At 49.0% G+C, this 144,179-nt stretch overlaps 1 long non-coding RNA gene across 1 annotated transcript; it reads right to left on the reverse strand.

Annotated features, from left to right (window-relative positions):
• Nucleotides 1-64,107: 64,107 nt before the first annotated feature.
• Nucleotides 64,108-107,697, reverse strand: LOC140411673 (uncharacterized). Its single transcript, XR_011940947.1, has 3 exons — nucleotides 107,562-107,697; nucleotides 74,982-75,163; nucleotides 64,108-64,244 (listed from the first exon to the last, which is right to left on the reverse strand). It is a non-coding gene; the product is annotated as an uncharacterized lncRNA (long non-coding RNA).
• Nucleotides 107,698-144,179: the final 36,482 nt, after the last annotated feature.

The following is a 144,179-nucleotide window of genomic DNA, read 5'->3' on the forward strand; positions in this document are numbered from 1 at the left end:
GAATGTGCAGACTCCGCACAGACAATGACCCAATCCAGGAATCGAACCTGGGAGCTGTGAAGCAACAATGCTGACCACTGTGCTATCGTGCCGCCCAGATTCACAAACCGCCACGGATCCACCCCTCCTGTCTCCTCCACAAATGCAGCCAACACCTTCGCCATCCCCGAAAGAGACCTTGGCCTAAAGCAATCTAACCTTGGATCCAAAACACAGTTAAAATCACCCCTAAAATCAGCTGGTGCCACCTGCACCCAGGCCTGGTGTACGGCCGTGGGAGGCAGCCTCCTTCATACCCCGGAGTACAGGTGGCCCGCCTCTCCTCCATGACTTCCAGCAAGGTCTTGATCTCGGCGTCCGTTAAACGGGGTGCCGTTCTCTGTGCTGCCATCTTGTTGGCTGGGATGAGCATGTGTGTGAGGAGTGGAGTGTTAATATGGGTCTGCAGTTTGTTAGCCTCTTGGATGTCAATCCCGACACCAGCTAATCCAATACCATTTCTCATTGGAATCGCTCGTGTTCCTAGTGATACTGGTGCTAGCCCATTAACGGTTATTGAATTGCTCCAGGAGTGGCACCATTTTTGTTGTCATAGAAGTCCACTAATTCTGTCCTGCCATCAGCAGACGTAGGTCGGGTCAGTGCACGGCTGGCGTCATGTTGTATGACGCGACCGCTGCAGGTCATCGCCGTGCGCATGCGCGGCCAGGGACCCCGCCATTCTCCAGCCATTTTTGACACGGGAGCTGGGTGTTTCACCCGACGGCGCTGCTAGCCCCTCACGGTCCCGGAATCAGTGAGGGTTCGGCGCCAATTTTGGCATCGTAAAACGCCTGCAAAGTGCCGGCTGAAATGGAGAATCCAGCCCCTAGTCTATGAAATGGAGAATCCTGCCCCAGAACTTCAATGGGCACTTTATTGCAGGTCTGATTCACAGAACCGGGAATCATATATGATGATCCGCAACAGTTTTAAGTTTTCCCATTGGAGCTGTAGGTTTGGAAGCATAGCATTGACATATTCAATCCCCCAAGGTTTCTTCATTTCTCTAACTCTCACATAATCAGAAGCCTGTTTAAATCTCTTCAAATGTACCACAGTGGTGGTGACACACAGCTAAATATTAAATAGCAAAGGTTTGTCCAAATCAGTGATCCATTGTGAGAAATCATCTTAAACCAAGCATATCGGTTATCATAGAATTCCTACAGTGCAGAAGGTGGCCATTCGCTCCATCGAGTCTGCCACGACCCTTCATAAGACCACCCTACCTGTACCCAATCCCCCACCCTATTCCTGAAGGGCAATTTAGCATGGACAATGCGCCTAACCTGCACATCTTTGGACTGTGGAGGGAAACTGGAGCACCTGGAGAAAACCCACACAGACATGGGCAGCACGGTAGCACAGTGGTTAGAACAGTTGCTTCACAGCTCCAGGGTCCCAGATTCGATTCCCAGCTTGGGTCACTGTGTTTGCGGAGTCTGCACGCTCTCCCCATGTCTGTGTGGGTTTCCTTTGGGTGCTCCGGTTTCCTCCCATAGTCCAAAGATGTGCAGGTTAGATGGATTGGCCATGATAAATTGCCCTTCGTGTCCAAAAGAAAGTTTAGGTGGGATTACTGGGTTGCAGGGATAGGGTGGAGGCATAGGCTTAAGTGGGGTGCTCTTTCCAAGGGCTGGTGCAGACTCGATGGGCTGAATGGCCTCCTTCTGCACTGTAAATTATATGATGGAGAGAATGTGCAAACTGTACACAGTTACCCGAGGTCGGAATCAAACCCAGATCCCTGACGCTGTGAGGCAGCAGTGCCAACCACTGTGCCACCGTGCCACCCAGGCTATCTTTCACAATTCAGCTTTAAGTACTGACTCTATCACTCATTATAAGCAATGCATACAATAACTGCTGAAGGTGCCAAAGTGAAAAGTTGAACAGTTTACAGCTGTATAATTACGTCACATTAGGACGCAATTATCATTAACCTATCACTCAGAGCAAACGTGTTTTATAGACACGACATTATATACAGATTGAAAAATTACAGTACAAAGCAAAAGAGGTGAATTTCTGAACAGAAGTTTAAGTGCAGCATCAAAATATAACATAGAAACTTCAGCTTTGAACTGTATTTGGCCTGTGATACGTTTTGACTTGAGCCTGTTTTAATGATTAATTTTAGTGCAAAGTGGAATTAATTGTTGATTATCTTTGGTTCAAATCAATATGAAAAGGTTGTTAGATGGTAATTCACTGTATTTTCGATGACACATATGTGTTTTGACAGCTAAGCATGCCTGTACAATTGTAATTGTAGAGGAGTGCACACCTATGAAATTATTACCTTGCAGAAACACAATGAATGGCTCCAGTCAGTCATACCAGAATTGATATTAACGTAAATGTACTTAATCTTGTTGCGAATTCATGGTATTTCCAGTGTTTCCTCACTAGTAGCTGTAAAGTGGAACAGGGGCACTTTAAGAGACCGATTACGTAATGTCATTGGAGATGATGTCATTGACTGTTTGCGCAGGCAAACGGGCAGTGTAACATCGCAACCTGTAGTGTTAACCTCCCCTAAATAAAGCTCTTTGTTTATTTGAACTTCTGAGGCCTGCAGACTTAATTTTAAAACCACCACATAAAAACTGGCGATGAGGGATGTGAACAGCGTTTGTCGGCACCTGAAACAAAATATAAATTGTTTAAATTGGGGTTTACACGTGCTCATCTTGAATGATAAGCCGGGAAGCATAAAGGGTATATCAGTAAAGCTGAAGATCAAGGATGAAAATCAGGCGAGATGCTTAAAGGCTAGTCAGTGCCATACGCAATCAGACCTAAAATCAAGGGTGAATGAGAAGAGTTGGAACGAACAGGAGTCCCTGAACCCATTACGAGAGTGATTGGGCCACGACAATCGTACCCACAATGAAAAAGACGGATTTGGGCCACTTTTAAAGTCACTATTAATTTAGAACAATACCCTCTGCCCTTGATTGATGACCTATTCACTGGATTATCTGGAGGCCAACACTTCAGAAAAATTTACCTTAGTCAAGCATATCTTCAAATGAGCATGGATCCAGATTCACAATAGTTCCTGATGATTGTGACACAAAAGGGTTATTTCAATACAAAAGACTACCATTTGGCATCATTTCTGCACCAGCAACATTTCAACAAGCTATGGTCAAAACATGTAAGCGGATTCGATGGAATCCAGTGGTACTAAGATGATATCTTGGTTACTGGAAAGAATGAGGAAGAACATCTCTACAACCTAGATGCCACACTCCAGAGATTGGAAGATTATGGATTAAGAGTCCAAAAAGACATATATGAATTTTTCCAATCTTCAGTTGAACATCTGGGTCATGTCATCAACACCAAGGGACTGTGGGGTGGTCCGCGGGGGAGAAGAGCATCGGGTGTCGCTATAAAACGGATGACCTGCTGCTGTACGTGGCGGACCCAATGGAGGGGATGGTGGAGGTCATGCAGACTCTGAGGGAGTTTGGGGAGTTCTCGGGCTATAAGCTCAATGGAGGGAAGAGTGAGCTTTTTGTATTACAGGCAGGGGACCAAGAAAGAGGGATAGGGGACCTACCGCTGAGGAGGGCGGTGGGGAGTTTTCGGTATCTGGGGATCCAGATAGCCAGGTGTTGGGGGGCCCTACACAAATTGAATCTGACAAGGTTGGTGGACCAAATGGAGGTGGACTTCAAAAGATGGGACATGTTGCCGCTCTCGTTGGCGGGTAGAGTGCAGTCGGTCAAAATGGTGGTCCTTCCGAGGTTTTTGTTTGTGTTTCAGTGCCTTCCCATTGTGATCACCAAGGGCTTTTTCAAGAGAGTAGGTAGGAGTATTATGGGGTTTGTGTGGGCAAATAAGACCCCGAGGGTAAGGAGAGGGTTCCTGGAACGCAATAGGGACCGAGGAGGGTTGGCGCTGCCAAACCTAGGGAGCGACTACTGGGCAGCAAATGTGGCGATGATCCGCAAGTGGGTTATGGAGGGAGAGGGGGCGGCATGGAAGAGGATGGAGATGGCGTCCTGTAAAGGAACGAGCCTGGGGGCGTTGGTGACGGCACCGCTGCCGCTCTCGCCGACAAAGTATACCACGAGCCCGGTGGTGGCGGCAACGCTAAAGATCTGGGATTAGTGGAGATGGCATTGGGGTGCAATGGAGCATCGGTGTGGTCCCCGATCAGGGGTAACCACCGGTTTGTCCCGGGGAAGATGGACGGGGGTTTCCAGGGCTGGCATCGGGCGGGGATTAGAAGAATGGGGGACCTGTTCATTGACGGGACATTTGCGAGCCTAGGGGCACTGGAGGAGAAGTTTGAGTTACCCCCGGGAAATGCATTTAGATATATGCAGGTGAGGGCTTTTGTGAGGCGACAGGTCAGGGAATTCCCGCTACTCCCGGCACGAGAAATTCAAGACAGGTGATCTCCGATGTATGGGTCGGGGAGGGCAAGGTTACGGCAATACACCAAGAGATGAAAGAAGAGGGGGAAGCGCTAACAGAAGAGTTAAAGGGTAAATGGGAGGAGGAGTTGGGGGAGGAGATCGAGGAATGTTTGTGGGCTGATGCCCTGGGTAGGGTTAATTCCTCCTCCTCATGTGCCAGGCTCAGCCTGATACAATTCAAGGTGGTTCACAGAGCGCACTTGACGGGGGCGAGGTTGAATAGGTTCTTTGGGGTAGAGGACAGATGTGGAAGGTGTTCAGGGAGTCCGGCGAACCATGTCCATATGTTTTGGTCATGCCTGGCACTAGAGGGGTTCTGGAGAGGAGTGGCGGGAGCAATATTTCAGGTGGTGAAAGTCCGGGTCAAGCCAAGCTGGGGGCTAGCAATATTCGGAGTAGTGGATGAGCCGGGAGTGCAGGAGGCGAAAGAGGCTGGAATTCTGGCCTTTGCATCCCTAGTAGCCCAGCGAAGGATCTTGCTATTGTGGAAGGAGGCGAAGCCCCCTAGCTTGGAGGCCTGGATAAACAACATGGCTGGGTTCATAAAGCTGGAGAGGATTAAGTTTGCCTTCAGAGGGTCTGCGCTGGGGTTCTACAGGCAGTGGCAACCGTTCCTAGACTACCTCGCGGAGCGTTAGAGGAAGGTCGGTCAGCAGCAGCAACCCGGGGGGCGGGGGGGGGGGGGGGGGGGAACGAGAGATTGTTTGAGGGGATGGATGAGCAGGAGATAACATGGAGGGTGGGGGAAACTGGCACGTGCGGGCGAGAGCCAGTGTATAAAGCTATGTAAATATACCATTTTGCCATGCATACATCTTGCTCAGTGCGATTTTGTATTATTTTGTTATGGGGGGGGTTATTGTTTGTAAGGGGGAAAAATTGTGTTGTTAAAATTTTTTAATAAATATATATATTTTTTAAAAACACCAAGGGACTGCTTAAGTCGCCTTCGAAAGTCAAAGCCATTACCGAGGCACCTGCACTTCAAAATGTCAACCAACTTCAATCTTTCTTAATCTTGCTAAATTATAGAACATAGAACATAGAACAATACAGCGCAGTACAGGCCCTTCGGCCCACGATGTTGCACCGAAACAAAAGCCATCTAACCTACACTATGCCATTATCATCCATATGTTCATCCAATAAACTTTTAAATGCCCTGAATGTTGGCGAGTTCACTACTGTAGCAGGTAGGGCATTCCACGGCCTCACTACTCTTTGCGTAAAGAACCTACCTCTGACCTCTGTCCTATATCTATTACCCCTCAGTTTAAAGTTATGTCCCCTCGTGCCAGCCATATCCAGCCGAGGGAGAAGGCTCTCACTGTCCACCCTATCCAACCCCCTGATCATTTTGTATGCCTCTATTAGGTCTCCTCTTAACCTTCTTCTCTCCAACGAAAACAACCTCAAGTCCATCAGCCTTTCCTCATAAGATTTTCCCTCCATACCAGGCAACATCCTGGTAAATCTCTTCTGCACCCGCTCCAAAGCCTCCACGTCCTTCCTATAATGCGGTGACCAGAACTGTACGCAATACTCCAAATGCGGCCGTACCAGAGTTCTGTACAGCTGCAACATGACCTCCCGACTCCGGAACTCAATCCCTCTACCAATAAAGGCCAACACTCCATAGGCCTTCTTCACAACCCTATCAACCTGGGTGGCAACTTTCAGGGATCTATGTACATGGACACCTAGATCCCTCTGCTCATCCACACTTTCAAGAACTTTACCATTAGCCAAATATTCCGCATTCCTGTTATTCCTTCCAAAGTGAATCACCTCACACTTCTCTACATTAAACTCCATTTGCCACCTCTCAGCCCAGCTCTGCAGCTTATCTATATCCCTCTGTAACCTGCTACATCCTTCCACACTATCGACAACACCACCGACTTTAGTATCGTCTGCAAATTTACTCACCCACCCTTCTGCGCCTTCCTCTAGGTCATTGATAAAAATGACAAACAGCAACGGCCCCAGAACAGATCCTTGTGGTACTCCACTTGTGACTGTTCTCCATTCTGAACATTTCCCATCAACCACCACCCTCTGTCTTCTTTCAGCTAGCCAATTTCTGATCCACATCTCTAAATCACCCTCAATCCCCAGCCTCCGTATTTTTTGCAATAGCCTACCGTGGGGAACCTTATCAAACGCTTTGCTGAAATCCATATACACCACATCAACTGCTCTACCCTCGTCTACCTGTTCAGTCACCTTCTCAAAGAACTCAATAAGGTTTGTGAGGCATGACCTACCCTTCACAAAGCCATGCTGACTATCCCTGATCATATTATTCCTATCTAGATGATTATAAATCTTGTCTCTTATAATCCCCTCCAAGACTTTACCCACTACAGACGTGAGGCTCACCGGCCTATAGTTGCCGGGGTTGTCTCTGCTCCCCTTTTTGAACAAAGGGACCACATTTGCTGTCCTCCAGTCCTCTGGCACTATTCCTGTAGCCAATGATGACATAAAAATCAAAGCCAAAGGTCCAGCAATCTCTTCCCTGGCCTCCCAGAGAATCCTAGGATAAATCCCATCAGGTCCCGGGGACTTATCTATTTTCAGCCTGTCCAGAATTGCCAACACCTCTTCCCTACGTACCTCAATGCCATCTATTCTATTAGCCTGGGGCTCAGCATTCTCCTCCACAACATTATCTTTTTCCTGAGTGAATACTGACGAAAAATATTCATTTAGTATCTCGCCTATCTCTTCAGACTCCACACACAATTTCCCATCCCTGTCCTTGACTGGTCCTACTCTTTCCCTAGTCATTCGCTTATTCCTGACATACCTATAGAAAGCTTTTGGGTTTTCCTTGATCCTTCCTGCCAAATACTTCTCATGTCCCCTCCTTGCTCGTCTTAGCTCTCTCTTTAGATCCTTCCTCGCTACCTTGTAACTATCCATCGCCCCAACCGAAACTTCACACCTCATCTTCACATAGGCCTCCTTCTTCCTCTTAACAAGAGATTCCACTTCCTTGGTAAACCACGGTTCCCTCGCTCGACGCCTTCCTCCCTGTCTGACCGGTACATACTTATCAAGAACACGCAGTAGCTGATCCTTGAACAAGCCCCACTTATCCAGTGTGCCCAACACTTGCAGCCTACTTCTCTACCTTATCCCCCCCAAGTCACGTCTAATGGCATCATAATTGCCCTTCCCCCAGCTATAACTCTTGCCCTGCGGTGTATACTTATCCCTTTCCATCATTAACGTAAACGTCACCGAATTGTGGTCACTGTCCCCAAAGTGCGCTCCTACCTCCAAATCCAACACCTGGCCTGGTACATTACCCAAAACCAAATCCAACGTGGCCTCACCTCTTGTTGGCCTGTCAACATATTGTTTCAGGAAACCCTCCTGCACACACTGTACAAAAAATGACCCATCTATTGTACTCGAACTATATATTTTCCAGTCAATATTTGGAAAGTTAAAGTCTCCCATAATAACTACCCTGTTACTTTCGCTCTTATCCAGAATCATCTTCGCCATCCTTTCCTCTACATCTCTAGAACTATTAGGAGGCCTATAAAAAACTCCCAACAGGGTGACCTCTCCTTTCCTGTTTCTAATTTCAGCCCATACTACCTCGGAAGAAGAGTCCCCATCTAGCATCCTCTCCGCCACCGTAATACTGCTCTTGACTAGCAGCGCCACACCTCCCCCTCTTTTGCCTCCTTCTTTGAGCTTACTAAAACACCTAAACCCCGGAACCTGCAACATCCATTCCTGCCCCTGCTCTATCCATGTCTCCGAAATGGCCACAACATCGAAGTCCCAGGTACCAACCAATGCTGCCAGTTCCCCTACCTTGTTTCGTATACTCCTGGCATTGAAGTAGACACACTTCAAACCACCTACCTGAACACTGGCCCCCTCCTGCGACGTCAAATCTGTGCTCCTGACCTCTATACTCTCATTCTCCCTTACCCTAAAACTACAATCCAGGTTCCCATGCCCCTGCTGCATTAGTTTAAACCCCCCCAAAGAGCACTAACAAATCTCCCCCCCAGGATATTTGTGCCCCTCAGGTTCAGATGTAGACCATCCTGTCTGTAGAGGTCCCACCTTCCCCAGAAAGAGCCCCAGTTATCCAGAAATCTGAATCCCTCCCGCCTGCACCATTCTTGTAGCCACGTGTTTAAATGCTCTCTCTCCCTATTCCTCATCTCACTATCATGTGGCACGGGCAACAACCCAGAGATAACAACTCTGTTTGTTCTAGTTCTGAGCTTCCATCCTAGCTCCCTGAAAGCCTGCCTGGCATCCTTGTCCCCTTTCCTACCTATGTCGTTAGTGCCAATGTGGACCACGACTTGGGGCTGCTCCCCCTCCCCCCTAAGGACCCGGAAAACACGATCCGAGACATCACGTACCCTTGCACCTGGGAGGCAACATACCAAACGTGAGTCTCTCACGCTCCCACAAAATCTCCTATCTGTGCCCCTGACTATAGAGTCCCCAATTACTAATGCTCTGCTCCTCTCCCCCCTTCCCTTCTGAGCAACAGGGACAGACTCCGTGCCAGAGGCCCGTACCCCATGGCTTACCCCTGGTAAGTCGTCCCCCCCACAAGTATCCAAAGCGGTATACTTGTTTCTCAGGGGAACGACCGCGGGGGATCCCTGCACTGACTGCTTTTTCCCAGTCCCTCTTACAGTTACCCACCTATCTCCAATCTTTGGTGTAACTAATTCCCTGAAGCTGCTATCTATGACCCCTTCTGCCTCCCGAATGATCCGAAGTTCTTCCAACTCCAGCTCCAGTTCCCTAACTCGGTCTTGGAGGAGCTGGAGATGGCAGCACTTCCTGCAGGTAAAATCAGCAGGGACACTAACTGCATCCCTCACCTCAAACATCCTGCAGGAGGAACATTGCACTCCCTTCCCTGCCATTCCTCTAACTTTCTACCAAGATCTGGCTAACAACTAAATTAAATTTTTTATAAAAAATAATAATAATATAATAAAATATGGTACTTACCTCAGACCAATGGGTTTTATTATTAGGTTAGAGGAGGAGGGCGGGTGGGAGACACTACACGTGTAGTGTCTCGGGTTTCCTCTCCACCAGAATTTATTGGTGAGGGTCTTCCCAGACGTCCGCGGGTCGACTTCCTGTTCCCGCCTAAAACACTAATTTTAAAAAAAAATTTTTAAATGTTCTCAGCTCCTGCTGAAATTGACTAACCAGCCAGCTTCACTCCCGCCAAAATCGACTGGCCTGCCCCTGCAAAGTCAAGTGCTTTTAAAGGACAGACTTACCTCCCAGCAACCACTTCCGCACTGCTCCCGCTGAAACTGACTCACCAGCTGATTCTCCCGCCGAAATCGACTGGCCTGCCCCTGCAAAGACAAGTGCTTTTAAAGGACAGACTTACCTCCCAGCAACCACTTCCGCACTGCTCCCGCTGAAACTGACTCACCAGCTGATTCTCCTGCCGAAATCGACTGGCCTGCCCCTGCAAAGACAAGTGCTTTTAAAGGACAGACTTACCTCCCAGCAACCACTTCCGCACTGCTCCCGCTGAAACTGACTCACCAGCTGTTCTCACGCCGAAATCGACTGGCCTGCCCCTGCAAAGACAAGTGCTTTTAAAGGACAGACTTACCTCCCAGCAACCACTTCCGCACTGCTCCCGCTGAAACTGACTCACCAGCTGATTCTCCCGCCGAAATCGACTCAAATTATTGTGGAAAGTTTGTCCCTAATCTGGCTACTATTCTAAAAGGGTTACACAATTTACTAAGTCAAAATAAAATGTGGACATGGTTGGATCAATGCGAGAAAGCATTCATGCAAGACAAAGAGGCACTACTCAAGACATATATCCTGAAACATTTTGTTGCAAATTTACGCCTGAACTGGCAGGTGATGGGGTTGATGGTGGTTGTTTCCCACATAATGCCCACAGGTGAAGGTAAACTGATAGCCTTCACATCCAATTCCTTGAATAAGGCTGAAAGCAATTATGCACAGATAGAGAAAGAAGATCTTGGAATCACTTTTGACATAAAAGGACTCTACCAATCCCTCTATGGGAGGAAATTCACTTTATTGACAGACCATCGTCGACCAACAGCAATTCTTGGACCTCATGCTGGGATTCCATCAATGGCAGTGAGCAGAATGCAGAGCTGGACATTGCTCTTGTCAGCACACACATACACAATCAAGTATCGTCAGTCAAACCTTCATAGGAAAACAGATGGACTACCCCGACTACCCTTACCAAACAGTTTGTCAATAAGCCAGCTCGTGTGGAAACATTATCTACTTTGAGAAAGTAGATACCAGTCCAGTAACTGCAAGAAAGGTTAAGAAGCACACCAGAAATGAAGCAGTACTTTCAGAGGTCGTGGAACAAACCCTGAGTTAAAGCCATGTTCCACTCGAACACTTGAATTATCCGTGCAAGCAGATTGTCTCCTCTGGGGAATGAGAGTCATTATTCCACCACTCCTAAGAAAACATGTATTGAATCAATTACATGAAGGCCACCGTGGCATTGTAAGGATGAAGAAGATAGCCAGAAGTTATTTTTGGGCTAGATAATGGAATCGAGGAGAGGGTGGAAATGTGTTTGTCTTGCACTTCAATGCGGAACGTGCTGCCATTTGCCCCATTACACCTATAGGAATGGACAGAAGAGGCCTGGCAACTGGTGTTGATTATGCCGGACCGTTTGAAGGCGGTATGTTTCTCATTCTAGTCGATGTTGATTCGAAATGGCCTGAAGTTGCCATCATGAAGCCAACGTCAGGGGAGAAAACAATTGAAAGATTTGGTGAAATCTTCAGCAGAATTGGTTATATTGAACAACTCATGAGCAATGGGCCGCAGTTTGTACACTACTTGAAGGAGAACGGAATTCAACACATCTGATCTGCTCCTTTTCACCCTGTCACAAATGTGCTGGCAGAACGGTTTGTGCAGACGATGAAATATTCGTTGAAGCTAACTAGAGAACAAGGCTCATTATTTGAATGCTTGATCGAATTCCTGCTCATGTACAAAACTACTGCGCACTCAACAACCCAAGTTTTGCCAGCATTGCTAAATGGTTAGATATCAACTACGCCCAGCATTCAATTTGAAGGTAACTAGAGAACAAGGTTCATTGTCTAAATGCTTGATCCAATTCCTTCCTGCTCATGTACAGGAATATGGAGGAGACATGTGGATCAGAGTCAGAACCAACAAAGAGTCCAAATTAAGCCAACAGTCAACCTGGACCTTCCCGAGAATGTGACACTAATCGAACCAATTTGGGAAAAGCAGTACCACAGTTTAGAACCAGACAGAGTCAATCTTAGAACACTACGTCGGCTGTGGTTAAGAAGACTGCGAGCAACTTCCAAACTAAGCCAAAGACACCAGAGGTTGCAGCAAGCACTAAAAGGCAAACACCTGAGGTTTGCTGACAAACACACAGAGAATGACGGTCTCCAAAGTGTCTGGCTTATGACTGTTGTTGTTGATTCATTGTTCATGTTGCTAATTGATTGTTAATGTTATACTGTTTATTGCGTCAGGGACCTTTGATTTAATGGGAGAGGAAAATGTGTATTGGTGGTAACCATTGCAGATGTCAGAGCAGTCTTCTCGAAGGTCAACCCACTGGCTCGGATGGGGTACCTGGACGAACACTCAGGTCTTGCGCGGATCAGCTGGCGGGGGTATTCGCACACATCTTCAACCTCTCTTTACAACAATCTGAGTTCCCTATCTGCTTCAAGAAGACAACCATCATCCCTGTACCAAAGAAAAGCCATGATGTGGAGATGCCGGCGTTGGACTGGGGTGAGCACAATAAGAAGTCTTACAACACCAGGTTAAAGTCCAACAGGTTTGTTTCGATGTCACTAGCTTTCGGAGCGATGCTCCTTCCTCAGGTGAATGAAGAGGTATGTTCCAGAAACACAGATATATTGAGATTCAAAGATGCCAGACAATGCTTGGAATGCGAGCATTAGCAGGTGATTAAATCTTTACAGATCCAGAGATGGGGTAACCCCAGGTTAAAGAGGTGTGAATTGTATCAAACCAAGCAGCGTGCCTTTATGACTATCCAGTGGCTCTGACATCTATCATTATGAAGTGCTTCGAAAGGTTACTCATGGCACAAATCAACTACAGCCGCCCGGATTGCCTTGATCCACTACAGTTTGCTTACCGCTGGAACAGGTCCACAGCAGACACCATCTCCCTGGCCATGCACTCAACACTGGAACACCTAGATAACAAAGACACCTATGTCAGACTCCTATTTATTGACTACAGCTCAGCCTTCAACACTATGATTCCTACAAAACTCATCTTCAAACTCCGTGGCCTGGGCCTCGGCTCCTCCCTCTGCGACTGGATCCTGAACTTCCTAACCCACAGTCCACAATCAGTAAGGATAGGCAACAACACCTCCTCCACGATCATCCTCAACACCGGTGCCCCACAAGGCTGTGTCCTCAGCCCCCTACTACTCATTATTAATCTATGACTGTGTGGCTAAATTCCCCTCCAACTCGATTTTCAAATTTGCTGATGTCATCACCGTAGTGGGTCGGATTTCAAACAATGACAAGACAGAGTACAGGAATGAGATAGAGAATCTGGTGAACTGGTGCAACAACAATAATATCCAACAGGTTTGTTTTGATATCTATTGATATCTATCTTCATCTTTCTCAATGATTGATCTTCCACAGCCCTCTGACGTAGAAAATTCCAAAGATTCACCACATACAAACATAAAAACATACAAATTAGGATCACATGTAAGCCAGCTGTCCCCTCGAGTCTGCTCCGTCATTCAATAAGATATTGGCTGATCTATTTGTAACCTCAACTCTTATTTTTAAACAGTGACCTCTAGTTGCAGATCCTCCAACAAGAGGAAACACATATTCCAGCTGTCGTGTTCATGCCCACTCACCAAAACACCTTGAAGCCTCTTTGCATCTCAACTCACATTTTCAATAGTGTTGTGTTAACTACAAACTTGGAAATATTTGGTGGAATTTTCCCCCAAAATGGTAAAGTATAAGGTTCAGTCAGAAAACCAACGTGTTTATACCAGAGAAACAGGCAGATTTCCCAACAGGATCTTCCCACATTTGTGAGGGGCGAAGCCTAAACACGCCAGGAAGCCCAGCTTCACAGGGATCGGGTGCCATTTTTAAAGGAAGCCTGAAACTCAAAGTGAAATAAAAAGTCACTCCCCGCGGACATCAAAACCCTTACTACCACTGAACATAGGTCGCACGCTTCCCACCCTCCCACTCCCGAATGCAGATTGCTGGCCTGACACCCCCCATCCCCTCTAACAAAGATCGTCGGCCTCAGTGCATTGCAATCCTCCCAATGGGTCATCCTGTATGCCATACATCCTTCAGGCCACGTTCCCTTCAGGACTCACCCATTGGCACGGCACCCAGGCACTGTAAGCCTGGCACTGCAAGGTTGGACTGACATGGTGCCAGAGAGCAGTACCATGTCATTGACCACCAGGGGCATACAATGGCCTCATGTGTGGTCTCCATTTGTGAAGACCAATAGTGATTCCTGCTGGCGCCATGCACATTGCACATTGTTCAGCCAATTTTGAATATTAAAATCCATTTTAATGCATGGAGATCGTGTTCACTCGCTGGGCATGAACTTGATTATGTCTACTGGGAGGGTCTGGGAACATGGCAACGTTTTTGGTACCTGGTACAAATACCGTTTCAGGCCTCTACCGGATTTTCCCAACATAGCGGGATTTGTACCAGGCACAAAGCGGCCGGAAAATCACCTTCAGTACATTTGGTCTCCCCACCCAAATCATTTATGTAGATTGTGAATAGCTGGGGCCCAAGTAACAATCCTTGCAGTACCACACCAGACATACCCTGTCAACCTGAGAATGACCGGTTTATTCCTTATTCTGTTTTCTGTCCATTAACAAGGCAGAGTGAAGCAGGCAGGGGTAAAATGCACAACAGGAGGTGAATAAATGTGCATCTGTACTCATCTTTCCTTACATGGATAATTCATTAATCAGTCTAGCCTATTGCATTTGCTGCTTCCAGTGCAGTCTACTCCACATTGGACAGATTAAACGCAGACTGGGTGGTTGCTTTGCAGAACATTTTTGTCCATCCGCAAGAGGATCCAGACCTCCCTGTCACTTGCCATTTGAACTCACCGTCCTGTTCCCGTGTCCAGATGTCCATTCTTGGCCTGCTGCAATGTTCCAATGAAGCCTTCCGAACTTAACATTGAGTTCAACAACTTCAGTCTGTGAACTCTCTCCTCCACCTTCACCACATTTTCATTGCTTTCAATTTATTTTAATTTCTCCCATCAATCCATTTTTCCTCCCCCACCCCACTCGGGCCATCTGTTCCCTGTTCCAAGTTGTGCTCTGACACACTGCTTACCTTTACTCTGCCATTAACACATTCTCATCTCTTAATGTGTCACTACCAGCATCCACCTTAGTCAGGATCACCTTCATTTACATCTTTGACACAAACTCCACCTATCTCTAACCCTCTATCCAGCCCCACTGCTCCATCCCTCCTCCCCACAACAGTATAAATTTCATCCAATTTCCAATGCTCTCTGACTTTGACAAAGAGTGAACAACGAATATTAATAACGTATTGGGGAATTTTAACACGGAGAAGCAAATGGTGCGAATTGTGAGGAGTGATAAGCAAAGCTGTGAGCGAGTTGGGAAGCCAAATCTAACCCATTGATTGCTAGGTTTAACTCTTGGGCTGATTTGCCGCAACCTCCTTGGAAGAGGCAGATTACCTATTAACACATAGAACATAGAACATAGAACATAGAACAATACAGCGCAGTACAGGCCCTTCGGCCCACGATGTTGCACCGAAACAAAAGCCATCTAACCTACGCTATACCATTATCATCCATATGTTTATCCAATAAACTTTTAAATGCCCTCAATGTTGGCGAGTTCACTACTGTAGCAGGTAGGGCATTTCACGGCCTCACTACCCTTTGCGTAAAGAACCTACCTCTGACCTCTGTCCTATATCTATTACCCCTCAGTTTAAAATTATGTCCCCTCGTGCCAGCCATTTCCATCCGCGGGAGAAGGCTCTCACTGTCCACCCTATCCAGCCCCCTAATCATTTTGTATGCCTCTATTAAGTCTCCTCTTAACCTTCTTCTCTCCAACGAAAACAACCTTGAGTCCATCAGCCTTTCCTCATAAGATTTTCCCTCCATACCAGGCAACATCCTGGTAAATCTCCTCTGCACCCGCTCCAAAGCCTCCACGTCCTTCCTATAATGCGGTGACCAGAACTGTACGCAATACTCCAAATGCGGCTGTACCAGAGTTCTGTACAGCTGCAACATGACCTCCTGACTCCGGAACTCAATCCCTCTACCAATAAAGGCCAGCACTCCATAGGCCTTCTTCACCACCCTATCAACCTGGGTGGCAACTTTCAGGGATCCATGTACATGGACACCTAGATCCCTCTGTTCATCCACACTTTCAAGAACTTTTCCATTAGCCAAATATTCCACATTCCTGTTATTCCTTCCAAAGTGAATCACCTCACACTTCTCTACATTAAACTCCATTTGCCACCTCTCAGCCCAGCTCTGCAGCTTATCTATATCCCTCTGTAACCTGCTACTTCCTTCCACACTATCGACAACCCCACCGACTTTAGTATCGTCTGCAAATTTACTCACCCACCCTTCGGCGCCTTCCTCTAGGTCATTGATAAAAATGACAAACAGCAACGGCCCCAGAACAGATCCTTGTGGTACTCCACTTGTGACTGAACTCTATTCTGAACATTTCCCATCAACCACCACCCTCTGTCTTCTTTCAGCTAGCCAATTTCTGATCCACATCTCTAAATCACCCTCAATCCCCAGCCTCCGTATTTACTGCAATAGCCTACCGTGGGGAACGTTATCAAACGCTTTGCTGAAATCCATATACACCACATCAACTGCTCTACCCTCGCCTACCTGTTCAGTCACCTTCTCAAAGAACTCGATAAGGTTTGTGAGGCATGACCTACCCTTCACAAAGCCATGCTGACTATCCCTGATCATATTATTCCTATCTAGATGATTATAAATCTTGTCTCTTATAATCCCCTCCAAGACTTTACCCACTACAGACGTGAGGCTCACCGGTCTATAGTTGTCGGGGTTGTCTCTGCTCCCCTTTTTGAACAAAGGGACCACATTTGCTATCCTCCAGTCCTCTGGCACTATTCCTGTAGCCAATGATGACATAAAAATCAAAGCCAATGGTCCAGCAATCTCTTCCCTGGCCTCCCAGAGAATCCTAGGATAAATCCCATCAGGTCCCGGGGACTTATCTATTTTAAGCCTGTCCAGAATTGCCAACACCTCTTCCCTACGTACCTCAATGCCATCTAATCTATTTACCTGGAGCTCAGCATTCTCCTCCACAACATTATCTTTTTCCTGAGTGAATACTGACAAAAAATATTTATTTAGTATCTCGCCTATCTCTTCAGACTCTACACACAACTTCCCATCCCTGTCCTTGACTGGTCCTACTCTTTCCCGAGTCATTCGCTTATTCCTGACATACCTATAGAAAGCTTTTGGGTTTTCCTTGATCCTTCCTGCCAAATACTTCTCATGTCCTCTCCTTGCTCGTCTTAGCTCTCTCTTTAGATCCTTCCTCGCTACCTTGTAACTATCCATCGCCCCAACTGAAACTTCACACCTCATCTTCACATAGGCCTCCTTCTTCCTCTTAACAAGAGATTCCACTTCTTTGGTATGCTAATTAATTAATTAGTATGCTAATTAATTAATTGGACAGATATTTCATTGCAAGACTGATGGTAACCATAAATTGGTTGTGTAGCTCAGCTCATATGCAGGATTCTGTCCACTGCAAGGAAAATGATTATGTCCAGGCATTGTACCTTTTTTTAGATGACACGAAAGAGTGGGCGACAATAGTTCCCTCGTGCATTCTCCACTTTAACCAGTCAGAATCAATTTGCTAACCAACCAGCACCCTTTTTTCAAGCAGTATAAATTGTTGCTCCCTTTGAGATTTGGCATTCTTGTGTCTGCCTGATGAGTAGCAGACCAAAAGGTTGTGCAGCACGTCTCTTTTTAAAAAATGTATTACTTTGTGCCCTTTTCCAATGTTGCCGATTGGTTGCTGAGTGACATCTCATCTTTTCACTTGATCGGTAATGAATGGAAAGGCATGAATTTGTGGGTATTCAATGATTGTCTATGACTATGTTGTGCATTATGATTACTAGTTTTATTTGTATAATCAACATAATTTAGCACTTGCTGCCATTATGATATTTCAAGAAATCAAGGGGATACACAATGGATTGTTTCTTTCCAACACTGCTTTGTGCCAGTGGCATTGAGAATGGTGGGAATGGAGGATGAGTGATGGGGAAGGAGTGGACATTCCATGTGGTTCTGACATTGATCCATTGGTGGTAACCAACTGAATCCTGAATTAAACAGATATACTTGGGCATCAATGTAAGCAGTTGGTGCTGCAGTGACATCGCTACATTTCTCCCCATGTTCTACGATGCTCTTGGCAGATGACCTCTAGTTTTTGGAGCCTACAACAACCCAACAGATTGCTCTATCTGTGTCCGCAACAGCACAACAAGGGAGGGGTCTCTAGGTGGACTGCGGCATTTGATTATCCTGAACCCATCATTGAACTTTTTTTCTCTTGCCTCTAACTCCGAATTCCTCCAAATTCCATTTTTGGATTGACTCTTTAAATAGTCGAACTGAGACTGCATCTTGTGGGTATGCATCATAACTGCCACAATTGACACCAAGCCAAATAGTCAAACTAAAATGAAGTAGCAGATCCAAGAAGCCACAGACAGTGGCACTGAACTTTCTTTTAGCTATCCTCTGTAATCTTGGACTCCATACCCCTGCTATTCGTTCATGGGATGTTGGGTCAGCATTTATTGCACATCCTTGAAGGCATTTAAGAGTCAACCACATTGCTGTGGATCTGGAGTCACATGTAGGCCAGACCAGGTAAAGATGGCATATTTCTTTCCCTGAAGGACATTAGTGAACCAGATGGGTTTTTACAACAATCGACAGTGGTTTCATGGTCGTCATTGGACTTTTAATTCCAGATTATTTTTTTTTAATTCAAATTTTACCATCTGCCATGGTGGGATTAGAACCCTGGTTCTCAGAGCAATATTACCCTGGGTCTCCGGATTACTAGTTCAATGACAATACCACTAAGCCACTGCCCCCGGTCACCCACTACCAACACATCTCGGAGTTATTACTGGGCTTACATTTTCATGTCTTAGTTATCCAAAAGCCAGCCAGCCTGCAGCTTTTCATTTCTCAAATGTACGGTTGAGATCAAATGAAGAAACTCTGCATAGAGATTGGAAATGTGACATCCATGTGCAATACTTTTTCCATACTGTATATCATTAGCAGATTCATGGTCTGGAATTATGTCATAGGTTTGTAAGAACAGGAGTAAGCCAATTATCTCTCTAAAGAGAGTGTGGATAGATATCTGTATGCCAACATGTACGCAGTCAATAAAAAAGGTGAAACTTCAGGAACACAGGAGAGATCCTAGGCCCTGACTGTTGATTTACAAAAAATAATTTTGTGTGTTGCCAGAAACTAAATACAGCATAAAGGGTGGAAACATTGTCAGTAGGTGATACTTTGCTAAATAGCAAATACCTGTTTTATACTGGTTATTATCTACATTCAATTTATATGAAACAACCCACCCTTCCTTTGTGAAATCTATTGTTGGATCTTCTGACTCAGGAAGATTACACTTCCAACCCAGTGAGAATTTAGACTGTCTTAGCAGCAGAGTAATTGTGCATTGCATGATATTATGCTTCTACTATTAGGAAACAGAATATCCTCGGATTGACTGTGAACAACGCCAGCGATGATCCCTTAGTAAGAATAAAGCACTTGTTATCCAAAGTCCAATGTGTCTAAAGTGTCAATTTTGTGGATTTTAACTAGGTAAGTGCAACATTGAAAGTAGAGTATTTATTCTTCCATGGGTTTGGACATTGCTGACAAAGCCAATATTGTTGTCTGTCCCTAATTGCCTTTCAGAGCATCCATGAGTCAACCACATTGTTGTGGATCAGGAGTTACAGGTAAGGATGGCAAATTCCCTTCCCTAAATGAAGGAACCAGATGGCTTTTTATGACAAATCAATGGTGGTCTTATGATTACTATTACTGACTATCTTCCAATTCTATATTTGATCAACTGAACCTAAATTTCAACCGCTGCTTTGGTAGGATTTGAACCCATGCCCCTAGAGCATTATTCTGAGCCTCGGGATTGCTGCTCCAGTGATATTACCAGTATGTACCATCGCCACCATTGATACCATTGGTGAGTCTTCATATTCTAATTAGGCAACCATATTGATATATTTTCACTCACACATGGACTTCTCATTGTAAATCTTAGGCTGGATGCCCCGGTCAACAGTGTCAAAATCGCATTTGGTGACTGGCTGGAGAATCCGAGTTCCCAACCAAATCAGGGGAGGCACCATTTGCACGATGCTCCACCCCCTCCAAAGCGGAGTACTCTAAGAGTAAGATGCACCATGTATTGACGGCCTCAGGACATTGCCTGAGGCCTGCCCCTGATGCTCCGCCCCCGACCGGCCGAGTTCCCGATGGCGTGGGACATGTGTGGTCTCATCCGTCGGGAACTCGGCGTGGTGGCTGCGACTTAGTCCAGCACCGCCACAGTCGGAGGAGGAGGGCCAATCCGCGGGCAAGGAGGGTCATTATTCGGGGCTGGGGGCACTGTGGGGGGGTGGTCCAGGGCACGAGAGCCGGTCGAAGGAGAGGACTATTTTGTGGGCCGGGGCCACGATTGTAGCATGTAGCATGTAGCATGGGGCGGTCGCTGCAGGCTGCCGCCATGTGCAAGCGCGGCCACGGACCCAGCAATTCTCCGGGGCTGTCGGCAGCTAGAGCCAGGTGCTCTATGCTACTGTCCTGCTAGCCCCCAGCAAAACAGGGAATCGGTGGCCGTTTTCCGCCATTTTGTCTGGCATGGGGACATAGGTCCAGAATCGGAGAATCTAGCTTATGTTGGAATAAAATTCTCTCAAAGCAGCTATAATCAGAACTGCGTGTGTCCCTGTAATTAAATATTTCTTGCTAGTTCCAACTATTTTATTCCAAGTAAATTTTAGGAAGACGGAAACCATTATCTTCAGTGCCCACTCCAAACTCCATTCCCTAGCTACTGATTCCATTCTTCTCCTTGGCAACAGAGATTAAAACAGTCTGTTTGCAACTTCGATGCCATATTTCAAAAGGTGAGCTCCTAACGCCATCTCTGAAGACCACCTATTTCCACCTCTGTACCATTGCCCAGCTTCACCCCCCCCCCCGCCCCCCCCCCCCCCCCCCCCCCCCCCCCCCCCCGTCTCAATTTATCTCCTGGATTTGATGATTCCACACACTCTAGGTTGGCCTACCACATTTTAATCTTCGTAAACTTGAGGTCACCCAAAATTCTGCTGACCATGTAGAATCATAGAATCCTTTCAGTGCAGAAGGAGGCTATTCAGCCCATTGAGTCTGCACCAGCCCTTGCTCCAAAACAGCATCCTACATCGGCCCAATCCCCATCTCCTAGCCCCTTTACCCCACCTAATTTTCACCTAACCTGCACATCTTTGGACTGTGGGAGGAAACCGGAGCACCCGGAGGAAACCAATGCAGACACAGGGAGAAAGTGCAAACTCTGCACAGTCACCTGATGTCAGAATCGAACGTGGGTCCCTGGCGCTGTGAGGTAGCAGTGATAAGCAATGTGTAACCGTGCCGTCTTAACTAGCACCAAATTCTGTTCACCCCCGTACTTGCTGACCTACATTGGCTCCCAATCAAGCAGTGTCTTGATTTTAAAATTCTCATGCTAGTTTTCAAATCCCTCCATTGTCTTGCCCCTCCTGATCTCTTCCAGCCGCAGGACCCTTCGTGATACCTGAGCTCATCTAATTCTGACATCTTGAGCATGCCTGATTTTAATTGCTCACCATTGGTGGCTGTGCCTTCATCTGCCTAGACTCTGAGCTCTGGAATTTGCTCTGACCTAATATCTCCTGAAGCGGCATACTTTGTTTTATGATGTTTTTGCGAAGCACTTTGGGATGTTTTATTACATTAAACACATTATATAAATATAAGTTATTCTCGTTATTTAAAATTTAGTAGGCCACTCTTTAACCGTCTTCCCACTACTAACAAGACTTCCAGTATCCTCTGGTTCTCAAGCCCAAGATGTGCTCCACTCCGACTCATGCTATAAGACCATAGGACATAGGAGCTGAAGTAGGCCATTCGGCCCGTCAAGTCTGATGCACCATTCAGTGATATCATGGCTCCACTCCACTTTTCTGTCTTATCCCCATAACCTTTGGTTCCCTTGCTGATTAAAAATCTGTCTTGAACATACTTAGCCACCCAACTTCTACAGCTTTCTGTGATAAATAATTCCAGATTCACTACCCTCTGAGAGAAGAAATTCCTCCTTAAATGGGCAACCCCTTACTCTGAAATTATGCCCTCTGGTTCTTGGCTCTCCCACAAGAGGAAACATCTTCTCAGCATCTACCCTGTCAAGCCCCCTGAGAATCCTATATGTCTCAATAAGGTTGCCACTCATTTTTCTAAACTCCAAAGAGTACAGGCTGTAGCCACCTAAATTGGCCAACTCCCGATTTAAAATGGCGAACGGCAAAGGCTGATGGGAAAGTCAGCCATCAAGACAGAAACCAGCGGCTGCCGGTTTGCTGTGTATTTACCTCTGCAAAGGCCAGACAACATCGATACCAGTGGCCATCAGCATAACAAAGTAGCAGCCATCTGCATACTGATGAGCAATCCCCGGGAACAATAAGTAACATTTTGGACACACAAAGCAAAGCCAGACTCCTCGGCGCCAGCAGGAGCCAACACAAAGGAGGTGAACGAGCACCTCAAGACCGTCCATTGATCAGGGAACCGCTCCAGTATTGGAGAAAATCGAACCAAGCAATTGGGACAAAGTCCAATCGCTTGGGACCAGGTACAGGGTCCGCCCCGAAAGGCGGGAAGCCCCTGGGGACTATAAGAGTTAAGCCCCAAGTTCAAATCGCTCTCTTCAGCTCTTCACCTCTGCATCCTACCCGGGTCACCCAGCAACACGAACCAACATTGACCGTGACCGGTGCAGTGACTCCCGAACACAGTAAGTCTTAATTCAATGCTCGTTACGAGATAAGCGCTCCTAGCTACCAATCCGTACCAACTTCGAATCCCGCAGACTCAGAGCCCGAACGAAAGGCCATTTGTTCCCCTGACCTGGTGGGCCAGTCCGAAGTTAAGTATAGGCCTGTTAGTTGTAGAAGTAGCTTAGACGTAGAATTTGTGCATGAGTAGCGATTACTGTGTATAATAAATGTGCTTTGATTTAAATCTTACTAATCGGTGTCTTGGATTATTGACCATTACTTAGACTTGAAACTCGGGGCGGTATCATAAAGATACCTGGCGACTCGAGAGCAAAGGTAATAAAACAGAGCAATTGAACCAAGGAGAAAATCAGCAACAAGGCCCAAACTACTTATTCTTTCCTCATAAGAAAATCCCTCCACCCCCGGGATCAACCTAATGAACCTTCTCTGGATTGCCTCCAATACCAATATATCTTTCCATAGATAAGGGGACCAAATTTGTTCACAGTATTCCAGGTGTGTCCTAACTCATGCCTGGTATAGTTTTAGCAGGAATTCCCTATTTTTATACTCCATTCTCTTTGAAATAAAGGCAAACACTCCATTTGCCTTCCCTATTACCTGTTGAATTTGCATGCTAGCTTTTTGTGATTTATGCATGAGGACCCCCAATCCCTCTGTGCTGCAATTTTCAGCAGTCTATCCCCATTTAAATAATATTCAGCTCCTTTATTCTTCCTACCGAAGTGCATAATTTCACATTTTCCAATGTTATATTCTATCTGCCAAGTTTTTGCCCCCTCACCTAACCTGTTTATATCCCTCTGTAGCCTTTTCGTGTCATCTTCACCAGTTCCCCTCCCACTACTAACTTGGCAATAGTGCATCCACTTCCCTCGTCCAAGTCATTAATATATATTGTAAATTGTGTCCCGAGCATGGATCCCTGTGGCGCTCCACTATTTACTGGTCGCCACCTTGAAAATGCCCCTCTTATTCCAGCTCCCTGTCTTTTATCAGTTAGCTGATCCTCTATCCATGCTAACATACTACCCCAACACCTTACAAGATTTCTCCTTGCAATGATGGTATTATTCACACAAAAGAGAATAGATGAAACCTTAAACCCCGTGGAATGCAAAGGCGACGGTCCTTGGCTGAAACTGGGATTGGAACAGACAGGGGTTTGAGGGGTACCACAGTGCAGTACCATATCGAACGCTTTTTGTAAATCCATGTATATTACACCTACTGGTTCCCTTCATCTATCCTGCTTGTTACCACCTCAAAGAATTCCAATAAATTTGTCAAGCATGATTTCCCCTTCACGAAGCCTTGTGGACTCTGCTTGATTATATTATATATTTCCGCATGCCCTGCTATTACATCCTTTATAATGGACTCTAACATTTTCTCAATAACAGAAGCTAGGCTAACTTATCTATAATAACTTATTTTTTGTCTCTCTCCTTTGGTCTGTTACATCAGCAGTCTTTTAACCCTCTAAGTTTTTCCAGAATTTAAGTGTTCTTGAAAGATTACTGCCAGTGCATCTCTACAGCTACTCCCTTTAATATCCTAGGATGCAACCCATCTTGTACAGGGGACCTATCGCCCTTTAGCTCCATTCTCTTTCTCTAAGACCTCTGTTTCCAGACCTCCGTTGAGCTCTGCATGGATCCAAGTTCTTGGGTGGGATTCTCCTTAGGTGGGATCCTCTGCTTCGCCCACGGATTTCCCGATGGCATGGGGGTGGCTGCAATGGGTAAACCATTGGCCGGCTGCCAGGGCGGAGGATCCCGCTGCCGGCGGAGACATGCAGTGCCAGAAAACGGGTCTGGCGAGATGGAGAATCCCACCCATGTCTTTCTCCCTCTTGCTTCTATGCTTTGCTTCCCATACATTCCCATACATTGCTTCCAGGTCTCCATTCCACTCCATGGCCCCTGGTATACTCTGCTAGCCAGAACTGTATTAAACATCACAAAACATGTTCCAGCTAGGATCAAATGAGATCAACTTGCAGATTTTCATTTTTATTTTTAAGTGAAGCAGGTGACTGTATTGAAAATGTGATTCATATACAATAATGAAAATAAACACGTAGGGCGAATTAGAGACCGAGAAAATATACTTTTTAATTGAAGAAAACCTGAACCTCCCTTTTTTTGGCCCTATTAAGGACAAATATTTAGTGCTATTTGAGAACTTGGGTGTGGATACTGGATAAAACTGTTGCTCTATTTCCAATTGTTGCTGGTTTGTTTTCAGTACATACCCTTTTCAGCAAATGGTCCGTGACCAGCTGGATCACGGCTGGATGGTGATCCCACCTTGTCTCAGGCTCATAAAATACTGGAAGGATTATGTAATGTGGTTTAAAGCCGGTTTTTGAGTATAAAACTACCTTGACATGAATATAAAATGAACACACTTCAAGTGAAGCATGGATATATTTTTCCCACAGGATGGTGGTTATGTGGAATAGACACCCAGCTAAAATGATCGAGTGAGATTAAATCTGGATAGAAATGGAATTCATTGTTGCAAAGATCAGGGTAGATAAAAGAGGATTCCAATATAAAGTGGAATATATTTGTGAATTGCTGGGACCACTACGGTTAGGGTAAAGCTATGTTGGTTGCACAATGAATGTGGGGAGATTAGAAAGTGGCGTGAGCATTATTTAGGCAGATTTTACATCCAATTCCTTCTGCCTGTATTATGGCTGCTACATTTTGTAGCTAAGTTTCACCTGTAGCACTCCCAGCCAGAGCTCTGTGCCCTGAGAATACAATTGAGAATTCAGGAACATGTTTTCCACCCAATAATCTTTGAGAGAGGATGCCTTTTGGTTGCCAAGTTCTAGGGCCCGACCCCGACCGTGTGCACCCCCTCCTGCAACTCCCCCTTCCCCACTGCCCCAAGGCCCTGAAAAGGTGCCTTGGGTTCTTTTCTTATTATGCCCAGTGGGTCCCCAACTATGTGGACTAAGCCCGCCCACTGATCAAAGCCACCATCTTCCCACTGGCGGCTGAGGCCCGCCTGGCCTTCAGCCGCATCAAGGCAGATATTGCCAAGGCCACGATGCGCGCGGTGGACGAGTCCGTCCCCTTTCAGGTGGAGAGCGACACATCAGAGGTCACCCTCGCCGCTACCCTCAATCAGGCGGCAGGCCAGTAGCATTTTTCTCCCGTACCCTCAACGCCTCCGAAATTCGACACTCCTCCATCGAAAAAGAAGCCCAAGCCATCGTGGAAACTGTACGGCACTGGATGCACTACCTCGCTGGTAGGTTTACCCTCGTCACTGACCAACGGTCGGTAGCTTCATGTTCAACAACACACAGCGGGGCAAGATCAAGAACGATAAGATCTTGAGGTGGAGGATCAAACTCTCCACCTATAATTACGATATAGTGTATCGTCCTGGGAAGCTCAACGAGCCCCCAGATGCCCTGTCCCACGGCACGTGCGCCAGCACGCAAGATGACCGACTCCGGGCCATCCACGATGACCTCTGCCATCCGTGGTCACCCGGCTTCTCCATTACATCAAGGCCCGCAACCTGCCCTACTCCACCGAGGAGGTGGAGCAGGTGACTGTATAGAAAGTGGCGTGAGCATTATTTAGGCAGATTTTACATCCAATTCCTTCTGCCTGTATTATGACCTGGGACTGCCAAATCTGCGCGGGGTGTAAGCCGCACTTCTATCGACCGGATAAGGCCCATCTGGTGAAGGCATCCCGGCCCTTTGAGCACCTCAGTATCGACTTCAAAGGGCGCCTCCCCTCTGCCAACCGCAACACGTATTTCCTCAACGTTGTTGAGTTCTCCTGCTTCCCCTTTGCATTCCCTTGCCACGACATGACCGCGGCCACTGTCATTAAGGCCCTGCATAGTATCTTCACCTTGTTCGGTTTCCCCACTTATGTCCACAGTGACCGGTGCTCCTCGTTTATGAGCGACGAACTGCATCAGTACCTGCTCGGTAAGGGCATCGCCTCGAGCAGGACTACCAGTAACAACCCCTGGGGAAACGGACAGATGGAGAGGGAGAATGCGACGGTATGGAAGGCTGTCCTCCTGGCCCTACGGTCCAGGAATCTCCCAGTCTCCCACTGGCAGGAGGTCCTCCCCGACGCGCTCCACTCCATTAGGTCGCTCCTCTGCACAGCCACGAACACGACCCCTCATGACCGCCTGTTTGTTTTCCCTAGGAATTCCACCTCCGGGGTCTTGCTTCCGTCCTGGCTGAAGACACTGGGGCCCGTCCTACTCCGCAATCATGTAAGGAGCCATAAGTCTGACCCTCTGGTCGAGAGGGTCCAGCTCCTTCACACCAACCCCCAGTACGCAGACATAGAGCACCCCGACGGCCGACAGGATACGGTCTACGGTCTCCCTCCGGGACCTGGCACCCGCAGGATCCCCTATCTTCACCCCAACCTACCCCCCCCCCCCACCCCACCTATACCGAACAGCGCCCCAGCCCCTACATGGCCTCTACACCCCCTCCTATACTCCCTCCCCCCTTTGCCGACCTACAGGAATGAAGCTCCTGAAAACACGCTCCCGGAGATCACGCCTGTGCCTGCTTCGACGAGTTCACCACCCATTCCCGCACCGACGAGTTCGACACCAGTGCCCGCTGCGAAACCAGAGCTCCGGCGATTGCAGCGCACAATCAGGGCGCCGGACAGACTGAACCTGGGAGCCTTTCACCCCCACCGGACTTCAATTTTTTAACAGGGGTGAATGTGGTGAACGTATTATAGTAACCATTCACCACTGTAGTACATTGTATCACGCTGTTGCCCATGTGGGCTCCACCTATGGACCATTGTACTGTACTACAGTGATTGTATCATGTTAGTGCCCTCGTGGGCTCCGCCCCTGGCTCTGCCCCCTTGAGGGGAGGTATAAAGAGCAGCTGCCTTGTAGGCGGCTCTCATAAGAACATAAGAACTAGAAGCAGGAGTAGGTCATATGGCCCCTCGAGCCTGCTCCACCATTCAATGAGATTATGGCTGATCTTTTGTGGACTCAGCTCCACTTTCCGGCCCGAACACCATAACCCTTAATCCCTTTATTTCCTCAAAATACTATCTATCTTTATCTTAAAAACATTTAATGAAGGAGCCTCAACTGCTTCAATGGGCAAAGAATTCCATAGATTCACAACCCTTTGGGTGAAGAAGTTCCTCCTAAACTCAGTCCTAAATCTACTTCCCCTTATTTTGAGGCTATGCCCCCTAGTTCTGCTTTCACCCACCAGTGGAAACAACCTGCCCGCATCTATCCTATCTATTACCTTCATAATTCTATATGTTTCTATAAGATCCCCCCTCATCCTTCTAAATTCCAATGAGTACAGTCCCAGTCTACTCAACCTCTCCTCGTAATCCAACCCCTTTAGCTCTGGGATTAACCTAGTGAATCTCCTCTGCACACACTCCAGTGCCAGTACGTCCTTTCTCAGGTAAGGAGACCAAAACTGAACACAATACTCCAGGTGTGGCCTCACTAACACCTTATACAATCGCAGCATAACCTGCCTAGTCTTAAACTCCATCCCTCTAGCAATGAAGGACAAAATTCCATTTGCCTTCTTAATTACCTGTTGCACCTGTAAACCAACTTTTTGCGACTCATACACGAGCACACCCAGGTCTCTCTGCACAGAAGCATGTTTTAATATTTTATCATTTAAATAATAATCCCTTTTGCTGTTATTCCGACCAAAATGGATAACCTCACATTTGTCAACATTGTATTCCATCTGCCAGAGCAGTCACAGGCAGGCACAGTTCTAGTTGATTAAAGCCTCTGTTCACTTCTATTCTCTGTCTCGAGTGAATTGATGGTCGCATCAAAGTCATGGCTTCGAAAGCTAGGAAGCATACTGCCCCGAAATTCACTAACTGCTCCCTAGAGCACTTGTTGGATGCAGTGGAGGTCTGCCATGATGTGACATAACCTCCTCTTGGTGAAGATCTGCAGCAAGATCACCAATCCAGCATGAGAAGCGGTAGCCATGGTGGTCTGTGCCAATACCTTGCAGGAGAGGACAGCCATTCAGGGCACAAGAGGATGAATGAGATCCTCCAGGCTGCCAGGTTAAGAGATTCTTCTCATCACTCTCAACTCCCACACTCACAGACCCATCACACATCCACAGGGATCTCACTCACTCCTAGCTCAAGGAAAACCACCGCCCGTTCACCCACACACATCTTTATCTCCCCTGTGGGTCATTGTCCTCATCACCTCACTGGTCCCATTCACCTTATCATCTGCCCTGGCACATGTCAGGTATAAATATAGATATAAATATAAAATATAAATCAGATATAAATCCTTCACCCTCACCAACCTCATCTCCCTCCACTTCCTATACATATCCGTCTCCCCCGGCTTAATGATAATCTTTATTAGTGTCACAAGTAGGGCTACGTTAACACTGCATTGAAGTTACTTTGAAAAGCCCCTAGACATCACACTCCGGCGCCTGTTCGGGTACACGGAGGGAGAATTCAGAATGTCCAATTCATCTAACAAGCATGTCTTTCGGGACTTGTGGGAGGAAACCAGAGGAAACCCACACAGACATGGGGAGAATGTACATTCTTCGCACAGACAGTGACCCAAGCTGGGAATCGAACCTGGGACCCTGGTGCTGTGAAGCAACAGTGCTAACCACTGTGCTACCATGCCGCCCTGTGGAAAGGGATCACAATATTTGCAGGTTTGGTGCTGGATTATGTCCTCTGGCCATTGCTGCAATTATGTTTTGGGTGCTTTTCCATACTTGTTAAATGTTTCAGTAGTCCAGAGGGAGTGATCTGGCAGGTGGTGAAGATTTTTTTTTGCTGATTTAAAGGCTCCTGCATAGATCATCTGTTTCAGGGGAGAGCTTCCTCTTGGCCATGACTGGGCACATGAGCAGAGAACTCACAAAGCTGCGAGGAGAGGGAGGAGGAGGAAGGGAGAGAAGGGCTTCCAGCAGAAGGCCTTATCGACAGAGGGTCTTTAGGGAACAGATCTATTGGAGAACAGAACAGATACAGGGTATCTTTGCTCATTGGTACTCGGAGAGCATGATGGCAGTAGTTTGAACTTTAACGGCTGCAATCTGACATAATAATAATCGTTATTGTCACAAATAGGGTTACATTAACATTGCTGTGAAGTTACTGTGAAAATCCCCTAGTCGCCACATTCCGGCACCTGTTCGGGTACATGGAGGGAGAATTCAGAATGTCCAAATTACCTAACAGCACGACTTTCAGGACTTGTGGGAGGAAGGCGGAGCACCCGGAGGAAACCCACGCAGAGACAGGGAGAACGTGCAGACTCCGCACAGACAGTGACCCAAGCGGGGAATCGAACCTGGGACCCGGGCGCTGTGAAGCAACAGTGCTAACCACTGTGCTACTGTGTCGCCCATTGGGTGAATGTTACTTAAGCAGCAATGGAAACTGAGACATTGATCATCAGACGCTGCCGCATGTTTGACTTCACAGATGTGCCAGTGGAGGTGGTCACCTGCTCAATTTTGGAAAAGATGAGCTCCTTGTACGATGTTAGTCCTGCTTTTCTCTATGCTCCTTGACTTTAAACACAGGCTTTCAGACAAATCTCCCAGTGCACCAAATATTTAGGTGTGCATACCCATTGGCCTTCTTCTGTAACCTGGCCCATCCAAACTCTTATTTGAGTCCTCTGCAGATGAGGTAGTGTGAGAACTTGCTCTTTAGCAAGCTAGCTCCTGCATTATTTTTTCCCTCACTCCTACCTCAGCCTAGCATCTCACCACGTGCAGATTCTGCCTCGATGCTATCTTCTAAATTATGTACAGTGTCGATGTCTCTGCGGGTGGTTGCAAATGTGAAATTGAATGATGGTGTCTCTTCTTCTTGTTCTATTTCTTCTTTCTCCTCAGGTCATTGCTCATGAGTATTTAAAATGTAAAAAAGGGAGAAGGGTTGATCTGGGGGAAGAATTGAAAGTAAGAAGTAAATGCACCTTGTAAGTCAAAAGCGACTGAGGGATGAGGGAGAAGTGTAATAAGAGAATGGGGATTTTGTCCACAAATACCTCCACCTTCAGTTGCTTTTGTTCTGTCAATGGTGGCCACAGTCCCAATTATGCCCCTCCACACGAAGATCAACAACGTCTCATCCATGGAAGATAAAAACGGCAGATGGACCTCTTCCCCTCCCAGTAACTCCTGTTGTCTTCTGTTGTGCGGTACTTTCTGAAAGAAAGAAGAAATGTGGCATTAGGCCTCATTGGTAGAGATTATTGGTAGGTGAGTAATGAGGATACAGTGATATGAGCAGGGTCTGAGGCTAATGGTGTAGTTGATAAGATATGGCATTTGATGGTGTACTCAATGACATTTGCATCTTATGCAAAGATCATTAAAAATCTTCCAACAAAACTTCCAGGTCCTCGGGCCTAAAAGAGAGAATCTAACCATTTTCCTTTGACATTCAATGGCATTGTCATCCCTGAACCCCCACTATCGACATCCTGGGCATTACCATTGACAGAAACTGCACTGAACTAGTCACATAAAGACTGTGGCTGCAAGAGCATGTCAGAGTCTAGGAATCCTGTGGACAGCAAATCACCTCCTGACCCCAAAGCCTGTCCACCATCTATAAGGCACAAGTCAGGAGTGTGATGGAATACTCTCCACTTGCCTGGATGAGTGCAGCTCCAACAACGCTCAAGAAACTCAACATCATCCAGGACAAATCAGCCTACTTGATCAGCAATCCACCCACCACCTTAAAACTTCACTTTCTCCATCACCGACGCACAGTGGAAGCAGTGTGTATCATTTCCATGATGCACTGCAGCAACTCACCAAGGATCATTCAAAAACATCTTTCAAACTCACAAACTCTACCACTTAAAAGGATAAAAGCAGAAGAAACATGGGAACACCACCACCTGCAAGTTTCCCTCCAAGGGATAAATCATCCTGACTTGGAACTCTATTCTTTCACTGTCGCTGAGTCAAAATCCTGGAACATCCTCCCTTACATCATCGTAGTTGTACTTACTCCACATGGAATGCAGCAGCTCAAGAACGTATCTCAGCATCACCTTCTCAAGGGCAATCAGAGATGCAGAATCACCCTTGGCAATGAGCTCTGCTTCTATTGCCTGCCATCACCTTCTGAACCTGTGTCTGGAGGCAAAATAGCAGAGGCACGATTACACATGCATAACAATACACTACAATAGAGGAATGCACCAGAAAACCTTCAGATAGCTAATGTGCTTCCAATATTTTTTTAAGAAGAAGATAAAACAAGTCCGGAGACAGCTCCAACAATACCCAAGGAGCTTGACACCATCCAGGAAAAGCAGCATACTTGTCTGGCTCCCCATTCATCACATTAGACAATCACTTCCTCCACTTCTGGCACACAGTAGCAGCAGTGTATATCATCTAAAATGTGCACTGCAGCAACTTGTCTAGGCTCCTTTGACAGCACCTTTCAAACCCACAACCTCTAACATCTAGAAGAAAAAAAGCAGCAGGTTGTTGGGAACACCCCACTCCCGTCCCCTGAAATTTCCCCTCCAAGTCAGACAATCCCGAATTGGAGATATATTGTCATCCTTCGCTGTCGCTGGGTCACAATTCCAGAACTCCTTTGCTGGAAGTTCCAGAACTGGCAGTGAACCTACACAACAACACAACAAGGACTGTAATGGTCAAGAAGACAGTTTCCTGCCACCTTTTCTAAGGCAACTGGCTGGTCTTGCCAGAGATGCTCACATCCCTGGACAATTAAAAAAAATATATACCTTTTCGACCTTAGGATGGTTCAACCTGCTTTATAAACAATTAAATATTTTGATGTTTAACTACTGTTGTGATGTAAGAAACTAAATTCTTGCTCTGTACCAGAAGGACAGAAATAACAAATAAGGTCTGTAGGTTGAAAAAATATGGATAAAAGCTGCTGTAGTACTGAGAAGGTTAAACCTTATTCCACCCCCACAATTTATTTTATCTCGTTACCCATTCCGCTTTCCACTCACTTATTTAGCCCAGAGACAGTAAGCTGACATCTCTTCCCAAAAAACTGTGATTTAGTGACGTAAGTGCAGACTTTCATTTCTTGTGTAACATGCAACCAATGATATTGGTCTAATTTAAGCATTGAAACGGGTGATCTGGGTGTGCACAGGTAACATCCAATAGCAATCTATCATTACACGCTGAGCAGGCTAAACAAGTCAGGACAGACTGCTCTTCTCAGACAAATATAAAAAAAGACATTTACTGCAATTAAATTATAGTATTGAGTATTCAATTGAATATAAGTAACTAGTAATCAATTTAATGAAAATAATGATGATGATATTGATGGTTATTCACTTTTAATGTACATCCATGGGAAATTTTACTTACATTTCTAAAAAGTATATGCACTTACATTGTTTCTAGAAAGGAATGATGCATTATAAATGGACTCCTTTTAAATAAATGTATTAACAAAGATTGACTCATAATAAAACATTTTTCAATGAATTGGCTTTGTTGTATCTTTAAATGAAATTTTGACTTATTCAAAGATTAAAGAAAGGGGAACAGTTTTGGAAAGTTCTCATGTTTTCGAAAGTATGTATCCCCTACCATTTTGTTTGAAGCACAGATATACACACACTGATACATCAAACTTTGGATTTTCTGATTGATGTAAACTGTGGTTGCTTTTCAGTTGTGGGAAGGAGGAAGAACAGGCAGCCTATTGATTCCAAATTACAAGGCTTCATTCGCCAACGAAAGGCCATTGGCTACAGCATATAATGACATTTTCTTCAAAAAGCATCTTGGGTTAAAAATCTATCCTTTTTTTGATTTTCATGGGAATGCATGCTTTGTAAAGATGTTTGAATTCTTTCAGAATACAAACCTAAAGTTCTGAATACTGGTGATTGAAATTTAGCCCTGTGAAACAAATCAACGTTGGACAAAGAATGATATTGCCAAATATTTTTGTGTGGAAACAAGTAACAAGGAACAACAGTGTCAACCTTGCCAAACTAGATGGGTCAAAACTATTCCTTGAGAATAAATGATCAATCGTTTATATGTGATTGTGTTCTTTTTCATTGAAAAGGTAAAGGTTTATAGCGTAATGGCCAAAGAAACTGCTACTGTTTCATTTTATTGTCATCCAATGTGGTTTTTTTTGCTTTGAATTTTAAAAAGCTAAAGCTTAATTCCAGTTTATTTTCTAAATTACTAATATGAACATAAGTTAGGTGGATAATCTAAAAAGACAGAATAAATTTAAAATACAGTAACAGTATTAGTTAGAAGCAACATAAATGCATTTATTTGATCACAATGTTCTAAAGGGTCTCAATTTGCTGGAAAATTTGCAACACGTTCATGGTACTCAGTGTTATTATCACGTAAATTGCCCAGTAATTTAAGGTGAGGAAGAGATACGACATGAATTGCAAAACTGTTGGACAGGCTGAATCACTGCCATTAGACTCACAAAAATGGCAACTCATTGCCAAATAGGGCATTCACGCTTGTATTATCAATTAAACACATCACAGAAAGTTAGGACTGGTATTTAAAGATGTAAGGACCTTCCTAACAAGAGATTTATGTTCCTGCAAGACCAGCCAAGGAAGAAAACTGTGGAGTCTCATTCCTGCAGCTAATAATTTTGTGCCAGAGATTTTTTTGAGATTTAAATTTAAATGTTTTTCTCACTTTTCCTTTCTCTCTCTCTCTCTCTCTCTCTCTTTCCTCTATTTTTTTCTCTTTCTGAACCTGATTTGAGGATAATTCACCCAATTTCCTTTTCCATTTTTCCTGTTTCTGTCTCAATATTTAAATGTCATTGGTTAAGGGGATAGACTGTTCAATAATGTCCCAGATGCCTGGTTATCCTCGTCAGGTTGTTATCAGCTCTCATTTCCAACAGCTTGCAATACAAAATTGTTTTGAGCTAAGCAGTGAGAGAAAAAGCCTAACTAATAGGCATGTCGCGAGATGTCCCACTACAGCAAATTCTGGGCCAATATTTTTTTCAATCATTTGGAAGTAAACTAACTCCAAGGAGAATTTCATGATTCACTATGTATGTTAAGATCTGTGCTGACAAGTCTGCATGTGCTCTATCACAAATGTACCTCTGTGCTCAGTTAACATAAGATGTATTTGTCAAGGGTGGGTCAGTCACTATTACTCATCACTCCGAAGTAAGACACTCCCAGTCAAATTTAATAATATAACTAGAACACAAGTGGTTGGATGTTCAAAAAGCATTGCATCATAAGTATGATTGTAAACAATAATATGCAAATATGCAACAGGTTTTGGGAACAAACAATACTTACAGGCTACCTTCTGTTAGACTGTATTGACCCACACAGCCAAAAGATCAAAATGGTGTTGAAAATCCTAGATAAGGTGGATATTGCCCCTCTGTTAAGTGAAAGGTCAACTGTGAACTGAACGACACTTCTGCAGACCACTAAAGTTTTGCTCTCAGAGGTATACTGAACAAAAAAGGATTAAAGCCCAAACTTATAGTGAAAGATGTCCTTAGATCTTTTTTTTCCAAGGTCCTTGAGGTTAACATTTACATTTCTACAATCAAAGAGTAACCTTATACTTTTGACTCTAATTCCATAACTGCATTTACTAAGTATGATTACATCTGTTGTGAAATGTGGCATTTGAAACGGCTGGGAAAGAAAGGTTTTCTTTCATGGTCGACAACCCTTCCCATTTTAATAGTTCAGTGGTTCAGAGGAAAACTAAAGAAATCATCACCAACATGCACTAACAGGCTTTCAGCTGATGGCTTTGGTTAAACGAGCCTGTGGTTGAAAGCAAGTCACAGGATGCTTGCAGGTTGCGTACTTCCAGGGGGCCTATTAGTGGTAGATGTTTAGCAGGCTCCATCCTGTTTGTTACTTGGTATTTTTTTAATCCTCTCTCCTCCTCCTACACACTATGAAAAGAAAAAATGTGACTTTAAAACATGCTTCACATATGGGGAGGTCAAAACCACAGAATGACTGCTTAAATTGCTGTATTGTGATGAACCCATACTCAATATCTCATTGTCCAGTTATTTGCTGGAACACTCGCCACAGGAGTGACTATAAATATAACACCATATATATGATTAAAAATATGGAAAATTACAAAAAATCTGCAATGAGTTTGAGACTAAAACATACTCATGCCCATTTTCCATTCATCTGTGTTTGAACATAAAGCAAGGAGATAAGAAATGTCTCAAATAAGTTGGATTTTATCTTTCGAGTAAAGTGTAGGAAATAATGCTGCTCGACTGGGAGTTAGGTCAACAAACTCCTCCAATTCTGCCTTTGTGTGCATCCACAGTTTCCCTTTTGCACCATTGGTTGCCATGCCGTCAGACACCTAGGTTGGAAGCTCTAGATCAGGCATTTTCAAAGTGGGGGTCACAAGCGGGTGTCGGGAGGGTCGCCGAGCCAGCCATCACAGCGTTCCCGATCGCAGAAATTCCCGCGCAACAGCCGCAGCAGCCGGCTTTAAAAATGGCGAACGCGACCAGCTAAGTAAATGCGGGCGCACTGCGCATGCGTGCCCGCTCATCAGCGTGCATGTGGCCCAGGAGTGTTGGGACCTGAACCCGGGGTCAAAGTGTGATCCCGGCATGGCGACAGCTGACTGCGTGGTGATCGCCGATGATGATCAAGGCTACAACCTCGATCTGTTTTGCATCCCTAAACATTACTGTAATGATCTGGAGAGAGTATATATTCCTCATGGTTTAATCATGGACAGAACTGAATGTTTGGCAAGGGATACAATGAAAGCCATGATAAAATCATCACATTGTCGCCCTCTGTGTACTGAAGGGTGGCTATAACTTTTGTGCTGATCTTTTATACTATATTAAAGCATTGAATCGAAACAGTGACCAGTCAATCCCAATGACAGTGGACTTTGTCTGCTTGAAGAGTTACTGTAGTGACCAGTCAACAGCGCAACTACTCAGAGTTTACAAACTGAGGTATGAAATCCATGCTCTCCTCCTGTGAATCTGATTGGAATGAACTCATGAGGACCAAGCATGCTCAGCTCTCGCATTCAAGGTAAGAGAAAATGGTGGGTCGCGAATGTTGGACGGCATGGGTCACAAAGGTTGACCGGCATGGGTGGGGAATTATGACCGGCATGGGCCCCGAAGGTTGGCCGGTTGGTAAAAATGGGTCCCCGGAAAAACGTTTGAAAAACACTGCTCTAGACTTCCCTCCCTAAACCTCTCCCCTTCGCAACCTTTCTTTCCCCCCTTTAGGGTTCTGCTTAAACCTGCCTTTTTGGCCAAGCTGTCAGTCATCTTTCAAAATGTGTGCCTTGGAGTCAAATTTTGTCTGATGACATTCCGACAAAGCACCTTGCGGATGCCTTACTACATTAAAGGTACTATATGAATGAAAGTTGTTGTTATTTCATGAGTGTAGGTGGCCTGATCAGCTCATGTCGTAACCATGGAGATCTGAGGGCTTTCTTTTTTTCGTGAAAATATTTTTATTGAGTTTTCATATTTTGTATCCAACATTTTACAAAACAACGATGGGCCTATACATAGATTCACAACAGAGGAGCACTCCAACAACAACTGTGGCTATGATCCCCCCCCCCCCCCCCCGCCACCACCCCCGCCACCCCCCCCCCCCCCCCCCACTACCCCTTCCATTTAACAGGCGTACCTTTCATACATATTTGATATTTATCAACATAGCCCAGACATGTATTTACAGATTTAAAGACACTTATGTACAGTTCAGTTCAGGCTTTAGCTTGCACACGAGCCGGTCCTCTGCAGATTGTGTCCCTCCTGCTTGTCCCTCGCATTCCACTTGTGTGTGTTCATCACCCCCTCACCCCTTTTGCTCTCCCCCACATTTCTTCTTTCTTGTTGTCCCGTGGCTAGACAACCCCCCCCTACTTTATTGGTTGGTGGCTACAAACAGGTCTGCAAACAAGTTGGTGAACGGCTTCCACGTCCTGTGAAAGCCTTCTTCCAATCCATGGATGGCGAATTTTATTTTCTCCAGCCTGTGAAATTCCACCAGGTCGGACAGCCTTAGGTGGTGCTGCTGATCGTCAGCCAAGCAAGATTCTCCGGCAGATGATCAGTGAGGCAAAGGCTAGGGTGTTGGCCCTTCTCCCCATGAAGAACTCTACTCTGACTGATCTGATACCCTGAAGACCACCACTTTTGGGCACGGCTCCACCCTCACCCCCACAACCCCGGACATGGCCTCAAAGAAGGATATCCAGCACCCAACAAGTCTGAGGCAGGACCAGAACATGTGGGTGTGGTTGGCCAGGCCTCCCTGACGCCATCCACATATGTCCTCCACCACCGGGGAGAACCTGTGATGCACAATCAATAACCTCAGAAGCGAGGTTGGAGACAATTGAAGGCTTTAATACGCTAGATGTTTCCCCCTGCAGCACGGGTACAGAAGAAAGCTGCTGGGGCAGCACGGGCTCCTATACCCCGCCTTGCAAGGCGGAACTAACATGCAAGCTTATCCAATGGGAACAAGTACATTCTCCACAAATGGTATTCCGACATTACTAGGTACCGTAATCCTCCTAACACAGACTACCACAACCTGCTCAATCGAGTTCTGGTTTAGCTGAGTTAGGCTCATCCGTGTGAATGGTGGAGGTGACGTTTACCATGTTCATTGCTTCAATCCAGAGTCCTCACCCCATCTCTATGCCTAGTTCCTCCTCCCATTTTTTCCTTGTCTCATCCAGAGGTGAATACCTCTACATATCCGCAGAGTTTCCTCCCCCACCGAGGTCATCTGCATCCAGCAGTCTTTCTACTACTTGGTAGTTTCTTGGTATTTGGGGGTACATCTTTGTTTCATTGCGGAGGAAGTTTTTGACCTGAATACATCTCAGGTTGTTTCCTCTCGGTAGCAGGAACATTTCTGTGAGTTCCCCCAGGGTCGCTACTCTACCGTCCATCCCTAACCTGTCTCCACCTTTTGAAGGAGGCGCCGATTGTTGCGGGTTGTTGCAGATGGGGGCCATGGTGCACATTTCAGTTCGGCCGAAGTGCTGAATCATTTTAAACAATGTTTGGAGCGTGGCTACTGCCACTGGTATTTGAGTATCTGGCTGGGGGGAGATTGCAGTACGGTTGTTACCAGCACTCAGAGGGACATCCATGCACAGGAACTCTCCTCCATCCTCACCCACTCTGCTCCTGATTCCTTGACCTATCCCCGTACTCTTTCTGCTGTGGCTGCCCAGTGGTAAAACTGCAGGTTCAGAAGGGCCAGACCGCCCACATTTCTCCTCTACTGTAGGACCTTCTTTTGGATCCTCGGGTTCTTTCCCACCCACACAAAAAGCCATGATTAACCTGTCGTATGCATTGAAAAAGGCCTTGGGGATGTAGATCGGGAGGGTCCTAAACAGGAAGTGGAACCTAGGCAGCACGTTCATTTTGATCGTCTGTATTCTCCCTACCAGGGAGAGTGGGAGTGGGCCCCACCTCGGCAGGTCCTTTTTGACTTCCTCCACCAGACTCGTCAGGTTCCATTTATGGTTTTGTGTCCAGTCGTGGTATTTGGATCCCCAGGTAGCAGAATTTAGTCTGGGCTAGTTTGAACGGCAGTCCCCCAGCTCTGCCCTCCCCCTGCAGGTTCACCGGGAAGATTCTGCCCTTGTTCAGCTTAAGCTCCAAACTCCTTTAGGAGTTTCATTATCCTTTCCACTTGGCCCGGGAGTTCAGACATAGAGTGAGACTCTATACTCTCTCCACCCCTTCGCCGCTCTGAGGGCAATCGCCAGTGGCTCGATTGCCAGGGCAAACTGTGGAGGAGACCAGGGGCATCTCTGCCTCGTGCCTCTGTGCAGCCGGAAGTATCTAGAGTTAGTGACGTTTGTCTAAATGCTCACCGTGGGAGCGCTGTACAGTAGTTTCACCCAGGAGGTGAACCCTGTCTCAAACCCAAACCGTTCCAGTACCTCAGTGAGGTACTTCCACTCGACTCTGTCGAAGGCCTTTTCTGCATCCAGGAAGATGATCACTTCTTGTGTTCTCCCCCCAGATGGGGTCATTATTACGTTCAGGAGGCACCTGATGTTCGCCGTTAGCTTTCCACCCTTGACAAAGTCCGTCTGATCTTCCTCTGGCACACTGCTGTCCAGCCACCTCGCCAGGGCCTTCATCAGGCTCTTTGTGTCAGTATTTAGGAATGAGATGGGTCTGTAGGACCTGCATTCCGTCGGGTATTTGTTTTTTTTGGGGTATCAGCGATATTGAGGCTTGGGGCTTGAGCCAGCCTTAGTGGGAGGGTGCCCCTTGCTAAAAAGTCTGCGAACATCTCCCACAAGTGCGGGAGTGCTGCTGCAAATGTTTTGTAGAATTCCGCCGGAAATATATCCGACCCCGGCGCCTTTCCTGCCTGCATGGAATTGATACTATCCATGACTTCCCTCAGCTCCAATGATGCTACCAGGCCCCATCTCCTATCTTCCCCCACCACCGGTATGTCCAGTCCATCGAGGAACATCTTCATCTTTGAGTCCTCTTCTGGGGTCACGGAGGTGTGCAGCCCTCAGTAGAAGGTTGCAAAGGCCGCTTTGATCTGTTCCAGTGCTTGGACTAACTTGCCGCACCTGTCTTTGACCTGAACTATTTCCCTTGTGGCTGCCTGCTTCCTTAGCTGGTGAGCCAGCAGCCAGCTAGCTTTGTCTGCAAGCTCATAAAAGAACCCCAGCGCCTGCCAGAGCTGGTGCACTGCTTTCCTAGTGGACAGTAGGTCAAAGTCCATTTGTAATTTATTCCTCTCCGCCAGTAGTTCCACAGTTCGGGCCATGGAGTACCACGGTCCACCGCCAGTATGGAGTCAACCATGTGGCCTGGCCGCCCTCTCCTTCCTTTGCGCGCCTTGTATGCAATAATTTCTCCCCTGATCACTGCCATCATCGTTCCCAGAATGTGGAGGGTGAGACCTCCCCATTCTGGTTGTTGGTACCGTACCCGTCTATGGCTTGTGATATCCGTTCGCAAAATGCCTTCTTGGCCAGGAGGGCCATGTCCAATCCCTATGGGGGGTGTTGAGCCCAGCCCGTCTCCAACCTCGGGTGGGATTCTCCGACCCCCGGCTGGGTCAGAGAATCCGCGGGGAGCGGCGTGAATCCCGCCCCGCCGCTCTGACGCCGGCTGCCGTATTCTCCGGCGCCGGTTTTCAGGCAGGGTCGGGGTTTACACCACATTGGCAGCAGCCCCCCGGCGATTCTCCGGGCCCCGATGTGCCGAGTGGCCGCCAGTTCCTGGCCAGTCCCGCCGGCGTGAAATGGACATGGTCCCACACAGCGGGACCTGGCTTGTCAGCCATCTAGTGGAGTCCTCGCAGTGCGCAGGGGGATCCGGCCCCGGGAGGGAGCCCCCACGGTGGCCTGGCCCGCGATTGGGGCCCACCGATCTGCAGGCGGGCCTGTACCATGGGGGCACTCCTTCCTTCCACGCTGGCCTCTGTAGGGCACCGCCATGGCCGGCGCGGAGAAGAATCCCCCTGCGCATGCGCGGAACCACGCCGGCGGTTCTGCACATGCGGCAACTCGCATGGGCCCTTCAGCGCCAGTTGGCACGGCGTCAACCCCTCTGGCGCCGGCCTAGCCCCCGGAAGTGCGGAGGGTTCCGCAACTTCCGGTTGGCCCGACGCCAGAGTGGTTTGCGCCGTTCTTGGCACCGGCGTCGGGTCATCCCACCAATTGCGGGAGAATCCCGCCCCTTATATCCAAGTAGTGTGCAGCATGGTTGGAGATTACGATTGTGGAGTATTCCGCTCCTACTACCCCTGGAAACACTGATTTTCCCCATTATAAAGAAGTCGATCCTCGAGTAGACCCTATGGACCTGGGGAAGAAGGAGAACTCCTTCTCCCTTGGGTGCATGAACCTCCAGTGGTCTGCTACCCCCATATGCACCATGAAGGCATTCAGCTCTCTCAACATGTTTGTTAGTTTCCCTGATTTAGGGCTGGATCTGTCTGTCTGTGGGTCCTGTACGCAGTTAAAGTCCCCCCTCCATAATGAGTCGGTGTGTGTCTATGTCGGAGATTTCTGCCGTGGTTTTTTTCATGAATTCCGCGTTGTCTCACTTGGGAGCGTACACGTTTGCAAGGACCACTGGTGCCAGTTCCAGGACACCACTAACCATGACATACCGCCCCTCTGAGTCCGTAACCGTCTTTGTTGCCGTGAAAGCTGTCCTCTTGTTTAGACGTATGGCCACCCCCCTCGACCTTGACCCATAACACAAGTAACACGTCTGACGCACCCAGCTTTTTCTTCCCCACAGTCGGACCTTCTCCCTCAGATGTGTCTCCTGGAGGAAGATAGCATTAGCCCTCAGACTTTTCAGATGGCCGAAGACTCTGGATCTTTTCACTGGGCCATTAAGTTTCCTGAGGTCTAGGTGACTATCCTGATGGGGGTTTCTGTCCCCCCACTCCTGCTGGGTAAACCATACTTACCTTGTGGATGCTCCCCTGCACTCCGGGATCTCCCTCAGTTTGGGGGCTATTCAAGATGGCCGTGGTTGCCGTGCTCTCAATGTGGCTGTGCCCTTGCGCTCCAGGTTTCCTTTTGTCCAGGAGGCATCCAAGATGGCTACCAATGCCATTTACTCCATGTGGATGTGCCCCAGCACTCCAGGGTTTTCCTTTATTTAGGAGTCCACCAGATGGACGTTTCCGGCGTTATTGCTTTCACTGCCACCATATGTGAAATAGCCAGCATTCTACCCTCACCCCTCCTCCCTCCTACCCCCAATTCCCTCTCTTGGGTCGGTCTACCTCTTCTATTTTCCCCCTTTCCGTGCCCCTATGGGCCGCCTCCTGTCTTTTCCCCCTACCCCCATTGTCTAGCTTTCCCCCCCTCCTTTCTGCCAGGCATTTCCTCCCTATCGGGAGCTGTGCCGTGGCCCCCCCTCACCTGTACTTCCTTGCGCTGGCTTGCCTGCTAGTGTGGTGCCCCCCACATGGAGCAATCCTTTTCCTCCCCCACCCAATGTGTTGTTTCCCCCCCTCCCTTCCCTCACCTATCTATGCACCTTCTCGCTCTCACCCCTTCCTTCCTGGGACTTAAAGTTAGGATGAAAGTGAGGCAGTTCTGTACCGCGCAATTGTCCTTTTCTGTACTTTACACAGAGTTTGTTTTTACTGTTGGCCCTGTTGCTGCTGTCTTCCCAGCCCATGTCTGTGCATGAATCCACCTGCCTCGGCCGGTGCGATAAGTAATATTCCTTCCTCTGGAAGGTTACCCATAGTTTGGCCGGGTACAGCATTCCAAACCGCACCACACTCTTGTAAAAGGCCGTCTTGGCTGCATTAATTTCAGCCCGGCACTTGTCCAGGTCTGCCCCAACATCCTGGTACACTCGGATTGTGTGGCCTTCCCACTGGCAGGACCGTGTATGCCTTGCCCAGTTTAGAATCTTTTCCCGATCCTGGTACCGTGAAGTTTCACTGTGATGGCTCTTGCTTGTTCTCCCGCTTTAGGTTTTGGCCTGAGTGACCTGTGGGCTCTGCTTATCTCCGGGGGTTTTGGGAAAGCACCCCGTCCCGACCAGCTTACCCAGCGTCTGGGCCACATATTCCATGGGGTTCCTGCCCTCGATGCCCTCCAGCAGACCAATGATGAGGAGGTCTTGGCGATGCGACCGGTTCTTCTGGGCCTTGACCATCCTTTCAGCGCCCTTGCGTCACCACCAACCTTGTCATTTCTGTTTCCAAGGAGGCGATTCGGTCACTCTGGTCAGTCGCCGCTTTCTCCAGGTCTCTGATTGTCACCTCTTGTGCATCCAACCATTGCTCTGCCTTTTCTGGCGCCATTTTGAAAGGGGTCAGGGCATCCGAGACAGCCGCTTTCACTGTTGCCATCATTTTGAGCTTTATGCCGTTCCTGTATTTTAGTAGCTCCTGAATCAGGAGGTCCATCCACTCGCTTATCGGTGGGTGGTCCGGCGTGAGCCCCGGCAACCCAGCCTGCTCATGTGTGTGGCCGGCTCCGACTGGTCCCGCGTGCTCGCTGATGTCCCGTTCCTCCTCTCCAGGCTTTTACTGGTTCTACCGTTCTTTCGGGTCCTCGAGTTATTCCTGGACATTTCTTGGTAGTTGTGGTGATCTTGGAGGGGGGGTGGGTGGTGGTGGGGGGGTTCAACAAGTTTAGTGGCCTATTTCTGTGCTCAAATTGTTGATTTTCTGAGTTCCCGCAGAAGCCACCTTTCCTGCGTCTGCTCAGCACACCACAATCACCAGAACCCCCTGAGGACCTATTTTGGACGAGAATAAAGGAATTCACCAATTCACATTCACTTTGTACAAAATGTGGATATTTAAAAATAAAGTTGAACTTATATTTTATTAAGTGTACATAGAGGGCAAATCATTACTAACACAGTGAATGATTTATTTCTGCACAGAAAATCTGTTAAACCAAGATTAAATATGAAACCCAGAGGGTGTGATTTAACAGAAATGAATCAGAGTCCCATTTTGGGAGCATTTAGCGGGGTGTTTTCCGACGCTTGCAATGCCGAGAATGACCCCGCTATTAAACAGGGCTTTGCCTCATATTTGGGCCTCGGGGAGGAACTCTGCCACGGCCGCACTTAGGTTCATTTCCTGCACTAACAAACTCAGCTTGCCTGTGCAGGAAGAGTAAATGGTACCCCGATCACTCGGCCCCCATACAGCGACCTCCAGACCACCCAACGCCCCAACTTATCAATTAGAGGGTCATCAATCCCCCCCCCCCCCCCCCAACCCGACCTCAAAAGGGTAGAGCACCCCGGGACTCGGGTCCCGGCATGGGCAACTTAAACATTCATTGCCTCCACCACCTGTGGGCAATGGAAGCAGTCTGTACAGTATACAAGATGCAGTGCAGCAACTCACCAAGCCTTAGAGAGAGCCTCCCAAATCCTCGCCCTCTATCACCTAGAAGGCTGCATGGGAACACCATCACCTATGAGTTCCCCTTAGCCACACACTGTTCTGACCTGGAACTATATTCCGGTGCCATCATTGTCATGTGATCAAAGTCCTGGGATTCCCTTCTTAAACCACTGTGGGAGTGCCTGCACCAGGTGAACTTCAGCTGTTCAAGAAGGCAACTCACCACCACCTTCCGAAGGAGAATAAGAGATTGGCAAAAATGTTGATCTGGCCAGCAACGCCTACACCCAATGAAATAATTTTAAAAGTGCGAGAACTGTCAGAAGCTCATCCACAGTACATCCAGGAGGAAGAAAGAGAGAGCAACAGTACATCACTGATGAAGAGGCTCAGTACTTGACCTGATACCTTACAGAATTGATGCACGATCAATTACACAAAGATGAGAGTAGAATGTAATCGAGGCTTTATTACACTGAGATGTGTGGCCTCCTACAGCAGCTGACAAAATGGCTGCTGTACTGGGAGCACACATATTTATACTCTGCCTACCAGGCGGAGCCAGCAGGCAGGGATCTACTCTCATACCTGTAGTACACGGGCCTTACCGTAAAGCACCTATATCAACATCCTATATATACAATATATACATCAGTGGTGACTACCACATTCACCCCTGTTACAAAAATGAGTCCGGCGGGGGTGGTGGAGAACTATATATGGAAAGTTTGTGTTTTAAAAGTAAAGATAATGTTACAAATTCTGGCGGTCCGGTGCCTTGATCTGTCGTTGAGAGCGCCGCAGAGCTGGTGGCGACTCCTGCGGTGGCTTGGTCTTCAGTGACTCCGGGAGTGTGTCGAAATCCTCTTCATCCCTGGGTGTGAGTAAGGGGAGGTCGGATTGTCCCGGAGCGGGGGCTGCGGTAGGGTGCGCCGGTGGGGGGGTAGGGTGGCGCCGGGTTGGAGGGGTGGGGGGTGGAACCAGCTGGTGCCAGGTCCCTGAGGGAGACAGTGTTTTGGCAGCCGTCGGGGTACGCTGCGTAGGCGTACTGCGGGTTAGCGTGAAGTAGCTGTACCCTCTCAACCAACGGGTCCGCCTTGTGGAGTCGAACGTGTCGACGGAGAACGGGTCCTGGAGCTGCCAGCCATGTTGGGAGCGAAGCCCCGGAGGTGGACTTCCTATGGAAGGCAAAGAGACGTTCATGGGGGGTTTCATTAGTCGCGGTGCACAGGAGCGACCGAATGGAGTGAAATGCGTCGGGGAGGACCTCCTGCCAGCGGGAGGCCAGGGGATTTCTGGCCCGTAGGGCCAGCTGGATGGCCCTCCAGACCGTCCCATTCTCCCTCTCTACCTGCCCGTTTCCTCTGGGGTTGTAGCTGGTCGTCCTGCTCGAGGCAATGCCCCTGTTGAGCAGGTACTGGCGCAGCTCATCGCTCATGAATGAGGATCCCCGGTCACTGTGGACGTTGGCGGGGAAGCCGAACAGAGCGAAGGTGGTGTTGAGGGCTTTGATGACGGTGGCAGACGTCGTGTCGGGACATGGGAGGCAAAGGGGAAATCGGGAATATTCATTGACCACACTGAGTACGTGTTGCGGTCGGTGGAAGGGAGGGGCCCTTTGAAGTCCACGCTGAGGTGTTCAAAGAGGCGGGAGGCCTTCACCAGGCGCGCACGGTCTGGCCGGTAGAAGTGCGGTTTGCACTCCGCGCAGACTTGGCAGTCTCTGGTGATAGCCCTGACTTCCTCAATGGAGTAGGGCAGGTTGCGGGCCTTGATGAAATGGTAAAAACGTGTGACCCCCTGGGTGACAGAGGTTGTCGGGCAGGGTCCGGAGTCGGTCCACTTGTGCGCTGGCACATGTACCTCGGGATAGGGCATCGGGGGGATCGTTGAGCTTACCGGGGCGATACTAAATCTCGTAGTTGTAGGTGGAGAGCTCAATCCTCCACCTCAAGATTTTATTGTTTTTGATCTTGCCCCGCTGTGTGTTATTAAACATGAAGGCAACTGACAGATGGTCAGTGAGGAGAGTGAATCTCCTGCCGGCCAGGTAATGCCTCCAATGCCGCACAGCTTCAATGATGGCTTGGGCCTCTTTTTCAACAGAGGAGTGCCAAATTTCGGAGGTATGGAGGGTGCGGGAAAAGAATGCCACAGGCCTGCCTGGTTGAGGGTGGCAGCCAGAGCGACGTCTGATGCATCGCTCTTGACTTGGAAGGGGAGCGGCTCGTCATCCGCATGCATCGCGGCCTTGGCGATGTCGGCCTTGATACGGTTAAAGGCCTGGTGAGCCTCGGCTGTCAGAGGAAACACAGTGGATTGAATGAGTGGGCGGGCCTTGTCCGCATAGTTTGGGACCCACTGGGCATAATACGAAAAGAACCCCAGGCAACGTTTGAGGGCCTTGGGGCAGTGGGGGAGGGGTGTTCCATGAGGGGGCGCATGCTATCGGGGTCGGGCCCCAGAACTCCGTTCTGGACCACACAGCCGAAGATAGCTAAGCGGTTCATGCTGAACACGCACTTCTCCTTGTTATACGTGAGGTTGAGGAGAGTGGCGGTGTGGAGAAATTTGGCAAGGTTGGCGTCATGGTCCTACTGATCGTGGCAGCAGATGGCGACATTGTCCAGGTACGGGAAAGTGGCCCGCAGCCCGTACCGGTCAACCATTCGGCCCATCTCCCGTTGGAAGACCGAGACCCCGTTGGTGACGCCGAAGGGAACCCTAAGAAAGTGGTAAAGGCGCCCGTCTACCTCAAACGCAGTGCATGGGTAGTCCGCCTTGTGGATGGGGAGCTGGTGGTAGGCAGATTTCAGGTCTACTGTCGAGAAGACCTGGTACTGTGCAATCTGATTGACCATATCAGATATGCATGGGAGGGGGTACGCGTTGAGCTGCGTGTACCGATTGATGGTCTGACTGTAGTCAATGACCATCCTGTTTTTCTCCCCAGTTTTGCCCACTACCACTTGGGATCTTCAGAGGCTGTTGCTGGCCTCGATGATGCCTTCCCGAAGCAGCCGATGGACTTCAGACCTGATGAAGGTCCTGTTCTGGGCGCTGTACCGTCTGCTCCTGGTGGCGACGGGTTTGCAATCCGGGGTTAGGTTTGCAAAAAGGGAAGGTGGGTCGACCTTAAGGGTCGCGAGGCCGCACACAGTAAGGGGTGGTAGGGGCCTGCCGTATTTCAGGGTTAGACTCTGGGGGTTGCACTGGAAGTGCAGGCCGAGTAGCAAGGCAGCGCAGAGGTTGGGGAGGACGTAGAGGCGGAAGCCACTGAACTCCACGCCCTGGACAGTGAGAGTGGCGATGCAGTACCCCCGGATCGCCACGGAGTGGGACCCGGAGCCCAGGGAGATTCTCTGGTTAGCGGGGTGTACCGCGAGGGAGCAGCGCCTTACCGTATAGGGGTGAATGAAACTCACAGTGCTCCTGGAGTCCAGCAAGCAGGAGATCTCGTGCCCGTTGACCTTCACTTTAGTTGAAGCAGTCGCGAGATTGTGTAGTCGAGACTGGTCAATCGTGACCGAGGCGAGATGTGGCTGGTCATTGGCAGTTGCAGGCGATGAGCGGCCGGGTCCTGAGTCGGGTAAGATGGCGGCGCCCACCGGACGCACGTGTCGTGGGGAAAACAAGATGGCGGCACCTGTTGGTCATGGGAGGAACAAGATGGTGGCGCCCATGTGCCGCACGTGTTGCGAGTCGAGCAAGATGGCGGCGTCCACTGGCCGCACGTGGTCCTAGCACGGCGCCCACTGGCTGCACTTGGGGGGTGCCGGGACAAAAGCGGTGATTGAGCGGGACTGGCACACTGCAGCGAAATGTCCCTTCTTGCCACAGGCCTGGCAGAGGGTGCTACGCGCTGCGCAGCACTGTCGGAGGTGTTTTGACTGCCCACAGAAATAGCATTTGGGCCCCCCGGGGTTGGTTGGCTGCCGCTCGGCACAGGCGTGGGATTGGCTGAGGGCGGTCGCTGATGGGGTCCACGATGGGGTGGCCGACTGCAGAGTCCACGATGCACAGGGGGTTGGGCCGCGCGGTTGGGGGTATAGGCCTGAATGTTACGTGATGCGACTAAGTGAAAGCGCTAGTTTTCTGGTCGCCGCGAGGTTGAGCGTGGCCCCCTCTAAGAGGCGCTGGCGGATGTAGTCAGACCCTATGCCCGTAACAACTGCGTCTCTCATTAGCAAATTCGAGTGTTCCATGGCCTGACAGTCACAGTCTCTAACTAGGGGGAGCAGAGCGCGCCAGAAATCTTCCACCGACTCACCGGGAAGTTGACGCCGTGTGGAGAGGAGGTACCTGGCCTAGAGTGTGTTAGTCCACTGAGCGTAGTTTTCCGTCAGTAGCGCCATGGCCTCTGCGTAGGTCGGCGCGTCCTGGACAAGTGGAAAGACGTTGGAGCTCAGCCACGTGTAAAGGATCTGGAGCTTCTGTGCTTCTGGAATTTCGTCTGGCACAGACCCGATGTACACTTCAAAACAGGCTCGCCAATGTTCAAAGTCCTTTTTGGCGCTGTCTGCTTGAGGATGCAGCTGCAGGCGATCCGGCTTGATGCAGAGGTCCATCTTCTGAAAAACTCAGTGTAATAAATTGGTGCACAATCAATTACACAAAGACGAGAGAAGGATGTAATCGAGGCTTTATTACACTGAGATGTGTGGCCTCCTACAGCAACTGACAAAATGGCTGCTGTACTGGGAGCACACATATTTATACTCCGCCTACTAGGCGGAGCCAGCAGGCAGGGATCTACCCTCTTACCTGTAGTACAGGGGCCATACCATCAAGCACCTATATCAACATCCTATATATACAATATACACATCAGTGGTGACTACCACAAGAATCATGAATTGTTACAGCGCAGAAGGAGACCATTTGGCCCACCGCATGTCCACACGTTCGCTAAATGATCTATTCACCTAGTGCCATTCCCTGACCTCCTCCCTGTAACCCTGCACATTCGTCCTTTTCAGGTAACAATCTAATTCCCTTTTGAACCTGCCTCTGCCATATTCTCAGGCAGTGCATTCCCGACTTTGAAAACGTTTTTCCTTTTGTTGTCTTTTCTCCTTGTCCCACTCCATGGCCTGTGGTTCTTGATCCATCCACAAATGAGAAGGATTTATCCCTATATACTCTGTCCAGACCCCTCATGATTTTGAATACATCAATGAAATCTCCCGTCAGCCTTCTCATCTCTCAGGAAAACAGTCCCAAATTCTCCAATTTATCTTTGTAACTGATCCCTGGAACCTGGAGCTGGATTCTCCAGTCACCGACGCCAAAATCACGTTCGGCGACAGGCCGGAGAATCTAAATTCCCGACAGAATCAGGGGCGGCGCTGCTTTGGCGATGCTCCGCCCCCTCCAAAGCGGCGTACTCGCATCCACGGCCTCAGGGGCCTGAGGCCCGCCCCCGATACTCCGCCCCCGAACTGCCGAGTTCCCGACAACGTGGGTCTCTCATGGTCTCACCCGTCGGGAACTCAGCATGGCAGTTGCGGACTCAGTCCAGCACCACCACAGTCAGGAGAGGGCCGATCCGCAGGTAGGGGGAACATTATTTGGGGTTGGGTCACTGTGCTGGGGCGGTCCGGGGCTCGCCAGCCGGCCGAAGGGGGGGGACTATTTCGCGGGCCGGGTCCATGAGCAGCATCCGCCATGAAGCACGGTGCGGCCGCTGCAGACCGCTGCCATACGCATGCGCAGCTACGGACCCAGCAATCCTCCTGGCCATATCGGCAGCTAGAGCCAGGTGCTCTACGCTTGCTTCCTGCCAGTCTCCAGCAAAACGGGGAATCAGTGGCCGTTTGGCGCCAGTTTTCCCACCGTTCCCACTCCGGCGTGGGGACATCGTCTCCAAATCGGTGAATCCAGCCCTTGCTCCTTAAGAGGTGGGCCAGCTGACATTCAGAGAACCTTTAGGTGAAAGTGATCAGTGTATTATAAGGTTTAAGTTGTTTATCGAAAAGGACAAGCTACAATCCAGAATAAGAATAATTAACTGGAAGAAAGCCAATTTCAATGAGGCAAGAATGGATTTGGGCCCCAAAATAATGACGGGCTGGTTTCTCCGTTCCTGAGACTAAGTGTTGAGGCCGGGGAAAGATTTGTGGACTTTCATAACAGCAAAACTGGCGCAGAATCAGGACCGATTCAGTGACTGTGGAGGGGCTAGCACCGGTGTCAGGTGGAACACAATTCTAATGAAAAACGGTGCGGGACTCGCTGGGTCCATGATTGACACTCGAGAGGCTGACAAGCCGCATATACACATTTCACTCCCCACAAACAGTCATGCCAGCCAACAAGATGGCACTGGTTGTGCTGGAGCGTGCCCATACAGCTGACTGGTTGGCTGGGGCTAGAGGGCACCTAGGGGGATGACCTAGGGGGACACGTGGCCCTACGTTCACAGTGGGCTGTTAACGGTACGTGCAGCTGCATGACCACCTTTCCGACTGTGGCAATGTTGTTGCGTGCCTATCCACCCCGACCCTGCAGCCCACATCCTGGCCACCCTCTGCCACTCCCCCCGGCATTGGCAGAAGCTCCCCAGCCAGCGGCACAACTGTCAGCAGAACATGGCGATGTTGGACACATTCCGTACCCTCTCTCTCAACGCTGGTTTCACGATTTTTAAAAGGGCAAGTGAACTGCGCGGCGGAAACTCAGCCTATCGGAGGCGGAGAATCGTGGAGGCCCCGGAGAATACCGGGTCAGGCCCTATAATTATATGCAAACAGTGTTTACTGTACATGCGTTCCAGAACGCATTGGTGCCACTGCCAAGGTGATGGAGAATTGCGATTTGACATCAAACCGGTGCCCTTTGGCGTCGGAACCGATTCTCCGCCCAATCGTGCTTCCCGATTTTGGGGTCAGCCAATGGAGAATCCCACCCCATGTCGTCTGCTGAACAGAAAGAAACTTTTCAATTGCGTACATAAATTAGCCTCCACTTCTGTTAAATTTGTCAAGAAATCACTCTGATTTTGCAGCTGTAAATTCATTTCCACTTTAAATTTAAAATGCTGACATGTTGCTGGCTGTGAGGCATAATGGATTCAAGTGCCAATCTACTGAGTTTTGAACTCAGCTATGTTGTGCAGGGAAGCACTGGGCACAGGAGGGAAAGTTTGATGATGGAGGTGAAATTCAGCTTGGGCAGAAGTAGAAAATCGATGATAACGAATTGGCAGCTCATCTTACACTCGACAAAGTTTGCCTTTCAGAGAGGATAGAGTGTAGAACAGGCTGCTAATCCACTTTGGCCCAATATTCCACTCCTAATGTATCTGCAACATACATTGATCACACACCTTGATGTGCCATCAATGAACACAAGACGAGTAGTGAACGTAACTGAAACTTTAATAAACTAAACAGAAAGCGTCCTGGCCTCGGATCCCGAACTGGGTCAGAGGCAGAGACCCGGCCACCTTAATACCGAGCCCGAGGGGAGGCGGAACCATCGGGCAGTGTAATACAGTAGCAGTTTACCACAATACACATATCATATACTACAGTGGTTTACCACATTCACCCCCTGTTAAAAAAGAAAGAGTCCAGCGGGGGTGAAGTGGACTTAAAGATCAGGTCTGTCGGGGGCCTTGACCTTCTGCCGTGATCGCCTCAGTCCCGACTGTGGTGTGGGCACCGGTGTTGAGACCTGCGGGTCCGAGAGCGTGTTGTCCTCTTCTTCACCCAGTAGTTGAGTCGGTGGAGGGGGGGGGGGGGCGGTGTATGGGCGGGGGTGGTGGTGATGGTCGCTGGTGGGCCTGTGGGTGCCAGTTCTTGAAGTAGCTGGGTAGAGGTGGGTGGAGACGGTGGAGGGTCGGGGGTAGTGGTGATGGTCGCTGGGGAACCTGCAGGTGCCAAATCCCGGAGGGAGACTGTGTCCTGTCGCCCGTCATGATGTGCCACGTAGGCATATTGTGGATTGGCATGGAGGAGCAGGACCTTCTCGACAAGTGGATCCGATTTATGACTCCTCGCATGCTTCCGGAGGAGGACGTGCCCTGGGACTGTCAGCCAGGATGGGAACGAGACCCCGGCGGTGAACTTCCTGGGGAAGGCAAACATACGTTTGTGAGGGGTCTCGTTGTTGGCAGTGCACAGGACTGACCAGATGGAGTGGAGCGCATTGGGGAGGACTTCCTGCCAGCGGGAGACTGGGAGACTTCTAGACCGTAGGGCCAGAAGGACGGCCTTCCAGACCGTCGCGTTCTCCCTCTCCACCTGTCTGTTGCCCCGGGGGTTGTAGCTGGTCGTCCTGCTTGAGGCGATGCCCTTGCTAAGCAGGAACTGACGCAACTCGTCGCTCATGAAGGAGGAACACCGATCGCTATGGATGTCGGTGGGGAACCTGAACAAGGTGAAAAGACTGTGCAAGGATGATGGTGGCGGAGGTCATGTCAGAGCAGGGGATGGCAAAGGGGAATCTTGAGTATTCGTCAACGATGTTGAGGAAGTACACGTTACGGTCAGTGGAGGGGAGGGGCCCTTTGAAGTCGATGCTGAGGCGCTCAAAGGGGCGGGAGGCCTTTACCAAATGTACTCTGTCTGGCCGATAGAAGTGCGGTTTGCACTCCGCGCAGACCTGGCAGCCCCTGGTCACGGTCCTGACCTCCTCAATGGAGTAAGGCAGGTTGTGAGCCTTGATAAAGTGAAAAACACGGGTGACCCTTGGGTGACAGAGGTCATTGTGGAGGGCCCTAAGTTGGTCTACTTGTGCGCTGGCACATGTACCGCGGGATAGGGCATCTGGGGGCTCATTGAGTTTCCCCGGTCGGTACAAGATCTCGTAGTTGTAGGTGGAGAGTTCGATCCTCCACCTCAGAATCTTGTCGTTCTTGATTTTGCCCCGCTGTGTATTGTTAAACATGAAGGTAACCGACCGTTGGCCAGTGAGGAGAGTGAATCGCCTGCCGGCAAGGTAATGCCGCCAATGTCGCACAGCTTCTACAATGGCTTGGGCTTCCTTTTCGATGGAGGAGTGTTGTATTTCGAAGGCATGGAGGGTACGGGAAAAGAAAGCCAGGGGCCTGCCCGCCTGGTTGAGGGTAGCGGCCAGAGCAAAGTCCGACGCATCGCTCTCCACCTGGAATGGAATGTGTAGTGTTGGGTGTTCTGATGTACAGATGAACCAACATGGTTGTATTTGGTACAACGCTGTTTTATTTCAACTTGTTATTTACAGTTCTGTCTTGATACTCTGCACGTGGTGACTCCCTGTGTGTGATGTTAATCAGGTCCTGTCCTTGTCCTGGTCTCCAGATCTACTGGTCATCAGGTGTTGTGTTTCTTCTCTTATACTGTCTCTGTCCTTGTCTGTGATTGGCTGTCGTGTTGTGTGTGCTGATTTGTCTGTTGGTGAGTCCATCATGATATGTGTGTTTTTTACAAAATTATGTGCCTACGTGGTTATAAATACGAATGTGTCGTGAGTGCATCTAAAAGTGTGTGTGCGTGATATTTACAGCAGGTGCATGTGGCGTAACTATATACATGGGGCGATGTCGGGTGTGTCATGCTAACGAGTTTGTACCATAACAAAACAGGAAGACGAAAAACTTTGAAGTGTGGTCCGGTCAAACGATATCTGGAATGATAAAACAGTAACATAGAACATAGAACAATACAGCGCAGTACAGGCCCTTCGGCCCACGATGTTGCACCGAAACAAAAGCCATCTAACCTACACTATGCCATTATCATCCATATGTTTATCCAATAAACTTTTAAATGCCCTCAATGTTGGCGAGTTCACTACTGCAGCAGGTAGGGCATTCCACAGCCTCACCACTCTTTGCGTAAAGAACCTACCTCTGACCTCTGTCCTATATCTATTACCCCTCAGTTTAAAGCTATGTCCCCTCGTGCTAGTCATTTCCATCCGCGGGAGAAGGCTCTCACTGTCCACCCTATCCAACCCCCTGATCATTTTGTAAACATGTTACAATACAATAGTGTTTCAACTTTAACGTGTGAACAGTCTCATAAGTCCAATCTAGTAGGTGTTCGACGAATTCGGGTTGACCGTCTCAAGGGTGGGTCGAGAACCACCGGCTGAGGTGCGAGCCTGGCCACGGGTGGCGATGGAAGGGGCATGATCTGTGGCAGCTCCACAAAGTCATCCTCGGGAACCAGTGGAGGACCCGGCATGTGTGCACTGTTCGGTTGCGAGCGTGGAAGGCGGCGAAGGGCTCGCCGATTGCGGCGACGCCCTGATCCATCCGACATGCGTACCAGGAACGAGCGGGGAGCCACACGTCGGAGAACTTCGGCAGGTGCTGACCAGCCACCATTTGGCAGATGAATGCGGACTTTATCCCCGGAGGACAGGGGGGGGGAATCAGTCGCCCTTGTATCGCACAGACTCTTCTGGCGATCACGCTGCAGTTGCATCTTGTGCAGTACCTTAGCATGGTCCGTTGTTGGTGTCAGGGTGGAAGGCACAGTTGTCCTGAGGGTGCGACCCATCAGTAGCTGTGCTGGAGAGAGACCCGTGGCTAGCGGGGCCGATCGATAGGCCAGCAGGGCGAGGTGAAAGTCCGATCCGGCAGCAGCAGCCTTGCAAAGGAGCCGCTTGGCAATGTGAACGGCCTTCTCCGCCTTTCCATTTGACTGTGGATGTAGAGGGCTGGATGTTACGTGTGTGAAACCATATGATGCGGCAAAGGACGACCATTCACGGCTGGCGAAACAGGGCCCATTGTCCGACATGACAGTCATCGGAATGCCGTGGTGAACAAAGGTGTCCTTGCAGGCCCTGATGACTGCAGACGACATCAGATCGTGTAGGGGTATGACTTCTGGGTAATTGGAGAAGTAGTCTATGATGATAATATAGTCCATGCCAAGCGCTTGAAATAGGTCGACACCCACCTTCGCCCAGGGGGACGTCACCAGCTCATGGGGCAGAAGCGTCTCAGGAGGTTGCGCCGGCTGAAACCTCTGGCAGGTTGTGCAATTGGGTACCATGTTGGCAATATCGTCATTAATGCCCGGCCAATATACCACCTCTCGGGACCTCCATCTGCACTTCTCGACCCCCAAGTGGCCTTCGTGTATTTGATTGATAATCATCTGGCGCATACTGTGCGGAATGACGATCCTGGCTAGCTTCAGAAGGATCCCATCAATGGTGGTTAGGTCATCTCGCACATTATAGAACTGCGGGCACTGCCCTTTGAGCCAACCTTCCGTCATGTGGCGCATCACTCGCTGTAGAAGGGGGTCGGCCGCTGTCTCTGCGCGTATGCGGGCCAGACTGGGGTCGTTAGCCGGCAGATTTGCCGCTGTCAAAGCCACGTGTGCCTCAACTTGACATACAAACCCCTCCGCATCTGGTGGTGCACTCACTGCTCGGGATAGGGTATCCGCCACGATGAGGTCCTTCCCTGGAGTGTAGATCAGTTGGAAATCATACCTCCTGAGTTTAAGTAAGATGCGCTGGAGGCGAGGGTTCATGTTGTTCAGGTCCTTGTTTATTATGTTGACCAGGGGGCGGTGGTCAGTTTCGACCGTGAATCGTGGAAGACCATATACATAATCGTGGAATTTGTCCAAACCAGTTAGCAAGCCCAGGCATTCTTTTTCAATTTGCACGTAGCGTTGTTCCGTAGGGGTCATGGCCCGTGATGCATAGGCAACGGGGGCCCATGACGACGTGTTATCTTTCTGCAGGAGCACTGCTCCAATACCAGATTGGCTGGCATCAGTTGAGATTTTGGTGGGACGAGACGTGTCGAAGAACGCCAACACTGGTGCCGTGGTCAGTTTGTGTTTGAGCGTCTCCCATTCCAGCTGGTGTGTATGTTGCCACTGGAACTCTGTAGATTTCTTTACGAGATGGCGCAGAGCCGTTGTGTGGGAAGCAAGGTTGGGAATGAATTTCCCGAGGAAGTTGACCATGCCCAGGAATCGTAGTACAGCTTTCTTGTCGGCCGTCCGCGGCATGGCTGTGATGGCGCTTACCTTGTCCGCATCGGGACGGACCCCTGATCAGGAGATGTGGTCCCCCGGGAACTTCAATTCGGTCTGGCCAAAGGCACACTTGGCGCGGTTGAGGCGCAGGCCATTGTTTCGTATGCGGGTGAAATCGCGTTGGAGACAATGTATGTGCTCCTGCGGAGTGGTGGACCAGATGATGATATCGTCCACATATACGCGTACCCCTTCGATGCCTTCCATCATCTGCTCCATTATTCTGTGGAAGACCTCGGATGCCGAGATGATGCCAAATGGCATCCGGTTGTAGCAGAATCTGCCGAAAGAGGTGTTAAAAGTATATAGCTTTCGGCTGGACGGGTCCAGTTGGATCTGCCAAAATCCTTTGGAAACATCCAGTTTGGTGAATATTTTGGCTTGGGCCATCTCACTGGTGATTTCCTCTCGTTTAGGTATGGGATAGTGTTCCCGCATAATGTTATTATTTAAGTCTTTAGGGTCTATACAGATGCGGAGCTCGCCAGAGGGCTTCTTGACACACACCATGGAGCTGACCCATGGCGTGGGCTCCGTGACCCTGGATAGGACCCCTTGGTCCTGGAGATCCTGCAGCTGCTGCTTGAGGCGGTCTTTGAGTGGCGCTGGAACCCTGCGAGGTGTGTGAACGACCGGGATGGCGTCCGGTTTGAGGCAAATTTTGCATGTGTATGGCAGTGTCCCCATGCCTTCAAATACCTCCTGGTTGTGAGCAAGGAGGGATTGGAGATTTGCGTTGAAGTCAGCATCCAGGAAGTCGGATGTGTCGTCTGGAGAGAGAGACATAATTCGCTGTACAAGGTGAAGAGCCTTGCATGCCTATGCGCCCAGCAAGGAATCTTTCGATGAGTCAACAATTTCAAAGGGGAGTGTGGCCGTGTGCGTTTTGTGTGTCACCTGGAGCTGGCAAGATCCCATGACGTTCCCGTTATAGTCAACCATCTTGCACCGGGATGGCTGGGTAGGTGGTTTGACCTTCATGGCATGGAATGCTGAATATGCTATGAGGTTGGCGGATGCGCCAGTGTCCAGGCGGAAAGTGATCTGCGATCGGTTTACCGTCAGGGTGGCACTCCATTCACCGGCCGGATTGATGGTGTTGACCCTGTTCACATCAATGACTGAAACCCGGAAGGCATCTTGGTCATCTGTGTCATTTGGCTGGATGTCCTGATGTACGGTCTGGACGGTCCTGACGTGTCTGCGAGGTTGTCGGAGATGTGTAGGATCCATCGGTTGAACCGCTCGACAGTAGGCAGCGTAGTGGCCCATCCTGCCACATCGTAGGCATTGTCGGTTTTTAGCAGGGCATTGTCCTTTTAAATGTACAGCTCCACAGTTGCCGCACGTCATGACGTCACGGCGTTCGTTACGCCACTGCGCATGCGCAGTTCGGTCTTGCATCCAAGCAGTGCGTCCCTCGATGTTGCTGTTGGTTTTGGCGCGCACAAGCGCGGGAGACCGCGAAAAGCGCGGGAAACGGCCGCCCTTGTCCAGGCCGCGGGCCGGGAGATAATCAATTGCCTGGATGCGTTCGGCCTCGTGGGCGGCCTGGCTTGCTGATTCAACGGCTAGGGACCCCCTCCGTGCCGACTCGGTCGCCTGAAATTGGGCAAAACGGCTGGTTGCATTTTCATGGAGGACACAAGCTTCCACCGCAGACGCTAAGGTCAGGCCTTTAATTTTAAGAAGCTGCTGGCGTAGGCCACTGGAGGCATCGCCAAAAACAATCTGGTCCCGGATCATGGACTCTCAGGTGGTGCCGTAACCGCAGGACTGCGCGAGTATGCGGAGGTGCGTCAGAAAGGGTTGAAAGAGCTCATCCTTACCTTGCAGGCGTTGCTGAAAGATATACCTTTCAAAACTTTCATTGACCTCAACGTTAAAGTGCTGGTCTAGCTTGAGGAGGACCGTGTCATACTTGGATTGGTTCTCGCCTTCCGCGAACACCAGTGAGTTGAATACATCGATGGTGTGCTGACCTGCAGTGGTGAGGAGCATCGCAATCTTTGTTTCATCCGAGGTACTCTGTTTCTCGTTGGCTCGCATGAACAGTTCAAATTGCTGCTTGAAAAGCTTCCAATTGGTGCCAAGGTTCCCAGCGACTTGCAACGGCTGCGGGTTGTTGGTGATGTCCATATCTCAGGATGGCAGCTTTGCCGGCAGGTATCGATCCACTCCTGTACCATGTAGTGTTGGGTGTTCTGATGTACAGATGAACCAACACGGTTGTATTTGGTACAACGCTGTTTTATTTCAACTTGTTATTTACAGTTCTGTCTTGATACTCTGCACGTGGTGACTCCCTGTGTGTGATGTTAATCAGGTCCTGTCCTTGTCCTGGTCTCCAGATCTACTGGCCACCAGGTGTCGTGTTTCTTCTCTTATACTGTCTCTGTCCTTGTCTATGATTGGTTGTCGTGTTGTGTGTGCTGATTTGTCTGTTGGTGAGTCCATCATGATATGTGTGTTTGAATATCATGACAGAATGGACTCGTCCACAGCGTGTATCGCAGCTTTGGCAATATCTGCCTTGATGCGGTTGAAGGCCAGGCGGGCCTTAGCCGTCTGGGGAAAAATGGTGGATTTAATAAGTGGACGGGCCTTGTCCGCATAATTGGGGACCCACTGGGTATAGTAGAACATAGAACATTACAGCGCAGTACAGGCCCTTCGGCCCTCGATGTTGCGCCGGCCTGTGAAACCACTCTAAAGCCCATTTACACTATTTCCTTATCGTCCATATGTCTATCCAATGACCATTTGAATGCCCTTAGTGTTGGCGAGTCCACTACTGTTGCAGGCAGGGCATTCCACACCCTTACTACTCTCTGAGTAAAGAAACTACCTCTGACATCTGTCCTATATCTATCTCCCCTCAATTTAAAGCTATGTCCCCTCGTGCTAGACATCACCATCCGAGGAAAAAGGCTCTCGCTGTCCACCCTATCCAATCCTCTGGTCATCTTGTATGCCTCAATTAAGTCGCCTCTTAACCTTCTTCTCTCTAACGAAAACAGCCTCAAGTCCCTCAGCCTTTCCTCATAAGATTTTCCCTCCATACCAGGCAACATTCTGGTAAATCTCCTCTGCACCCTTTCCAATGCTTCCACATCCTTCCTATAATGCGGCGACCAGAATTGAATGCAATACTCCAAAGGCGGCCGCACCAGAGTTTTGTACAGCTGCAACATGACCTCATGGCTCCGAAACTCAATCCCTCTACCAATAAAAGCTAACACACCGTACACCTTCTTAACAACCCTCTCAACCTGGGTGGCAACTTTCAGGTATCTATGTACATGAACACCGAGATCTCTCTGCTCATCCACACTGCCAAGAATCTTACCATTAGTCCAGTACTCTGTCTTTCTGTTATTCCTTACAAAATGAATCACCTCACACTTTTCTGCATTAAACTCCATTTGCCACCTCTCAGCCCAGCGCTGCAGCTTATCTATGTCCCTCTGTAACTTGTAACATCCTTCTGCACTGTCCACAACTCCACCGACTTTAGTGTCATCTGCAAATTTACTCACCCATCCTTCTACCCCCTCCTCCAGATCATTTATAAAAATGACAAACAGCAGTGGCCCCAAAACAAATCTTTGTGGTACGCCACTAGTAACTGGACTCCAGTCTGAACATTTCCCATCAACCACCACCCTTTGTTTTCTTCCAACTAGCCAATTTCTGATCCAAACTGCTAAATCACCCTGAATCCCATGCCTCCGTATTTTCTGCTGTAGCCTACCGTGGGGAACCTTATCAAATGCTTTACTGAAATCCATATACACCACATCAACTGCTTTACCCTCATCCAACTGTTTGGTCACCTTCTCAAAGAACTCAATAAGGTTTGTGAGGCACGACCTACCCTTCACAAAACCGTGTTGACTATCTCTAATCAAATTATTTCTTTCCAGATGATTATACATCCTATCTCTTATAACCTTTCCAAGATTTTGCCCACAACAGAAGTAAGACTCACTGGTCTATAGTTACCGGGGTTGTCTCTACTCCCCTTCTTGAACAAGGGGACAACATTTGCTATCCTCCAGTCTTCTGGCACTATTCCTGTAGACAAAGGTGGCTTAAAGATCAAAGCCAAAGGCCCAGCAATCTCCTCCCTAGCTTCCCAGAGAATCCTAGGATAAATCCCATCCGGCCAGGGGACTTATCTATTTTCACACTTTCCAGAATTGCTAACACCTCTTCCTTATGAACCTCAAGCCCTTCTAGTCTAGTAGCCTGAATCTCAGTATTCTCCTCGACAACATTGTCTTTTTCCTGTGTGAATACTGACGAAAAATATTCATTTAGCACCTCTCCCATCTCCTTGGACTCCAAGCACAACTTCCCACTACTGTCCTTGACTGGCCCTACTCTTACCCTAGTCATTCGTTTATTCCTGACATATCTATAGAAAGTTTTAGGGTTATCCTTGATCCTATCTGCCAAAGACTTCTCATGTCCCCTCCTGGCTCTTCTTAGCTCTCTCTTTAGGTGCTTCCCAGCTAACTTGTAACTCTCGAGCGCCCTAACTGAACCTTCATGTCTCATCTTTACATAAGCCTCCTTCCTCTTGACAAGTGTTTCGACTGCTTTAATAAGCCATGGTTCCCTTGCTCGACCGCTTCCTCCCTGCCTGACAGGTACATACTTATCAAGGACACCCAGTAGCTGTTCCTTGAACAAGCTCCACATTTCCATTGTGCCCATCCCCTGCAGTTTGCCTCTCCATCCGATGCATCCTAAATCTTGCCTCATCGCATCATAATTGCCTTTCCCCCAGATATAACTCTTGCCCTGCGGTATATACCTATCCCTTTCCATCACTAAAGTAAACATAATCGAATTGTGGTCACTATCACCAAAGTGCTCACCTAACTCCAAATCCAACACCTGTCCTGGTTCATTACCCAGTACCAAATCCAATATGGCCTCGCCTCTCGTTGGCCTATCTACAATAAACCCCAGGCATCTCTTCAGGGCCTGGGGGCAGTGGGGGAGGGGGAGTTCCAGGAGGGGGCGCATGCGGTCGGGGTCGGGCCCTCGGACTCCATTCTCCACAACGTAGCCAAGGATGGCCCGGTGGACTGTACGGAAAACACATTTTTCCTTATTGTAGGTGAGTTTCATGAGTTTAGCGGTGTGGAGGAAGTGCCAGGGGTTTTCGTCATGGTCCTGCTGGTCATGGCCGCAGATGGTGACTTTATCTAAGTACGGGAATGTGGCCCGCAGCCCCTACTGGTCAATCATTCGGTCCATTTCTCGTTGGAAGACCGAGACCCCATTGGTGACGCCGAAGGGAACCCTGAGGAAGTGGTAGAGGCGGCCATCTGCCTCGAAGGCAGTGTATTGGTGGTCCTCCAGGCGGATAGGGAGTGGTACGCGGACTTCAAGTCAACTGTGGAGAAGACTCGATACTGCGCAATCTGGTTGACCATGTCAGATATGCGGGGGAGGGGGCATGCTTCGAGCTGCGTGTACTGGATGATGGTCGGACTGTAGTCGATGACCATCCAGTGCTTCTCCCCAGTTCTTGAAGACCACCACTTGGGCTCTCCAGGGGCTGGTACTAGCCTCAATGATCCCCTCTCGCTGGAGGCGCTGGACCTCCGACCTGATAAAGGCCCTGTCCCGGGCACTGTATCGTCTGCTCCTAGTAGCGACGGGCTTACAGTCCGGGGTGAGGTTAGGAAAGTGCGAGGGTGGGGCGACCTTAAAGGTCGCGAGGCTACAGACGGTGAGGGGGGGCAGGGGTCCGCCGACCTTTAAAGTAAGGCTTTGGAGGTGGCACTGGAAGTCGAGCCCCAGTAATAGGGCAGCACAGAGATGGGGAAGGACGTAGAGCTTAAAGTTAGTGTACTCTACGCCTTGTACAGTAAGGGTCACGACACAATACCCCCGGATTTCTACTAAATGTGATCCGGAAGCCAGGGCGATTTTCTGGGTCGCGGGTAAAATTGGGAGGGAGCAGCGCCTTACCGTATCTGGGTGTATGAAGCTGCCTGTGCTCCCGGAGTCGAAAAGGCAGGCCATCTCGTGCCCATTGATCCGGACGGTCATCATAGATTTTGTGAGGTGATGAGGCCGGGACTGGTCGAGCGTGATGGAGTGGTCTCAAGATGGCAGCCCCCATGGGTCGCGCGTGGCGGGTGGCATTGGAGATGGCGTCAAAGATGGCGGCCACCATGGGTCGCGCGTGGCGGGTGGCGTACAAGATGGCGGCCCCCATGGGTCGCACGTGGCGGGCGAAATCGAAGATGGCGGTGAAGATGGCGGCACCCATGGGTCGCACATGGTGGGTGGCGCAGCAGCATGTGGCGGCCCCGACAGGCAGTGCTGGGCCTAGGGGTTTTAGGGAGAGATCGGGCCTGGCAGGCTTTCGCAAAGTGGCCCTTCCTCCCTCACCCGTTGCAAGTCGCGTTCCGTGCAGGTCAGCGTTGTCTGGGATTCTTACACTGGCCGCAAAAGTAGCACTTCAGGCTTCTGGCTTTGGCGGGCTGCTGCGCGGCACAGGCTTGCGCCGCACTCGAGTCGGATGATGGCGGCACCCACGAGGTCCACAAGGGTGCCGCGTGGTCAGAGGTGTAGGCCTCCATGTTCTGGAAGGCCACCTCCAGCGAGTTTGAGAGCTGCACTGTCTCTGGGAGGCCGAGTGTACCCCTCAATCGCTGGCGGATGTAGTTCGATTTAATGCCTGCGACATAGGCATCCCTGATCAACAGCTCCGTGTGTTGGGTTGCCCATACTGACTGGCAAGCACAGTTCCGGCCTAGTACCCACAAGGCACGCAGGAATTTGGCTTGTGATTCCCCAGGGCATTGTCGCATCGTAGCAAGAAGGTTCCTAGCATACACCTCGTTTACAGACTTTACATATTGCCCCTTTAGCAGCATTATCGCCTCCGTATACGAGGGGGCGTCCCTGATGAGAAGGAAAACCTGCGGGCTCATCCGTGCGCTGGGTATCTGCTGCTCTTGGAGGTCGGTGAAGTCTTCGGTGGAGGATCCGAGGTACGCTTCGAAGCAGCTTAGCTAGTGCCCGAATGTTGCAGTGGCGTCGGCTGCCTGTGGGTCCAGCTCCAGGCGATCAGGCTTGAGCGATGAATTCATCTCAGAAGTTTAGTTTATTAAAATGATGTGCCATCAATTAACACAAGACGAGTAGTGAACGTAACTGAGCTTTAATAAACTAAACAGAAAGCCTCCTGGCCTCCGATCCCGAACTGGGTCAGAGGCGGAGACCAGTCACCTTTATACCGAGCCCAAGGGGAGGCGGAACCATCAGGCAGTGGTTTACCACATTACATGTAATACAGTAGCCGTTTACCACAATACACATATTATATACTACAGTAGTTTACCAGACACCTTCTGGTAGCTGACAGTGAATGCAGTTGTGTAAGCCTGAAAGCAGACAGTCTTCCCATCATCTCTTCGTTAACGTTACATGCCAGAAAAGACCTGCAAGTAAAGAGAGGAAAAGTTTGATGATGGAGGTGAAATTCATCACATGGAGGGTATCATGCTTGTTATTAACTCTTAATACGAGGACTGAAGATTTTATATTAATTAATTGTCAGAGATTCCCGACCACATGGAAAATTGCTCAAATAATCCCAATTCACAAAAAACCAAAGCGACCAAGAGATTTTTCTCTTCAATGAGAGTGAGTGCTCATACCAGTTGACATTAAGGTGCTATAATTATGTAGCTACTGTTAACAAAGTGGTTGTTATCTCCTGCCCACAGTCCCAACATTTTTCTTGAGAGTTAACATATGTCAATTATGCTCCCAGTGACATTGTGCGAATGACATTTGTTTGGTTGTCAATTAACACTGAGTAGGAGACTTGCAGATTCACCCGAAACTTGTGTTGCTTGCATGTAACTTTAATTTCCCATAATTGAAAGTAACATCAAACCACTAAAGGGAGCAATGTTTGACAGCTGAGTGGTCAGAGATGAATGCAGAAATAGACAAAGAGAAGATGGCAGCAAGTCAGGGTGACGGAGGATGGACTTGAAGATTTGACAGCTTAGGAAGAGGAATCTCAGTTACAATCAGTATTTCATGAGTACCATCTACGTGATATTGAGTACAATCTATGTGATATTGCCTCAGCAAGGCAGGGGTTCCTGCTCCAAGTAGCTAGTGGCGGACAGAAAAGCCATGTGCCTCAAGAAATTGGAAACCATTGCCTCTTACAAATGGCAGACAGGAAAAGACAGTTTGGTACATCTAGCTTGTTGCACACAACTTTGATACCTTATGCATCACAACAGACCACGTTCCACCTCACTCAAAAACATGTGGTGCAGGAATTTGGGCTTTTGAGTATCAATTGTTTTAAGCAAAATGAGTGCCCTGAGCATTCCATGATAGCATCCTTTTGCAAGCAAATACCTGTGGTACATATCACACTGGGTGCGATACTGGTGAGGGCGTTAGCACATGCAGTGTCACCTGCCATAAGTATGCAGAGCAGGCAGATCATGCAGCCATTGGTTTGATGTCATTGGTGCCATTTTGTAGCTCAATGCTTTATTGATTGATTGATTGATTGATTGGTTGATTGATTTATTGTCACATGTACCGAAGTACAGTGAAAAGTATTTTTCTGTGGCCAAGGGAACATACACAATACGTTCACAATAGACAAAAAGAATAATCCACAAAGTACTTTGACAAATAGTGATTTGTTACAGTGGCCAACAAGGGCCAAATAAAGCAAATACATGAGCAACAGTAACATATATATAGTTGTGAATAGTGTTCCTACGGGGAACAGGTCAGTCCAAGGGTGCGTTGTTGAGGAGTCTAGTAGCTGTGGGGAAGAAGCTGTTCCTATGTCTGGATGTGCGGGTCTTCAGACTTCTGTATCTTCTGCCTGATGGAAGGGGCTGGAAGAGGGCAAAGCCTGGGTGTGAGGGGTCTCTGACAATGCTGTCTGCCTTTCTGACGCAGCGGGAGGTGTATACCGAATCAATGGGAGGATGGCAAGCTTGTGTGATGCGTTGGGCTGAGTTCACCACACTCTGCAGTTTCTTGAGATCTTGGGCTGAGCAGTTGCCAAACCAAGCAGTGTTGCAGCCTGATAGGATGCTCTCTATGGCACATCTGTAGAAGTTTGTGAGAGTCCTGGTCCATGTCGATGCAGACATGCCTAATTTATTTAGCTTCCGTAGGAAGTAGGGACGTTGTTGGGTTTTCTTGACTGTTGCATCAACGTTGAGCGGACCAGGGCAGACTGTTGGTGATGGTTGATGTGTTATCCGTGTTGGATTAACACAGACTGCAACTCGATGCAGTGTCACTTGAAAACAGGCTTCCAACGCTGTAGATGATTCAACACTGTTTTATTGAACTTGCCGGGTAATGTACACAGTTCGCTGTGGGTCGACACTCAATTAATCTAAGCTTGCTAACCTTGGTCTGGCTTGCCCAGACTTGCTCTGTGCCATGTGTAGTAGGTGCTGACTGTACATTGCACCCTGACCGTTGCGACAGCTATCACCAGTACGAAGAGGCCGAGCCTTCCTGCCTCGTGTGTTTTATATTGGTAATGTACCCTGTAGTGTCCTGCCTGGTGATTGGTTGTTCTGTATTCTGTGTGGTGATTGGTTCCTGTGTGTGTCCCTCACTGCCTGTCTGTATCTCTTTATGAACATGACTGCATATAATGACATCTCCCCTTTTTAAATAGATTTTGGATGCTTGTGGCTGTGTGCTTGTATTTACATGTGTGACTATGTGCAAAATGGTGAGTGAGTGAACATGTATACATGGGAAGGTGTCTATCGTGCACATACAGTACAAGGTGAACAAAATTTACACAGTTAAAGTCTATAAGTCCAGTCTTTGTGGTGGGCGACGGATTCTTGTCGACCGCCTCAGGGATGGCGAGGGGGACGCCGGCGACTCGACAGGCGGGTTTGCTGCCAGATTGGCGGGCTCGTAGTTTGAAATGTCCGGAGGAGGTGCCTCGACATACAGAGGGGTGTGATCATGTGGTGGTGGGCAGGCAACTTTGCGCAGTGCCCTTCTGTTGCGCCTGAGAATGGAGCCATCAGCCATGCGAACAACGAAAGACCTGGGGGCAGCCTGTCGAACAACAACAGCTGGGGCTGACCAACCTCCCTCAGGCAGCTTGATGCGAACAACATCTTCTGGAGCCAGCACAGGTAAATCAGTGGCATGAGCATCATACGTGATCTTCTGCTGGTCCCTGAGTCGCTGCACTTTTCTTAGCACCGGGAGGTGATCAAGGTCTGGAACGTGGATGGCTGGAACAGTTGTCCACAGGTTGCGATTCATGAGTAGTTGAGCCGGAGTCAGACCAGTCGACAGAGGGTTGCCCTGTATGCCAACAGTGCAAGGTTAAAATCAGATGCAGAGTCTGCAGCCTTGCGGAGCAGCTGCTTGACAATGTGGACCCCTTTTTCCACCTTCCCGTTTGACTGCGGGTAATGGGGACTGGATGTGACATATTTGAAGTGGTAGGATTGTGCAAAGTTGGACCACTCTTGGCTGTGGAAACATGGACCATTGTCGCTCATCACTGTCAGTGGTATACCGTGCCTGGCAAACGTCTCTTTGCAGGCCTTGATGACTGATTTTGACGTGAGGTCCAACAGCTTCACAACTTCTGGGTAGTTCGAAAGGTAAGCGACCGGAAGTACATAGTCACGCCCATTTGCATTCCCACCTTGGACCACGGAGAGGTCGCGAGCTCATGTTGTTGGAGCGTCTCCTAGGGCTGAGATGGTTGGAATCTCTGGCATGTGATGCAATTGAGGACCATATGGAGATGTCCTGGCTGATCCCAGGCCAGTAAACTGCCTGTCGAGCTCTTAGTCGGCATTTCACGACTCCAAGGTGACCCTCATGGATCTGCTTGAGCACCATGGCCTACATGCTGTGGGGGACAACAATTCGATCCAGTTTCAGAATGATCCCTTCAACAACCATCAAATCATCCTTGACATTAAAAAACTGGGGGCATTGCCCCTTGCGCTGCCCATTTGCGAGGTGGTGCATTATCCTTTGTAGCAGAGGGTCTTTGGCAGTTTCTGCTCGTATCTGGACGACACGTTCATCAGTAGCCGGGAACTTACTGGCGCACATCTGCACCTGTACCTCAATTTGGCGAATGAAGTCTACATGTTCGCAGGGCGAGGTGATGGATCTGGATAGCGCATCCGGGATTATCAGCTCCTTGCCCGGTGTGTAGACGAGGTCGAAATCATATCAGCGGAGTTGCAGAAGAATGCGCTGTAGCTGGGGTGTCATGTCGTTTAAGTCCTCCTGGATGATGTGGACTAAGGGTCTGTGGTCTGTTTCCACCATGAACTTTGGCAGACCGTATGCGTAATCGTGGAATTTAACGATTCCTGTTAGAAGACCCAGGCACTCCTTTTCAATCTGTGCGTACCTTTGCTTGGTCGGAGTCATGGCCCTGGATGCGAATGCCACTGGAGCCCAGGACGAGGAGTCATCTTTCTGGAGGAGCACCGTACCAATGCCGTCCTGGCTTGCATCCGTGGATATTTTCGTTTTCTTGGTCGGATCAAAGAACGCCAGGACTGGGGCCGTGGTGAGCTTTGCCGTGAGCTCCATCCATTCCGCTTGATGTGTTGGTGTCCACTGGAATACTGTGGTCTTTTTTACTAGATGCCGGAGGGCTGTGGTGTGGGATGCCTTTGTTAGGAATGAATTTTCCCAGAAAGTTCACCATCCCCAGGAAGCCTTTTTGTCCTCTGGGGTCTTCATGGCATTGATTGCCGTTACTTTGTCGGAATCAGGTTGCACACCCTGCTGGGATATTTGGTCGCCCAGAAATTTGATTGAAGACAGACCAAATGAGCATTTGGCCCTGTTTAGCTTGAGGCCATTCTCGTGGACCCTTTTAAAGACGTTTCAGCCGATCTATGTGCTCCTCGGGGGTCGTGGACCAGATTATCACGTCATCCACATAGACTCGCACACCCTCGATGCCCTCCATCATTTGCTCCATTATGCGGTGAAAGACCTCGGAGGCTGAAATGATACCGAAAGGCATGCGGTTGTAACAGAACCTGCCGAACGGAGTGTTAAACGTGCAGAGCTTCCTGCTGGAGTCGTCCAGTTGTGTCTGCCAGAAACCAAGTGAGGCGTCCCGCTTGGTAAAGAATTCGGCGTGTGCCATCTCAGAGGTTAATTCTTCCCGCTTCAGGATCGGGTAGTGCTCCCTCATGATGTTGCGATTGAGGTCTTTGGGATCGATACAGATTAGTATTTCGCCTGAGGCTTCTTCACGCAGACCATGGAGCTGACCCTGTCTGTTGGTTCCGTGACCCTTGAGATGATGCCCTGGCTTTGGAGCTCTTGCAGCTGCGCTTTTAAACAATCCTTTAAAGGAGCCGGCACCCTGCGTGGTGCATGAATGACTGGGGTGGCATCCGGCTTGAGTAGTATTTTGTAGCGATACGGGAGCGTGCCCATCCCATCGAACACATCAGGATATTGTGTGAGGATGTCGTCTGTGTCAGCCTGTAGATTCACATGAGATGAGGCAGTCGGAGGTGCAGAGGACATGGCATGGATTTGCTGTACCAAATTAAGGAGTTTACATGCACGGGCACCGAGCAGGGATGCCTTGTCAGGCCTGACAATCTTGAATCTTAACGTCGCCGTGATCGCCTTATGGGATACGACTAGATGACATGTTCCACTAGCAGCTATGGCATTGCCATTGTGATCAAGGAGCTGGCAGGCTGGTGGAAGAATTTTGGGTTGGTCTCGGATGCTGTCGAGGTCTGCCCAGGATATGAGGTTTGCAGACGCACCAGTGTCCAGTTTGAATTGGATTCTGCACTGATTCACTTTAACGACAGCGCGCCATTCGTCACCAGAATCCACACTTAGGATTGAGAGGCGCTTTGCATGAGTGGAGGAGACATTCTCACGTGTGGTGATAATGCCCACCTGATATGGAGACTCGAGGCAGTCATCATTTGGGTCCCTTGGGCTTTCGGGATCGGAATCCAGCATGCCTTGCTGTATGCAGTGTACAGGTCTGCGTTGCAGCTGGGATCGCTGGCTTTTGACTGGTGGAGCGGACCTGCATAAGGCCACATAATGGCCAAGCTTTCCACATTGGAAACATCGCCTTCCTTTCACTGGGCATTGTCGCTTTAAGTGGGCGGAGCCACAATTTCAGCACTTCATGACGCTGACGTCAGTGCATTCCGTACGCCTTCGCGCATGCGCAGTGCGGTCAGCCGACATTCGCACATGCAAGGTATGGTTTTCGGCCGCATTGTCCTCCCAGTCGCGGTGCGCCTGCACAGGGCCTCGTGGAAAGCCCGCGAAACGGCCACTGAAGCCCACGAAACGGCCACTCTCCTCAATGCTCAGGCCCTGCAGCCTAGCGATGGCTTGTACAGTTTCTGCCTCGTGGGAGGCTAGTTTTGCCGTTTCTGGCGCCTTGATGTGTCGGTAACAATTTTTGCAATGTTCATGAGCAACGCACGTTTCAGTGGCGATCGGGAGGGTCATACGTTTGATTTTAAGGAGCTGCTCCCGCAGGGAGTCGGAGTGGACCCCGAAAACGATCTGATCCCAGATCATGGAGTCAACAGTCGAGTCATAGTTACATGACTGCGCTAAGATGCGGAGATGGGTCAAAAAGGAGTGAAAAGGTTTGTCCTTACCCTGAAGCCTCTGTTGGAAGTTGTACCGTTCAAAGCTTTCATTCACCTCGACTTCACGGTGGCTGTCGAATTTCTGCAGAATGGTCTGGGACTTTGGTTTATCTTCTCCTTGGGAAATGTGAGCGAGTTAAAGATGTGGATGGCGTGATCCCCCGCCGTCGAAAGGAGCAGCGCGATTTTCCTGGCATCTGATGCTTCCTCAAGGTCGGATGCCGCGAGATGTAGGTGGAACTTCTGTCTGAAGACCCTCCAGTTGGTGCCGAGGTTGCCGGAGATCCGGAGCTGCGGAGGGGCCTGGATCTTTTCCATACCGCTGGCTGTTCGCTACTTGCTTTCCGGTCGTTTCAGATTTACTCGAGGTAGGTCCGTTAGAGAATAGTTTCCTGGTACCATGATGTGTTATCTGTGTTGGATTAACACGGACTGCAACTCGATGCAGTATCACTTGAAAACAGGCTGCCAACGCTGTAGATGGTTCAACACTGCTTTATTGAACTTGCCGAGTAATGTACACTGTTCGCTGTGGGTCGACACTCAATTAATCTAAGCTTGTTAACCCTGGTCTGGCTTGCCCAGACTTGCCCTGTGCCATGTGTAGTAGGTGCTGACTGTACATGCTACAGCTATCACCAGTACGAAGAGGCCAAGCCTTCCTGCCTTGTGTGTTTTATACTGGTAATGTACCCTGTAGTGTCCTGCCTGGTGATTGGTTGTTCTGTATTCTGTGTGGTGATTGGTTCCTGTGTATGTCCCTCACTGCCGTGCTACGCTTCCTGAAGTCGATGATCAGTTCCTTGGTCTTCCTCTGCTGTGGTGGGTTTCGAAACCCGGTCCCCAGAGCATTACCCTGGGTCTCTGGGTTACTAGTTCAGTGTGCCACCGCAGTCTCTGGAATCCTGGGGAATATCGTTTTAGGAGAGGAGATGAAACTACCAGGAAGTGCTCAGTCATTGAGGCAGTCCGAGTCAGAGCGGCTCTGGGGGAGTTCTGAGTCTAGATCTTTGAAAGTGCAGGATTGGAATCCCTTGTGAAGGATTCAGAGATTTAATGAAATTGTATAACTCACGGTGAATGCTTATGGCTGGGTGGGTTCTTAGAAATCTGTGGACGCTGTCTTGGTTGCATTTGTCATTTACTCTGCAGTATGGTGTGTTTGACCACAGTTTGTCTATTAATTCACATGTACCTCATACTTACTCTGAATGTTAAATGGTATAAATTGTTTTATCTTTTTAAACTTGTCTAGTAAATTTTATTTTTGTTTGGTCAAAACCCATGGAATCTTGTGGCTTTATTCCAAAAGCAAATGTATTTAATCTCAACCTTTAACTATCTTAATCAGAACCTTACTGGTCCCTAACCAGACCTCCCCCTCCCCACATTAAGGGGCCTGGCCTAGGATCATAACAATCCTCGCTGAAATCTGACACTTGCCGCAGCTGCAACAGCCACCTCAGAGCAGGGTGTCAAATTTAGTGGTTTTAGCGCCATCAGTGGTTACTGCCTGAGGTTACTGAACATCTTCTAGCGCTACATTCATGTCCTAGCATTGAACTCCATGGTTATCTCCTTCTACTATCTTCTGAGCATGTGTCTAAAGGCCATCCTGCCCCTCTTGTTGATACAGGTCATCTCTCCTACTTTCCACCTACGATACCAAAGGCTTCCAATGCAACATTCAAAAATATTGCCGCCTGCTCACTCTCCTATTGTGCCATTTTTCCAGGGAAAGAAAGATGGAATTGAGATTGAGAGAGAGAGAGAGAGAGGGAAGATGTTTAAACAGTTTTTTGAAATAATTTTAAAAGTTTTAATTTTTATATTTTTAGTGACAATTTAAATCTGAGGGAATAAAACTCCACACTTGCAAAAATTAATTTTCATTGCCAGTGATGTTGTTTGGCACCAATGAATCACTAGAAATGTATTTAACTGCAATGGACAAGCCTTAATATTTTCTGGGTTGCAACTTCACACCATTTGTGGTGTTTTGTTGTTAAAACTCTTGGTGAGATACCAGTTTGGTGCAGCTTCTGGAGAAGCAGGGTAACTCAGATAGCCTGATTTCCACATTTAGCAGCATGTATGGTCACCCGGATTTGCTGTCCAATATACACCTTAAACACAGTGAAGGCTGATAGTCTCGTTGTTATCTTTACTGCAAGATCCAGGCCAATAACTCACATTTAACACACTTAAATGCACTAAGATAATTTATCCCTCCAAGTTTTGTTTCCTTTTTTCTTTCATAAAATTCCCCAAAAGTAGTGATTGTATTGACAGGCATTATTGCTGAATTTCACAATAACCCCAACTGCAAATTGTATTAACCTCCTATGCCTTGCAATGGAGAGGTCTCAGAATATGCACACATATGCATTTTAAAATAAGTATAAGCAATGAAGGCTGATACACTAAACTTCACCCATTTCATCAAAAACGTTTGTTTGCACAGAACTCCTGCAGTTGACAAATCCCAGTGTTGGGATAGCACAACACCTAAATATGGCTTGTGTTTTGAGAAATTGATCTTAGGGTCATCGACCTGAAACATTAACTCTATTTTGCTCCCCATAGATGCTGCCAGACCTGCTGAGTATTTCCAGTATTTGGGGTTTTTATTTGTGGCAAATGTTTATTATCGTCAAGCTTCATGTTATTCATCCAGTGGTCATATCTTGTACTTTTTCAGCTTTTGAATCATTTTTCTGAAAGAATATATATACATAGAAATTACATATTCCAACATTGTGTCAATATCTTGAAAGCACTTTTGAATAAAAGAACCATGATTTTTCAGCAATCTGAAGTGAGGAGTCGATGTTATCATTAATGCAATTTATGTGCAACTATAGAGCTTATTGTGCTTGGAGGGTTCCAGATTCCACAAGCCTCTTTAGTGAGTCTTCATCTATCACAGCATATTCTGTCCTGTAGCACACTTATCTACTTCATCGTTTTGCTTTGATGCCAATACAAACAACTCATATAAAAATCCTTTGGTACCAAATACTTATGAAGAACCCAGTATTAAGAGGTCAGACTGTTCCTTGCTTCAGAGAATTTCTTATTAAATCAACAATTAATAATAACTAAATTTTACATGAGTGTTCCAAGCACCAGCCGTTTTGGTAATGCACAAGAAATCAATGCATATTGAGAAGGAGAAAGAAAGAAAGCGAGAGGGAGCAAGCGAGAAAACAAATCAAAAAATTGATCATATTTATTTTAGCATTTCTCTCAACAATACACCCCAAAGCATTTTACAGTCAATTAACAATTTTGGAAATGTAGTCACATTTGTAATGAAAGTAGACACAGCAGGCAATTTTTCACACAACAATATTACAAAAAGCAGAGATAAATAACCAATTAATATTTTTAGGTATTGGTCAGGTCAGTGGAATCACTCCTCTGCTCCTCTGTGAGTGGTGTTTGACAATATTCATATGAAAAATCTTAAATTTCTAAACGTTTTAAATTGCACTTAGACTTGTTTTTCAAAAAGAATTTGAAGTATGTTCTGCATTCTATTATCTTGAAACTCTTTGGTCTCCAAACACTGATAGACAGAAAAATGACAAAATTGATTCCACATAAACAGCCACTTGATCAGGGCCGTGGTAAATGGTACTTGGGCCTATTTCCTTCCTTATGTCAATTAACCTGATTGACTATTTGTTTCCTCTAATTTAATTTGGTTTTTCTTTGCAACAAATAAATTATGTTATTTTAGTTAATAGATTTCTTAAATTTCATCAAATAAATTGAATTCAAAAGCGTAACTGACATAGCTGATGGCTAAAACTATGGGGTTAATTTTAGACTGGGTTGAGATGAAACAGGTGTTCTGAAGGTTTGGAGTGGATAGCTTTGAAATATAGTCACGGTGTATGAAGTTTATACTGTTCACTTATTTGTAATGTGATCAGTTCAAATTGGCTTAGCAAGGTGTAATTTTCCCTCAGACAAGAGTCCCTGCCTTTGTACTTGCTAAAAACCTGTTACATCTCTAACTTTGTACAGTTGTGATGAAAGTCAGATTAGTTTGTGACATGGAGGGGAGCTTGCTGATCGTGCTATTCTTCTAGGCAGTAGAGGTCATGGGTTTGAGAGCTGCAGTCTCTGTTATTGTTGTTTATGGTCTTGTATGTGGTAGTCGTGGATCTGGACTTACTGATAGAGTCAGACAGTTCACTCATAACAAGGTTTTACCAGCAAGATCATGGAGGTTGAACAAAATATGCCAAGCACAGAAAATAGATGAAGAATGTGGAGGTGACAAGGCTGTTAGCAAACTATTTATTGGATATTATGCCATCTATTTACAAGGTATATTCCACATAAGGCTTTACATATAACTATCTCTCTCAATCTTCACATGATGCTGTACTTTTTTATGCCCTGTTAGATCATACCATAATTTGCATTATTACCAATAGCATTGAGTAGGATACTGACCTGCTCTTTGACAGTTTTTCCTGCTAAACCCAGTTTTATTCCTACCTGGCAAACTTCTTGGCTTGCTCCAGGCTTTCCAAGTGGTCAAAGTACTCTGGCAAAAGTAGGAGTTTTCCATCTCGTCCTTTTATGGTGGCCACCATTATTCAATGTTCTTGATGTAGCAGGAACAGGCTGCATTGGCAGGAAGAAGGCTCCCAAAAAATGTGGACTACCATTCCGCATTCCTGCAAGAAGAGAGGCCATTTTAAATCCATTTGCTACAGCAAATAGCTCTTAGCAAAACACTTAAAGGAGGAGCAGCCAAGGTCAGGTACCATTCAGGAAATTGAAGACATTCAAGAAGTTGAAGAAGAAAAAGAACCTGAAGTACCATTCTTGGGCGAAATTAGGGAATCAAGTGAAAACTATTGAACTGCCGATATTATGGTCAACAAACGTCAGACAAATTTCAGGTGTTTTAATTCTGTCAGACACAGAAAAGTGGTTAAAATCAGAGATACTCCAGCCATCAACCACGATCCAGGTGATATTCAACTGTTAGGCATAGTTGCTTGCTAAACTCCAGCAATGGGGGAGAGAAATTACAAAACTTTGCATGTGACTAGCAATCAAGAATGCTCACGATTAAGCTGGAAACTTGGCACAGATTTAAAACTTCTCTTTAAAGATGATGAGTTGGAACATCTAGAAGAAACCAGATAGAAGATTTCCCTGGAAAAGCAGGTGAATGAACCGGACAAAAATATACAAGACAAACAGCAACAACAGCATTGTCATATATTTGTGATAGGAAGCCTGAATAGGAGGACATAAATCTTGTTGAGGAGGTAGAGTCAGACAGTTCACTCACAACAAGGTTTTACCAGCAAGATCATGGAGGTTGAACAAAATATGCCAAGCACAGAAAATAGATGAAGAATGTGCTCAAATACTATGAAAATGGACCATCTCATCTTAAAACTCATCAAGTAACACAGACATCTCAGTACTGTGGACAACTTATTAATCTGCGATGCGAGGCTGGTCATACCAAAAGTCAACAGATGCAAAATCCTTCAAAGAATATGTCATAATATCCACTCATGTATATAATGAGATGCAGACAGGCAGTGATTGACACACAGGATGACCAGTAAGCACACAACACAGCACAGCCAATCACCAGACAGGACACTGCCACTATAAAGCCAGAGGGCACTAGGTTTCCCGCTCTCTCGGACCCAGCTACTGAGACAGTCAGAGTCCACGAGCTAGCAAGCACAAACACCATGCGGTAGCTAGTAAGTCTGGTCAGGCTACTACAAGGTCACTAGTCAGATCAGTATAGTGTCGACCCACAGCTGAATATGTACAGCAGTTCATCTAGTTGAATAAAACAGTGTTGGATCTTCTCCTGTGTTAGACGTCTGTTTCTAACTTCCCTGCATTGAGTGCAGTCCACATCGAACCAACCTGCCTAACACATCAGAATACACCAGGGACAACTTTTCATTTTGAAATATTGTGCTCTGGCGTGAAATTCTATTTGGTGTCCAGGAAATTTCAAAATCTACTTTATTGCTTCTGCCTGCTTCATTATTATGCCACTTTCAATATGGTGAATTTTTCTCATGACTGCAAAAATATCTGTGTGTCCCTTCTAAAACTCCCACAACAATGTAATCCCCTAATTAGTTGATCTTTCATAGCTAAATATTAATAGCTTTCGATACAGCTGATTAATGCATACTCTCTTCAGGTCTTTAGGTGCTCCTGGTAAATTTTGCTTGTTCTATAATAGTGTTTTTCCAAAGTCTAAAATAAGTATTGGAGGTTTTGATAACTTCATATGATGCGGTGTCTGTGGTTGTGTCCTATCAGACCATAATGTCATCTGCACTACTGCCAATGCCATAGAGTAAGGTACTAACCTGCTCTTTTCTGCTAGCCCTGATTCTATTCTGTACCTGGAAAATCTGTTTTGTCACTTCTCGGCTTGATCCAGGTTCTTTTGTTTTTTGGCATTGTGGTTGTATAAGTTAACCTAAGGTTTAAGACATGGCAGGAGATCCCAGACCTGTGTCATGCTCCTCGTGTGCAATGTGAGAGTTCAGGGACACGTTCACTGACCCTGGTTCCTTCATGTGCAAGACGTGTGTCCAGGTGCAGTTCCTGTTAAGACTGCTTGATGGCTCTGGAGTTGCGGATGGATTCAGTTTCTGAGGAAGGAGTGGCTAGCACGTTTAGCGAGTTGTTCACACCACAGATAAAGAGTACTGAGGGAGATAGGAAATGGATGACCATCAGACAGAGGAAGAGTAGGAAGTCAGTGCAGGGGTCCCCTGCGGTCATCTCCTTCCAAAACAGATATACCGTTTTGAATACTGCTGGGGGAGATAGCTCACCAGGGGAAGGCAGCAGTAGCCAGGTTCATGGCACCGTGGCTGGCTCTGCTGCGCAGAATGGCAGGGGAAAAAGAGTGGTCGAGCTACTGTGATATGGGATTCGATTGTAACGGGAGCGTTTCTGCGGACACAAATGGGACTCCAGGAAGGTATGTTGCCTCATGGGTGCGAGGGTCCTGGATGTCTCAGAGCAGCTGCAGAGCATTCTAAAGGGGGAGATGAACATCCAGCTGTTGTGGTGCATATAGGCACCAACGATAGAGGTACAAAACGTAATGAGATGCTGAATTTAGGGAGTTAGGAGATTAACTAAAAAGTAGGACCTCAAAGGTAGTAATCTCAGGATTGCTCCCAGTGCCACGTGCTAGTCAGAGTAGGAATGACAGGATAGACAGGATGAATATGTGGCTTGAGAGATGGTGCAGGAGGGAGGGATTCAGATTTTTGGGACATTAGAACTGGTTCTGGGGAGGTGGGACCATTACAAATCAGACGGTCTACACCTGGACAGGACTGGAACCAATGTCCTAGGGCAGGCATTCCCAAAATGGGGGTCATGGGCTAGGTGTCGGGAGGGTCGCGGAGCCGTCCGTCGTGGTGCTCCCGATTGCGCAAATCTGAACACAACAGCCGCAGCAGCCGGCTTTTCACAATGTCGGCTGCAAGCGGACTTCAAAATGACGGCCGCGACCATATAAAAAAATGCGGGCAAACTGCGCATGCGTGCCCGCTCATCAGTGCTCATGCGCAGAACCGCGTGGTTCCATAAGCTCCAATAAGGAAAACTGATCAACTAGCACTTAAAGGCAAGATTTCACCTAAAATGTGAAGGGACTCGTTTTCTAATTCTGTTATGAATTTCTTTTCTATTTCTGATCCCAAAACCGACGGAGCTACCAACACCTAAGTAACCAAGGCCAGCAGCGCGGGTTCAATTCCCGTACCAGCCTCCCCGAACAGGTGCTGGAATGTGGCGATTAGGGGCTTTTCACAGTAACTTCATTCGAAGCCTACTTGTGACAATAAGCGATTTTCATTTTTCATTTAATTTCAAAACTGAGCGGTCGGAGCTGGACAGGTTGGCAGGAGAAATCTTACAGGTGGGCAGGAGATATTCGGAGTCTCCAAATGAGGAGCTTCTGAAGGAGCGTCATATCTTCAAATGGAGTTTGGGCTCCTTTCCACAAGAAAGGCGGAGGGTCAGCTGGGGAGGGTAAAAAGGGCAATATATGAACATGGGGAGAAAGCTAGCAGGATGCTGGCGCATCAGCTGAGGAAACAGGAGGCGGCGAGAGAGATCGGGAAAATAAAGGATACTAGGGGAAAGATGGTGACAGACCCGGGGGCGGTGAATGAAGTTTTCCGGGAATTTTATAGCCGGCTATACGAGTCAGAACCCCCGGTTGGGGAGGAGGGCATGAATCAATTCCTGGGGAGGCTAGAGTTCCCGAAGGTAGATGAGGAGCTGGTGGAGGCCATGGGGGGCCTGATTGGGCTTGGGGAGGTGATAGATGGACTGGGGGCGATGCAATCGGGTAAAGCCATGGGACCTGACAGATTCCCAGTGGAATTTTATAAGAAGTTCTCTGGGTTACTGGGGCCGCTCTTCAAGGCTTTTAACGAGTCCAAGGAGCTGGGAGTACTCCCCCCAACATTATCACAGGCATCAATCTCTCTCATGCTGAAGCGAGACAAAGATCAGGAGAGCTGTGGATCGTACAGGCCAATCTCCCTCTTGAATGGAGATGCCAAATTATTGGGAAAAATCCTGGCCACTCAAATAGAGGATTGTATCCCGGAGATAACTGGGGAGGATCAGACGGGATTTGTAAAGGGCAGGCACCTGACATCCAACATTAGACGTATTAATGTAATAATGATGCGAGCGGAGGGGCGCGAGGCTGAGGTGGTAGTTGCCATGGACGCGGAGAAGGCTTTCGACCGAGTGGAGTGGAAGTATCTATGGGATATTTTAGGCAGGTTTGGGTTTGGGCAGGGATTTGTGGAATGGGTCCGGCTATTGTACTAGGCCACGGTGGCAAATGTAAGAACTAACCAAGTTCGGTCAGAATACTTTAGTCTTTGTCGGGGACAAGGCAGGGATGCCCACTCTCCCCATTACTGTTTGCCATGGCCATAGAAACCTTAGCAATGGCTCTGAGAGCAGCGAATACCTGGAGGGGTATAGTGAGGGAGGGGTGGGGGTGGGGGTGGGTGGAACACAGGGTCTCTCTCTATGCGGACGATTTGCTGCTTTATATCACGGACCCAGTGGGGGGGGGATGACTGAAATCATGGAGGTTTTAGGAGAATTTGGGCAATTTTCAGGCTATAAGTTAAATATGGGAAAAGTGAGATGTTCAAGATTCAGGCACGGGGGCAGGAAAGGAGGTTGAAGGAGCTACCATTTAAGTGGTTGGGAGGAATTTTAGGTATCTGGGGGTTCAAGTGGCCAAGGATTGGGGGCAGCTTCACAAGTTAAATTTGGGCAAAGTAGTGGATCAAATGAGAAGGAATTTTTGTAGATGGGACATGCTCCTACTGACGCTGGCGGGGAGGGTTCAGATGGTGAAAATGACTGTCCTTCCGAGACTGCTTTTCTTTTTTCAGTGATTCCCGATTTTTGAACCAAAGGCATTTTTTAGAAGTATGAATGTGGCGATATTGAGGTTTATATGGGCGGGTAAAACCCCGAGACTAATGAGGACACTCCTGGAACGGGCCCGCGGGGAAGGGGGATTGGCTCTCCCGAGCTTCATTAACTATTACTGGGCTGCCAACATATCGACGGTCAGGGTGGGTAGTGGGGGAGGGGTCGGTCTGGGAGAGGATGGAGGCAGCATCCTGCAAAGGTACGAGTCTGGAGGCTGTACTGACGACGCCCCTGCCGTTCTCGCCGGCTCAGTACTCCACAAGTCCTATGGTGGTGGCAGCCCTGAGGGTGTGGGGACAATGAGGCAGCATATGAGACTGGAGGGGGTGTCAGTATGGTCACCGATCTGTGACAATCACTGGTTTGCCCCGGGGGCGGGGGGGGGGGGGGGGGGGGGGGAGGCTGGATGGGGTCTTTAAGGTATGGCAGCGGGCAGGGATTGAGAGGTTTTGGGATCTATTCATCCAGGAGGGCTTTCTGACCTTGGAGACATTAGAGGAGGTGTTTGATTTGCCGGGTGGGAACGAGTTTCAGTATCTTCAAGTGCGGGACTTTGTACGGAGACAGGTCCCAAGCTTTCTCGCCTCCCCCTAAGGGGACTACAGGATAAAGTGCTGTCAAAAACAGGGGTTGGAGGTGGGAAGGTTTCGGACATGTACAGGGAATTGTGAGAGTGAGAAGGGGCCCTATCAGAGAGGTGAAGAGGAAGTGGGAAGAGGAGCTAGGAGGGGAGCTGGAAACTGAACTGTGGGAAAAAGCCTTTAAAAGGGTAAATGCATCCTTGTCCTGTGCTAGACTTAGCTTGATTCAGTTCAAGGTAGTCCACAGGGCCCACATGACGGTAGCTCGGATGAGTAGGTTCTTCTAGGAGGTGGAGGACAGATGTGGGCGGTGTGAGGGTAGCCCGGACAACCATGTTCATATGTTTTGTGCATGTCCAAAACTGAGGGAATTCTGGCAGGGATTTGCAGATGTTATGTTGGAAGTCCTGGAAGGTAGGATAACTCCGAGTCCCGAATTGGCAATATTTGGGGTGTCGGAAGATCCGTGGGCAAAGCGGGGGAGGGAGGCCGTTATGCTGCAATTGTACAAGGTGTTGGTGAGGCCACATCTGGAGTATTGTGTTCAGTTTTGGTCTCCTTACCTGAGAAAGGACGTACTGGCACTGGAGGGAGTGCAGAGGAGATTCACTAGGTTGATCCCAGAGTTGAGGGGATTAGATTATGACGAGAGGTTGAGTAGACTGGGACTGTACTCATTGGAGTTTAGAAGGATGCGGGGGGATCTTATTGAAATATATAAAATTATGAAGGGAATAGATAGGATAGATGCGGGCAGGTTGTTTCCACTGGTCGGGGAAAGCAGAACTAGGGGGCATAGCCTCAAAATAAGGGGAAGTAGATTTAGGACCGAGTTTAGGAGGAACTTTTTCACCTAAAGGGTTGTGAATCTCTGGAATTCCTTGCCCAGTGAAGCAGTTACCATAGAATTTACAGTGCAGAAGGAGGCCATTCGGCCCATCGAGTCTGCACCGGCTCTTGGAAAGAGCACCCTACCCAAGGTCAACACCTCCACCCTATCCCCATAACCCAGTAACCCCACCCAACACTAAGGGCAATTTTGGACACCAAGGGCAATTTATCATGGCCAATCCACCTAACCTGCACATCTTTGGACTGTGGGAGGAAACCGGAGCACCCGGAGTTGAGGCTCCTTCTTTAAACGTTTTTAAGAACAAAATAGATACCTTTCTAAAGGGATTCGGGGATATGGTGTACGGGCCGGAGAGTGGAGCTGAGTCCACAAAGATCAGCCACGTTCTCATTGAATGGCGGAGCAGGCTCGAGGGGCCAGGTGGCCTACTCCTGTTCATAGTTCTTATGTTCTTATGTTCTTATATCCTGGCCTTCTCCTCCCTGGTGGCCCGGAGACGGATCTTGCTGAGATGGAGGGACTCGGAGTCCCCGAAATCAGGAGTGTGGTCAGCGATATGATAGAGTTTCTCAGTCTGGAGAAAATCAAGTTCGCTCTAAGAGGATCAATACAGGGATTCGCCCGGAGTTGGCAGCCGTCAATTTCATCAATTTCATTAACAAAAACTGAACGTCAGCAGTAAGGGGGGAAAGGGAAAAGGCGGGGGGGCTCAGCTCCACTTTCCGGCCCGAACACCATAACCCTTAATCCCTTTATTCTTCAAAAAACTATCTGTCTTATCTTAAAAACATTTAATGAAGGAGCCTCTACTGCTTCACTGGGCAAGGAATTCCATAGATTCACAACCCTTTGGGTGAAGAAGTTCCTCCTAAACTCAGTCCTAAATCTACTTCCCCTTATTTTGAGGCTATGCCCCCTAGTTCTGCTTTCACCCGACTGTGGAAACAACCTGCCCGCATCTATCCTATCTATTCCCTTCATAATCTTATATGTTTCTATAAGATCCCCCCTCATCCTTCCAAATTCCAACGAGTACAGTCCCAGTCTACTCAACCTCTCCTCGTAATCCAACCCCTTCAGCTCTGCGATTGACCTAGTGAATCTCATCTGCACACCTCCAGTGCCAGTACGTCCTTTCTCAAGTAAGGAGACCAAAACTAAACACAATACTCCAGGTGTGGCCTCATTAACACCTTATACAATTGCAGCATAACCTCCCTAGTCTTAAACTCCATCCTTCTAGCAATGAAGGACAACGTTCCATTCGCCTTCTTAATCACCTATTGCACCTGTAAACCAACTTTTTGCGACTCATGCACTAGCACACCCAGGTCTCTCTGCACAGCAGTATGTTTTAATATTTTATCATTTAAATAATAATCCCTTTTGCTGTTATTCCTACCAAAATGGATAACCTCACATTTGTCAACATTGTATTCCATCTGCCAGTCCCTACCCCATTCCCTTAGCCTATCCAAATCCCTCTGCAGACTTCTGGTATCCTCTGCACTTTTTGATTTACCATTCATCTTAGTGTCGTCTGCAAACTTGGACACATTGCCCTTGGTCCCCAACTCCAAATCAGCTATGTAAATTGTGAACAATTGTGGGCCCAACACGGATCCCTGAGGGACACCACTAGCTACTGATTGCCAACCAGAGAAACACCCATTAATCCCCACTCTTTGCTTTCCTTTAATTAACCAATCCTCTATCCATGCTACTACTTTACCCTTAATGCCATGCATCTTTATCTTATGCAGCAACCTTTTGTGTGGCACCTTGTCAAAGGCTTTCTGGAAATCCAGAGGCACATCCATTGGCTCCCCGTTATCTACCGGGTACAGGTTCATAGCTCCTTGGAGGTGGAGTCGCAGGTGGACAGGGTGGTGAAGGAGGCATTCAGCATGCTAGGTTTTATTGGTCAGAATATTGAATACAGAAGTTGGGACGTCTTGTTGAAGTTGTACAAGACATTAGTAAGACCACAGATGGAACACTGTGTTCAGTTCTGGTCACCCTATTATAGGAAGGATATTGTGAAACTAGAAAGAGTGCAGAAGAGATTTACGAGGATGCTACCAGGACTTGATGGTCTGAGCTATAAGGAGAGGCTGGGACCTTTTTCCCTGGAGCATAGGAGGCTTAGGGGTGAACATATAGAGGTCTATAAAATAATGAGGGTCATAGATAAGATAGATAGTCAACATCTTTTCCCCAAAGGTAGAGGAGTCTAGAACTAGAGGGCATAGGTTTAAGGTGAGAGGGGAGAGATACAAAAGAGATCAGAGGGGTAATTTCTTCACACAGAGGGTGGTGAGCACCTGGAATGAGCTGCTAGAGGCAGTGGTAGAGACGGGTACAATTTTTTTCTTTAAAAAACAGTTAGACAGTTACAAGGGCAGGATGGGTATAGAGGGACATGAGCCAAATGCGGGCAAGTGGGACTACCTTAGTGATAGAAATTGGGCGGCATGGACAATCTGGGCCAAAGGGCCTGTTTCCATGCTGTAAACATCTATGACTCTATAACTCTACCAGGTGGGCGAAGCACTCTGGCAAAAGTTGCCTTTTTTAATCTCATCCTTTATCTGTTGTTTCTTCTGCAATATGGTTGAAAGTTTTCCCACTATCTATGCTCTGTTATTTTGTAGTCTTCAGTCACTGATTACATAGTGGTAAATGTTCTGGTCCTGCCCGTCACATGAATCATTACGGGTGGGACAGACAATTAAAAAAAAAAATTTGGAATGCCCAATTCATTTTTTTTTCCAATTACAGGGCAAATTAATGTGGCCAATCCACCTACCCTGCACATCTTTAGGTTGTGGGGGCGAAACCCACGCAAGCACGGGGAGAATGTGCAAACTCCACACAGACAGTGACCCAGAGCAGAGATCGAACCTGGGACCTCTGCGCTGTGAGACAGCAGTGCTCACCACTGTGACACCATGCTGCCCTTGGAGACAGACAATTTAGCGGGCCATTGAAAAGTCAGTTGACATGGGCAGGAATATATTTGGAGTTCTTTGAGGAAATAACAAGCAACATGGATACAGGGAAACATGTGGATGTACTGTACTTAGATTTCCAGGAGGTATTTGATAAGGTGCCACATCAAAGGTTACTATGCAAAATAAGAGCTTAAGGTGCAATGAGTAGCACATTAGCAAGGATAGAAGATTGTTTAGCTAACAGGAAGCACAGAGTAAGGGTAGATTTTTTTCAGTTAGGCAAGATGTGATAAGAGGAGTGCCACAGAGATCAGTGTTGGGGCCTCAACCATTTACAATTTATGTCAATTACTTGAATGAAAGGACAGAATGGATAGTTGCCACATTTGCTGATGACAAAAAGACTAGAATTCGGGGACACAGTTTAAAAACAAGGGAGCTCCCATTTAAGACAGAGATTAGGAGAATTATTTTCTCTCAGAGCTCATGAATCTCTAAAACCCTCTTCCCAAATAGAATAGTGGAGGCAAGGTCAATGAAAATTTTTAAGGCAGAGTTAAATAAATTCTAGGCTAACAAGAGAGCCAGAGTTTATTGGAGGTAACTGGAACGTGGAGCTGAGGCCACAATCAGATCAGCTGTTTGAATTGAATGGTGGACCAGGCTCAAGGGGGCCAAATGGCTCCTAATTCAAGTGTTCGTATATTCGTATGTATGTTCGTAGACTATGGGCACGATTCGGCGGCCTCGCCAGCGAAGCCTCAACCGGGCGCCGTTTGATACTGGCTCACAAAGTCGAGAACCTGTCGTGTTGGCACCTCGGGGGGTCTTGCTGGGGGGTGGGGGGGGGGTGGGGGGTTGATGCCCCGGGTGGTCGTGTACTAATCAGGGTGGCACCCTGGCACTCCCCTGGGCACCTTGGCACTGCCAGCCTGGGACCCTGGAGTGAGGGGGGCTCGAGGACCCCGGAAGCAGTAAATTGGGTGATGTGAGGGGGGAAGGGGGGTCCTGAGGCCGTGGTGGAGGCCCTGAGGGGGGTCGAAAGCTCAGGGACGACTTTAAAAATGGCGCCCCATCCGCAAGTAGTCTTCTTGCACTGACGACTGAATGACTTAAAGAGTGGCCTTGACAGGGAGTTCAGCGCCAAGGTCACAAAAAAGGCAAGTGAGCTGAATAGCGGGTCTTTCTCGGCACTGCAGGCACCAAAGAACATCCCGCTAACCGTGCCGTTCAGCGGGCTTTAGCTTGAGTCCACTGAATTGCGTCCCATGTATTTATATTTTTTTTAAAGTATGTTTATTAAGGTTTTACATTATTGCAGACAATGCAATAAAATTACAAAAATTATTCATTGCCATAAGCAAAGAAAACAAATGGCCCGACATGCATGAATACAGAGGGGAACAGGAGAACAATATTATCACTGATTCGGTACAATCATTAGCCATAGCTAGATGCCTCTATAAGCTCCATCACAGACCAAGGGAGAAATAGGATGATGCCATGAGAGCTTGGCAAAATACCATACACCTGCCCACGACACATCTGTTTGCAATTACCACGAGAGTTCAGGATAAATTTTCCCCACCATGTTCGGGCGTGCAGCAACGTACATCTTCCTCAACTCCAGCAGCAACAAAGGCTCCAATAACACACCAGCCTCCTCTCCGCGGATACCAACCCCGTCTGCATCCGTGCAGGAGCCAATCACGGCACCCTTATTAAAAAACCAAAGAAAATATACGAAAGCCCCGGTTCTAAGGGGAGTTACATATATACCAAACAACATAACCCCAGTCTCAGGCGCACAACAGAACTAACATCATTCCGTACATTTTTACTGACAGGACCAGCAACAGTATGTTCGGATAATGATCAAGCCTCCCACGGGCCGCACGTGGCTTGCAAAGGAGAAAATGGTGGCACCCCTGGGTCGCACGTGGGGGGTGTAGGAACGGCAGGCATGGAAACAGCGGCGACCGACCAGGCCTGGCAAACAGAAACAAAGTGTCCCTTCTTCCCACAGCCGCTGCAGGTCGCGCTCCGTGCCGGGCAGCGCTGCCTGGGGTGTTTGTTTTGCCTACAAAAATAGCACTTGGGCCCCCCAGAGTTGGCTGGCTGCCGCGCGGCACAGGCTTGCGGTGGGCTGGAGTCGGCAGCTGGTGAGGCCCACGATGCCCACGAGGGTGCCGCGCGTGCGGGGGCGTAGGACTGGACGTTACAGGAGGCCACTTCTAATGAATTAGCGAGCTGCCTAGTTCCCGCAAGATCAAGCGTACCCCCTTCCAGTAGCCGCTGGCGGATGTACGCAGACTTCATGCCCGTAACGTAAGCGTCTCGAATTAAACATTCGGTGTGCTGGACTGCCGAAACTGCCTCGCAGTCGCAGTTCGTACCTAGGATGTGCAGGGCACGCCAGAAATCGTCCAGAGACTCCCAGGGGAGTTGCTGTCTCGTGGCCAGGAGGTGCCTGGCGTATACTTGATTGACTGGTCGAACGGAATGTCCTTTCAGGAGCTCCATCACTTCCGAGTAGGTGGGTGCATCCCAGATGAGAGGAAAAATGTCAGGGCTCACCCGTGAATAGAGGACCTGGCGCTTCTGCGAGTCCGAGGGTTCCTCAGCGGCTGTTCGGAGGTAACTTTCGAAGCAGACTAGCCAGTGGTCAAAGGCGGACGTAGCGTTGGCTGCTTGAGGGCTCAGCTGCAGGCGATCAGGCTTGAAGCGGAGATCCATCGTTTTAAAGATCTTGCTCAATAAATTGATGCACTATCAATTACCACAAAGACGAGAGTAGTGGAATAATCGAGGCTTTATTGAGCAAAGATGTTGTGCCTCCTGTAGCTGGAACCAGAATGGCTGCAGCACCGGCGAGCACACACATTTATACGCCGCCTACTGGGCGGAGCCAGCAGGCAGGGATTTACCCATGTACCTCTATTATACGGGCAGTGCCGTAATACATGTAATATATTACTAGTGGTGACTACCACATTCACCTCCTGTTAAAGAACTGTCCGGCGGGGGTGGTGGAAAACATTACAAGTTCAGTCTGTCGGGGGCCTTGACCCTCCTCTGCGATCGCCTCAGTCCTGGTGATGATGTGGGCGCCGACTTGGTCACCTCCGACTCCGGGAGCGTGTTGTCCTCGTCTTCGTCACCCCTGAGTGGAACCAGTGGGAGGATGGATCCTACTGGTGTGGGTGCTGCGGTGAGGTTCGCTGGAGGGAGGGTGACTGGCGCAGGGGTGAATGAGGCAACCGTGGGGGGGGGGGGGGCGCCAGTGTCAGGTCGGGGGTGGGCCTCCAGCGGGTGCCAGGTCCCGGAGGGAGACTGTGTCCTGGCGCCCATCGGGGTGTTCCAGGTAGGCGTACTGCGGGTTCGCATGTAGGAGGTGGACTTTTTCGACCAAGGGGTCCAACTTATGGGTCCGCACATGCTTCCGAAGGAGGACGGGTCCAGGAACTGTCAGTCATGTTGGGAGGGAGACTCTGGAGGTGGACTTCCTGGGGAACGCAAACACACGTTCGTGAGGGGTCTCGTTAGTCGCGGTGCAGAGGAGCGATCAGATGAAGTGGAGCACGTCGGGGAGGACCTCCTGCCAGCGGAAGACCGGGAGATGTTTAGACCGCAAGGCCAGCGGGACGGCCTTCCAGACCGTCCCGTTCTCCCTCTCCACCTGCCCGTTTCCCCGGGGGTTGTAGCTGGTCGCCCTGCTGGAGCCAATGCCCTTGCTGAGCAGGAACTGACGCAGCTCATCACTCATGAAAGAGGATCACCGATCGCTGTGGATGTAGGGGGGGAAACCGAACAGAGTGAAGATGCTGTGGAGGGCTTTAATGACCGTGGCAGAAGTCATATCGGGGCATGGGATGGCGAAAGGGAACCGGGAGTACTCATCAATCACGTTCAGAAAGTACGTGGTACGTGTTGCGGTGGGTGGATGGGAGGGGCCCTTTGAAGTCCATGCTGAGGAGTTCAAAGGGGCAGGAGGCCTTCACCAGGTGCGCTCTATATGGCTCGTAGAAGTGCGGCTTACACTCTGCGCAGACGTGGCAGTCTCTGGTGACGGTCCTGACCTCCTCAATGGAGTAGAGCTGGTTGCGGGCCTTGATGAAATGGAAGAACCGGGTGACCCCCGGGTGGCAGAGGTCACAGTGAAGAGCCCACTTATGCGCTGGCACATGTACCGCGGGATAGGGCATCAGAGGGCTCATTGAATTCCCCGGGCAATACAAGATCTCATAGTTATAGGTGGAGATCTCGATCCTCCACCTCAAGATCTTGTCATTTTTGATCTTGCTCCGCTGTGTATTATTAAACATAAAGGCAACCGACCGTTGGTCAGTGAGGAGAGTGAATCTCCTGCCGGCCAGGTAATGCCTCCAATGCCGCACAGCTTCCACAATGGCTTGGGCCTCCTTTTCGACAGAGGTGTGCCGAATTTCGGAAGGCATTGAGGGTACGGGAAAAGAAGGCCACAGGCCTGCCCACCTGGTTGAGGGTGGCGACCAGAGCTACGTCCGATGCATTGCTCTCCACCTGGAAGGGGAGGGACTCGTCGACCGTGTGCATCGTGGCCTTGGCGATGTCTGCCTTGATACAGTTGAAGGCCTGGCGGGCCTCAGCCATCAGGGGAAAAACTGTGGACTGAATGATTGGGTGGGCCTTGTCCGCATAATTAGGGACCCACTGGGCATAGTAGGAGAAAAACCCCAGGCATCGTTTCAGGGCCTTGGGGCAGTGGAGGAGTGGAAGTTCCATGAGGGGGCACATGCGGTCGGGGTCGGGCCCTAGGACTCCATTTTCCACGACATAGTCAAGGATGGCTAAGCAGTTGGTGCGGAACACGCATTTCTCCTTATTGTTTGTGAGGTTAAGGAGTTTGGCGGTCTGAAGGATTTTTTGGAGGTTTGCGTCGTGGGGTCCTGCTGATCGTGGCTGCAAATGGTGACGTTATCTAGGTACGGGAAGGTGGCACGCAGTCCGTACCGGTCAACCATTCGGTCCATCTCTCGCTGGAAGACCGAGACCCCATTATAGACGCCGAAGCTAACCCTAAGGAAGTGATAGAGGCGGCCATCTGCTTCGAACGCAGTGTATTCGCGGTCCTCCAGGTGGATGGGGAGCTGGTGGTAGGCGGACTTCAGGTCCACTGTGGAAAAGACTCTATACTGCGCAATCTGATTGACCATGTCAGATATGCGTGGGAGGGGGTACGCGTCGAGCTGCGTATACCAATTGATGGTCTGACTGTAGTCAATGACCATCCTGTGCTTCACCCAGTCTTTACTACTACCACTTGAGCTCCCCAGGGGCTGTGCTGGCCTCAATGACCCCTTCCCGCAGAAGCCGTTGGACCTCCGACCTGATGAAGGTCCTGTCCTGGGCACTGTACCATCTGCTCCTAGTGGCGACGGGTTTGCAATCCGGGGTGAAGTTCGCAAACAGGGAAGGTGGGTCGACCTTAAGGGGCGTGAGGCCGCAGATGGTGAGGGGGGGTAGGGGTCCACCGAATTTTAAGGTTAGGCTTTGGAGATGGCACTGAAAGACCAGGCCGAGTAACAGGGCAGCACAGAGGTGGGGGAGGACGTAGAGCTGGAAGTTGCTGAACTCTACGCCTTGGACGGTGAAGGTCTCGATGCAGTACCCCCGGATTTCCACAGAATGGGATCCGGAGGCCAGGGAGATTTTCTGGGTGACGGGGTGTACCGAGAGGGAGAAGCGCCTTACCGTAGTGGATTGGATGAAGCTCTCTGTGCTCCCGGAGAAAAAAGGCAGGTCATCTCGTGCCCATCAATCTTCATCGTCGTCGTCGCGGTCACGAGGTTGCGGGGGCAAGCCTGATCCAGGGTGATGGAGGCGAGCTGCTGGGAGGTCCCGGGCTGGTCAGCAGTGGTGGAGGTAGCGGCAGGCGATGAACGGCCAGACGAGCAGGGGTCCTGAGGCGCCGTCCAAAATGGCACCGAAGATGGCGGCGCCCACAGGGCGCACATGGTGGGCGGCATCAAAGATGGTGGCACCCACGGGCCGCACATGGCTTGCGGTGAAGAAGATGGCGGTGCCCACGGGCCGCACGTGGCTTGCGAAGGGGAAAATGGTGGCACCCCTGGGTCGCACGTGGGGGGGTGTAGAAGTGCCGGGCCTGCAAACAGCGGCGACCGACAGGGCCTGGCAAACAGAAACAAAGTGTCCCTTCTTCCCACAGCCGTTGCAGGTCGCTCTCCGTGCCGGGCAGCACTGCCTGGGGTGTTTGTTTTGCCTCCAAAAATAGCACTTGGGCCCCCCAGAGTTGGCTGGCTGCCACGCGGCGCAGGTTTGCGGTGAGCTGGAGTCGGCAGCTGGTGGGGCCCACGATGCCCACGAGGGTGCCGCGCGGTTGGGGGCGTAGGACTGGACGTTACGGAAGGCCACTTCTAACGAATTAGCGAGCTGCCTAGTTCCCGCAAGATCAAGCGTACCCCCTTCCAGTAGCCGCTGGTGGACGTACGCAGACTTCATGCCCATAACGTAAGCATCTCGAATGAAAAGTTCGGTGTGCTGGGCTGCCGAAACTGCCTGGCAGTCACAGTTCCTACCTAGGATGTGCAGGGCACGCCAAAAATCATCCAGAGACTCCCCGGGGAGTTGCTGTCTCGCGGCCAGGAGGTGCCTGGCGTATACTTGATTGACTGGCCGAACGTAATGTACTTTCAGGAGCTCCACCGCTTCGGAGTAAGTGGGCACATCCCGGATGAGAGGAAAAATGTCAGGGCTCACCCGTGAATAGAGGACTTGGAGCTTCTGCGAGTCCGAGGGTTGTTCAGCCGATGTTCGGAGGAAACTTTTGAAGCAGGCTAGCCAGTGGCCAAAGGCGGACAGAGCGTTGGCTGCTTGAGGGTGCAGCTGCAGGCGATCAGGCTTGAAGCAGAGATCCATCATTTAAAAGATCTTGCTCAAAAAATTGATGCACTATCAATTACCACAAAGGCGAGAGTAGTGGAATAATCGAGGCTTTATTGAGCAAAGGTGTTGTGCCTCCTGTAGCTGGAACCAGAATGGCTGCAGCACCGGCGAGCACACACATTTATACCCCGCCTACTGGGCGGAGCCAGCAGGCAGGGATTTACCCATGTACCTCTATTATACGGGCAGTGCCATCATACATGCAATATACTACTAGTGGTGACTTCCACACCATTCAAACAGGAAAGTAGTGGGAGAGAGGGGAGGGTGTGAGGGTGGGGTGGGTGAGAGACAGGATTTCAACCAAAGTAACTCGGCACAACCCGAGTCTCCATGCACTGAGAAAGCAAAGGCCAGCCTCTCAGGATATCCTTAATTAGTGCCTTCGAGAAGGGGCATCCCTAGCCCGAGGGGGCAGCAGGATACCAGTCACAGCACCGGAACTGGCCTAGCCCAGTACCTCCCGAAACACAGGAATCAATATCCCCCCAGGACATCCAGCACACCCCAGAACCAACATCCCAGCTGAACATACACCTCTCCAACCACATCCAGGGCAGTGCACCGCCCCCCGCTTATACTAAGAACAAATGATTGCACCATCCTCAGCCAGGGAGACCCCATCACCGAAGAGAAGAATCGTCCAGCCACCCAACAATAGGGCACCCTGGGAGAGAGGTCTGCTTCCTTCCTCTCCAGTAATACCAGGGGAACCTCCCCTAAACTACAGGACCGGACCAGAATTAGAACCAGCACCCTGCTCACCCGGATGAAGCAAAGAAGAAAAAAAAACAAGGGAGGGACACCCAAACTGAACCAAAACATCAACCTCCACCCCAATCTCTCTGCCATCACAGAAAGGATACCAAGAACCTCTCTTTAACAGATCAACCACAGATTGGCCAACCTCACCACAGCGTGTACCACTACTCAGATCCTCTCTTCTAATAGTTCTGAAGAGAAAAAAAGAGACCCAAATGAAAAACTACAACCTCAAGGAAGAGTCAGAAGGAAGCCAGTCCTCTCCAGGATACATAATCTGATATATTTATATACTTAACATTAATCTTCTATACTATACTGTCGAAGAAGCCTTGGCTAGTGATGCAGTGCATCTTGTAGACAGTACATTTAGCTGTCACAGTGCGCCGAGGATGGTGGAAGTGAATCTCTAAAGTGGTGGAAGCGGTGCCAATCAAGCAGGCTGCTTTGTCCTGATAGAGCAGACAAATACAGAATTTTCCATCGCACTAAATTTATGCCTTATTTATGGTGTAAAGGTTTGGGGAGTCAGGAAGTGAGTCACTCACCACAGAATACCCAGCTTCTGACTTACTCTTGTAGCCACAGTATTTGTGTGTCTAGTCTAATTAAATCCCTGGTCAATGGAGACCATCAGAATGTAATGGTGGAAGGTTCAGCAATAGTAATGCCATTGAATGTTAAGGGAATTCGTTAGGTTCTCTCTTGTTGGAAACGGCTATTCTTTGGCACTTTTAAAAAATATATATTTTTAATTCTCCTTTTTCACATTTTCTCTCAAATTTACACCCACCAACAAACAATAATCAGTAACAAATATATCAATCCCCATATCAATAACACCAATCCCATCCTCCCACCAAACCCCAAACATTAGCCCGCATGTTCACATAAACAAAAGACAAAAAGGAATCAGGAATCACCCATAGTCACCCTTACTACACACAGCCCCCCTCTCCCCAACCCCACCCCCCCCCCCCCCCCCCCCCACTAATGTTCGATGTTATCCAGTTCTTGAAAGTGCATAATGAATAATGCCCATGAATTGTAGAACCCCTCCATCCTTCCCCTCAGTTCAAACTTAACCTTCTCAAGAGTGAAGAATTCCAACAGGTCCCCCCGCCACACCAGGGCACAGGGTGGAGAGGCTGCCCTCCATCCCATCAGGATCCGCCTTCGGGCGATCAATGAGGCAAAGGCTACAACATCTGCCTCCGCACCTGTTTCCAACCCTGGCTAGTCCAACACTCCGAATATGGCCTCCCGGGGGTCCGGGTCCAGTTTCACATGCACCACTTCAGAGATTACCCTAAAAAGCTCCTTCCAGTAATCCTCTAGCTTTGGACAGGACCAAACCATATGAATGTTATTCGCGCTCCCCCCCCCCCCCCCCCCCATCCCCTCACCCTCCCCGAAACGTTCACAGACATCTTCTACTCCTTCAAAGAATCGGCTCATCCTCGCCCTCGTGAGGTGTGCTCTGTATACCACCTTCAGCTGTATCAGCCCCAACCTCGCACACGAGGTGGAGGCATTTACTCTCCGGAGCACCTCACACCAGAACCCCTCCTCCATATCCTCTCCCAACTCTTCCTCCCACTTTGATTTGATTCCTTCCAGTGGTGCCTTCTCCTCCTCCAAAATAGCCCCATAAACCGCTGACCCTACCTCCTTATTCAATCCCCCTGTCATCAGCACCTCCTCCAGCAATGTGGAGGCCGGCTCCTCCGGGAAGATCTGTATTTCCTTTCTGGCAAAATCTCGAACCTGCATGTATCTAAACACTTCCCCCTGATCCAGCCCATACTTCGCTTCCAGCTCCTTCAGTCCTGCAAACCGACCCCTAAGAAACAAATCTTTCAGTATCTTAATCCCCTTCTCCTCCCATTTCCGAAAATTTCCATCCCACCTCCCTGGTTCAAATCTGTGGTTCCCCCGAATCGGCATTTCCCTTGACCCTGCCCCCAACCTGAAGTGTTGGCGAAACTGCCTCCGAATTCTCAATGAAGCTATTATTACCGGACTCCCTGAGTATTCCCCTGGGGCTATCGGGAGCGGCGCTGTTACTAGTGCTTTCAATCCCAACCTTCTGCACAAACTCTTCTCCATTCTGACCCACTGGGAATCAACCCCTCTGACCCAGCTCCGCACCTTGTCCACATTCACCGCCCAGTAGTAATACATCAGGTACGGAAGACCCAAACCCCCTGCCTGCCTTCCCCTCTGCAGCAGCATCTTTCTAACTCTGGCCACCTTCCCTCCCCTTATGAACAACGTAATCCTTCCCTCAATCTCTCTGAAAAAAGCCTTTGGCAGGAAAATTGGCAGGCATTGAAAAATAAACAGAAATCGTGGCAACACATTCATTTTAATTACCTGTACCCGACCCACCAGTGACAGAGGGAGACCGACCACCTTGCCAGATCAGCTTTCACTCACCCACCAAACTAGAAATGTTGTACCTGCGGAGCGCCCCCCCCCCCACTCCCGTGCAACCTGCACCCATAGGTACCTAAAGTGAGTCCCTGCCCTACGGGATGCCAGCCCCCCTACCCCTGCCCCCACCCCCGGCCGAGACACCACAAAATACTCACTCTTGTCTAGTTTAGTTTGTACCCCGAGAAAGACCCAAACACTCAAAGCAGCCCCAATATTCCCCCTATCGACACACTCGGTTCCGACACGTATAACAGAAAATCACCGGCATATAAGGACACTCTATGCTCTATCCCCCCCCCCGTGCTATTCCTCTCCATACCCCCAAACTTCTTAATGCAATGGCCAACGGCTCAATCGCAAGTGCAAACAGCAGGAGGATCATAGGACATCCCTGCCTCGTCCCACGGTGGAGAGAAAAGTATCTCGAACTGATGTTGTTTGTGCGGACACTCGCCCTCGGCTCCTTATATAATAGCTTTACCCAGTTCACAAATCTTGGTCCAATCCCAAACCGCTCCAGAACTGCCATCAAGTACCCCCATTCTATCCGGTCAAACGCCTTCTCAGCGTCCAATGCCACAACCACCTCTGTTTCCTTCCCCTCTGCCGGTGCCATAACGACGTTCAAAACCCTTTTAATGTTTGAAAAGAGCTGCCTCCCTCTCACGAACCCCGTCTGATCTTCACTTATCACCTTCGGGAGGCACTCCTCCAGCCGACCCGCCAGTACCTTCGCCAATACTTTTGCGTCCACATTCAGAAGCGATATGGGCCTATACGAACCACACTCCATCGGATCCTTATCTTCTTTTAGCAACAGTGAAATCGATGCCTGCCCCAAGGTTTGCGGCAACACCCCCTTCCCGATCGCCTCTTCAAACATCCCAACCATCAGGGGTGCCAGCTTATCCTTGAATTTTTATAATATTCCATCGAAAACCCATCCGGCCCTGCCACCTTCCCCGACTGCATCCTCCCAATCGCATCCTTTATCTCCTGCTCCACTATCGCTCCTTCTAATGTAGCCCTGTCCCTCTCCCCTAACCTCGGGTAATCCAACCCATCTAGAAATTCCTGCATCTCACGGTCTCCCCCAGGTGCCTCTGACCTGTACAACCTCTCAGAAAATGCCTCAAAAACCTTGTTAATCAGATCCGAAACAACCACCAACTTCCCTGCCCTATCCCTTGTCATAATATCCACGCATGTATAAAATGAAGTGCAGACAGGCAGTGATTGACACACAGGATGACCAATAAGCACACAGCACAGTGCAGCCAATCACAGACAGGACACCACCACTATAAAGCCAGAGGGCACTATGTTTCCCACTCTCTCTGGACCCAGTCAGAGTCCACGAGCTAGCACAGTGCAAACACCATGCGGTAGCTAGTAAGTCTGATCAGGCTAGTATAAGGTCTCCAAATCAGACTTACTAGCTACCGCATGGTGTTTGCACTGTGCTAGCTCGTGGACTCTGACTGGGTCCAGAGAGAGTGGGAAACATAGTGCCGACCCACAATTAAATATGTATGTTAGTTCTATCGTTCAATAAAACCATGTTGGATCTTCTACAGAGTTAGAGGTCTGTTACTCGCATCGCTGCATCAACTGCAGTCCACACCGAACTGACCTGCCTAACACATCATGGTACTACGGAGTGATACTGAAAATTGACGGACCTACCTCGAGTGAATCAGCATTGACCAGCAAGCAGCCATCCGGTGACATGGAAAACATCCAGCCTCCTCGGCAGCTCCGCATCTCCGGCAACCTCGGCACAAATTGGAAGCTCTTCAAGCAAAAGTTCCTCTGGTACATCGAGGCCTCCGACCTCGAAGCAGCATCGGATGCCAGGAAGATCGCGCTAATTCTCTCCACCATGGGGGACCATGCCATCCACATCTACAACTCCCTCACGTTCGCTGACGGCGAAGACAGAACAAAATTCAAAACAGTCCTGCTGAAGTTTGACAGCCACTGCGACATTGAGGTGAATGAGAACTTTGAACGGTACGTTTTCCAGCAGAGGCTTCAAGGTAAGGATGAACCTTTTCAGTCCTTCGTCACCCATCTCCGCATCCTAGCGCAGTCATGTAACTATGACTCGACGGCTGATTCCATGATCCAGGATCAGATCGTTTTCGGGGTCCACTCCGACTCCCTTCGGCAGCAGCTCCTGAAAGTCAAACAGTTGACCCCCTCTGTCGCTATCGAGACGTTTGATGTCCATGAGCATGCTAAGAATCGCTACTCACACATCAGGGCGGCAGAAACTGCGAAGCTGGCCTCCCACGCGGCGGAACGGGTACAGGCCATTGCACAAATGCAGGGCCTGAGCATCGAGGAGAGTGGTCGTTTCACGTGCTTTTCCCGGGTCCCTGCGCATGCATGCCAAAACAGGGTGGATGACGAGCCCGACAACTCGACTGCGCAGGTGCGTACGTCGACCAACCGAACTGCGCATGTGCGATGGCGCACGGAATGCGCTGACGTCGGCGTCATGATGTGTCCGAATTGTGTTTCCGCCCATTTCAAGGGGCAATGTCCGGCAAAAGGACGCCGGTGTCTACAGTGTGGCAAGCTTGGCCACTACGCAGCCCTTTGCAGATCTGCTCCACCGCTCAGCAGCCAGCGATCCCAGCTGCGGCGCAGAAATGTCCGCTCAATACAACAAGGCATGCCAGATTACGATCCCGACAGCCCAACAGACCCTGATGCTGAGTGCCTCAAGTCCCCATACTGGGTGGGCATCATAACTACACATGCGCTGCCTTCCACCACACCTACATAATGCCTCTCGATCTTCAGTGTGGACCCCGACGACGAGTGGTCTGCTGTCCTCACAGTGAACAAGGCCCGTATCCGGTTCAAACTGGACACCGCCGCATCGCCGAACCTCATCTCGAAATCCGACCTCGACACCATCCGCACCAAACCAAGCATTTTTCCACCGGCCTGCCAGCTCCTTGAATACAGTGGCAACGCCATAGCTGCCAGTGGCTCGTGTCAACTGGGGGTATCCAATAAGGCGATCAATTGATGAAGCAGGAAGATATTTAGATCTGGAACGTTTGTGAGGAACTCCTGCAGCAATGGCCTGGGGTTGACCTGATCAGCCTCAAAAAGCCATGTTCCTTTGTGCTAAGTATGGTTCCAGTCAGTGGAGATCATGTTGCCCCTGATTTTCATTGACTTTAGCTTTACTTAGGCTCCTTGATGCCACATTCATTCAAATGTTCCTTTAAAATCACGGGCAGTACGCACATGACACCTCTAGAATTCAGCTCTTTTCCCCATGTTTGGACCAAGAATGTAATGAGGTTTGGAACTGAGTGGCCCTGATGGAATCCAAACGAAGGGTGGAATTCTCTCATCTGGCACTAAGTCCTGATGCACGGGCGGGAACGTGGAGTGTTTCCAGCTATGGAAACCAGCAGGAAAACATGGCATATTTTCCAGCTCAATCTCAATAATCATGCAACCAGGTGTCTTGCGTTGTGTTCCATGTTGAGGCAGGTGTGATGGTACATAGTCCGGGCACCATATTGAAAAGGCACACAACATCACTGACCCACTATTGAAGAAAGAAGATGGACCAACTGAAAATGAAGATGGATTTACAGGACCACTCAGAGGCCAGAAAATAGATCTTCTGAGAAAGAAGGCGGATCACCAGGAACATTCTGCGGCTGGAAGATGGACCTCCTCCAGGACACCGAATCTGAAAAATCCACCTCAGCCACTGGTGCCATGTTCTAGGGTTACAGGTGGCTTCCAACCTGAACTCCAGAGGCAGCACCAGGCATTGTTCAGGTGAACCCCAATATCTGCGTGCCATGTTGCACCAGATATGTTTAGTAACATTGTGTTTTCCCGCTGGCGTCGCGGAGAATTGGGCATGGGTGGTCGAACCTTCATCTGCATCCCATGAACAAGGTGAAAATTAGTTGACCTCTACTAGGTTTCCCAATTGGACATGGCAGGCACCAGCCCTAGATCCACATCGGTATCCATGTTGGGCCACACGCTGATTTCTCCCCACCTCCTACCCACACAACCCCCCCACCCCCCCCCCCCCCCCAGCCCCCCACTCCCACCATTGAAACCACTGATGGGGCCATGATAGATTTCCGCCCTAAGTGAGCAAGATATTGATAATTAACTGCTATTTAAGAGCATTATCAAAGACATTTTCCATCGCTTTGTCGATGATGTAGAGTAGATTGATAGAATGATGATTGCCAATTTCAATTTGTTCTGCATTCTGTGGGCAGGACATATCGGGTGGGATTCTCCGGTCTCCGACACTGGAATCGCGTTTGGCGATCGGCCAAAGAATCCCTGTTGCCGCCGAAATCAGGGGCAGCGCCGCTTTTGCGATGCTCCGCCCCCTACAGAATGGTGTACTTGCAGAGTGCGACGCACGCCATCGGGATGGCCTCTGGCCGTCACCTGAGGCCCTTCCCCGATGCTCCGCCCCCGATGGGACGTGTTCCCGATGGCGTGGGACACGTGTGCCATTTTGTTTCGGGAACCCAGCATGGCGGCTGCGGACTGAGCCCAGTGCCGCCACAGTCAGGTGGGTGCTGTTCCTCGGACAGGCGGCACTTTGGCAGGAGCTGGGGGCACTGGTGGGGGGTTGTCGAGCCTGGTCAAAGAGGGGCATTATTTGGCAGGCCGGGTCCACGCACGGCCGGCGCTATGTTGCACGGCGTAGCCGCTGCAGGCCACCGCCATGAGAAACGCAGCCACGGACCCGGCAATTCTCCGGCCATATCCGCAGCTAGAGCAGGGGGCCATAGTCTGTGTGTCTGCTAGCCCCCCACCAGACGAGGATCGGTGCAGCTTTTGCACCATTGTTTCGGGCATAAACGCCACTGTTCCCACGCCAGTGTCAGCAGTTAGTCTCCCAAACGGAGAATCCAGCCCATCATATCTGGGCAATTTCCCACATTGCCTGGTCGGTGTCAGTATTGTAGCTCTACTGGAACAGGGGCTCAGGGCATGTATTCCTGAAGCATACGTCTTCAGTAATACAGGCAAGTGTTCTCAGGAGATCACAATGTATTGAGGATAAGAAAGACCATTTGGCTCATTTTCGCTGATTCATCTAGAAGTAACTTACACTTTCCCCTTTTCAGGCAGCAATTGTAAATATAACACTCTGGTCGACTGCAGTTAGAAGTTGTAAAATAGCCAGTTCACAGCACTAACAATAAGAGTAATTTTACAAATCTGTGTCCCTAATGTGGATCTTTGCCCATCTGAAGCAGAGGCTGGGAATTCAGTTAGGGGCTGCAGGATTTTATATCCATTCAATGGATGGAAAACCATTGCTGTGCATGCCTGAATTCCGAATATATACAGCTGACTGGAAAAGTTCTACACCAGGAGCACAACTTCATAAAGTCACCTCCAATGTAACTTAATCCTGACCACAAAAGAGCAGTATATATTGAATCTATTCAGCAGTCTCCCATCCCAGGTCTTTCATCATGTACCCTCTCGGCCAACTTAGAAGCTGTTTTGTGATGTCCTGAGCACTGAGAGGAGACTGCCCAAACTCATTCTATGGAAACATTTTACAGACGTTAGACAGAGAAGACTTGGCCCATCAGACTGGGCAAAATGTGAACCTGGATTACCACAGATTCGAACCCATTCCATGCCTTCCCAGATGCTGAAGAGTCGGCTATGTATTTCCTTCACTGCCGCTCTCATTTCAGTTTTTCAGCATTTGCAGATTGTATCTTTACTCTGCGAAAGGTGTGTGTGTGGGAGGGGTTTGGACTTTGTTTGGCCATTGAGCAAGCAGTGGTCAGTGCAACTGTACCCGCCACCCAAGGTCCACTGTATCAGACTTGGTTGAGTGGTAGCACTCTCATCTCTGAGTCAGAAGTTTGAAGGTTGGGAATTGCGGACAGTTAGACAGTGGATGGAAAGATTTGTTCTCCTCCTGTACCCACTAAAATCAATGGTACAGTTTGTATAGCTGTTGTTTTGAGTTGCGTGAAACAGTTCCTTTAAGGTGTGGGACCCCATTTTGCGAATCATAAGAAAATTCCCTCCTGAACCTGGCCAGTGCAGAGGTCATCCTGGTGCAGGGCCAGAGATTTAAAACATCCGAAACAGAATAGGGCTTTGATTTACAAGGCTGTGACATACGTGGATTTCCCCTATCACAAAAGGTGGAGGCAGTCAAGATTGGAGCCTGAGGTCAGTGTTTTCCTCTGGAGATGCCATGGGAGGTAAGAAGGCTGGAGGATGGTGGTGGAACATGCCAGGAGGGAAACTCAATGGGCTGGATTCTCTGATTTCCAGACTACGTGCTGACGCCGGCGTGGGAACAGTGGCGTTTTACTCCAGAAAAAACGGCGCAACAGCTGCACCTATTCCGGGACCGCCGGGGGGGGGGGGGCTAGCAGCCATGTCAGGTAAAGCTCCCGGCTCCCACGCGAAAAACGGCTGGAGATTTGGCAGTTCCGTGGCAGCACATGTGCACGTCGGCAGCCTGCGGCACCTGCGCCGTGCACCATGGCGCCAGCCGGGCGCAGACCCAGCCTGCCAAATAATGACCCACAGTAACCCCCCTCGCCGCCCACCGACCACCCCCCACCAGTTCCCCCAGCCCTCACTGAAGCCCCCCCCCCCCCCCCCCCCCCCCCCCAGACTGTGGCATCGCTGGACTCAGTCTGCAACTGCCACACAGGGTCGACGAAAAGAAATAGCATAAGTGCCCGCACTGTCGGGAACTCGGCCCATCGGGGGAGGGCCTCAGGTGATGTCCTGAGGTTGTCCCGAACGGTGTGTGGCATACTCTTAGAGTACGCCCTTTTTGAGGGGGCGGCGCATCGCAAAAACGGGGCAAAAATTAAATTAACAGTCACTTTCCAACCCACTACCGGCATATAACAGGCCCTACTGTGTGAGGAGACCACCAGATATATTGAGGTGGCTTCCAGCATGATGCAGGTACAGAGAGGAGTGGCGGCATTTCTTTACATCTGCTCCGTGGTTCATAGGTCCCCAACCCCATCCCAACCCAACCTGATGAATTACTAGCTGCCTCTGTGGCCCCAGTGGCCCTCTGAAACGGGCTTGGCGCAGTATAAAAGAATCCTTATCTGGCCTCCAAAGGTGCCTCAACATGGAGGTGCCCTCTTCTTCTCCATGCAATCATCACAGTGGCCACTGGTGGAGCTGCTGAGCTGCCAATCCGCTGATTGGGCTGGCAGCTCTGAGAGGGCAGCTGCCATCGTTAATGAGACAACACTCTCCACCATTTGCAAGCATGGGCTTGGCACCATCTTTTGGTCCTGGCACCACAACTATCCACCTTCTAGGAAGATTCAGCTGTAGTTATTGATTCTTTACCATCCATTGTTATGTCTGAATAATTTATTTTTCCTCTCAATTCCTTAACATTTCCGACTTTTCCTTAAATTGTTGCTATCCAGCTCAGCATAATTTATTGTGTCCAATAAGAACCTGTGGGTAAAATCCTCACCCATGCTGTCTTACACATAGAGTTGTTTGTTTAGCAAACATTTAATGTGCCAGTAGTATAATTCTTACTGAGTTGTATCATTGCACTGAGAACAACATGACATATCTGCCTAGATGTTATCTTGATGAAAATAAGATTTGGTTGTTCCAGTTTTCCATCATGTGAAGAAGGAAGATTTGACCATAACTTTCAGCTTTAAATACAATTTACAATCTGGCTTTGCAGATTAGGTCTGTTTTTTTTAGTTAACCTACTTTAAAGTTAATGGGCGCGATTCTCCGCTCCCGCGCCGGTTGGGAGAATCCCCTGGCGCGCCATTTTTCCCCGCGACGCCGGTCCGACGCCCTCCCGCGATTCACCCAAGCGGCGAGAACGGCCCCGTCGAGTTCTGTGCGGCGCAGGCCGGAGAATCGCCCTGGACACCCAAAATGGCGATTCTCCGCTACACCCGCTATTCTCCGGCCCGGATGGGCTGAGTGGCATGCCCAAAACGACGGCTTCCCGCCAGCGCCATCCACACCTGGTCGCTGCCAGCGGGAGCAGCGCGGGAACGCTGGGGGTGGGGGGGGGGGGCGGCCTGTGGGGGGGCGAGGAGGGTTCTTTCACTGGGGTAGGACTCAAAAGGGGTCTGGCCTGCGATCGGTGCCCACCGATCGGCAGGCCGGCCTCTCTGAAGGAGGACCTCCTTTCCTGCGCCGGCCAACCCACGCATGCACGGGTGATGCCAGTTATGCGGCGGATGGCGAGGCACCGCTTTTATGCGATGTCAATGCCTGGCGCACGCTGATGACGCTGCATTCGTGACACGCCCCCCGAATTTCTCGCGGCCCCGATCCTAGCCCATTTTCGGGCCCTGAATCGGTCGAGATCGGGGCCGTTTCGCGCCGTCGCGAACCTCGACGGCATTCACGACGGCGTGGGCACTTAGTCGCGGGAGCGGAGAATCGCGCCCAATGACTTTAAATTATTAGCACCATTCAGCCTTGGCCTGTAGATTTTTTTCCTGCTTTTCCTGATGATGCTATTTCCCAGTCCAGTAGTCAAGCTGCACTGATCATCCTTTTTTTAAATAAGCTGCATGACATTAGCAGCAAGTCCAAATCTATCCTGAATGCATTCTTTTTTGAAAACTCTCCCAGTCTTGTTGTGTACCAGAGTCTGGAAATCACAGTCTGCAAAAATAGTGTACAAGTGCTGAATGAGTTCAGGGAAATTCCTTTGGCCATTTCTTTCAGCAGACAGGATAACCAGTCGAGCAAATAGCATGTGGCCTCTGCATTTGAAGATTCTCCCTCAGTTCATCAAACATCTGTGTTAAATAGATAATTCTGTTGTCAAATTTATATGAGTTACAATTTTAAGTCAGGGCCAATTTCAATAAGGGAGTGGTGGGGTGAATGGCTAGCTCCACTGGCCACGATACCAAGATCATCTTAACTCTGTCTCATTACCATCTCTCGGATGAGTCTTCCATTTGGTTAATACCTGTCTGGTGTGGGGTTTCAGGTGGCAGCCAGGGCACTGTGGTTTGGGCTGGGGCGAAGCCTGGTGCAGGGGAAAAACAACATTTCCCCGTAGGGCCTGACGAACATATGAATTAGGAACAATGGTAGGCCATTCAGCCTCTCGAGTCTGATTGGCCATTTGATAAGATCTTGATTGATTGGCCACAGCTCTACGTTCCTGTTACGCCCTATATCCTTTGACTCCCTTCTCAATCAGCAATCTATCGAACTCAGCCTTACAAATATTCACTGTACAGGAAAGAGAATTCCACAGACTAACAATATGCAGAGTTTTGCAACATGGGCAAGTTCACATAATCCCACATCATACCCCACCTGGAGATTATGGGCTGGACTCTCTGTTTCAGCGGTTAAGTGCCGATGCTGTGATGTTTCACGACCGGCAAATCGACGCGAACCCCTCACCAATTCCGATACCAGTGAGGGGCTAGCACCTGCGCCAAGTGGAAAACCCGCAATCGCGCTAAAAACGGCTGGAGAATAGCCAGGTCCCAGGCCACGCATGCACACGGCTGACGACCTACACCGGACGTGCACAATCCCAACCTGCCAACTGCGACCCCACAGCTCCCCCCCCACTCCCCGGCCACCTCCACCAGTCCCCCCATCCCTAGCAGAAGCCATCCCCGGCCAATGGCACAGATCCCGGCTGAGTGTGATGGCGCTGGACACAGTCCACAGCCGTCACGCCGGGTTCCCGCACGGCTGATACCACACGTGTCCCGCGCTGTCGGGAACGCAGCCCATTGGGGGCGGGCCGGCCGATGATGCACCAACACCATTGAAATGATGCGCGGCATGGCATGATGATGGCAGTTTGGAGGAGGCGGATATTTTTATCTTGCTGATTGCCATTTCCCTTTTTCAACTGCTATTTTGTTAATCTTCATAAGTAATGCAACTTCATCTTCCCATTTGCCTTGCTATAATTTCTGAATCTGTTATACCCTGAATTGTCTAATTCCAAGTCCTCATTTTTCTGTCATTATGTCTCAGTAATCCCGACTAAATTTGATTCTTCACAATCCATGATTGCCTCCCCTGTTTCATTATGGACACTGTGCGCATTAATGTACAGAAACATCTACTCACTTTTAACAGCATTTTGTCTAATTTTATGTTTAATCATCTTTTTAGACTCACATTATGTAACACTATATTTTTCTTTGACATCATTGTTCCCCCTTTACTTTATTAATTTCTATGCTCTCCTACCCTATTTGCATTGAGGGTGCTTTTAGATCCCTCCTGCTTCTTGCTAGTTTGATCCCTTTTCCTTTGTCCCTATTTACCATTTCCGCTAAGATACAAATCCTATCCCAGTTCAAATGGAACCCATTCCACCGACAGAGATCCTTCCTGTCCCACACCAGCCCTTTAGCCACATATCAATTCTCTGTATCCATCTGCTCCTATTCCAATTTGCATGTGGCTTGGCAATCATCCAGAGATTATGGGGCTGGTTTATGATGTACCATCAATTACGACAAGACGAGAGTAGAGTGTAATCGAGGCTTTATTACGCAGAGATGTGTAGCCTCCTGCAGCTGCTGCTGAAATGGCTGCAGCTCGGAGAGCCCACACATTTATACTCCGCCTACTGGGCGGAGCCAGCAGGCAGGGATCTACCCCTTACCTGTAGTACAGGGGCCTTACCGTAATACCCCTCGTATGCGGTATATACAAGACAATAGTGGTCACTATCACAGTTTAGCAGAGGGCTAAATCGCTGGCTTTGAAAGCAGACCAAGGCAGGCCAGCAGCACGGTTCAATTCCCGTACCAGCTTCCCCGAACAGGTGCCGGAATGTGGCGACTAGGGGCTTTTCACAGTAACTTCATTTGAAGCCTACTTGTGACAATAAGCGATTTTCATTTCATTTTCATTACCCTTGACGCCTGATTTTTAAATTAAAACATTACTCCAGATGTTGTTTCAGCTGAAGTTACTCACTGTTCCTACCTATGTCATTTGTTCCAACCTGTACCACAATGACTGGATTTCCTCTTCCGTTCTTCAGCTCCCATGGATGTTCCTTGCCAGGGGCGGGAACACACCTTTCGGGATTGTCTTTTTTTTGGCTGCAAAAAATGTGAACTATCCCTCTCATAGCCCCTTATTGCTACCACATTTCTATTATGCTCTTTCACACCTTGAACAGCCTTCTGAGCTACAGTGCCTTGATCTGTTTTGTGGCTGTCCTCCCTGCAGTCTTTCTTCTTGCCCTCACAGGTAGTGAGCACGTCCAGTGTCTGCAGGATCTCCTCAACCTCTCTCAAATCTCCTGCTACCTTACGCCCTATCATCACAGTTCCCCCTTCCCTGAAACCATGTTTTCCCCTGGGTTCTGGCTATACATTGAAAAAAAGCTTTCCAAATATGCCCCCATCCCTCCACAGCCTCCTGCAAACCCACCCTACCACCCCGACCCCCATCGCTTATGTGTTGAAGTCTCTCCAACTTGCACCCGAGCTCAATGGCTCTGAGCCGGAGAGATTGGAGATGGTGACATCTGCTGCAGACATGTTTGTTTGGGATAGTCTCGCGATGCCCAAACTCCCACATATTGCAGTCCAGACCTAAAATGCTAACGTGATCTTTTCACATAGATTTATACAATTCTGGAAAATAATCGTGTACCATTTCCTTTCAGTTACTTCCATCACTATTATTTTCTTCTGAATGTCAGAGATTTAATCAGATGCATCTATTTTTGCCAGTTTATACTCTATCAATGAGGGAACCAGTGTGATGAAAACAATTAATTAGCAAAATCTTTATACAAAGATATCTCCCTGCAAAATACTTCCTAAAATATCTTTATTCTTATATTTGACAATGGCATCAATCTTATTTTCAAAGGTTTATTTTCATTGACTCTTGTCAAATATGGGTATCATTATCACGAAATATACTAAGTACAATGCCTAAGGTAATCAATTACATTGAATGAGGTGTAAAAGGCCATAACTATTAACTAATTATACAATACCACCACCCCCAAATATAATGTCAACTTCTATAACAAGGCTAAATGGTGTCCCAATCTCTAGAGCCCCTGGAGTGACCCCCGACCACCCCACCCCCCCCCCCCCACCCCCCCGCCCCCGGCCCGGGCGGTGGGGCCCATGACGCACATGGCCTCTGCCACCTGCACCTAGGCCTGGTGTACAGTGGTGAGAGCCAGCCTCCTTCCCACCCGGGGTACAGGATGCCACACCTCTCCTCCACAGCGTCCAGCAGAGTCTTCAACTCCACATCTGCGAAATGGGGTGCTGCTCTTTGGGTTGTCATCTTGTTGGCTGGAATGAGTGTCTGTGTGGGGGTGGAGTGCTTATATGCGGCCGCAGCTTGTCAGCCTCTCGAGTGCCAATCACGACCCCGGCGAATCGGACACTGTTTTTGATTGGAATTTCTCGAGTTCCATGTGGTGCCAGTGCTAGCCCATTAACAGATCCTGAAATGCACTGGGGCCGGCGCCACCTCCATAGTCGTAGAACACACCTATTCAGCCCTGGCCTTAGCACTTAGCCTCTGAAACAGAGAATCCAGCCCAAGAGCTTTTCATTGCTGACTCCATGACAATACAATCGCAAAAAAGTTAAGCTTTCAAATCACGGTACCCACAAGAACTGGCAATATAGGCCAGTAAGAAACTGCAGAAATGTTACCATTGACCTCCTTTAGGAAATCAACAGTACGGTGAAGTTGCACAGCAATGTTGTGCTCTTATTGTACCCTGTGTAAATTGACAGGGAGCATTTATCTTGTTCAGGAATGCATTCACCTGTTTGATAATCTGTGGGCAACAAATGGTTCATAAACAGGAACCAGAGTACGCCTTGGCTTGTCCAAAATCTGGGTAAATGGAGCAAAGTCTGGAGGTTGCAATAAAATAAAACTCCTGTCACTCTATATGACTGACTGGAATATATCATACCACTTTACATTCTCCACATCTTTGGCAGCCAGAAAAACAATAATCGTCGGAAAATCATCGGTCGCACTTGCTTACTTTTCTGACGGGTTGTATCATAGGTGTACATTCATAGGTTTATCCCTACTAAGGCAGAGTAGGGGCAACTTTATTCTTCATCTGGTCTGTGCTATGGCTGTATACTGAGATTTCTAAAACCATTTCTTGATGCTTCTTTTGTATCTGTATGATAAAAGAAAATCATAGGTTTAATTTATTTTTTCAACTGAATTTCAAATTTTGTAAGTTTTATTGATTGTTTTGCATTTTGGCGTGGTGAAGGTTTCTGTATCTGGAAAACAATTTACATGTAACCACACCTGTAGTAGCTTGACAAATTACCTTTTACTTTACTTTTTAATTTACTTTTAGTTTGATGAATTTTCTGCGATAACAGAAGTTCTCTTGTGCAATAATGTCTCCATGTCTTCCAAATGCAGGAAGTTGCTTCACAAAACTTGTTTGCAGTTGTATTATGTCCCTGGTGATTCAGCATTTGCTATAGGCTCCAAGTGTCTTCTCGCAAAAAGGGTTGAGGACATAATGTCTGCTTGGCGGCAGTGATGCAAGATATTGTGAAATTCTGACATAGGTTCGACTCTGTCACACAGAGTTTGAGGAGTGAATTCCCTCGGGGCTTCTCCCATCTACCAGTATAACTTAAACAGAAATGCAAAGGAAACCCCACTAATTGATCCAGCAAATTTCCTCTGCAGTAAAGGTAACGGAGCGGGAGTTCATCTTATGCGTATTTTGCAACCTTATCATAAATGTTTCAAAGAGTGAATGTTACTTCCTGGTTTGTTGCCTACGAGAATTCTTCGGTGTGATTGAATGTTTAACCTGCTTGAGGACATCAATGTTGCCGTCACAAGAGATTCCTTATTGCTAACGCTGGGATGAAATTAATGTAAGCAAAGGTTAAAAAAATCATGCCATAAAGATAGCGAGATCTTTGGAAGCACCTTTCAACAAGGTCAGCAGTGACCACCATCACTTCATCACTGACCTTAATGTCTGAGTCATTTTGTTCTGTGAGAAACATATGTGAAAGACTAAAACCCCACATTATAGGACATTATCAAGTTGAAGCAGCTGGGAAAAAACAGGAGAGAACAAAAAACAAGTTGCATTTACCTCACTTCTCAGCAATATTTCAAAGAACTTCAGGAATTGCAATGATTGTTGTGTTGAAAAAGGCAGCAACCATTGTATATACAGCAAGGTCCCAGAAACGACAATGAAACAAAAATGATTAATTGATTTGTTTTAGTGTCATTGTTTGAGGAAGGAACATTGGGAAGGACACTGGGAGAGGTCCCTGATCTTCTCCAATTAGTATCTTGGGATTGTTAATATCCATTGGAGCCAATGGAACAGGATTTATTTTATCATCTCATCTTTTTCTCGTGTTGAAGTACTAGCCTAGAATTATGCACCCAAGTTGTGGATTAAGGCTTGAAACCTACGATGTCCTGATTCTGAGATGAGAGTGCAACTCTCTGAGTCAAAAAGTCATGGATAAGAAATGCCATGCAGGCATTTGAAAAGCCTGGAGTATGATGGAAAGTTTTAGAATAACATAAACAACAACAGCTCGCATTTAGATAGCACCTTTAATGAAATGTCACATTTGAGGCGATTCACAGAATTGTTCCCAAACTTTAACACCAGTCACATGGGAGATATTAGGACAGATGACCAACAGCTTGGCCAAGGAGATGGGCCTGTTGCTAACTTTGCCTTAGTTCAATTGCTCTGTTTTATTACCTTTGCTCTCGAGTCGCCAGGTATCTTTATGATACCGCCACGTGGTTCAAGTCCGAGTAATGATCAATAATCCAATACACCGATTAGTAAGATTTAAATCAAAACACATTTATTATACACAGTAATCATTACTCATGCACAAATTCTACGTCTAAGCTACTTCTACAACTAACAGGCCTATACTTAACTTGGAACTGGCCCACCAGGTCAGGGAAACAAATGACCTTTCTTTCTGGTTCTGAGCCTGCGGGATTCGAAGTTGGTACAGATTGGAAGCTAGGAGCGCCTATCTCGTAGCGAGCATTGAATTAAACTTACGAGTTCGATCTTCACTGCTCCGGTCACGGTCAATGTTGGTTTGTTGTTGCTGAGTGACCCGAGCAGGAAGAAGAGCTGAAGAGGAGCTGCTGAAGAGTGAAGAGCGATTTGAACTTGGGGCTCAATTCTTATAGTCCCTGTGGTGTTGGGTGCTCTGATGCACAGATGAACCAACACAGTTGTATTTGGTACAACTCTATTTTATTTTAACTTCTATATACAGTTCGGTCTGGATACTCTGCACGTTGTGTCTCCCTGAGTGTGTAGAGTAACAGGTCTGTACTTGTCCTGGTCTCCAGCTAATACTGGCCACCAGGTGTCGTGTTTGTCCTTTTATACTGTCCCTGTCCTTGTCTGTGATTGGTTGTGGTGTTGTGTGTTCTGATTTGTCTGTTGGTGTGTCTATCATGATGTGTGTGTTTGAATATCATGACAGTCCCCAGGGGCTTCCGCCTTTTGGGGCGGACCCTGTACCTGGTCCCAAGTGATTGGACATTGTCCCAATCGCTTGGTTCGATTTTCTCCAATGCTGGAGCGGTTCCCTGATCGATGGGCGGTCTTGAGGTGCTCGTTCACCTCCTTTTGTGTAGGTTCCTGCTGGCGCCGAAGAATCTGGTTTTGCTTTGTGTGTCTAAATGTTGCTTATTGTTCCCGGGGATTGCGCATTAGTATGCAGATGGCTGTTGTTTTGTTATGCTGATGGTTGCTGGTATTGATAGTATCTGGCCTTTCCAGAGGTAAATACACAGCCAACCTGCAGCTGCTCGTTTTTGTCTTGTTGGCTGACCTTCCCATCAGCCTTTGCCGTTCGCCATTTTGAATCGTGAGTTGGCCATTTTAAGTGGCTACAGGCCTCAGGTTGCAATTTAAAGGAGAAATGAGAGGGAAAGAGTCAGAGGAGTTTAGCGAGAGACTCCAGAGCTTGGAGCCTAGGCAGCTGAAGGCCCAGCAAAGGAAGTGAAAGAAAATTTATTTTCAATAACTCACCCCTTAAAAAGTTTTCAACGTTTTAGAATCTTGAATGGAAACAAATGCTTCCAGCTGCCTGGAGTTTCCTATCATTGTGTTGTATAGAGTTTGCTCAGGGAAGCCTCTTTTTTCAAATTGGGTTTATGTATATGTGCAGTAGCATGTAATATTACCAACGCAGTTTTAATCAGTGGTCAAACAGGAACTTCTGTCATGTTGTCACACACTTTCAATGTCAGAATCAACAGAGGATAAATATTTATCACAGGTAAATCTTGTGATTGAACATATGAACATATGAACAAGGAGTAGGAGTGGGCCATTCTGCCTCTCGAGACTGTTCCTCCATTTAATAAGATCATGGCTGATCTGACAGAAACTTCAAATCTGCATTCTGTCCACCCCCGATAACCTATCACCCCCTTGCTTATTAAGAAATTATCTACCTCTGCCCAATATCCAAAGACTCTGCATCCACTGCCTTTTCAGGAAGAGAGTTCCAGAGACTCATGATTCTCTCAGAGAAAAGATTTCACCTCATCTCCATTTTAAATGGGTGACCACTTATTTTTAAATAGTGACCCCGTGTTATTCTCCTAGAAGAGGAAACATCCTCTTCACATCCACTCAGTCCGGATTCCTCAGGATCTTATATGTTTCAATCAAGTCGCCTTTTACTCTTCTAAACTCTAGTGGATACAAGCCTTGCCTGCCCAGCCTTTCCTCATAACATAGCCCACTGCATCTTAGTACTGGTTTAGTCAACCTTTTCTGAACTGCATCCAACACACTTACATCTTTCTTGAAATAAGTTGACCAATATTGTACACAGTACTCCAGATGTGGTCGCTGTCTAACTGAAGCATAACTTTCTTAAAATTAATTTTTACGGGATGTGGGTAGGAGAAAATTTGTTGCCCATTCCTAATTGCCCTTGAAAAGGTGGTGGTGAGTTGCCTTCTTGAACTGCTGCAGTCCATGTGGTGTAGGTACACCTGCTGTGCTGTTAGGGAGGGAGTTCCAGGTTTTGACTCAGCGACAGTGAAGGAACGGCAATATATTTCCAAGTCAGGATAGTGAGTGACTTGGAGGGAAACTCCCTGGTGGTGGTGTTCCTATGTATCTACTGCCCTTGTCCTTCTAGATGCTAGTGGTTGTGGGTTTGGAAGCTGTGGGCGCCAAAATGCACAGTGGTTAGCACTGCTGCCTCACAGTGTCAGTTCCGGCCTTGGGTGGTTATCTGTGTGAAGTTTGCATTTTCTCGCCGTGGGTTTCCCTCAAGTCCTACAGTTTCCTCCCATAGTCCAAAAATGTGCAGATTAGGTGGATTGGCCATGCTAAGATTACTCCTTGGCGTCCAGGGATGTGCAGGTTAGGTGGGGGTAGGGGAGTTGGCGTAGGTAGGGTGCACTTTCAGAGGGTCGGTGCAGACTTAATGGGCCAAATGGCCTCCTTCAACACTGTAGGGATTCTATGGTTCTAAGGTGCTGCCTAAGGAGCCTTGATGAATTTCTGCAGTGCATCTTGTAGATGGTACACACCAGTCCTACTGTGCCTCGCTGGTGAAGGGAGCAAATGTTTGTGGAAGCGGTGCCAAACAAGCGGGCTGCTTTGTTCCGGGTGGTGTGGAACGTCTTTTGTATTAATTTCCCCTCGGAATAAATGACAACCAGCTCAATTTTATTTGTACTAAACACGCTGGTGTCCATCCACGAAGGGATTGATTGAGATTGCCTAATCTTATTTCATGTTGGATTCTTACAGCTGGGAACAGGGTGCAGACTCATTCGATCAGTTTGAATGTTTTCAACCCACATCCCAGAGGCAAGGGAGTCATGTCCTAACTCAGAAGCACCACCCAAGCCCGCGGGTTTCAATTTTTTAACCAGAATGAGTAAGACATAACATGCCCTTCACAGGATGTGTTGCGAAATACTGGTTGCACATTGTTACTCAAATGGTGGTTATTGCCTGATTTAATTTGAGTTTTCTGGATTAGGCATTGCTTGGGGGTTTGTGATTGCAGTTGCCAGATTGATTAACCAAGTGGTAGATTTATTAATTAAAATATAATTTTAGTGTAATATCTAGCTCCCAGCAAATTGAGGACCTCGGTAGGGAAAACTCAGATTCAGCTATTTTGTTAGATGTAAAACCCTTCCCCACAGCTTACTTTCTGTCATAAATAATCATTTTTGTTAATCTACTGTTGTTATGGCATCTCGAGTTAAACTAAACTCAGTTGGTTACGTATGTCCAAAGCCAGCTCTAACTCTGAAATTGCCCTTTGTGTACCCGAACAGGCGCCGGAATGTGGCGACTAGGGGATTTTCACAGTAACTTCATTGCAGTGTTAATGTAAGCCTACTTGTGACAATAATAAAGATTATTACTATTGTTTACAAATATCAAACTGGACTGGAATTTACCTTGTTTGAGTTTACTCAGTTTCAGGTGACTATTAAGCAAAAACCAATATTGTTGATCTAACAGGGCTGTGTCTAATTATGAATGGCCCAGACAGCGTGTGTCTCAATGAGACTGCATCTATTCACATGGTTTTCCAGTGAAGCATCCGGTAAAGTCAATGACTCCACATATTAGTTGAACTTTTAAAAATAAAAGTTGAATTAATAAATTCAAACATGAGAGATAGAAACATTTACTTTGATTCATGCCACTAAATCTACACCAATTACAGCTTGCTCTCTGGCCACTGTTTCAAACAGGGCCAGATCGTTTACAACCTCTACATCCTATTCTGCCCTGAGCTAAGTTACCAGGGGCGGGATTCTTCGGAAACCGGCGGGGCGGGCAACTGTGGTGCGAAGGAGTGGCCTGAACCACTCTGGCGTCGGGCCGCCCCGAAGGTGCGGAATCCTCCGCACCTTCAGTGGCTAGGCCGGCACCAGAGTGATTTGCGCTGCGCCGGCAGACGCGGAAGGGGCTTCGCGCCACGCCAACCGGCACCGAAGGGCCTCCGCTGGCCGGCATGAGTTGGCGCATGCGTGGGAGCGCCAGCGTGTGCTGGCGTCATCCCAGCACATGCGCAGGGGGGGTTCATCTCCATGCCAGCCATCGCGGACCGGTACACCAGCCGGCGCGGAGGAATAGAGTGCCCCCACAGCACAGGCCCGCCCGCGGATCAGTGGGCCCCGATCGCGGGCCAGGCCACCGTGGGGGCATCCCCCGGGGCCAGATCCCCCCGCGCCCCTGAGGACCCCGGAAGCCGCCCGCGAGCCAGGTCCCGGGGGCAAATACCTGTCGTAACAACGGGCGGCCACTCGGACCATCGCGGGCCGGAGAATCACCGGGGGAGGGGGGGAGCGCTGCCAGCAGCCGCCGACCGGCGCGGCGCACTCCCCGCCCCCTCCATATCCCCGGTGCTGGAGAATTCGGCAGCCAGCGGGGGGGGCGGGGGGGGGATTCACGCCGCCCCCCCCGCCAATTCTCCGACCCGACGGGGGGGTCGGAGTCTTTCCTATCACAAAGAGTGCTCCTTCTCAGGAGCTCTAGTTCTGCAACATTGCAGTTTCACTTTATAGTTCAGTCCATCCACTACTGAAACACTCATTTATTGATTTACCATCTCCAGGGTCAAATTGGGTGACGCCCTCCTGGTCAACCCCATATGCACCTACTGATCGGCCACCCTGGTCCTCGGTGATCGACATTGGTTCTTGGTCCACAAAGCCTCTCATTTTAAATTCACATCTTTGCGTTTAAATCCCTTCAGGTCTCACTTCTCCCCATCTTCGGAAACAAGGCTGGTTCTACAATCCACCCCAACCCAAACCTTCTATTCCTCCAACTCTGAACTGTTGTGCATTTCCTTTCTTTTCCCAGTGCTATACTAACAAGCCCCAAGCTAATAATAACAAAATAATCACTTATTGGCACAAGTAGGCGTCATTGCAGTTACTGTGAAAAGCCCCTAGTCACCACATTCCGGCGCCTGTTCAGGGAAGCCAGTATGGGAATTGAACCCGCGCTGCTGGCCTTGTTCTGCATTACAAGCCAGCTATTTAGCCCACTGTGCTAAACTAGCCCCTAGCCTCACACTCTAGAATCCTCTCCCCAAATCCCTCTGCTCCCCAAATCTCTACTTTCCTTTATGACCCTTCTTAAAATTTACCTCTTTTACTCAAGCCTTCTTACGAATACCTTTCCTTCAGTTTGACATTCATTTGTTTTGACAATACCTCAATAAAGTGTTTTGGAATGTTTTTCTGCACTAAAGGCGCTATATATAAGGCACTATATATTGTGGCAGTGTGGCACAGTGGTTGGCACTACTGCCTCACAGCACCAGGGACCGAGGTTCAATTCCGATCTTGGATGACAGTCTGTGTGGAGTTTGCACGTTCTCCCTGTGTCTACGTGGGTTTCCCCCGGGTGATCAGGTTTCCTCCCACAGTCCAAAGATGTGTAGGTTAGGTGGATTTGCCATGACCAATGCGTAGGGTTAAGGGGTAATGTGGGGGAATGGACCGAGGTACTGTGCTCTTTCGGAAGGTCGATGCAGACTCGATGGGCTGAATGGCCTCCTACTGCACTGTAGGGGTTCTATGGATACAATTCATTGTAAGGATTTCTGATACGGAGACAAGACCAAAAAAGGATGATTTTTCACAGAGCATTATAATCATTTTCTAATAAAGGACTATTAATTAAAACCCACATGGATCATCCTGCCTAGCATTCCCCAAGGCAAACTGTGCTTTAATTAAACCAAACATTAAGCTGTGGATAAATAGCGCCATCTATTGTTTGCTTGTAGAATCTGTAGCACCAGTGCTGTAATTGATATGGAAACAATTAAGGTCAGCTATCACAAGCTGAAATAGATATAAGTGAAGATATATCTTCTGAAATATGCACTGTCGCAAATACTAAAATCATTGGACAAACTTTTGCTAAAAAATGGCGGTGTCAATTTCTGATTGAAGGCCAGTGTGTTTCGCCCCAGAAACATAGACAGGGGGCTGGATTCTCCGCCGGAGGGATGCTCCATTTTGCCGGCAGCCCCAGGGTCTCCCGACGCCATGGGGCTGCCCCACAATGGGAAACCCCATTGACCGGCCGGCGTAACGGAGCATCCCGCCGGCGGGGCGGAGAATCCAACCCCGAGTTTCTGTCCAGATCTTCTGACACTTTAGCCACAATCTACCGGCCACATCGCACCGGGCGAGAGAACGAGTGGGCCGGTTAGATAGCGGGAGTGGCCGATTTGGGTACCACACCGGGCGTCGATCGGTTTGCGATCTAACCGGCTCGCTCCCGTTGGTGAGATCAGGATCCCACCACGGCGAGAAACCAATAATCAACAATTAAGACCAACTCCCATCCCATTAATGGTTTCCCATGGTCATGTGGGCGCTGTTTAGTACACCTGTTTGAAAATGTGACGCTGGTGGAGTTGCTGCTGTGGGGGTCCAAGGAGGTGAGTAGCCATCTTCGAAATTGGACAGTCAATCCGAGGGCATTGGGGCCGCTGCCTCAGTGCGCGGGAGGAGCCTCCGGGGAGTGGACTGGCTCGGTGGGAGATTGGGCCACCATCATTGAGACGGGTCACTCCTGGGCTGAGGGAGCATGGGTGCTGCACCCGCAGGTCCGGCATGCCACTTCCCCGACACCCATAGCGGGAGCAGCTCCAGCTACTGCCTGTCCGTCCCACTGAACATCCCCGTGACAGAACCCCATCCATGGTAACATGGTGATGGTCACTTTAACTCTCACTGACCGTGGCAGCCTTTGGCTGCAAAGTTGAAGGCTATGGCTAATGGGAATGGCAATCCTAGTAATGTGAGCACCTCACTGCTCGCAAGTGCATCCCTGTGGGTAGACCTGCCATGTCGCAGGCGGTTGTTACTGCCTAGCATCCCAATCAGATCGGGAGGCCTGGATACTTTGCCTGAACTCTGGAGGCATCAACACCACAGAGGCAGCAGCCAACATTCTAACACCCAGGAGCTGGACGTCAGCCCTGGCGACATCCATGCGACCAGAGGGTGGGTGTGTGGACCAGTAACCAGCGACCGATCCAGGTAACGTTGATGCCGGGGGTCTGGGGTTTGTGGTCCAGTGCCCAGGGGACCGGGGGTACATGTGCAGGGTGAGTTGGATGCCACCCAGAGAGAATGTAAAGGTGGGGGAAACCTGGGGATCCGAGGGCCCCAGGGTGTGATCTTTTGGGACAATGGACATGTGGTCAGTGAGAGGGTAGGATCATCATGCTGACATGAACAACTCAAATGTGACAGGTTATTTGGGTGGGGGCTGGTAGATACTCACCTCTGCGGCGCAGGGCAATGTCAACATCGGTGGCCGCTCTGTCCTCGGCCACCTCCGAGACCTCGAGGGCCTGCTTCAAGTAGGAGATAAGGACGCTGGGGTCCAGCACCCCGCCGCCTGTCTGGGCCCCTCCCGTTTGTTGTTGGCCACCTTTGCCTGCGGGACAGAGTAAGGGCATTGTAAGCCGCTCATTTCATGCATAGCGGGGTGTGTGGAGGGAGGGGTGGTGGGCATGATGCGCTGGGACACATATCAGGATTGTGCTGGGCAGGACAGCTGTGGGATTATGGGGGGAGGGGGTCCGGGTGTAGCAGGCTGGACCAGTGCCAGGGGGACGGTGTCAATTCACCGTGCGGCCCGGTGAAAGTCAACAAAGGACAAAGAACAACACAGCACAAGAACAGGCCCTTCGGCCCTCCAAGCCTGTACCGGTCATGATACCACCCTTGGCCAATACCCTCAGCACTTCCTAGTGCCGTATCCTCTATACCCATCCTATCCATGTATTTGTCGAGAAAAGAACAAAGAACAATACAGCACAAGTTATTGAGATTCTTGCAGCTGTGGGTGGCGGTCCCTCTTGTCACACTCCCTGAGCGGATGGCCCATGCCACTGCCTCCCAGGTGGCACTGGCTGCCCTGTGGCTGACCCTCCGACCCCCTCAGGGGAAAAGGGTGTCCCATCTTGACTCCACCACGTCCATGAGCCTGGCCAGGTCGACATCTCTGAATCGTGGAGATGGTCTGTGCGGTGGCATGGCTGCATGCTGCCTAGGGTTCGCTCTGTGGGGTCGGTTTAACTGCCACTCTCTCTCTCATTAGCGAGGATTTGCAGAGTGCGGTCCTGGCTAATCAGCTGGTAGGACAGTCATTTGCGGCGTGAAGCCTATGGGGCTTCATTAAGTAGCCTAATTAACATTAGATACCGGTGACTGCCTCGCTGGGTTGGCTGTTGGGAGACTCCCCAAAATTTCCCATTCGCTACCACACGTAGAACGAATTTGGTTACATCGCGCCCATGGTCAAAAAAAAGGAGGGGATGTGTTTTGCTCTGTAACTCTGGCAAATCAGGCTCTGTACACGAATTGTAAAAGATCGGCCTGATCTCAAAGAGAAACTGAAGCCTCCTCCCCCCCCATCATCGCCGTCATCGGGGCTTCAGTTCTCCTCTCTCCATCATGCTGGTAACGGGTCCTCAATGCCCCCCCCCCCCCCCCCCCCCCACTCAATCATAGTTGACAATGGGGTTTCAGTGCCCCCACATCTCAGTCATTTAGTATTGAAATCTTTGACAGTTTTAATATGTATTAATGGCTTGAGTAAAATCACATTCAGAAAGACTTTAATAGTTTAGGTAACTGGGCCAATAGGTTGTAGATGCAGTTTGACAAGAGTAAGTGTATATAATTTGTATTTGTGCAAGGAATCAGTAGTGGGTACATTGTGCCGGCCAGGAAAGTAGTTAGTTAACATATATTTTTTTCATGTTTGTAGTAATCACTAAGCCAGGCAATAACTTCCGCGCTGGCTAAATGGAGCTCTCTGAACCCTCTGCAGTCTGCAATGATGTGAATCATTGATTGGTGGGTACCACAGCTGCAGTCCGGCTTCCCTGCAAGACTCCACTTGCGCCGATTTGCTGCCTAAAGGATTTGACGGTGTGGAAATGGTTGAGGAGAACCCAATGTTGGCCTGGCAGGTTGAAGCCGGGTGGGCAGGCTGTTATATCTGTGATGAGGAAGTGTTTTTTAATAGTGACATGGTGGCTCCAATCCTGATGCCATAGGGATTCTGTTGTTATTCTTTGGCACGGTGGTCTTATCCGTACAGGATGCCGTGATGGGAGGTGAGCAGCAGGTGGATAGGTTAGGTCCTGTGTAGTCATTGTCTTGGGTTGATGTAAACCTTCTCCTGGAGCTTTCTTGTTGCAATCTCATTCCTTATGTCAGGGGGTGGGATGCTGCTCAGGACTGGGAGCCAGGGGAGTTGAGTTGATCAGAGGGTAGCTGAGATGTTGTGTTGAGCTGGGTATTTATAAGACTGGCATTGGATGAATTGTACCATAGTGGTGCGTAATACTCTGCAGTTGAGCAGACGATGGCAGAAACTGAGGTCCTTAAGGTTTGAACATCTGCACCATGAAGAGCCAGCAAGTTTGAAGAGATTGTTTCATATTTTGACCTTTGCTACTTCTTGCTCAGATTTTGTGCAATGTCAGTATCAGTAGTCAAGGATAATACCAAGATTAAACAAGATATTGTTTGTGATTCAGTCTCTTGCCATTCAAGGAGATGTTGAGTTGGCGCTGGCATTGTGGAGGTGGAGTAGGCCTGAGACTGTTTTATTGATGTCTTACTTGTCTTGCAGTTGTTGGCCAGCATCGTTGTTGTTTAGTGTTGCTTCTAGTTTAGAAAATGTCCGAGCCTGAGAGGCACAGTAGATATCGTCAGCATAGATAAACCTCCAAGACAGGGTTGGAGGAAGATCATGGATATAGATTGAAAAGGGTTGGTACTGGAACACATACCTGGGGGAGCTTGTTGATCTTTTTCCTCCAGGTGCTTGTCGAATCCCCCATGTGCACCCCCTGAACCATCCATCTAGGTGTACTAGTTTGATTGTGTCAGTAACACAGAGGAAGGACTCTTGAGATTTTGGCAAGGAGACTAGTGTGCCAGAGTGTGCCGGTAGCTACACCGAAATCGAGAAAGACGGTGCCTGTTTTGAGTTTATTTTCAAAGCCATTTTCAATGACGGTGGTGAGGGCAAGGACCGGGTTGCATGCGCTTTGCCCTCGCTGAAAGCCAGCTTGTTCAGCTGTCAACATTTTCTCCCCCTCTGGCTCGATCTACTCAGTCAGTATAAGGTGACCAACCTGCGGCCCGGGGGCCAAATATGGCCATCAGGGTTCTGAGTGCGGCCGAAGATACATTTTGTTGCTTGTTTCCCATGTGCAGAGGTGCCTCATTCCTTTGGTTTCCATCCACGTAACTTTTGTTCCTGCCAGTGTGACTGAAGTAATACGCACGTAAAGTAACCGCTTGTGAAATGAGGCACGTGCTGATTGCACACATTGAGAACCATGCACTCTCTCTGCATCCAACCTTGGTGTCAATATTTCATTTGTTTTTACTGCTTGAAGTTGATGGCAGTACTATTGTGATGAATGTAGGAAACTTTAATATACATTATATTATATATCTGTTGCAGTAATGTTATTCAAAGTCTAGGTTAAGGTATATATATCTGTTATAATAACATTGTTAAATACCCTAGGTTAATGTATCCAGTCGATGTGTATTCCAAGACTGAAATTAAGATGACGTAAAAGTGAGATAATCATTAATTCCAACCATGTACTTATTTACCCATATGGGGTTAATGGAATATTGTGTATTTTAGATGGTTCCTGGGGGGGAGGGGGGCTACATAATTTGAAACATTGTGTTTAGGTAAGCAGGTCATGGGATCTGAGTGGAATAGAGATTATGTAATTAATTGGAGAAGCCAAGTCTGTAGAAAGCCGTTTTGGCTGTAGGATATTTTATCCGATAAAGACAAAAGGATTTTCAGGCTGTTCCTGTAAGGGCCCTCTCTCTCTCGAAGCAGTCTTTCCAAAAATTATATGTAATGGGCTTTGCTTAATTGGAAGTAGAGAAGGTATAAGATAATAGTGAAAGTGTTTTTCTGCTTTTTTTTTAAGAACTGTTTAACTGTTAATTGTTGAGCTATTTTTCTGTGATGTTAATGTGGTTAATAATAAAGTTTATTTTAATATAAAAGATCCTTATTTGTCAGTGGAACCACTCCTGGGGCAAAGAATCTGTTGCATGATCAATGACCACTAAAACGAGGTTGTAGTCCAACTGAAGGCTTTAATAAGCTCGATGTTTCCCCCAGCAGCTCAGGTACAGAATGAGGGCTATTGGGACGGCACGGGTTCTTATACCCCGCCTATCAGGGCAGAGCTATTATACATTCTAGCCAATAGCAAGCATATAGGTTCTACCAATGGTACTTCAGCCTCTCAGGTACCGTAATACCTATAATACCACATTCACCCCCTGTTAAAAAAGAGTCCAGTGGGGGTGGTGGCCAGCAACCACAAAACATAACATGCTATAATTAGTTATGGAGATACCGTAATACCTACGTACAGTGTTTAGTAACTATATACAAGTCTGGTAGCTATCTACATTCGGTGTTTGAAATTTACAGATTACAGTTAAAATGAAGCAATCAGTCGATCGGGGGCCCTGGTCGTCCTCTTTGATCGTCGGAGCCTCAGTGGTGACTCCGGTGGAGGCTCGGCATCTATGACTCCGGGTGCGTGGCTTCGATCTCCATGGCAGCTTTGTCACCCCTAGACGGCGCTAGTGGGGAAAACGGCTGACCTGGGGAGGAAGCGCCTGCGGGGGGCGTCGGTAGGTGGGGGGGCCTAGGCAGGGGCGGCGGAAGGACCGATCCTCCTGTAAGGTGATGCGGTGGAGGGGAGGGTGGGACTGGTGGCTGGAATGTGCGTGGAGTTCCAGCGGGCGCCAGGTCCCGTAGGGAGACCGTATCTTGTCGGCCGTCGGGGTACGTCACGTAGGCGTACTGGGGGTTAGCATGGAGCAGGTGGACCCTCTCGACCAACGGGTCCGACTTGTGCGCCCGCACGTGTTTTCGGAGCAGGATGGGTCCGGGTGCTGCCAGCCAGGTCGGGAGCGAGGTCCCGGAGGAGGACTTCCTAGGGAAGACAAGGAGACGTTCGTGAGGTGTCTGATTGGTGGTTGTGCAAAGTAGTGACCGGATGGAGTGGAGGGCATCTGGGAGGACTTCTTGCCAGCGGGAGACTGGGAGATTCCTGGAGCGTAGGGCCAGTAGGACTGTCTTCCAGACCGTTCCGTTCTCCCTCTCTACCTGTCCGTTACTCCAGGGGTTGTAACTGGTTGTCCTGATCGAGGTGATGCCCTTGCTGAGCAGGAATTGACAGAGTTTGCCGCTCATAAAGGAGGACCCCCTATCACTGTGTATGTAAACGGAGAACCCGAACAGTGTAAAGATGCTATGGAGGGCCTTGATGACGGTGGTTGCGGTCATGTCTGGACAGGGGATGGCGAATGGGAACCGGGAGTACTCGTCAATCACGTTCAGGAAGTACGTATTGCGGTCGGTGGAGGGTCCATACTGAGTCCATACTGTCCATACTGAGGCGTTCAAAGGGATGGCAAGCCTTTATCAGGTGCGCTCTCTCTGGTCGGTAGAAGTGCGGTTTGCACTCCGCGCAGATTTGGCAGTCCCTGGTAGCTGTCCTGACCTCCTCGATGGAGTAGGGCAGGTTGCGGGTCTTGACGAAATGGAAAAAGCGAGTGACCCCCGGGTGGCAGAGGTCCTCGTGGAGGGTTCGGAGGCGGTCCACTTGTGCGATGGCACATGTGCCGTGGGACAGGGCGTCAGGAGGCTCATTTAGCTTCCCGGGCCGATACAAGATCTCGTAGTTGTAGGTGGAGAGTTCAATCCTCCACTGCAAGATCTTGTTGTTTTTTATCTTGCCCCGCTGAGCATTATCGATCATGAAAGCCACCGACCGTTGGTCCGTGAGGAGAGTGAATCTCCTGCTGGCCAGTTAATGCCTCCAATGTTGCACAGCTTCTACTATGGCCTGGGCCTACTTTTCGACTGAGGAGTGGAGGATTTCGGAAGCATGGAATGTATGGGAGAAGAAGGCCACGGGTCTGCCCGCTTGGTTGAGGGTTGCCGCCAGAGCTACGTCGGACGCATCGCTCTCGACCTGGAAGGAGAGGGACTCATCGATGGCATTCATCGTGGCCTTTGCAATGTCTGCTTTGATGCGGCTGAAGGCCTGGCGGGCCTCTATTGACAGGGGAAAAACTGTGGATTGGATCAGGGGACGGACCTTGTCCACGTAGTTGGGGACCCACTGGGCGTAGTAGCTGAAAAACCCTACGCAGCATTTTAGGGCCTTAGAGCAGTGAGGAAGGGGGAACTCCATAAGGGGGCGCATGCGTTCAGGGTCAGGGCCTATAACTCCATTTCGCACTACGTAGCCGAGAATGGCTAGACGGTCGGTGCTAAACACGCATTTATCCTTATTGCATGTTAGGTTCAGGATTTTAGCGGTCTGGAGAAATTTTTGGAGGTTGGTGTCGTGGTCCTGCTGGTCGTGGCCGCAGATGGTGACATGATCGAGGTACGGGAATGTTGCCCGTAAACCGTACCGGTCAACCATTCGGTCCATCTCGCGCTGGAAGACCGAGACCCTGGGCGAAATTCTCCCCCAACGGCGGGATGCCCGCCGACTGGCGCCAAAGCTGGCGCAAATCAGACGGGCATCGCGCCGGCAAAAAGGTGCGGAAGTCTCCGCATCTTTGGCGGCCTAGCCCCAACATTGAGGGGCTAGGCCGACGCCGGAGGGATTTCCGCCCCGCCAGCTGGCGGAAATGGCGTTTGTTGCCCCGCCAGCTGGCGCGGAAATGCGGCGCATGCGCGGGAGCGTCAGCGGCCGCTGTCAGTTTCCCCGCGCATGCGCGGGAGCGTCAGCGGCCGCTGAAAGTTTCCCGCGCATGCGCAGTGGGGAGAGTCTCTTCCGCCTCCGCCATGGTGGAGGCCGTAGCGGAGGCGGAAGGGAAAGAGTGCCCCCACGGCACAGGCCCGCCCGCGGATCGGTGGGCCCCGATCGCGGGCCAGGCCACCGTGGGGGCACCCCCCGGGGTCAGATCGCCCCGCGCCCCCCCCCAGGACCCCGGAGCCCGCCCACGCTGCCTGGTCCCGCCGGTAAATACCAGCTTTGATTTACGTCGGCGGGACAGGCAATTCCTGGGCGGGACTTCGGCCCATCCGGGCCGGAGAATCCAGCGGGGGGTCCCGCCAACCGGCGCGGCTGGATTCCCGCCCCCGCCCAATCTCCGGGAGCGGAGACTTCGGCGGGGGCGGGGGCGGGATTCACGGCGGCCAACGGCCATTCTCCGACCCGGCGGGGGGTCGGAGAATGACGCCCCCTGTTCGTGACACCAAAGGGAACCCTTAAGAAGTGATAGAGCCGCCCGTCTGCCTCAAAGGCAGTGTATTTGCAGTCACTAGTGCGGATGGGGAGCTGGTGGTAGGCAGACTTGAGATCCACCGTGGAGAAGACCTTATAATGCGCGATCCTGTTTACCAGGTCGGATATGCGGGGGAGGGGTACATGTCCAGCTGCGTAAACCTGTTGATGGTCTGACTGTAGTCGATGACCATCCTATGCTTCTCCCCGGTCTTTACTATCACTACTAGAGCTCTCCAGGGGCTGTTACTGGCTTCAATGACCCCTTCCCTCAGTAGCCTTTGGACCTCTGACCTAATAAAGATCCGGTCCTGGGCACTGTAGCACCTGCTCCTGGTGGCGACGGGTTTGCAACCCGGGGTGAGGTTTGCAAACAGGGAAGGCGAATCGACCTTAAGGGTCGCGAGGCCACAGACAGTAAGGGGGGGTATAGGACCGCCGAATTGGAAGGTCAGACTTTGAAGGTTACACTGGGAGTCTAAACCCAGGAGTGTAGCCGCGCAGAGGTGGGGAAGGACGTCGAGACGGAAATTTTTGAACTCCCTTCCCTGGACTGTGAGGTTTGCTAAACAAAACCCCTTTATCTCCACTGAGTGGGAACCGGAGGCCAGTGAGATTTTTTGATTAACAGGGTGGATGAGGAGGGAACAGCGCCTTACCGTGTCGGGGTGTGTGAAGCTCTCCGTGTTCCCAGAGTCAATTAAGCAGGAAGTCTCGTGCCCGTTGATGAAAACGGTCGTCGTAGCGGTTGAGAGTGTTCGAGGTCGAGATTGATCCAGAGTCACCGAGGCCAATCGCAGTAGTTGGGAATTCTGTTCAGGCAGTATGTGGTCGGCCGCGCTGGCGTCCTGGGGGTCCATCCAAGATGGCGTCTCCCATTGGTCGCACATGGCCAGGAGTGCACAAAATGGCGGCGCCATCCCTCTAGCGTGACATCCGTGGAACAAGATGGCGGCGCCTGGGGTCCGCACGTGGCCCTGGGATATGGGGGTGGCGGCGACCGCTGGTCACACGGGGCCCGTGGAGAAGTTTGTGGTGGCGGTCCGGATTCGCCGCTGGAGACCGCGGCCACCGCTCAGGCCTGACATACCCCCACAAAATGGCCCTTTTTGCCGCATCCCCTGCAGATGGATGCACGGGCCGGACAACGCTGGCGGGGGTGTTTGGCCTGCCCTCAAAAGTAGCAACGGGGCCCCTCGGGGTTGGCAGGCTGTCTTGCAGCGCAGGCCTGTGGGGAAACGGGGGAAGTCTCTGGGTCGGCCGCTGCGGGGTTCCACGCTGCCCAGGCGGCTGCCGCATGGTCGGGGAAGTAGGCGCGGGCGTTCCTGGAGGCCACGTCCGGGGAGCCTGCAAGGGCCCGTGCCTCCCTAAGACCCAGTGTGTCTTTCTCTAACAGGCGCTGGCGGATTTGTGATGAAAGCATACCTGCCACGAAAGCATCCCGGACTAAGAGTTCCGTGTGTTTGCTCGCCGAAACCTGCGGGCAGCCGCAGCTTCTGCCCAGCACCAGGAATGCGCGGTAGAATTCCTCCAACGATTCCCCAGGGGTTTGCCGTCTTGTTGCAAGCAAATGACGGGCATAGACCTGGTTTACCGGGCTAATATGGTGTCATTTTAGCAGCTCGATTGCTGCATCGAAGTCTTCCTAGATCTCCGGGCTCACCCTTGAGTGCAGGACGTGCAGTTTCTGCTCTCCCGTGGGTGCGTTTTCTGCCGTCTCGAGATACCCTTTAAAACACGCCAGCCAGTGCTTAAAGATCGCCGCTGAGTTCGCCGCGTGGGGGCTAAGTTGCAGACACTCCGGCTTGATTCGGAGCTCCATCCTTTCTTCATAAAATCTAGCTTATTAAATTGATGCACAGTCAATGACCACTAAAACGAGGTTGTAGTCCAACTGAAGGCTTTAATAAGCTAGATGTTTCCCCCAGCAGCTCAGGTACAGAATGAGGGCTTCTGGGACGGCACGGGTTCTTATACCCCGCCTATCAGGGCGGAGCTATTATACATTCTAGCCAATAGCAAGCATATAGGTTCTACCAATGGGACTTCAGCCTCTCGGGTACTGTAATACCTATAATACCACAGTATCCTTTTCTCATAGTTTTACAAATTGAAAAATTGTTGGAGGTCTCAGCCGGTTTCTTAACATAAATTGAGGTCTGCTCCGGTACCATAACACTATTAATATATGAATGATGAATCATTTTATATAACTTGTTATTAAATATTCAGTGTGTATTAAATCCATTTAACTTTGTTCAAGGGTCATAGTTTGCATGCCCAATTTCAATCTGGCAGCCCAGTGAAAGTGGGCCACCCATGTGTGGTGTAGGATCCTTATTCATTTCTGGCTGCAACAGGTGAAGTTTCTGGTGGTCTCTTCCCATTTAGCCCAGCGGGCAGAGTCCAAGGAATCTGACAAGTGATCAGCTGCACCTGGGTCATCAGTTTCCTCATAGTGTTGAAGGATAGAAGCAAATTCCTCTTTGAAGCAGGGGGTGTACACTGGTCGATATCCCTGTAGGATGGATTTGGTGGCTGCTTTGTAGATGGTTCTGCAGATGTGGCCCTATGCCTGATTTATGGGGATACGGACGGTGGTACCATTGCCATACTTTGTTACAGTGCCTTGTGGTATTTCTCTCAGCTGGTTTTGCGTAGGGTCCACTGCTTCTTCTTTGAGCTGGTGATGATAGGTAGTTGAAGGCCAATGTGGGTTAGAATTGTTCTGTGCTGGGTGTGTGGGAAGCTGTGCAAGGTGTGACATGATGTCGGGAGTGGGGTGTCATCTGTTGAGCTAAGCCAGCAAAGGTTAGGTGAGTAGACACGACTCCATCTTGCAGAGTAGAAAGTTCCCGAGCGTTGGGGGTCATGAATAAGATTGAAGTGATTCTGTGCAGCCCAATTTGCAAGTTTTGCTCCAGCGGAATCAACCACATAGTAGCCCAGTCTGTGCGATGGTTGTTGAAGTCTCCAATATAGACAGTTGCATGTGATAGGGCAGGGTGAACATGTTTGTCCCAGCTGGCCCTGGGGGTCTTTTTTATCTTGAAGGTCCCAATCTTGATGGTATTGACGCGTTCAGTAAAGGAGACGTAGGATATGTCTGTCATGGTCGATTGAGCGTATGTGGCCCGCCCATGCTTTGTTTGGGCAGTGTGGCATATCAGCTCAAAACCGTTGATCTTATATCTCCCAGTTCCACCGGATGGGATGTGTGGTTCTTGGATACAGATCTCATTTGTTGCGTATTTTTGATTGTTGTTTGGCGGCAGTTAGCCCCTCGACATTGAGCTGCAGGATGCGGTGAGGGATCTACAGGAATTCATATTGCTGGCGGTTATCGGTGCGGTGATACTGGGATTCCTGAAGCCTATGCTTGCTGAATTCAGTTTGCTTGGAGGATCATTAGCTTCCCCAGGTTTTACCTGGTACTGATGGGTGGCGTGATGTGAACGCTGATTCATAGCCACCAATATATCTATCAACCCGTCAACACAATACTTCATTGACATAAGAAGATAGGAAACAAGATACTGGATTGAATGAGGAAAGGAGCGGACTATAAATCAAAGGAGGCAGTGGTACTGAGTATATAGTTCTTGTCACCTAATCATAAGAAAAATATTAATGCTCTTCAGAGGATAAGACGGAATCAGTGAATTAAATTAATAAGAATGGCTGTTTTGTTTTATTTGGATCAGTAGGACCTTAGGGGAAATTTAATTGGGATTTTATATATTATGAAATAAATTGAAAGAAATCATCCAAATTATTTACTGTGATAAATATTTCAAGTACCAGAGAACACAAGCTACAAATTGAAAGCTGCATATCTGTGGAGGTTTATCTGGTGTAATTTCGGAGGAAGAAGGAGATGCCCCAGGAAATGTTGGATGAGTGAGAGGATCTCTGCCAAAATTCCTACACTGCACCCCCACTGGGAAAGTGAGCAATAAGATGTCACGTGGGATTTTTCATAATGTAACGGAGTTAATGAGTTACCAGAAAATGTCAACAAACAAATGGTAAAAGTTGTTACAAGACACAACCAATGTGTTTTTGGAAGGAGAAATGATCGGGGAATATGGTGAGAAGGGATATAGATAAATGCAACTGATCTTTGAAAAGAGGATTAGCCTGTGACTTATGATCTTTTCCCTACTGCTCAGAACTCTCATGTTCTTCTGATTGGATCAATCAGGGGATTTGTTGGAGCCCAAAGATCAAAGAATCTGGCAAGAAAAGGGGAGGGTGACTTCCGGTGGTGGCAATGTGCTGAACAGTCGCACAAAAGGTGGCTCTCCCTTAGGAACTTCAAATGAGGCCATTTTAAACCGTAAAGCGGATATCAAAATAACAAAAAAAAACACCCTCACTCTAAACTTACACCCGAGGAAATGCCTTCAAACCAGCCACGGAGCCAGAAAAATAGTAAGAGCAAAAGTCAGGAGAGGAAGATCCAGACCTCAGACACGCGGAGCGAAGCAGAACAGAGCATGGCGGGTCGAGTGGGATCGCCAACACCGGCCCACCCACCAACATAACAGTGGATGGAGCTTCTTTCACGAGAGCTCCAAATATACAGGGACTCCATTAAGGAGGACCTCATGTCGGCCATGAGGTCGGCCATAGGAATCACGTAGACCCCCTTCAAAGAGGTACTGGAAAGAACGGAGCGGAGACTGGAGACCCAGAACACAACAGTACGGGAACTGGGGAAGGCGGTCACCGACCAGAGCCAACATATCGCCTCGCTCGAGGCAGACGTTATAAGGTTGGTAACAACCTAGAGGGCGCTCAAGCGGAAGGTGGAGTTTCAGGAGAACACGTCCCGCCACCAGAATCTAAGGATTGTCGGGCTACCTGAGGGCACAGAGAACAGAAACCCGACGTTGTACGTCGCACAGATTCTCGGAAAGCTGGTCGGGGGGAAGGGGGAGCGGGGGGGGGGGGGGGGGGGGAGGCTTCGCGAAACCCCCAGAGGTGGACCGAGCCCACAGGTCGCTCCAGCAAAGGCCCAACGCAAATTCTGAACTGAGAAGCATATGGTCCTGTAGATGGGAGGGACATACAATCTGCACCTCTCAGGAAATTGGGGCTGACCTAGCCAAGCGGCGGGCAGAGTTCAATGGGGCCAAGGTGGTTTTATTTAAAAACAAGATGCGGTTCAGAATGCTGTATCCGGCAAAACTCTGGGTAACATATGGCAATAAGGAACATTATTTTAACACGCTGGGGGATGCAGAAGGGTTCGTCAGAAAAACGGGCTGGGAAGACACCCGACAAATAATAATAATCGCTTATTGTCACAAGTAGGCTTCAATGAAGTTACTGTGAAAAGCCCCTAGTCACCTGTTCGGGAAGGTCGGTACGGGAATTGAACCCATGCTGCTGGCATTATTCTGTATTACAAGCCAGCTGTTTAGCCCACTGTCCTAAACCGGCCCCCTGTGCTAAACCGGGGATAAGGACTATTAACAATGTTTGTTTATTCTCTGGACTGAACACTTGCACGACCTGTGGGGAGAAGGCAGAGGTGCATCGAAGTGAGAAGGGGCGGAAGGTAGAAGGAGCTGCTCCCAAAGGGAAGCCACATAAGAGATTATTGTGTAAGATTAAAGCGCATGGGATTGGGGGAAATGTATTGAGGTGGATAGAAAACTGGTTGGCAGAGAGGAAACAAAGAGTAGGAATTAATGGGTTCTTTTCGAATTGGCAGGCAGTAACTAGTGGGGTGCCACAGGGATCAATGCTGGGACCTCAGCTTTTCACCAGATAGATTAATGATTTGGTGAAGGGAACAAAATGTAACATCTCAAAGTTTGCAGATCATGCCAAGTTGGGTGGGAGGGTGAACTGTGACGAGGATGCAGAGATCCTACAGCAAGATCTGGACAGGTTGGGAGAGTGGACAAATCAACGGCAGATGCAGTATAATTTGGATAAATCTGAGGTTATTCACTTTGCAAAAACAGGAAGGCAGATTACTACCTGAATGGTTGTAAATTGGGAGAGGGGAGTGTGCAGCGGGACCTGGGTGTCTTTGTGCACCAGTCACTGAAGGTAAGCATGCAGGTGCAGCAGGCGGTAAAGAAGGCCAATGGTATGTTGGCCTTCTTTGTGAGAGGTTGCGAGTACAGGAGCAGGGATGTGTTGCTGCAATTATGCAGGGCCTTGGTCTGGAATATTTTGTGCAGTTTTGGTCTTGTTTTCTTTTTTTTAAAGAAATTTAGAGTACGCAATTAATTTTTTCCAATTAAGGGGCAATTTAGCATGGCCAATCCACCTAACCTGCACATCTTTGGGTTGTGGGGGCGAAACCCATGCAGACACGGGGAGAATGTGTAAACTCCACACGGCCAGTGACCCAGAACCGGGATCGAACCTGGGACCTCGGCGCCGTGAGGCAGCAGGGCTAACCCATGAGGCAGCAGGGCTAACCCAATGGTCTCCTTTTCTAAGGAAGGATGTTCTTGCTCTCGAGGGAGTGCAGCAAAGGTTTACCAGACTAATTCCAGGGATGGCGGGATGTCATATGAGGAGAGATTGACTAGGTTAGGATTGTTCTCGCTGGAGTTCAGAAGAATGAGGGGGGGATCTCATAGAGACTTCTAAAATTCTAACAGAAAGACAGGGTATATACAGGGAAGATGTTCCCGATGGTGGGTGTGCCCAGAACCAGGGATCACAGTCTGAGGATTCAGGGTAAACCATTTCGGACAGAGATGAGGAGACATTTCTTCACCCAAAGAGTGGTGAGCCAAGAAATTCATTACCACAGGAAGTAGTTGATGCTAAAACATTGAATATATTCAAGAGGCGGCTAAATATGGCACTTGGGGAGAATGGGATCAAAGGTTATAAGGAGAAAGCAGGATTAGGCTATAGAGTTGATGATGAGCCATGATCGTGATAAATGGCAGAGCAAGATCAAAGGGCCAAAAGGCCTCCTCCTGCTCCTATCTTCTATGTATCTATGTATGGAAGCCACCACACTGGTGAGTATGCTAGTGCATGGAAGCAAGGGCGGGGGGGGGGGGGAGGTCGTGGCACAGCTCCCAAAAGGTAGGGAGCATCTGGCAGAAGGCGGGGACAAAACATCAAATTGAGGGAGGGGAGGAGGGTACAGCAGCAGAGGCAAGGGAGGCCTGGCAATAGGAGTCCAGGGAAGGGGGGAACGCCAAGAGCAGATGGGCTCGTGATGGGATTGGGGATTAGGTGGGGGGAGAGAAGGGGAGAGAGTAAAATGCTGGTTACAACAGGTCACACTTGGAGGTGGCGAGAATAAAGAAGACAATGGAAGCCATCTTGATGGTGCACAAACAACTCGCCCATGAGATAGGTATGGCTGGTATAGGGGGGGCGGGGGACAGAAGCCCCCATCAGAATAGTCACCTGGAACGTCAGGGGACTCGCCGGCCCATTGAAAAGATCCAGAATCATCGCCCGTCTGAAAAGCCTGAGGGCTGACATAGTCTTCCTCCAGGTGATGCACCTGAGGGAGAAGGTCCGACTGAGGGTAAGAAAAAGCTGGATATGACAGACCTATCAAGCGTGCTTCAGTACGAGACCGAGGGGGGTGGTCATACTGTTTAGTAAAAGAATCAACTGTACCGTGACGAATACGGTGATGGACCCGATGGGGGACGGCATGTAATGGTCAGCGGTGTCCTGGAAGGGGCACTGGTCATGCTTGTGAATATATATGCCCCTAACCAGGATGACGCAGACTTCATCAAAAAGACCATGGCAGAAATCCCCGATCTAGACCCCCAATAATTCAGCATGGGGGGGAGACTTCAATTGTGTACAGACCCAAGGATGGACAAATTCAGCCCCAAGTTAGGGAAACAATCGGCAACAGCAAAGGAACTGAACACCTTTATGGAGCAGATGGGGGGGGGGGGGGGGGGGGGCCCGTGGAGGTTCAACCATTCGAGGGAGAAGGAGTTCTCCTTCTTCTCCTAAATCCCCAAAGTGTACTCCTGCATTGGCTTCTTTGCAGTGGGTAAATCGATGCTTCCAGGGGTGGTGGGGGCGGAATATTCCGCATTAGTAATCTCCGGCCAATCACCACACTACGTGGATGTGAGATTGGAAACAGGCCAATCCCAGCACCCCCTTTGCAGGCTGGACACAGCCACCCTCGCCGACAAGGCGTTCTGTGAGAGAATATCACAAACCATTGATGGGTACATACCTGCAACCAGAACAGGGAGGTCCCACCCGCCACATTCTGGGAGGCACTGAAGGTGCTGATAAGGGGGAGTAATAATAGCAAACAAGATACTTACAGGAAAGGGCAGCTAGGCAACAGCTGATCGACTCCATATTGGAAGTGGTTCGACAAAACGTCACGGCCCCAACTGTAGAGCTACTGGCAGAGAGAAAAAAGCTACCCATCGCGAGCTTACGGCCGAACACCATCATCTCTGAATATGTCCGGCTGCATAGAGGCACGAGGCAGGGGTGCCCATTATCCCCGCTGCTATTTTCCTTGACAGTTGAGCTGCTGGCCATTGCTCTCTGATTAGCGAAGGGATGGAGAGGTATCCAGAGGGGTGACAGGGAACACAGAGCCACACTCAATGTGGATGACCTGCTCTTCTACGTTTCGAACCTCCTAGTCAGCATGGGAGGAACAATGGCACTTCTCAGGTTACAAACTCAACCTGAGTGAGAGCAAATTCTTCCCTATGAACTCGCAGGTAGGGTGGGTTGCGGAATCAGAGCCTCTGAACACTGTACAAGCTGGCCCATGCCAAATTCTGATACCTAGGGATCGAAATAGCCCACAACTGGACACAGATTCCACAAATGGAATCTGTCAAATCTGATGGAAGAGGTAAAGAGGGACCTACGGAGGTGGGACTCACTCCTGTTCTCTCTAGCGGGGAGAGTGCAGGCAATTAATATGAACGTGCTGCCTAGGTTCCTCTTCCTGTTCAGATCCCTCCCGATCTTCATCCCCAAGGAACTTCTTTACCAAAGTAGACAAATTAATCATGCCGTTTGTGTGAGGAGGGACAAGAACACTAAGATCCGCAAGAGCGGCCTACACAGAAGGAGGAATATGGAACCTTCTATTCTACCACTGGGCAGCTACTGCAGAAAGAGCAAGCGGATGGGTCAAAGAGCCGTGAGTGGAATGGGTAAGATGAAGGAGAACTCCTGTACAGGGATATCCCTCTGAGCACTGGCCACGGCCTCACTCCCATTCCCAGTGGTGGTGGCCACGCTGAGAACGTGGAATCAACACAGGCACCACTTCGGTCTGGTCATAGTGCCCACCATGGCCCCCAACTGCAAGAACCATAGATTCACGCCTGCGACTATAGGCGCCTCCTTTAAAAGGTGGAAAGGTGGAGACAGAACAAAGGGGCACTGACGGTAGGAGACCTATACATACACGGCAGAGGAGCAACCCAGGGGAACTGACGGACAGGCTCCAGCTCCCGAAAGGGAACGAGCTCCGATATATACAAATAAGGAACTTGCTCCACAAGGAGACAGCAACGTTCCCCCAGCTACCAGGACCCTCCCTACTGGACAGACTTCAACCCTCGGACAAGCTAGGGGACTGCGTTGACATGTGCGGACGACAACAGGAAGAGATACGGTCACTGCTGGATGAGACATGGGAGAAGTTGGAGGAAGACCTGGGCATGGAGATAGGATCCACACCACAAGCTCTGCCCAGCAGTGCCTTACCTCACTCGCTTTTGACCTTGCAGAAGAAATGGGCCCAGATTGGAGGACGGGTGCCATTTCTTTTCACATTGTGGTGTGGATATGTGGCTTCATTCTTCACAATGTTTAATTACATAGGAATAATGGCACAGAACCAGGCCATAGGGTCCATCTGGTACATGCCAGTGTTATGCTCTACTCAAGCCTTCTTCCACCTTTCCATTTTTTCACATTATCCTAGTGGAGGAGACAGCAATGGAGGTAGCCAGGACAGTGGACAAGGAAGATGTCAACCCTGGCGAGAGCTCATGGTTTAGCTGATGCTTGCAGGTGGAAATGTGGTCAATATAGGGTTGTGTTGCAGTGCATTCCACTTAGACCCCTGGCTGATAGTCATTGCGCACTGAGTAACAATGGGAAACCTCAATTCTGGAGGGGTGTCTACTCTCCCAGGCTATAGTCCTCATAATCTCTTGTGTCTCCCACAGGTGCTGAGGGGACCCTCTCCCCTACTACCTGAACCTAGGGGAACAAGTGGTTGATGAAGAAGCGCCATCAGGCCTTAGAAGTGCACTTTCCACCAGTGTAGATGCACTCACCTCAATGGATCATGATGATAATAATAATCATCTTAATTAGTGTCACAAGTAGGCTTACATTAACACTGCAATTAAGTTATTGTGAAAATCCTCTAGTCACCACACTCCGGCGACTGTTCAGGTACATTGAGGGAGAATTCAGAACATCCAATTCACCTAACAACCACTTCTTTCGGTCTTGAGGGAGGAAACCAGAGCACCCGGAGGAAACCCACGAAGAAACAGGGAGAATGTGCAGACTCTGCAAAGACAGTGACCCAAGCAGGGAATCGAACCCTGGTCCCTGGCGCTGTGAAGCAACAGTGCTAGCCACTGTGCTACCATGCCGCCTTTTGCATGTAATTCAATAGCAGAGCACTGGGTGAAGATCGTGGTATAAATGGGAAGGGGGAGGCACCTGATGCAGCCTTGGAGGAGGAAGGACAGACATAGTCCTGCTCAGCTAAGCACAGATGCAGAGCTTCAGGAGCCACAAGAAAGGTGGCTCTACCTGGAATAGCAACAAGAAGTGAGCTTTTACATGTCAGATTCCCTAAGGTAGTGGGGGTCTTGGACAAAAATCGGAGGGGTTCATCCAGTTCATGTACACAATGGTTCATGACTATGAGTGCATGAACTCCTCTACTCATAGAGTGGCTAACACCTTGGCAGGAGTGTCCTATGTCGCCCCTGTTATTTGTGCTTGCGTTTGAGCCTTTGGCCATCGCGTTAGGGAGTTTGGGGATGTGGAGTGGGATAGTGTGGGGGGGGCTGGAACCTAGGGTCTCTTTGTATGCAGACGACTTGTTGTTGTATGTGTCGGCTCCAGGTATGTCGATGGGGGGCATACTGGAGCTGCTCCAAGTGTTTGGGTCCTTTTCAGGGTATAAGTTAAATTTGGACAAAAGCAAATATTTTGTGGTGTCCTGACCGGGCTTGGGGGCAGGGGGTGGGGTGGAGGGGTGGGGGGCGGGGCTGCCATTCCATAAGGTGGAGACCCACTTCAGATACTTGGGGGTACAGGTGGCATGGGATTGTAGGGGGGGAGGGTCCGTAAGTATAATATTACTAGTTTGACGGGGAGGATGAAAGTGGACTTGGAAAGGTGGGATGGTCTTCCCTTGTCGTTGGCAGGTTGGGTACAGGCAATTAAAATGAATGTGTTGCCGCGGTTTTTGTTTATTTTTCAGTGCCTGCCGATCTTTTTGCCAAAGGTGTTTTTTAAGGAGATGGAGAGAATGATTACCTTGTTTATTTGTGGGGGGGGGGAAGGTGGCTAGGATTAGGAAGGGTGCTGTTGCAGAGAGGACGGCAGTCAAGGGGGTTGGGTCTCCTGAATTTACTATATTATTACTAGCCGGTGAATGCTGAAAAGGTGAGGAGCTGGGTCAGAGGGGGGGACTCTCAGTGGGTTAGAATGGAGGAGAGTCTGTGTAGGGGGTGGGGACTAAGGGCATTGGCAACAGCGCCACTCCTGATGGTCCCGGGAAAATATTCGGGGAGTCCGGTGGTGGTGGCGACGCTGAAGATTTAGAGGCAGTTGCACCAGCACTTAAAGCTGTGGGCGGGTTGAAGGGAAATGCCGATTCGGGGGAACCATAGGTTTGAGCCAGGGAAGTGGAATGGCAGTTTTCGGAGGTGGGTGGAGAGGGTGTTGGGGCATTAAAATCTGTTTCTGGGGGGCCGGTTTGCGAGGCTGGAGGAGCTGGGGAAGAAATATAGATTGGGGCAAAGGGAGATGTTATGTATATGCAAGTCCGAGATTTCACCAGGAAGAAGGTATAGAGCTTTCCGGTGGCACCCGCCCCCACATTGTTGGAAGAGGTGTTAATGACAGGGAGAATAGGGAAGGGGCAGGTGTTGGCGGTTTATGGAGTGATTCTGGGGGAGGACAAGGTATCGCTGGAGGGGATTAAGGTGAAGCGGGAGGAAGAGTTGAGGGTGGGCATGGAGGATAGATTGCAGTGTGAGGTGCTCCAGTGCCCAGGTGCCAGGGGGAGTGAAAAGATGCCACCATGCCCTGTCTCCAAACAACCGGGAGTCTCTAATGGCCTGGGAGGTTTCCAGGGGCCGTAACACCTGGTTCACATTTGTGTGGTCCTGTACTAAGAGATGTCCTGGCGAGGTCTCCCAGGCGCGCTGGTGAACCCGGCATCCAGGTATCTAAATGAGCCCAAGCGAGGGCAAGATCCAGATCGCACCGGGGGTTGTGAGTCTGGTGACTCGCGCAAGGTTTCATGCCCGACTTGGGACTTGCAGGCGATTCTCCCGCTGTGCCCGGATCCGGGCTGGGTGCAATGGGGTCGCTGAATTGTGCCCATGGCCTTTTGAGTCAAGAGTCCATACTGGGATCTTCCTATCCAATTATTACATCAACTGGGATTATAATACATTGCACAAAAAGTAATGAAGGAAGAATGTTGACCAAGATGCCTATACTTCCAAAAATACACTCAAAGTGGAATCATAGCATCCCTGCAGCGCAGAAGGAGGCCATCCGGCTCATCAAATCTGCACCGACCCTTCAAATGAGCTACCCATTTACACTCTCCGGTCCACTCCGCCCTATCCCTGTAACCCCATAACCTACCCTGCACATCCATGGACACTAAGGGGCAATTTAGCATGGCCAAGCCACCTGGCCTGCACATCTTTGGACTATGAGAGGAATCCAGAGCACCTGGAAGAAAGCCACGCAGACACAGGGAGAACGTACAAACTCCATTGAGATGTGGAGTTTAATTTACAACATTCAGATCCATTATTAAGCTTACTACGTGTGAGCTGAACGAACACATCCTAAAGATTACTTCCATGAAGACTCCACATGAAAAGCTCACTTCAAAGTCTCTTCAATTGACTATTAATTTAATTTTCTGCTGCAATAGGCAGAAATGAAAATTGCTCCTGTCGATAGTTGTAGGTTGCATAAATTGGGAAATTCTCATTGCTTTTTTCACTAAAATTATCTATCGAAGAAATTTAATTTCATGCATATATTGGATATAAATGTCAATTATAACCCATTTTCCCTTCCTCAATGATTAAAAGTTAAAAGATGTCATTACAGTAGATTTGTAGATATTCCAGAAATGTAATTGTATAAGTCTGAAAATCCAATGTCTGAATTCCAGTATTCTCTCCCTATGGTTTAAACTCTGTGAGGGTTTATGTGAATCACTGCACGAGCATTCACAAAATCTGAGATCCTACTTAGGTGAATAAGTGACATTCGTCCAAGTAAAATTCAATTTGTCGTATAAAATAAAATGTTAAAAAGCCAAAATTAATTTTGTTTACATCTTTCCAACTTCATAGCTAATGAAATGGTGGAAGAGGGGGGGAGGCTTGGCGGTGCAGTGGTTAGCACTGCTGTCTATGATGCCGAGGACCTGGGTTCGATCCCGGCCCCGGGTCACTATTCGTGTGGAGTTTGCACATTCTCCCGTGTCTGCGTGGGTTTCACCCCCTCAACCTGCAGGTTAAGTGGATTGGCCACACTAAATTGACCCTTAATTGGAAAAAAATAATTGGGCACTCTAAACACTTAAAAAAAATTTTTTTCAAAGAAATGGTGAAAGAGACTCATGGCCCCAAGACAAGCCTATTCAAATGTTTCTAAAATGGAAATTTGGCACATCCCCACAATGCAGGGATATATTCTACAACTGCACTTAAGAAAATATTAATCTTAGATAATAACGTAACTTGCTGAAACCTATTCCCATTTACTCCTGATAACATTCCCTTTTACTCCTGATAACCTTTGATTCCCTTGTCTAACAACAATCTTTCCAACTCCACCTTAAAAATATTTAATGACCCCACCACCACTGCCTTCTTCAGCAGAGACTTCCAAAGTCTCACAAACCTCAAAAAAAGACTTTGTCTCATCTCTGTGCAACAACAACATGCAATTGACAACATGATTTTGTGCAAAACATTTGAAATAAGTTTTAATTATGAAAAGGTTGATGAAAGATTTTTGAAGAAATAATTGCAAATGGAATTCATTCCAATTTCATAATTTCTATCACTGTGGTAAATAACAGGCAAATAACTTGACACTTATTTAACAAGGTTCACAGTCTGTACGAAGACACCTGTGAGACACATCACTTAGTCAGAAGGTGTCTAGCAACACACTGATATTTTCAGAAACAAATGTTATGTGTTTTTAAAAACCACCAATAATTACATTATAATGTAATTACCATGCGAAAGCATTCCGTGAAGTTTCCAGAAATGTGGGACACATTTAACGGCCTCGTCACGCCAGGCCTGGTGTCAGGTGAGGCTGTAGAATCTCGCAAGAGACCTCTCGCGAGATTGGCGATGCTTAAAACGCCTCATGTGATTTAACAGAGTCTCACGAGACACCGCAATCTGGATCCCGCCCTCACTGAGCGTGATCCAGATCTGCCTATTTAAATGAGCCTTTAGACTCATTTAAATATGCGTTTGCGGGATTCTCCCTGTGCCTGGGATCTAACAGCTGTCTCTGGGAGACCTTGCCTCGTATAGTACTGGTTTCCACAAATGTGGACCAGTCGTAACGGTGCTCAGGCCATTAGAGACCGCAGGGTGGTTGGGAAGAGGGCAGGGTGGCACTCTGGCACACCCTCCACCCTGGGCAACTCGGCACTGCCAGCCTGGAACCCTGGCAGTTTCCCTTTTAAAACTGCCAGGCTGGCAGGGACACTGCCAGGGTGGCAGTGTCAGGGTGCCAGGGTGTCAGGGTTCCAGGTTGGCACTGCAAGGATCGGGCCAGCTCGACCTTACCAGGTGGAGAGGGGGTGGGGATGATCCCGGGGGCTGCCCCAAGGTAGGGGGGGTGGCGGTCAAAAACAGGGGGGGCTGAAAGAAGGGGGGAAAGATTGGGGTAGCTGGGCTTGCCAGCAAGAAATGACTCCAAGTGCAGCCTCGGCAGAGAGAAAGTCGCCAAGTCGAAGAAAACGGCCATTGAATAGCCGAGAAATACCCAAAACCGGACATAGATTTTTCCCTGTCAAATTGTGCCCCTAATCAGATAATGTGTAAAAGAAGGAGCTATTGGGAGGATGATTAACAACTTGGTCAAAGAAGTAAGTTTTAAGGCAGGGTTCTTAAAGGAAGAGAGAAAGAAATAGACAGAGGCCGCGATCTAGTGGCTGCATTAGCCATGGGACAAATTCTAATAATGGCCACTAAATCTCGCAAGCAGCCAAAAACGGAATTTCCGTCGGCGGGTTTGAGATCTTCCCTGTCCCCTGCTGGTGACGTGATCAGGTTCACTCCCAGCGAGGGCATCTTCCAATGGGCACTCCCAGGGGGCACATCTAAGGGGGCACTGCCAAGGGGATACAAACACCCAAATCTCTGTTTCTCAGCATTTCAGTGTGGGGTAGTCAGTAAGCATAAGGTGCTGGAAGAGGTGGGGGAGGGGTGTGTGGGGGACTGTTGGTGGGGTGGGAGGGGGTGCAGGATTTGGTTCAGGTATATTAAGACTAACAGAGCTTTGAACAAATTCACGCTCACAGAGGATTGTCGATTAGCCAAGAGGAAAGTTTAATAGCCGAGCTCAGAGTAGCAACGACGTGGATGAGGGTTTCAGGGCAGGTGATCTGAGGCAGCCCTGCAGAGAGAGGTGACGTTACAGAGGTGGATGGTAGGTGATCATTCTGATGGAGAGGTTGGGGGTGTGAAATTCTGTCCAGGGTTAATCAGAGTAGAGGTTGCAAACAGTTCATCTAGCCTAAGACAGTGGCCAGTGAAGGGAGTGGAATCAATGATGAGGGTCCAGGCATTGTGGTGGGGGCCAAAGACAATGGCTTCTGTCTTCCCAATTTTAAGGAGGGAATCGCAGCTCATCTAGTTCTGAATGTCAGACAACCAGGTTGATAATAGCGAGGCACTGAAAGAGTTGAGAGAAATTATGGTTTATATGAAGGGTCTCATGCCCCATTGCCCCATGTAAATGAGAAATAGGAGAGGATCATTAGGGTACTCCAAAGCTAACCTTGTCAGGTCAAGAAAGGAAGTTATTGCAGGAGATTCTCCAGTTACAATGGGATAGGTAAGAGTGGAAACTGACAAGGTAGGTGGTGTGAGTAGGGGGATGGGTGGTGGGGACCCCCAGCTGGACAGGCATCAATGTTCTGGTCAACCATATCAAAGGCTGCAGACAGGTCCTGAGGGATAAGATGGCATGATGGTCACAGATGGTGTCACTTGTGACTTTGATTTGGCCTGTTTCATTCAGTGCTGTAGCAGGGCTGCAAAATTGATTAGAGCTTCAAATATGGAGCTTTAAGAAAGCCGGACTAGATTTGGGAAGCAGTCATGTGTTTGGAAAGGGATGGGAGTTTGGAGATTCACGGTAGTTTGCAAGGACAGAAGAGTCATGAGTGGGATTTTTGAGAGGGTGATGTTGGCGGTTTGAAAGGGGGGGAGGCAATCACTTCCAATGCCAGCTAACAGGGCACCAGAAATGGAAGTTGGATTATCAGCAGTTTAGTCGGAATGGGTTTTATCTGGAGGTAGACCTCTTGGATACAATGTGAGAGCACAAGGGGAGATAGGAAAGAAACTCGAGAGAGATGTGGATTCAGGGTTAAGGCAGTGGGGGAACTTTAGGCAAGGTTTGACCTAGTAGGCAAGTGGAACAGGGGCACAGGGGCAAAGGCAAGTGGATGGATGGTTTTAATCTTAGTGACAAATTAATCCATGAGACCCTCTCACTTGCTGCAGGTGAAGACGGAGAATGTAGAGGAGAACGTTTTAAGGAAACTGTTGGTAGCAGAGTGAAATAAAACTGGGGTTCTTTTTGTAATCCAGGATGCCCCCAGGGTAGTGAACAGTTTTGGCAGAGGATAGTGGGGCCTGGTCGAGCTTGATGTGTTCTACCCAAATCTGGTGATGAATGGTGAACCATAGTTGTATGCTACATACAGTTTATGTCCCTTGGACTTGAGGGAATAGGGATGCAGGCCAAACAAGAAAGTAATTATTAGAGTGGGCAGAACAAAGAACAAAGAACAAAGAAAAATTACAGCACAGGAACAGGCCCTTCGGCCCTCCAAGCCTGCGCCGATCCAGATCTTCTATATAAAACTGTTGCCTATTTTCTCAGGATCTGTGTCCCTCTGCTCCCTGCCCATTCATGTATCTGTCTAGATACATCTTAAATGACGCTATCGTGCCCGCCTCTACCACCTCCACCAGCAATGCGTTCCAGGCACCCACCACCCTCTGCGTAAAGAAATTTCCACGCATATCTCCCTCAAACATTTCCCCTCTCACCTTGAACTCGTGTCCCCTAGTAATTGAGTCCTCCACTCTGGGAAAAAGCTTCTTGCTATCCACCCTGTCTATACCTCTCATGATTTTGTAGACCTCAATGAGGTCCCCCCCTCAACCTCCGTCTTTCTAATGAAAATAATCTTAATCTACTCAACCTCTCTTCATAGCTAGCACCCTCCATACCAGGCAACATCCTGGTGAACCTCCTCTGCACCTTCTCCAAAGCATCCAGTAAGGTCTTTACTGAGAACAGGGCCATTAAAGAGATGAGTGAGTGATTGAGCAGACCAACAGCTGCATAAGTAAGGTGGACGATGAAGATTAAAAGGTGAGAAACTGGGGGCTGGATTCTCCGTTTCTGAGGCTAAGTGTTGACGCCAACACAGAATTCATGGACTTTCACGACAGCAAAACTGCCGCCGTATTCCATTACTGTGGAGGGGCGAAGCACCAACGCCGCGTGGAACACAATCAATTCAAATGAAAAACGGTGTGGGATTTGCCGGGTCCGTGATTGATACTCGGGAAGCTGACAAGGTGCAGCCTCACTTACATATTACAATCCACACACACTCATCCCAGGCACCAGAATGGCACTGGTTGGGCTGGAGCGGGTCCATACAGCTGATGGGTAGCTGGGGCCAAAGGGTGATGGCTTGGGGGTGGACACCTATATGACCCGTGGCCCTAAGTTCACAGTGCGCTGTCAGCAGCCTGCGCAGTTGCATGGCTGCCTGGGCAGCTGTGACATGTTCTGTGTCCGTCCACCCTGAACCCACAGCCCACCTCCTGGCCATTCCCACTTCTCCCCTGGCTCTGGCAGAAGCCCCCCGGCTTTCCGTATCTCCTCTCTCTCCCTCAGCAGCCACCACGCTGGGTTCACGATTTTTAAAAGCACACCTGAACTGCGCTGTCGGGAACTCGGCCCATCGGAGGAGGAGAATCGCGGAGGCTCCGGAGAATACCGGGTCAGGATTGCGAATGACATGCAAACGGTGTTTACCGTACCTGCATTCCGGAACGCATTGGCGCCACTGTCGAGGTGACGGAGAATCGCGATTTGGTGTAAAATCAGCACCTGCTGCGATTCCGGCGTCAGAACCGATTCTCCGCCCAATCGCGTTTCCCGATTTCGGCGTCGGCCAACGGAGAATCCTGCCCTTGGAGTTTGAAAATGCCAGAATAAGTGTATTCGGGGTGAGTTTCTTTCCAGTGATAGGGTGGGGTTGGAAGCAAGAATAAGGGATATAAAGGGGTAATCAGGGGTGGTATTGTTTGTGTTTGAAGCAATTGAAATAGAGAGGCAACATGAAATTGCAAAGCTTACCGTGAATATGGGAGAGAGAGTTTACATGGTTAAGGGAGATCAGGAGAGCTCAACGATGAGATTTAAATTGGGTTGAGATAGAGGTTGAAATTACTCAGGAAGATGAGGCATTAATTGCACTGGCTGATGGCGAAAAGGAATGAGTATATCTTGGTGAAAATCTTGCTCTGGGGGTTGAATGGATGTTGGAGTATCTGGGAGGCTTCCAGCAAATTCACTTGCTGTTTATTAAGGTGAATGCTTAATTGGATAATGTATTTGTTGAATACTACAATCTTTAATTCCAAGAATATTTATATTTTTGATTTACCTTCGTATTAGCCTATAAAACATTACGTCTTTTAGATGCGGATAATAGTAGGCAAATGGGGGTGTGGGAAAAGCGAGCCAATTAAAAAGTACTAATGGAGAATAAAGCAAAGTAACTTAAAGGAGCAGTAGAAATAAGAAAGGCCAGAGCAGCAAGCAGAGGCTTAACATTGCCACGAGAATCAAAACAAGATGCTTCAGTTAGAATGTGATAAGGAGTAAGGAGGACTGGTTCAGATGCGACAAGGGTGTCCTCTCTACCTGCAGTCAATTGATCATCAAGGAGACCATGACATAAAAATGCCCCTTTGTATTACTAGAGATGTTCAGATGGTAAAAGGAAAACAAGTAATGTCAGTGGTCAGAAGACCAAAACCTCAGCAAAGCATAGGACCAGGATTCTCCTTTGGCCGACGCCGGAATCGGGAAATGTGATTGGGCGGAGAATCGGTTCTGATGCCGAAATTCTGTGGGCGCCGATTTCACGCCAAATCGCAATTCTCCGACGCCTTGACAGCAGCGTCAATGCCTTCCATTCTGCACGTACAGTAACACCCTTGGCATATCATTAGGAGAATACCGACCCGGTATTCTCCGGTCCTTCCACGATTCTCCACCTTCAATGGGCCTAATTCCCATGGCGATGTTCACTTGTGCATTTTTTAAAAATTTAGAGTACGCAATTCATTTCTTTTACAATTAAGGGGTAATTTAGCATGGCCAATCCACCTACCCTGCACATTTTTGGGTTGTGGGGGGATGAAACCCACACAAACACGGGGAGAAAGTGCAAACTCCACACGGACATGATCCAGAGCCGGGATCGAACCTGAGATCTCGGCACCATGAGGCTGCAGTGTTAACCACTTGCGCCACCATGCTGCCCTCACTTGTGCTTTTGAAAGTCATGAAACAGGCGCCGTGGCTAATGAGGGAGAGAGAGGGAGCATGGAAAGTGTCCAACATCACCATACTTTGCTGGCAGTTATGCCACTGGGCAGGGAGCTTCTGCCAGGGCTGGTGAGAGTAGTGGGGGGTGGCCAAGAGGTGGGCTGTGAGATCAGGGTGGACGGGCA

The sequence above is a fragment of the Scyliorhinus torazame genome, chromosome 4, assembly GCF_047496885.1.
Source record: "Scyliorhinus torazame isolate Kashiwa2021f chromosome 4, sScyTor2.1, whole genome shotgun sequence".
In the NCBI taxonomy this organism is placed as follows: domain Eukaryota; kingdom Metazoa; phylum Chordata; class Chondrichthyes; order Carcharhiniformes; family Scyliorhinidae; genus Scyliorhinus; species Scyliorhinus torazame.